Below are 142629 nucleotides of genomic sequence, written 5' to 3' on the forward strand. Positions count from 1 at the left end.
ACAGATTACGGGAATTATCTGTAGTTTGAAAAAGTTATAATTTGATGCAGCCTGTGTGTAAAAGGATTTGTTTGACTTTGTTTTTGTTCAATTTGTTACAATCCGCATGACGAACACTTTCTTTCACATAATATTGAAATCAAGATTTTGGATGAGTTCGTTTTTATTAAACGACAAAACAACACATTTTTTGAACACCTGTTATACGTTTATTTTATTTGTATCAATTTTTTTCTCCTCTGGACAACTTTCTTTCATGACGACTTCAGCAAATTAAGACTTTCTCTCCGAATTTTTCATTTGCTTGAATGAGTTTGGATTCTGTTTCGCATTTGCCTGTTGTTGTCTTCATGAATCGATCATAACTTTATCGTATGCTTTAACAATAAAAAATCTACAAGTATATTATAACGATTGTTTGCCAATCTATTTAAATTGTTTATTCGTTGGAATAGCTGCTGTTCATGGTTCCTTTTTCCGCTGTTCGTTCCATTATTATTTCTTTCAACATTGCCAACGACTCTTTCGAAAGAAAAATAAACAGCAACAAAAATTGTCTCACAGACATAAGATAGTTACATTCATAAAGTTGTAGTAAAAATATATGGCTATTGTATCAACGACCATTAGATAAAGGAGAAAGATGTGTATGCGGCATTCCCTACAGTGCGTGAACAAACTATTAAGCGCGAATTTTATAGAAATATACAGCAAAGGGGCTACTTCAATAATGGTTGAATTGATTCGATTTTTTTTGGAAGAAACACTCGTTATCATTCCAAAAAAATATATAGAGAAATAAAATAGGTCCGCAATGGTTTTAAGAAATCGTCAATATTGACTCTATCGAAGTATTTCGAAATATTTTATATGTATATATGTCGTTATGTGTATCCCCTAACACATACAACACTCGATGTACTCGCATATGCATAGAACGTGCAATATCAATTCAGCACATATTGCAGTTATTTGTCTTACATTTTCGTGAAATATTTAACTTGTGCTGGCTCAACTGCGCTCGGTTCGCGCCATTACACTAATAAATTTTTATTTACACATTTTTATCAAAATTTAATATTCACTTTTCGTTTTTGGCACTTGGATTTTCAACAATTTTTAATAGATTTGTTTATTGTTCATAGCGTGTAGTCTCTTATGGTGATGCCGCAACTTTATTCATTATAATGTGAATATGTGTGCAATAGCGTGGGTAAGATTTAGCCTAAACCCTAAATTGAGACACGACATCGAATATTACGACCATGTCTCAACATATTTTGTGTCATGAACACATAAGTGGCATGCAACATGAGCAATGTGAAACCAAACACCAAGTTTCGCTGGTCATAAAACACCAACATATAAAAACAGGGTATGAAAACTTCACTCACGAAAAGCGTTGCTAGACGTGCCGCTCCTAGTAATGTATGTTTTAGTGTGGTTCCTGTCATAGGTTCTGATGTCTTGGGTTTGAGGAGAAAGATCAAAATTTTCCCCAACAAAAAAGGTCTTGGATTCATGAGCCAGAACATATGACTGTTGTCGTTTGTATATCCAAAAATTTTCGAAATTTTTCACCCGTATAAAATCGCCTTCTGAGTACGAATACGAAATATTACATTACAGTTTGAATTTGAAATGTAAAAGTTGTTTAAAACTTAAAAGCATTTTAAGCAAGATATTGCTGAACCGATTTGGAGATAAAAACAGAAATGAGTGCTAGCTAAGTGACAAAAAAGTCGACTGGAACAAATGCATTTATCCTATACATATACGCTCGTACTCCCCGACAACAAAACAAGTCTGAACAACAACAACGGGGGACTGAAGCAAAAAATGGCAATAGCCACAGTACAAAGAGTTGACATGTTTGTTTGTCTCATAATACCTAGTTCATTGGTATTATCCAATATAATTTTCGTCATATTGATACTTTTTGGTTTGTCAGTGGGTTTCATGGTTCGGTTAACAAACCACTGTTGAATTGTGCATATAATTGTTATCAGATCCACAACGATGATGCCTTCAAATACACTGAATTTGAAAAACGACAAAATCGAGTGTCATAAAACGCGTATGCGGAAATGAATTTATGCATTATCAGTCGAAACATCTCGCATTTCACCATGCATGTAGAAAGTGAATGGTTTGATGTCTTTATGGTGAATAATATATATGAAACCAGAATTCAGATGCATATTTGATTTACGCGTTTGCATCAATTTCAATTGATTTCCATTTAATAAATTTGCATCGTTTCACGTGTATTTTGTTCGATTTTGAAAATATATCATTAAAATTTAAATGCATTCAACACTACTTTTCATTCGAATGAAATTATCTGGGCAAACACCTCCCACTCGTTCACGGTGTATTTTATTTTCCAGTATTTTATTTGATTGAAAACTATTTGAGGTGTTTTTTTTTTATATTTCAAATTCAATTGAACAAAATTATTGATTGTGCTGTCACTCCATTTGCCTGCTCATTGTCTTGTTTTGTGTCAAATAGACCAAGTTTATAAAAACATTATCACGTCATTTTCATGATAATAAGGTTTTTATAGATTTCAATGTTACTTACGCAGTAAGATAGTTCAAGTCTTTATTAATTTTATATCACCTCTTATGGAAAGCATTAATCTAATAATAAATAAGGCTGAACCTTATAAATTTCTTTATTTTTATCTATAGATGGAGTTACGGGTCATACGGCACCGTGATCAATACCTATTTCATTATTATGTATGCTTGCAAAAAAAAAAGAATGACAAAATAAATGCGTTTTGTATGGAGAACAGAGTTTGACAGAGGAAAATGGTCAACAAATGCAAAGAAATGGAAAAAAATGTTGAATAATGAACGATTTTTTTCTCATCAAAGACGGATTTGTTTCTCTTTCGTCCGATTTATTCGTTTTAATTTATCATTTATTCGATCAAACAAACAGTTTCCCTACTTTGCATTCGTTATTGTTTTATATACTATGTGCACTTTACGTCTACATGTTTCGTTTGTCGTCAATATTGTTACGGCCATTTGCTCTCTTTTGATCATCTTTACAGTTCACAATTAATGTATGGCTTCAGTGCACATTAGCCTTTGTAACGGAATCGTAACTGCAATTTACGTCGATGTGCAATGTGTATTGCTGTTGTCTACATAAAGCGGAAAGACCGCCACAAGTATCTCCTTATTTGCCACACCAAACACATCATAACCAACTACACATATACAAATATAAATTGCAACTAAAAATCAATTTAAAATTGAAAATACGCGACGGATTTTGAGCTAGGGGGAAATCATGTGGATTCAAAACAGAAGCTAACAACACATTCATCTCCCTTGTGAGCCATATTCGAGTGAATGTGATAGTAGAATTGGTTTTACGTAATTTGATGCTATGTATTCACTTATCGTATGGCATATTTTTAAGGAAATACAAAACTTATTACCCCCTAGTATTCGAGACTGAATCAATCAACAAACGAATTGTTCGGTATTTCTGTGTAGTAACAAAGTGCATTCTATTAGAAATTCAATTTTACGGAAACCACAAGAAAATTATTTACGATTTTCTTTTCAACAAACTGATTTTCAGTTCGCTTTACATTTTAAGCCGTTTTTAAATTGAATTATATGATTTAACGGCTGAGCCCGACAAATAGAAATATTTGCATTTGTATTGTACGCGCATTTCATGCATTACATGCAATTATTTGTGGAATTTCGTGCTCTTAATAAAACTTTCTCGTTTTTTCTTTCTTTCTTATTCGTACTTTCTTTGGAATATAACTTGGTTCCACTAACTTCTCGACATGATGTGGTCGGAACAAACGATGAAAACGCATGTTTCCAAATGAATGCGCTTGATTATTAGCATCGCTGTATTGAAAACGCATCGCAAATACACTTTTGCTTTTCTCTGATTGATGACCCGCATGAAAATAATGTGATTTACAAAATTGCACCAATGAAATCTTATCAATAGTTGTTGCATATATTTTGAAGGAAAATATAGATACAAGTCAATATAGACAAAATTCGGGTATTTCATATAAAGGCACCCAGTTTTTTTTATAAAACATTAATTTTAAACAATTTTAAATGTTTGCCATTGAGAATAAACCTGGAAATGAAGAAGCGCTTCAAAACCAAAATGAATGTAACCAAATTAACACGAAGATAATTAACTCACTTAAGTTGATTGAATTTTTTTTTCAGTCGTTTTTGTCCAAAACAGGGGGTCAACTCATCGATTAGTTAAACAAACCATTTTCAGACGGGTAACATTATATCAAGCCCCTTTCACTGTCGACAACAGGCTGTCGTTTATCGCTTAAAGGCGATGGCTTAAACGATGCATACGTGCGATACATACACCGAGCACTGCTCTCTGTTAAACCACCCTCATCAGTACATATACCGTTCAAAGGACGTAACTCAAAGCCACAGTTCAAAATAAACAATTAGTTTTTGTTGTCCGTTTCCTCCCATCCGATCCCGTTAAGTCAAATATCGAAAATAAATTAGTTTGTTTTGTGTGTTTGTGAGCATTTTTGACTGATGGATTTTTATTGCATTTTCGGTATATACCCAACATACGCACGCATGGACATACATAAATAAACTTTTTGTCCACTAAATTAGTAAACATATTCGACTACCGCTTCATTCTGACATCTATCATATAATTGACATGAAAACTTGATCAAAGTAATCCATTTTATCGACATGGACAGCTATGGATAAAATGATTTAAAAAAATACGCATTTGTCAAAGACTTACATTTATTTTGCATGCATTGCGTTGAATGAATATAGCAGGCGATTCGAGATCGGAGAGCGATTTTAATAATCAACAAAACAGTATTTGATTGGTTATGATTGGCTGTGGCGGTAAACGATTGCTTTAATAGGAAAGTTAAAAAAAGCAAGCACACAATCAATATGCATTGAATACACAATATTCTGTTTTATATTGGCGCTAAGTACTTTTGCACATAAATTCCATTCACATTACTTTGTTAAATTTCAATAAAAACATCAAGACAATTTTCTCAGCGAAAAAAAAAATTTCGAATAGAAAAGGAGATGACGATTTATAATGAAAAATCCCATCAATGTTTGCCCACCTTTATAGCATCTCCTTCTTAATCCAATTCACGAACACACCTCATTATGAAACCAAATGAAATGAAATGAAATAAAGAGCAAATTCAAAGGGATACCAACGAACAAATTCATCGCAAAAATATGCGCTTGCATAATTCAATGCTGGACGATAAGTCTTACAATGTTTCTATGTTTGTATGTCGGTTGTGAGTAGAACATGCCAATGCTGCAAAATTAACGAACACTTTTTAATAGAATCAAATTCAAACCCCGCTTCACATCGCTATATTACACCAATTCAAACATTCCTTCATTCGCAACCTTTCTCTATGTCACTTTTCACTCATTTTGCCCAGCAAAATGTTATGCAAGTAAGAGGTGTCATTTTTCCAATTTCGCGTACGAAGGCAAACTATGTGCAAAAAAAAAGAAACGAAAAAGGAAAAATCATTTCGATGAACATAGAAAAAGATGACTGATGGAAAAGTAGCAGACACTGTTTAATCTATTCCAGCACAGAGAGCAACTACTTGCGTTGAATTATTAAACGACCGCGTTGTGGTGAAAAACGACAACTTGTAAATGAAAATGAAGTTATCTTCGTCAAAACAATTTGCAAACTGACTTTCCATCATCATATTTGATTCGCCTACGTTAACCAATTTGATTTTGCATCATCTTTTTTCATTTCTATCCTCGATTTCTAAGGTGAATGATTTTGTTTGTTCACCTTAAATCAATATTATATTCAACCAAAAAAAAAATAAGAAATAGAAATTCTCGCCAAAAAAATCGTTTTCTTTCTCCTTGAGAATGTGCGAAAACAAAAAAAAAACACGAAGAATTTGTACAATGTTGAAAACGATACTCTGTGAGATGTAAAACCATAATAGCTATTTCAATTTTCATAGAAAACAATTTTCACTCTTTAATGATTGTCCGTGCTATTGTTCGTGTCCATATTTACACTATATGGTTTGCCAAAATATACCCAGAACAAGTCGAATGCTAACTTCAACGACGTGCTCGAGGTATATTTTAGCCAGTATAAGTGTTCTTGCATCTCACCAACGCTAACGGGTGAAGAACAAACATTAAAATTACTTGAAGCATCACATTCCAGGCCTCCAATTATTCAGCCCAATAACTTTAATTCGCCCGTAAATGCAGAACGGCGAAAATCATTCGACGCTTTATTTTTGTTATGCTTTTTCAGCGACCCTTTTTTCACACTTGACTGTTTGATTTTCGTACGTTTCTTTTTTCTTGCGTTTTTTTTTTCATTCCAAAACGATGGAGAATAATGTATTACACATTACTCATCTCATGCGCGATGATTATTATTTTTGTTTCATTCGCCATTTCGTTCATCTATAACTTTATCAAGAACGCATATTTTCACAGTTGTTAAAGCACAGAACATATGCTCCGATATGGATAAACAATTTTAGTTATGTGAACTTGTAAGTGACTGTGCGATAGACAATCAATGTAGATTTTAAGCTTGATGAACGTTCTATCATTGGATCAATTGATATTTTCATGCAACTATTACATCGTAAATGCCCATTGCATAAGAAAATGACTGTTATCAATGGTAAGTACCAATGAGTACCAATGTATCGAGCTTATGTATTGAACCCCTCAATAAAATTCTACCTACATTCATCAAGACCTACTTAATTCAATAATTGGGCTAAAAAACGCAATTTAACTCTGAGGTTTACAATTGTGGTTAACAATCACTCTTATGTACAAAAAAACTTGAGTTATATTGCTCACATCAAATACCGATGATCAAAAACTATTTTTAAATAAATTTGACAACACAAAGCATAAACTATGATCCTTTTTTAATGTTCACATTGGAACAAAGAAATTCGTTTGCTTCCATCTATTGAAAAAACCAAAGTGTGTCATGATTTCACATTGATGAATCACATCTTGTCATATTTTGTCGTTATGAGCGGCTATGAACTTTCGATTTTTTTTTTACTTTTGTCCTTGAAATTTGTTGCTTATTCGGCCAATGCAAACAGATTTTCTCAGCAAATATAAATAGAAAAATCGCAAAATGGAATTGACGGCAGATTGACGATAACATAATCTCACTTGTTTACAGCTAAATGAAAAAAAATGTTCCATATTTTATAACTAAAAACATGGCAACATCTAGGGGCTAGGCAAGCTTTTAAACATTTTGGCACAAATTGACACGTACATCACTCTTATTGGATGTATTTCACCGGATTGGGCTTGACAGTAGTCTCGACGTGGAATGGTTCATTTTTGTTTATGCGACAATAAACGCCTCAAAGTAATGGCAAAACATATGAATCAGATGTTAATAATAAAAAAATAAATTTTGTGACTAAAACAACTCGATAAGCTCCCAGCACAACATCCATATATATTATACATATTTAAAAATATAAAAATGTAAGCTGAATTTCATGTCGCGTTTAAAATGAAGTAGAAAATCAGACGCATTTTATATTTTATTGCAAATTAAAGTATTTTCATTCTATAATAATTTGAAGCAATTTCTGATTGAACTGAATTTTGACAACTGTATTCAGACATTTTTATAAAATAATTAGTATTATCGTGTTATATTTATTTGTTTTATTATTTGTGTGTTTTAGTAGAAGTACGTACAATTTCTAAATTAGATCAACAGCTGTTTGATGACGTTGCATTAAGTAATTTTAAACAATCTTATGAACACCGCTTCGATTTAGCATCTGGGCAGCAATGCTGTACAGACGCTGCGAATAGCTAGCGCTATTCAGATAGGAAAAAACCATCACTGGATAAACTGGAGGATTTTTTCCATGTATTTTGAGCGATTTTGTTTTTGTCATCAAAAGAAAGGGTTAGTTTTTATTCATTTAAATTTTCCAAAATGAGAGTATGCGATTTGGCTACAATGGTTAAATTCCTTTAACTTAAAATAAAGAAGAATGGTTTTTTTCAAAATCATCAAATTTGTATTAACCCTTTTATATTAACTCTTTATCATTATCTCTTTGTAACATAAACAACAATACGTTTCAAATACCAATGATCCTGAGGTGTATGCCTGATAAGTAACACAGAGACGGCATATGCTAATGGTCTTTCAAAATAGTTTGAATCGATCCTTTCGAAATGCCAACAATATCAACAAGTTCTCTAAATATTAATCGACGATTTTTGAGCACAAGATCTTTGATTTTCTTGACGTGTTTGGTCGTTCTGAACGGTCTTCGTCATCAATGCGTTCTCTGCCTTCTTTGAACATTTTGTACCACTTATACACTCTGTTTTGCGACATCAAATGATCACCGAAGGCCTTTTGTAACATTCTCAACGTTTCTGCAGCAGAAATCTGTTTGACGACAGATAGCTATGGTAAAACAGTTTCTGATGGAAAAGTGTCCACATTTTTTCTGTCTTATGAATGGAAGCATTATGAAACATTCTGTAAATTTGTTTCATTGAATTAAAAAAAAAATCTGCTTTTCTGATATTCATTCGGAATTGGGTTCGCTCCCTTTTCAACAAAATGAACTTAATTTTGTTGCGATGTAAAGTTTGAAAGAGAAGCATGCAAAACGCTAAATTCATTTCAATGAACCAGTGATATTAATCCTCGCGAAATGCATCTTGATTCTATTTTAAGACAACTTTCGTTTGACCCAATTGATAATGGATTGAATTTCAATTTTTTGGGTGTAGTCGCAATTAGTCACTGAATTATCGATATTTTTCTATATGAAAAATGATTGATTTTCTATGTAAAATGGCTCAAAAATGACGTTTGACTCTACAAATTTATTACGGAGTGTAATAATGAGCTGAAATAAATTAAAAACAGACAATTCATGGTCCAATTTCAACCCGTTTGCTTTTCTGTTTCACCTTTTTCGGTGGTTGTTTAAATTGAAAATGGAATATTTTTTGGTTACAAAATAACTTCCGAAAAGTTTCAAGGCTGTACACATTCACAAAATGATCTTTCACTTAATTTGGTTTTTTGGTACAGTTTTTTGTTTTGATATTTAATTCGTTTGAACATAAAAATAACTATTTATTCTTGTACAAAATGTATTCCTGATTTGTACAAAACCAGATTAAGAGATTTTCCCAGCCTTTATTTTTGTCAATTTAAAATTAACGAAATTTATTGTATTTATTGCGACTAATATGGGCATAATTTTTTAAAAGGAAAGTTCAAAGTTTAAATTTTCAACCATAAACAATAGACGAGTGTTGAAACATCTATAGATCCCAACTGTTTTAAACAAAAATATCGCAATTTCTTTATGATCCAAATTTTGGTATGCGTTTCAATACATGCGAATATATAGCGTACTGTATCAAATGTACGTATACAAAGTGTGCTATGGAGAATAATAGACGTCGGAGTTTGTGTACAATCATATAGCAAACCAGCTACCGCACGGTGAAGTGTTACGTGCTCTTAGAATGCGCTGTACTGAGTCTGCCGAACTGTGTGTGTGGTGGTACGGGCATGAGCCACGATGGATAGACTGTATACAAATGCTTCCCATTAGCAGTTGAATTCAGTTTATCGTGATTCTTTCAAGCGAAAACATCACTAACGATTTTGGTGTGCGCCAAAACAGCTTCCGAGAAGAAGAATATAAAAAAAACATTGTTCGTGTCGCCGTTGTTAGAGTGAAAGACTATCACAATTGGCAGCAGTGCGTTCCAAAACCGTTCGATTCATCGATGAATAGAATTGAATTGCAAATGGACATAGTGACATTTACTTTTCCTAACTCAAAAACGCATCACACGCACCACAGTTACAGATGTCAATTCAAATCGTAAAGTGTTGTGTGTATCATTGAGAATTTAAAGGCGATTTAACGGGTTTTTTTTTCAGTTGCGTATAAAAGTCGGTTACGTTTGCGAAATTTCTTACGATTTTGTGGCTTAATTTAAATTTTTTATTGGTTAGACATGATGCACGGACTAAAAAAGAGCATTACAAATTTTCACTCGTTAGAGGGTATGAGCACTTGAACCATAAAAAATAATGAGATAATTTTCTCGCTTCATATGATTTTGTTGTCGTTGGATACATTTACTCTTGATTGCATATCATGAAAGATATGGAGAAATAGTTTTTGCACATGTAGATGGTATCAGTTCTGCGGTATTCTCTTCATTCTGAATGAATTAATTTGAATATTTTCCATAATGTGCAATAAACAAAGGTCATACGTGGTAAATACCAAAATAAACACGGTCAAAAGTATCCGGATGAAAATGTGTATAAAACGGAAATTTTAAACACTGAACCAAGTGAATTTTCAGCAATTCGAAGAAGAAGCAAGCGCATAAAATTATGATAGGCACGAAACGACGATTGAAAATGGTTTCGATGAATATAAAGTGAAACAAAAAGATTGTTAACGGCGACCAATTTTTGTGAAAACGGTGTGTATATGTTAAAATATAAAGACTAAAAATAGAACAGATAGAGTAGAATAATAAAATAAAATGGAAAAGGAAACAATAAAGCGATACACAAAATGCATTTGGAGCAAATTATTTTAAGTGTACTCCGAAAAATGAAAAACGTTTTAAACTCAACTATTTTCGTGGTGTATCCGAACGTTTTACAAATTTGCAACGCATTTTTTTACTGACTTTTCTCACTTCTGTCTTTTCACCGTTCGTAAAAATAAAGAACGACTAAAATAACTGTCATAACATGGCATATTCACTAATAACAAACGTATTAACATAATTCCAAATATTATATGAAGAAAAAAAAAAGTTGTGGAAATTCGTTGAAATAATTCGATCATTGGAAGAACTTTGTTGAAGGCATTAATATTTGAATTGCTATTATTTATTACCAATTCTATCAAAACATTTAATATTTGTTGGTAAATGAATTTTGGTAACTTCACAAGCTTCATCGAAATGAGTTCGGAACATACAATAGAACTGAATACACAAATTTAGACGTCTAAAATACTAAAATAGAGGTCAAAATTCTTCGGTTCACACGAAGAATTTAAAAAAAAAATCGGAAAGTTAAAAATTTTTCTGTTAATCGAAAATTTTTCTGTTAATTAAAAAACAGTAAAAAAAAAATCGGAAAGTTCCAAATATTCGCTATTTATGAAATCAATCACCACATTCTTCTACCATGGCGTTCTTAAAAATCTTAATTATTTCAACAATTCTTTAAATTGAATAAAAAAGTGCATACAAAAACGTGTCAAAGCCAAACTTCAATTACACTCTCCAAAACATCTCTACATACATTTGCATTTAAATCAATAAAAAATGTCAAAGTATTACTCTTTTCAAACTACAGCAAAGCAGACAAAAAGTATTTTATCGAAGTTTCTATCCACGAGCAAACTTCATATATAGCCGGAATACACCAACTATCGAAAAACACACATACCCGAATTATGGCGCGACATAATAATCATACAAATACGTAAATGTACTTCCATGCATTTCACAGTCACAGTAGATGCTGATTCTCATCCATATATTTTTTGGAGAAAAATATCTGAATTCTTTTTCATTGAAAGAATAAAACCATCTCTGGCTCCCTACTGCAAAACCGTTGAATCAATTGACTGTCAAAAGTGTTTCAATTTCTGGTGGACGAACATAATTTGTGTGAATGCAAATTTCATTAGATTCTCCGAAATTGTTCATGTTTACATTTCAAATTTAGAAAATATGTGCGACGTGAATATGCGCAGTTTTATATCTAACACGTAGAAATCTCTGCACAAACTTCAGTTTGTGGAATTCTCTGGCGCTAAAAATCTGCCTTGATTATGGTTTATGGTTGCTTGTGTTTCACATTTTTTATTTCTGCAAATAAACTAAATTATCTAAGAGGCGACAGTACATCTTATATCAACTTTCTTCAGCTTAGCATACGAAATGAACACTTTCCACTCAGAGCTTGTCACCATTGTGTGGTCACAGTGAATCTTTATTTCTATCTTTGAGCTTGCGTTGAACAAATGAAAAATTGTTTACTCGTGCCCATTCGCTACAATTACTCAGGCCAAATTCTATTTCGGTTTATGTTGGATCACTTAAAATGTTAATTAAGTGGAAAAATTAAAACAAAAAAACAACAAATGTTTGACTCTGCTTTGATTTTGTGTGAAAGCTCTGAAATTGACCGTGATGAAAATATTAACAGAGTTAAATAGAATTTAATTTTTGCAAACTATTCAAAACAAAAACGTCGAAGAGACGCTCTAACAGAATTGAAGATTATCCCAATGCGATCGAAGGAAATTTTATGAAAACACTTAAAATGTTTTGCAGGTCATTTTCTAAACGAATTTTCTGTAGATTAGAATATTGGTCTTATATAGAAACTGAAAATATTTATAGAGACGAATTATTCAGTAATATTCAGCTTATTTTACTAATTATAACTTAATTTTTCTCTATTAATTTTCCCACATGCATACGAATACGTCAGTTCCAGGAATTATGACATTAAAGCTGACAACAACATAGCAACAAACGCATGAACAGTTTGAACACCGCACACGTACCAATTAGATCATATAAAAATGTGTTCGACTTGATATCGTTTAAGCAACAGCGTTGAAAAAGGAAAATTTGTGCGATTGCACGAGTCACGTGCTCAATCGATATCGACAGATGACAGTATCAATAATGTTTTATTGAAAACCAATGCAATAATTACGATGATTGAAAAAACAACAGACAAATTGCCGTATTTTACTCTTAAATATAAACATTCAAAATGTGTGTTATTTAAATTTCTTGGTGTTTAAATGTGTGAAAAATAATTGAAAAAAAAATCCGCGTAATTTTAAGTGAATTAAATTTTATTGAATTTTAATTTAAGAGTTATGTGTTCGATCACAGCCCAAATGAGAATGCATCGAATCGAATAAAAAAAACAGGAAATTTAAAGCATAAATGGTTTTCTATGTAGTGAGGTTTTTTTTAAAGAAATTTAACATCGAATGATAAAAATACGCCTTCAGCATAGATGTAAGCATGAATTTAAGTTTGTGCTCATCGAATATGAATATTTCTAATTAAAAGACAATGATTATGACGATGACGAAAACATCAAATCGAGGATATTTCTAATTGAATTTTCCACAATCAATGCGAGAATCAAAGGTGCGCGCATAAACGAAGAGAGTGAGAGTCAAGAAAAAGAATTCCCAAAAAGAAAACACACACACAACATTAAAATCAGACATCGTTATTGAAGCACAAACATGTTTTATCGATTGCAGAGCTATTACTTTGGATTAATTTTAATTATTTTGCACACAAAAATCAAAGGTAAGCTCACTTAAAACATTCCAACTATTTTAATTTATCGGCGAACAGTTTCGTTCATGCGAACGCTTACTTTTGTTTTATATTTATTAATTAGATCTGATTCAATATGATTTCAATCAAACTTTTGTTAATTTTGCATTTATTATTGATTTTGTGTCGATAGACTTGTGGTTGATGTGCGAATTCTACCATTGCATTTCAATCAATTTTTATATTTATATCTATCCAAAAACCAACTCAAATATATTATTAAATGAGATAAATCATCATTTGTTGATGGGTTTTTGGTGAAAGTTTTTTATCTGCCAAATATTTATCTTTATTGTACAGTTTAAATTCTTCTATTTTCGATGAAACAGTTTGTTAGAAATATTGATTATATAAATCGCGTTCGTTCTCTTCAGTGCGCCGATGAAAATCGAAAAATAAATCAAATGAAACGATACAAATAATTATTTTTATAAGAGTTAGCAATAAAATGTAAAAGTTTTCGTATTGAGTGTTTTTGACGCTTGTGTTGTGCTCCGTATTTATTAAATATTCAATTTTGTAAAAAAGAATCTGCACATCATATGTCAGAAGCACATCTTATAACTTCAAAATCATGCATTTATCAAACACAGACTGGAGGGAGAGAGAGGGACTGATATGTGAAACATTTTATGGATGCAGTTTTTTTTCACGTGCACGTGCTGGCACGCACGTTTATTTTTAAATATTTTCCGCATTTGATTTTGTATTTTTGCTACCAGAAATTGCAATAACAATAATAGTAATAAACGCGAAAACGACGATTACAGCTTGAATTCGATATATATATAGATGAATAAATCGAATTTCAATGATGCAAAGCATTGATTGAGAACGAAAAGATGAATGAACATATGTGTCCGATATCGTGGCAAAGTCGATGAGATTGCAATATTAGCGCCACGAATGAGCGTATAGCGTGGTACCTAGATGCTCTTAATGCAAAGCCTAAATGGAATTTCACGACTAGAATGGCGCAAATAGTGAAACAATTGGTTTGAGTTGTTTGCATGCAATGTGCACACGAGCACTGCATTCATCATTGGAAATTGAGAAATACGATAGAATATAAAGGATGTTAAAATGATTTAGAGAGCGAAATAGATCTAAAAAGAAGAGTTGATATATGAGAAGGGATGTGAACTAAGCTATATAAACACCAGAATCAATATTCAAAATGATGATGGTAACAATCAGACATTAGGTTTGAGCTATGGATATAGCGGCTGCTATTTCATAGCCGCTATTCATAGGCACTATTTATCTCGTTTTAATGCATTTATGCATATTGTGCGTTATTTTCTACATCTCTCTCCTACTCACATTCAAATGTACAAAAGAATAGTAGGCTATGACATTCCTACTCGGTGTTACACACAGCACAAGAATTAAATAGCGCCTATGAATAGCGGCTATGAAATAGCAGCCGCTATATCCATAGCGCAAACCTAATGTCTGGTAACAATAATGTCTATGTTACCATAGTCTCTTGGTATTTTCAAACAATACTATTTCACCATAAGAAATCACGAAATAATTTCAAAATGCATCAAAATGAAAGCAGTTGTAATTTATTCATGTATGAGCATTTGTGGAATTTGAAAAGGAATGCGATTATATTTGGCACATATTTTTGTGATGAATTTTAACCGACTTGAAAAAGTTATTACGAATTGAGAAAGGGAAAGTGGAAAAGAGATAGACTCCTGTTTGGAATTGATTTTTGAATTAAAAATATTTTTTAACGCAGTCCTAATTGAACATAAGAGACGATAATCTTGTATCCCGGATAAAAGAAAACCGTTGTGTGTACGCAATAAAAGCAATAAACAAGTTTTAGTGATGGCTCTCTTAAATGTATATTGATGAACAAGAAAAACTGATGGTGTATTTTATTTTCATAGGCGGAAATGGATACCGAAGCATCGACAAATATATATATATATATATAAAACTTTATTGCGTACGACCAAATTACTTTGATTATTTTCGTATTTTTGTTCTTCTGTTCTCAATGCATATTATGCATTGCATAAAATGGCCTTTTTTGCGTATAATGCAAAAATCACATACTTTGTAAAGAAAAATTGTGTAGAGGTGAAAAATTCAAAAGATTTCTTTCTTTTCTAGCATGTTTTTCTTCATTTTCTTTTTTTTTCGGGTAGCGTGAAAGCAATTCGCAGATATGATTCGTCTATGAGTTGTCTATTCCTTTGGTTTTGCTCATTTTTATTCAATATATTACCTTTTTTTACCGACACATTGTGTGTATTTCAACTATGGTTAGTTGCATATTGAGTGTAAAACTCCATGCAAAGGAAACAATTCAAATGAATTACACCGTGCAGAAATTCAGAAGAGAGAACGTGTTGCAAAACTTGATGATTTGATTTTGCCTTTTACGAACTTTTACGAAACGTTATACACATGCATATCATCTTTCACAACGAATTCACGTCGAACGGAAAAGAAAATATGCAAAATAAAGTATTATTAGATCTAAAAAGATGATAATAATTTCATTTTGAGCATGAATGAAATTAAATGGAAAGAAAAAATGAAGAAAAAATCTGAACGTTCGATGGAACACCCTTCGATTATTTTTTATTTTAGTGTGAAATGGGAACACAAGACAAATATTGCCGAATTTTTGTTTGTTCACAATAAATAGATTATTTCTTTTTTAAATTGAATTTTTTCTTTGTCATAACCTTTGAACACATATGCATATATTTGATTTTTTCCAATTTTTTCAAAGGACAGACACTTATAACACCATCTATGTAAAACGCGCTTACTACAATATAAATCAAACGTATATCTGTTTCTCCTTCTTCCCCTCTTTTATCCTTACTATACTTTTACATTGTAGTTAACCTGTTTTACAGAGATGGCGTTTTGGTGTAAGATATGTGACGTCACAATACATTCTTATTGACTGCGCGCATCTCCTGCATTTTTCACATAAATGTAGTGTCTATTTTGAGTTGAAAGATTCATTTTTGAGGCATCAAATATTCAAATAGATACTAGAAATCCAAAATTGGGAGTTTATTTCGAGGCCGGTAAAAACAGGCATTTTTCCCGGGAAAATAAAATGCTGCCCATCACTAGAACCACATCAAAATATTTTGACCTTTTCCCTCTTGCTTGAGAGCCCATTGGCCTTTTTTGAATGATATAAGTGGCTCATAGGCTATTGATTCTTATGGAAATATTTGAAATACTAAGAACAAATGAAATTGATCGGTCACATGGGATTGGACTTGCTTTTTGAAAAAATAAGAAATCCAACGTTTCCATGTTTTTTTTTTTTGTAAAAGTAAAAAATAATGGTGATATCAAAAAGCTTTAATTATATTTATTTTTGTTCAAATTTACTGGAGTTTGTTAATGGAACTTGAAATGTAGAATGTTATGCACAAAGACGTGGTCAATAAATCGCACATCGTATTGTAGTTCCCGCATTATTTTTTGTCATGAAACGGTTTATCTTTTAAAATTTATAACATGGTTTTGATAAATATTTCACACAGCTTAGCCGCCGTTGAATGTGGATACTTGTGTATAATCATGATGATATAGTTTATACATTTATACGTAGCCATGCGTATGTACATCAATTTGGGGAGCAAGAAAAAAAAAGAGAATGCATATAATGTAATGTTCAATCTCAGGAGCATCGAAAGGCCAAAACAGTAATATTTTTCATTTATTTTAGCTGAAAAAAAAATTGTTTCAATCTTGTATTTTGTTTTGCGCGCTCTTTGCACTTATATTCATTTCAACTGTGTCGGGCTTAATTTATTTTGTTGTTGGCAGCCACTTTTTGTTGTGCAGATGGCTTTGTTTTTGGGGGCTTTTTTCCCGACGACAACGACATCGGCCAACTGTTGGTGCTGCTCTGTCAACCAACCAGAGATAGAGAAATAAAATATATTCGCACAAGCATACTTTTCGGCTTTGGTGTTATGTGTGAGATGCCAAAATATATCGAAAACACTGATGACACATTTATAGAATGAAATACAATGACATTATTTTTTGTTGGTTGCGTTAGCTTTGGTGTTGGAGATATTCAACAAAAAAAATATATGTGCCAAAGTAAACGGGCGTTTGGGTTAAGTTAAATGTTCGTTATCAAGAGAACAGAGGCTTCACTCATACACACACACACATATATACACTCACAATCATGCAATATATAATATATGTATCTGTATTCACATGGCTTACAAGTTGCAAATGATAGAGAATGCAAGAAAAGTTTTTCGTAAGCAAAAAAAAATGTCCAGCAAACACCAACAAAGATGGTAAAAGGCAAAGACCAGAAACACTAGCAAACGAAAAACAAACTAAACACAATGAAAAACATTCAAGATAGATGCAGCAATCTATGCAAAACAAGAATGAAATCGTATGCGATATAACATTTTAGTGAATCGAGAAGAGAACTGAGAGAAAAAAAAATGTGCCCAAAATGTAAACGCACGTCGCACATACTTAATGAAAAATTGTTTTTCTTTGTTTGCACATTTATCTCGGTATCTATTGTGCTGTGGAGCTCTCATTTGCCCGTAATTTGTAGTTTTGTATCGAGTTTTCTTATTTAACCGAAAACTATTATTCAATTGATTGTTTCATTGGTGTTTTTGCGCTGCCTTATATTATACACAATTTTGAAAGTTCCAATTGTAAGAATTATGTGAATATTCGTTTTGTTTCCAGAGCTCATTGTTTTAAATTTTGAACGAACAACACACAAATGACGGTGCAAGCTACATACAACATTTACTGCACACGTCAATGGAAGTGTGATTACTGTTTTTTCATGCGTCCTTCTTTTCATGCATAATGTATCATCATCCGATTCGTATTGTCGGTGTAACTCAAAACTCTCGGGTTCGATACATAAAATCATCACCAACATCTATCATCGATCGAAGTAACTCAAAAATAGTATTGTAAGAAATAGACAGAAAAAATCTCATGCATCCGCTCACATGAGTTGCAAAAATTGACATTTTCTTCCTTGGTTGCATGAGATGTGATTATTTTACCAATGACTCCATGCCTTTGATTTGTTTGTGTATCATTTGCGCTGCTGCACGCCTGGTAAAAAGAAACTAGTTTAACCTATTGATTTTCCCTGTTGAGCGCAATACATGCATCCTAATACAAAAACAATGCCGTTATTTCTAATCAAATATTATTTTTATGATTGCTTCCATCCACCATTGAACGAATCCAATGCATTCCAACCGAAATGAAAGTATGCGTTCTATGGTGTTTTCGTTCAGATAGAACTTTGAGTCAAAATATTCAATTGCATTTCCGAATTCCAGCTACTCCTCTTGTTTTCAATTTGAGAATTTATTCGCCGTAACCGTATCCATATATTTTGATGGTCAAATTAAACATAGCGAAATACATGCCACTTTTTCTCTTTTCTCATTTCCCATTTGTATACACATAAACTATATATATATATTATTTTTTGCTACTCGTATCGTATTCGCCATTCTCACGTTTTCTACGAGATATATGCGGCATTGCGATGAATACTATATCTGGTGTATTTATGTTGGGAACGTGTGTGTACAACTCATTCTGAGATTCATAAGAGACGTATGCTTTCGCGTAAACCGTTGCATCTTTTTTTTTAGTTTTACCAAAACGGATGTCGAAATGGGGGAATCTTTGATGCAAAAGAGACCTTTTTTCTTATTCGCCGGTACCTTTATGTGTATGCTGAACGATCTTACTGATTGCGCTTATGCAAATATCCATTCAAACTCTGCGTGTCTGTACAAAAGCACTGACGACGACGATGCACGGATTTTTTTCTTTTACTTTTGCCAAAAGTTATATTCAGGTTAAATGTACACTGTACAAAGAAATCCCAGTGCAATCGTGCTTTTGAAATTTGCCCCGAAATTTTGTTTTCGGTTGCCCCAATGTCTTTATCACTTCAATCAATGATTGCTGATGATAATTTTTTGGTACACTGTTTTTTACTTGCACGCAACGTAAATACGACCACAAATAAACACTAGCATTCATTTGCTTTCAGTGAGAATGACAGAACGTTCAACAAACGCAGACAGTGGAAATGGAAAGCAATAAAACTGGCCATTGATGTTGGGCACCGAAATTATCTTAAATGATTTTCGAATACTGTGTTCCATTTAATTAAATTTTTCGATTTTTATCTATTCATTGATTTCTATCAAAATGGATTTCCTTTGGATACCATTTTAAATAGCTGCCTTTAATTTTTTACACTTTTGCATACACCGGCTACGTTTAACTAAATGAGAATATCAAACGGAATGATGTTCATTTCAATTGGCTTGATTGTGGTGATAATTGATGAAAGCAATAATTAAATAAAATGTCACAGTTCATTTGACAACAATTAAATGCACAAAAATAGAAAGGAAACATGCGAAGTGATATCATCAAGCTCAACGAGTGAAATTACAAATACATATGTATGTCGTGTGTAATCGAGCATCACTAAAGGCATTTAATTAACTGACTGAAATTCAATAATAGCCAAAAATTAACTCGAAACACACAATATAATACCGTTCATGCGAATATATTCATTGATACACAGATATTTGTTGGATTGAATATGAATTTGCGAGAAAATGGATTTGAAATTATGTTGTGGTGTTTGTAGCATTTGTTATATATCGCAGAATCATATAGAAACACACAAAAAAAATATCACAGCGGACGGCAGTACGCGCGAGTGACGAAACCACATTAGTGTGTTGAAAAGTCGAACTCGCTATATATACACGAAATATACGAAATACAGACCTAGAAGGCCATTGGCTCCGGTTGATGTATGGTTGGAAAGCTCTTGGGCCATAGATCAAGAAAAAATATAAAAGATTGAAAATTTCTGCAACGTTTTGAATATACAAATGTATATCAGAAATTTTGTGTTTCAAATTTTGGTTTCGTCACTCGTTGTTCACCTCGATAGAGGTTTTTTATTTGATTATTATATTACATTCAAATATCAAATTCTCTTATTTATGTTGTTTGGCAATTTAGCGATGGTGCACAGCGAGGCGGCATAGTGATTTTTGTGCTAATTTTAATTGCTCTCTTATCGCAATCATAGGTTTTAAGTTAGGTGGGATTGACCACTTTTGGAAGCCCTCTGTCGATTTTTGATCATATCCTTCTATGATTGCAATGCTGTGCAAAACTATCGCAAAATACCACAGCTTTGAAGAAAATAAAATTTGTCAACATGTATCGCAATCATCACCGTATATGATGAAGTTAATTCACCACTTGTGCATTGGATTGTTGCTACTTATTTATGTTTTGTGTGAATTGGCAATTTATTTTCGCTCAATTGTTGAATATTAATTACACTTAAACAGATAGGTAATTTGAATTATGATCGAACGATGAAATGACTATCTCTGAATTCCAGCTCATGAAAATACCTATTAAATATTTCTGGCCAAATTATTACATATTATTATTTTTTCGCAGTAAAAAAAATATAGAAATTATGATGCTATGTGATGTGAATAAGGATAAACATAAGCACATAAAAAATCGCCCTCTAAAAATGATATATGACGATAAAATCCACATTAAAAATAAATGTTTCTACCGAGACGCATACGATATGTACATAAAACCTGTTACAATTAAATTGTATATACTTTTTACATTATTAACTAGTAATTTTCATGTGATGAGCAATCAAGTCGCTGTTTATATTTGCCGTTCACGCATGCGTGCTGTAAATACATTGAATTGGTTTGATGCCAAAACCACATATGATGATAAATAATAACATAATTTAACGGAAAACATTCAAAAAACCATCTGGCTTATTCACTCATATAAATTTTCGCTGTTGTTGTTTATTAATCCAAATTAATTTCGAATTAAATTTTTTTTCGATTCCGCATTTTATTTTCATTTGTTTTTTTTTTACCGGGCAAGATAAAACACACGAAATAAATTATGTGATGATGAAAAAATGTTTAGAGAGATTATTATATTTGTTGAAAAAATAACACTTTTATAATGTAAGAGAATTTTATACATCAAATTATCAATGGAACGAGAAGATCGTATTCCGGAATTCATGGTGTTTTTCATTTGGATAATAGGCGTTGTAATAGTTTTCCTATTGCTTTAAATAGGTCAAATTTTGAAAAAACACAATCAAAGCACATTTCATTTTTCCTAATACTTCTAGAATTTTTTTTGGGTGTAAATTGTATAAACAAAATCTTTGAAGTGTGAGATTAAATTTCAACACTTTGTTTTATATAAAATGTATAAAGGATTGAGTAATTGAAAGAATGAAACTCACAATTGTAAAAATAATTATCTACATATAGTCTAAAGTTCAGACTCCAAACTTATGAATGTTGTAGACATTTGGAAGCTAAGGAAAAGGAGGTTTTATGAGGGGTTTCTTAAATTACCAATTATGATTGTTTAATTTTGAAAACATTAAATTTTGAATACCAAGTCATGCCAAGGCTTTGATATGAGTTTTTATTTTCAAGATAATGAATGAGAATAAAAATGTTCTACTTCAGTTTTTTTATATGAAAAAAATACAATATTTATCATGATGGTAAACATATTTTCGTTGTCAATGAAAAATGAACATTAAATTCACAGACTGTCGAGAAATAATGATAATGGCGAACGTGAATATTATAGTTGAGTACTTTAATATGTTCATTGATTAATTATTTTTAAAATTTATAATTATTTAATCAGTGGAATAAATGATATTTATCGACAAAAATGTGCCTGAGTCAAAATGAATTTGGCGAAATTGTGATGCATGACCAGAGCAAGAAATATGAAAATAGACTAAAAACAAACAATGAAAAGAGCCATAAAAAAAATTCGTGCATCGATTAAAATTTAAACAAGACAAACCAAAACTAGGCCAAAATCTACCGTCGCAAACATCCATGGGAAAATGTGATAATTGCTTTTGGTAGTTGCGTTCAACCCGACGCCTTAATTTGATACATGATTTAAATGGACGATTTTGATGTATCTAAAATTTAGCATGTAATCGTCGTCTTTGATGTAGCTATCACATGAACATCGTGTGTAAGTGTACAAGCAAGCGCTAAATTTCGTTAAAAAAGTATTGCATAAAGAGTCTGGTGCCAAGTAATAAACGTAAATCAATATGATGTACTTTCAAATAATTTGCAGTTGAATTTGCTTGTCTCGCTCATCGGTGCATATATTTTTTTTCTTCTCGGCGCATTCAGGACAGCACCAAAAATTGGTAACTCCATATAATTCGTCTAGTCTGTCTATTCCAAGTGGATGAAATTGTAAATTTGTCTAGTTTATTTTGCGCACACCATTTAACACTCAAATCTATTCGGATTTAAGTTCAGATGAAACAAAACTTTTTACTTCGAATGTAAAATATTTTATCGTCATGTTGCCAATTCAAAATGGCGTATTCGAATAATTCATTATATTCGGGATTTCTCTTTTATTCGTGTGTGTGTGCCGGTTTTTTTTATTGTACCGTATCGATCCCATAATTTTTATGAGCACAACTGAAAAATTATTGCATTGCAAATCGTTTAATGCGTCATGAAGTTCGTAACACATTTAATTTGCGATTTAATCATCCCAACTATGTTCATATCAATGCGCACAATTTACACAACGACCAACCAAAAGACATTAAATGATAGAAGAACGGAGTTTGACGCGAAATAAATTTATCGTCAATAACTGAATTTATCAGATAAAGATGGGCCAAAACGTTAAATGGACAAAGTACGACACCAACTGATTTAATAAATATATACTCAATTCTCGACGCTGGTAGTATTATTGTTGTTGTACGTGCCACTCTTTCTCCGATCGTTAATAATCGTTATTCCGCTACTGCGTGGATATTACAAGTCTAAATTAGAGTGTATATCGATCAAAGCACCACAAAGTCTCCGCTGTCCGTGTCCAAAAGTTTCACAAACGATTCAATTCATCGCGATTTATCCGAACCGGTTCACCGACGGAGTATACATCCTTTATGTATCTTGAATTTATTGTGATGAATCTTTTTCCCAGGAGGAGGGAATTTCACATTTTGCAAAGAATATTTCACTATCAGGGTATAGCTGGTCATCCAACTTCCATGTGTTCCGATTACTGCCTCAGAAAAAATTTGAAAGGTCTTTTAATTTGCTAGTCTTTTTTACCTAAATTCATCCGTCCGGTCATCAATTTTGATGCAAATGGAATTAAAAGCCCTTTAGAAAATGTTTTTAAATATAGATGTACACTAGATTCAATCGACTTTTGCGTAAATCCCCTGTTTAGTGTGGCCAGTGGGAGGGTTCACCAACCACCTATAATCAGGTGATGATTTGTACCCTGGTACCCGTGTTATAATAATGTTGTTATATGCGAATGCCATTTTATACGGAATATATGAACATTTTCCTGTTCATACATGAAATATACGAAGTAAAGTATATTCATCCGCATCAACATCAATGAAAATTCGTACATTTCATTCGCAACTATTCGCGAATGCCGCATACGTCTTGCTAGATGCGACAAACTGTCGTGTGACATTTGTACATACACATTGCTGTGTTCACAATGTCATTGTTCTTAACTAAATTTGAAAAACAGTCGAAGAAAAAAATACAAGAGCATTTGTTGAATATTATTTCAGAAACCGTATTCGATTCGAAAAGTGAGATTTTAGAAATAAATTCAGATAATATAAAAGAAATTGAGAGTTACGTCAATGAAAATAAAAACCTTTCAGAAGGCACCGTTTACAGTGATTATATTACGAGTTTCACTCAATATTACCAAAAAAATATCAATTCGGCTTGAATCTCTGTCACCTAATCTGTCACTTTGACTTTTTGAATGTAAAAATATGACTTTTCATATGCGCCATCCACAAAATGTGTATGAAACATTCGACACCGTCCGCAAATTTGTATGAAACATCCGCCACCATTTGCAAAATTTGTATGAAACATTCGCGACCATTCGTTTCCATTTGCAAAATATATATGAAAAATTCACTCGCATATGGAACATTCGTATAAGTCGGAACCCCCTAGGTTGTTGGTGATAAATTCAACGATAGAAAGAGTGTGATAGTATATCATAGTCTTCAAACGAAATTACTGAAGAGGAAAACAATGAATGAAAAGATATCGATAAATTCATTACTATTATTCACAAACCATTTCAAAGAATGTTGTTAATGTTTTTGGCGCTCAAACGACGGCAATACGGTTCATGATTACGGAACGCAACGCACAGATGAATAAGAGCTATAAAGTAAAATTTATGTGTTACCTTCTATAAGCAGCATCACCCTTAAAGCACACAGTCACGTTAAAATAGTCGGCGATCGTAACAATACGGTGAAAAATCTATTAATTTTATCCAACATTTTTGCGCATAGATTCTTTTCTATCTATTTAACCATTTTTTTTTCATTCTATTCTTCAACTCATTTCGTACGGAAAACGATGGGAGCCTACATAATTTCAACATTTAAAGTGTTCGACGAAGAAACCAAAGCAGTAGAAAATGTCTGCAGATTCTTGAATAAATAAAATTCACAATGGGAATCCATCACTTTTATTTGTTCGATTATTTTCAAAATAATGACTTTTAACCATATCTCATTATATCGCGTTTGTTTTATAAACTCAAATTCAGTGTCAGACACAAAATGCAATTCACAATGGTTAATCGCTTCATTTCGTAAATTATTGTAATTAAATGAAACTATTTATTTGACCCTAGTTAAATGATAACAATAAAAATTTACTAGTTTGACATAAAAGTCGTTTTATTGTTTTCGAAATTTTAAATTAAATCGTGATCTCGCGGCTTTATTTTAATGTTCCCATTGCTTGTGTTAAATACACCATCATATTGGAAATCATCAAAACACTGAATGAATTTCTCAAACCCGATTTTTCGATGTCAACTATATGCCGATGTACAGCTATATACGTTCATTTATGATGTGAAAATATGCTTGTGTATTTGGGAATTCGACGATTTTTTTTGTAAAACGGATACTTCAAATAGTTAAGTTGTGGTATTTTCATATTGCTCCGTTAACTTCACCGAAAATGAGAAACTTTGATAGTTAAGGACACCGTTTAATCCATATTGTGAAAATAGCGCATTGTGATGTAACTTTTTGAATTGGCAACTATATATATGTGTGTGTGTTTGTATACTTTAATCCAACATCTAATCACTTCAGACCAAAGTATGGAAAAGTGCTCTGTAAGTATTCGCTAACGATTTCCGATTTGCTTTCAACTTCTCTTGTTTTTATTTTATTTTTCTATTTGAGCTTCTTTTCTTATTGTGGGCTCATTTTTCAAACAATGGCACATATTAAATATACTTGGCCACCGATCCGCACATCGTATTCGAGCGATTAGCATCCCGTCTGAAAACATTGTACCAAAACTATTTATAGGAAAATTTAATGAATATTTCATACACTGAACGTCAAGCGTATTTATAGGTCCATTCTTTGACCACCGTCATCGGTTAAGTGATCCAATCATTTGATTTCTATTCACCCCATCACTACATTGATGTCTTTCAACTCATCTTGATCCTATCAAGTATAGGAATGAACAACACATTTGAGAAGCCATTTATCCAAGTTAAATGCCAATTGTCACAAAATGTTTTACTGAAAATGTTCGCACGCCTTTATTTATTCTATATGTAAATTTAAAAAAATAGCTTAGAGCCAAAAATTTCGGCTGACTGAGTGTGCGCTGTAAATGTGAAGCCATAAAAACGTCGAAGACATGTAAAATTCACATGCTGCATATATATGTTCAGTCATATATAAAAAACTGTTCAACTGCTGGCTCCAATATAATCTTTTAGGAATACTAGTCGAATAACGTCTACAATTAACCTTAATAGTTTTCAAAGTCGCAGTCATTTTCTCGTTCAGTTCTAGTTTTACATGCGGGAATGGCACAAGAAAAAAAATAGCACACAAACATGACGCTTGTTGAAAATGTTGTAAAAGTTTCTCTTCTAAAGAGCCGCTCTTTTCTTCCTTTTCTACCTCTTTCATTTTTCCAACGTTTTTTTTTCTGCCGATTCTTTAGCCTGCTTTGGCTGAGTTGCACTTGTAGAATTGAAAGAATTGTGCACTACATTGTCACAACAACTCCAATCCAGGAGCATGACGCTTAAACTCAGTTTTTTTTGTGTGTGTATGATGAACAATCAACCGAAAAGTGCCCTTTTGTTTTCAATGCATCGATTTGGTGTGAGCTAAATTTATAGTAAATAAAAAAATCGCCCCTTCTCTGAATTGAAACAAAATGCTTGACTTGGACGCACATTCAAACATCCAATAAAATATCAATTTAGTGCATTGAAACGTTACAAACCGTTCATTTGCCAACATAACTAAATCTCTTCTTCACATTTCGATAATTTTGCTTTTTCTTCATTGATTCTTTTTTTTTCACCAATTCGATAAATAGGTCCCTATTATATAATATTATTATTAAATGTTCGAGATACAATTGTGAACCAATAATAAATGTACATATACTAAATGTGAATTTTCGATTTGTCAAATCGATGAATTTTCAGATTTGTGGATCATTACATATGAACAAAGAAGTTCTATGTTACCTCGCCTTTGGTCATAAAAATTGTTCTCTATGTGTCCAACAGTTTTTCATTAATCGATTTCAGCGTATCGCAAATGAAAAAAAAAGACACACTGGAAAATTGTGTATTGTAGTGCTTAAGTCGAAACATGATTTTCACTCAAAAATAATCATCTCAATCGAATGCTCTAGAAGTGATCTACAATAATAATTGTTGAAATTCGTATACATCACCAATTCAATTGAGCGGCAAAATTAATTTTTCATCTCAAAAATATCTGCGTTATTGCTTTTCGTTTTATCAGTTTGTCTGCATCGGTGGATTTTGGCCAATGACTGCTTTATCAATCCAATTTTGACTGTCTTCCATTTCGTTTATGATATCATTAAGTAGAAAATTGAAATGGTAATATTTGGCTTTACTTTATGGTTGCTGGTTCAGCGATAGCAACACAGAGAAGCGATACTACAGCCAAAAGAGCAAATGTATGCACAGAGAAAGCGAGAAACAAGCAATTTACTAATTGAAAATGATATTTTGTTATTATTTAATTGAGGCATAGAATGATCCAGAATGTGTGTATGTGTGTGCATGTATAGGTATTGAGTTGTTCCAAATATGAAATACAAATAAGTGAACGGCTATTGCTTTCATTATGATTTAATCTTTAATGGCAATTGATTGCAAAGGCCAAACACACTTTCATCGTCAGGTTTACATTTATATTTCTTATGGTGCTGTTATTGCGTTTTTTTTTATGTTTTGTGGCCACAGTCGTTTCGTTTAGTAAAGATGAAAAGACAGACGCACACCGAAAATGCCATCCAATGGAATGGCCCATGAAAAAATAATTTGACCTTGTTACGGTCGTCATGAATATTAAACGACTATGGACTTGTGTTCACACACGTTAATCAACGACAGTGCCAAATACACACACACACATTTCCTCTATCCCTCTCTCTCTCCAATTCGAAACGAACGGATAGAATATGGTGTGTAGCATCTGTACCATCCGTATTACAATGCCATTGGAAAGCTTCTAAAATATCGTTCTGGGAGATGAATGTATGCTTTTGACATTCATTATTTCAATACATAGTGACATTTAAATGGAAATCTACTCAACATTAAAAACTGCATCCATAATAAATTTGTTCACTCTATCTGTGTTAGCAATGTTGTGGGTTTCAGAGCTCAGATTTTAGTTACTTCAAAATGCCGTTCAAATGCATAAAATTCCATCTATTGCATGAAATGAAACACGACGAAATACAGTTTCATTTCATTTTTACAGCAAAAGCACATGCATAAGCATTTTTCGTTCGAGTCCAAAAATGTTCGGTCTTTATTGCGAACCGGTTGGTGCTACGGAAGCATACATTCGAAATCACTTCAACAGCTAAAACTTGAACTAAACGAGAGTGGTCTGAGTGCAAATACGAAAATATTGCTACGGAATTAAATCATGATCATATGGGTCCATTTCCCTTGTTTATTACATATTGATATATTTTCTTGAATCATCCGGTCTTTTACATATTTGCTGTGTTATATTCACAGTGATGCCGTTAAAATCACATCAATTAACCGGAAAATAATCATATTTATTTAACTGTAAGTAAATACGCAATTATGGTGGTGATGGCACGATAAAATCCGGTGAGACAATGAATAAATCAGAAAACCATCTTCTTATTTTATATTCCAGAGATTCAAACCGCATCCTGTTTTCATGATTTTTTTTTGTTGTTGTTCGGATTTGAACCAATAGTTCAAACATAATATAGTATGCATTAGTATATAGCTAAATGAAATAGACGACCACAAACTCTTAAAAAGCATTTCATGTATAAATCGAGAGGTATACTCAATCAATCAATCAATCATTTGATCCGTGTTAAATATCACTGCATCTGGCAAATGCGTCAATTTCAAACATATCCATCACAATCAAGGCAAAATAGAAGAATGGAAACGTCGAATTGAAACAACTGCTTGGTGTTAAAATGTGTAATTTTTCATTTTCATGAAAACTGAACACCCGCGGTAGTTAATTTGTAATCTCACAAAAGGACCTCAAGAGCATCGAGAAAAAAAAGAGAGCAGCACATCCATTTTGTATAATTCACTAAATACAGTTGTTTTTCCTATGTTAAAACATGTTCAAAATACAAACAAACGAAAAGTATGTGTATCGTCAATCGGCTTATGATTATTACGTTCTTCTATTATTATTGTTGTTTGTCTCATCAATGTCATTTTCTTTTATTCTCTTTTACTTTCTCTCCGCGCTTTCCTTTCTCGCAACGCCATTTTTGGCGTCCCATATTCTGGGCGAAATGTATGTTTACGCGCGACATTCAACGTTGTGTGCATGTGTAAATTGCAAAACTAAAGCTCTTTTGCTGGTTAAGAGTAAAGCAATAAATATGGATGAAAATAGCATTGAACCACAAAACATCAACCAAATACGAACAAAACGTTCAAATCATCGTATGAATTGGCAATTTCATTTGAATGTGCGAGTGAAAGACTGAGCGCATACACTATGTCGCAAATTGTTCGCATCTGAGTGACCATGAAATATAACATGCTCTCTTCATTCAAACAAATGTATTCTTCATACGAGATTCAATCGAATTATTAGACAATTGTGTCTGCCAAAATAGCTACACCTATTATGTACATAGATCAACACAAATTTAATAACAACAAAATTTTTATTAACTAATTTGCACACTGAACACTAGAATTGAACACTCTTCATCATTTGTATTTTCTTTTTATGCGAAATTCAATAGAAAGAACAATAAATTCATTTGTTGGCGCCACCAATAACATTAATTTGGTTTGGAATAATGGAATTATGCAATCTTATCATTTTACGAATTGCGATTTTACAATGAAATGGGACGAAAAATTTCGAATGAAAAAAACGCAATTTTTGCATTACAATTTTTAGATCTTTTTTTGTGGAACCATTGGTTCTGACAAAGATTGTCAAAAACCCCTTATCAAATTGGTTCAAGCACTAGATGGAATCGATATTTGACCATACCTTCAGATTTGCCAATACATATTGCCTATGTATGCCGGTACTTTTATTGGAAAATTGGCCAATGACTAACCCATAACTTCACCTATGCTCCTGACATATTTGAAAATACAGCAATTATTGAGAACATCTTTTGTGATAAAAAAATAAAGCCATAAAAAGTGTAGTTAACATGCATTGATGTTGTGTTTGCATTATTTAATAAATGAATGAACTTTAAATTGATTTTACTTGAGTCGAAAAAACACAAAGTATTTGCGTTTCTCATTTGATGCTTACATAATACATATATATGGCTTACATATGAAACCATACCAAGAAGAAGCTGAGGTTGACATATTCACATAAACTTATTGCGTGTGGATACTGTGTCGCAAGTTTGCTTTGATTGGATGTAATTTTAGCAGGACGGTATCGATCAAAATCCAATTAGCTTTTTAACAAGATTTTCTCAAATATTTAATTAAATTTCAACTCAAATTCACATACAATAATTACAAGTACATGTACGCTATGCATCTAATTAGACGTTCAAGTAACGGTGAGATCTAAATGCGTGTGTTAAGTGTATGTAGAAGTATCGAAATAACTTTGTTATGTTTGAATTTCTAAATAAATTGACATTAAAGTATCCAATGACTTGAACAATAGTCAATTTAAAATTCAATAAGAATACCTACAGGAAATAGAAGTGGTTTAGTTATCAGGCAAACCCAGTAACCATTGAACAATTCTAAAGTATTCAAATCGGTTATTTATAGACGATCCACTGACTCAGCAAATATTTTTCCAATTTTAATTGATATAATTTCACTTGGAAATTGTGGTAACATCACAAGAGAGATAGAAATGAAAAAAAAATTAATTATCTACGAAGTAGTACTTAGATGGTAAGGCATTTTGGGTAAACTGTGGCCAACCATATTGGCAATAAAAGCGCGAATGGGACATTTGGTGTGCTTAATAGTCCGATAGATTGCAAGCATTGCATATGAATAGATTATGGTATTAACGAGACAAAAACCGAAAGATTCAGAGTTGAAAAATGTCCTAAAAACTGAATTATACCATATGTAAACTGCCATGGCGACTCTGTGATAGGAATTATGCTTGTGTAAAATTCAAATTCGGTTTGATCCATGAAGCAAAGGAGTTAAAGCACATCGTGTGGTAATGGAGATACACAGCTATATCGAATGAATGAGGCGTTCATCGTTTTATTCGACATTTCAATCCATAAATTGATGCATGTAGGTCGTTGTTCAAAAGTAAAAACGAATATGTAAAATATTCTCGAAGAATCATCGAATTTAAGCTGAATCTCATGACATAGCATAACATAAAATTGTTAAAACCAACGCAAATCTAGCTGCAAACAGCGAATAACACAAAGTATTGTAACGTAGCATTGAGAGAATAAAACGCATTTGTTTTTGAAAATATCTTTGAAGATACTACCTCGAACGTTACACCATTTTTATTTGGCCAAATACACAACTGAACGAATAGCACGAATAGCACTGTCTATCTATGTTTGTACAAATGTTCTGCTGAAGTTTCTGATGTTTTTATTTTATTTTTCCTCTTATTGATTTGATGCTGCTGTTGTTGTTGTTGTTGTTGTAATTGTTGTTGCCATAATCAATTTGGTTGTGTATCGCAAATTCGTGGAGTCTTCAATGATGACAATAGTACCATGTTTGCACATTGAATCGCACCACTGTCGAGTTCAATCTTATAGATTGAATTTTATTGCCACTTTAATATGAATGCATGCTTCAACATTAATATCACATATTTGTGGACTGTATAAAAAGCGATAACGTGCAAACGGCAATCAACAAACCAACACAATCAAATCCAAATTCATCACAATCTATTCTCTCGTATTGCATCATTGTCCCAACGATAAATCGCTTTTCACACATTAAACGATTTTTGACTCTCAGTAGTTCATTGATATTCTATTATTCAGATGTTTTCTTTTTGTATTCCGATTTCTATACAATTTTCTCGTACTTTTTTTTCATTTTCTATCAATATTGTCTTTGCTAAATGTTTTATTCGAAAATTAAGAATTTGTTTGCATTTCTCGATTTTTTTCACCTAAATACTATGCTGAGTCCTATTTATTTGTACGATTCTCTTATTCAATGGCCAGTCAAGTTGAAAATTGTCAGAACAATGTCGCAGTAATAGCCTGCTACTTGGTAGATTCCAAATTTTGTCACACCACTTAGGTGGATCAACAACGTTTTTTTTTTATATTTTGTATGTCCAAGTCCAGAGCTTCACGTTGTCGCTTCACATAATTAATGTCACAAAATTGAAATAACCGGCTCGTTCTGTGTCATTTGGACTAAATAGTTTGTTCATTGTATTGTCTGCTCTGACTACAATGAATTCGGCACCATATTTTCTTTGATATTAACGAATGTGAGACACATTTTTTTAAAACAATAATAAAAAAATTTACGATTTCTGGCGTATGCATTTTTAAAGAAGCTCCTCCTCAGTGGGGAGCATAAGATTAAAAGTTTAAAAAATATCCCAAATATTATTAAATTTTAATTATTATTCAGTGACTTTCCAGCTCTTCAGAGCGCACATTTGCTGCTCTAAAAAACAGTCTCTGAAAATAAGCATGCTGTATAGCAACAGGGGTATGCTTGAATAACTAGATATAGCTAGCACCCACAAGCAAATCCCCTGTCAGGGATTATAATTGCCAAGTAATTATTTCGTTCATAAATAAATATATTTAATGATGCGTATGACGTTTCGCCATAAATTAGTAAATTTATATTGTTGAAAATATATATATATATATATATATATATATATATATATATTAAATGTATTTTCTCGGTGTAGTTTTTTCTCTAATTTACATTGTTTGACAATTTCCGAGAATGTGGTCGGTGATTTTTGTTTCTATTGAAAAATAAATGACAAAAAAATGTGATTACAAACAGGAAAACAGTAGAAAATCGACATCGACCAATGAACGTATAGGCATTTTCGAACGTAAAATAACAGAATTAAATACGAAAGTACCAAAATTTTGTTTGCCGAAAACCATTATTATATCCATTTGGTACGTTGTTCACCAAACAATAGAATTTAAATTCAATTTTCATGAAAAAGATTTCAACTTCAACGACAAGTATTGAATTTTAATCCAAAACGACCAATTAGAGCAAATGCAGCAACAAAGTTTCAATTTACTTTCGCTGTTGCCTCCACAATTGAATATTATTCGTAGTCCATGGTTGACGATAATGAAGTCAGATATAAATTTACTTGTTAAATATATCGTAGGGTAAAATGTTGAACTGATGAATAAAAAGCATTTTGAGTTTGTTAGGGAATTGCTTGCCACAGATGAACTTTACCCAGGCGTCGAGAAGTACTTGGAAAAATGTTTCTGCTTTTCTGTTTTTACTTTTTAGTCCGTTCGTTTTTGCTTTTGTATTCACGCAAATACTATTTACTGATCATATTGTGAATTTTTGTCACGAGACGTGATAAAATCATGCACAGCAATGCAAAGATATATGTTTTGCTCGTACTACGTCTTTGTAGGATCACTTCTTTGGTTTCGACACGCTTTGCAAATCACTTTTTTCCCTTTTTCACATTCCCATTCCTTACTCCATTTACAACCGTACGCATATGTACGCCGGAGAAAGTTTGCCTTCCTCAAGTTTCAATTCATATCTCCATTTGGGCAAACAGATTACCACTTTGGATAATGTTTACTGACTATGAAAAGCAAATAATAAAAGTTTCTTTTTGCGTGGCTCACTTTTCAATTTGATCGCTCAGTATTTGATTGCATAAACCTTATTGTGATAAAAAAAAAACATATATATGCCAAGACATACATTTATATGCCGAAAAAATCTAATTGGTAACACCTCTAGCCCAAAATGTGGTTAATTATATTTTATTTTTGCGTGTTTTCTTGTACATGAAATCACGAGATTAACTGAACAGTGTATGCTAATTATTCAATGAAATTAAAATGACACCATTGGCTTTTGAGACTCTTTTTGTCCGAATTTTGTGCAAACTTAACTTTATAGCGTAAATGTCAATCAATCGATTTTCTTCGAATTTAAAAATGAAATTATGACAATTTTGGAAGATTTGGCATATGTTCACGTTATTTTTCATCTGTTTTGCGTATAGTAATAAAAAACTTTTTCAATTATGCCAGTTGTTCATAAGTCATGGTTGGATTGATTTGGAATTTTCTGTGGTGTTTTGTTCGTACTTTGACGATATGTGCATTTAGATTCACTTGCTGTATTACAAATTGTTCAAAGTTCAACATAAAGTAAATATAGACGTGTTGAAAATTGTGAAATAAAGCTCGCGTGCTTTTTTTGTTCGCCATGCTAAATGGATAAAACCGGCAAAAATAACGACACACACAAATTGTTTGAAACAAACAAATGGAAAATCAAATGGGATACTCGATAGAAGAAAAGAGTAGTATAAGTGAGTGAGAAAACTCTTCCCTCCCTCTTTCTCTCTTTCACACACACACACATACACACACACACACACCATATACAAACAGACAATAAATGGCAGCACATAGACTGTTGAGCTGAAGACTTATATTGGATTGCTTTCAAATTCAATTTCAACCATAATACATCAAACTGTGCTTCGCGCTTCAACGAATATTATTTTCAAGCACATAATAGATGTCATGAATTTGTACGCATCAACATCCTTTTTTATATATGTTTCAAAATACACTTTTATTTATTTATAATGGGCTGTCCGACCCACATAGAATAACAAAAATGTAATCTATAATAAACCTACGGCAATAAATCATGAGAGTCAACCAATTTTTCTGCTTTTTTTAAGTAAATATATGCACATCTTTATTATTCTTTGGTTCGGAAGTAATCGTAGGGAAGTTCACAATTCAAATCGAGCCAAGATTATACAATTGCTGACAATCCATATTCACTCCAAATCTATATATATCAAGAAACGAGCAATTTTTTGGTTTGATACGTGGTGCCGAAAAAAGAGCAAAAATAGTGTCTGAAGAAAACAATTCCTGAACAAATATAATTGACAAAAATGAGAATAATAAACAGACACGAATGAAAGGTAAAAAAAACGACAACATAAAGCAGCATTTAAAGAGCGCAACGAAGTGAAAGCACACAATGTCAAGTACTTCAGAATATCATCACATACGTCTGATATTTTGATATGGAATTGGGTAGATACATATAACAGTGTATAAACGTAAAAGTGCTACTTCAAAATATTCCACATATTTTGATCGTCTACGTAAGAAGGGGCCAAATGATACACATCGTCAAAGCATACATTGTGCAATTGTAGACACACACACACAATAGATATTGTCAACAGTGAACTGTTAAATTGAAAGTGGAAAATCAAAATACTCCGAAGAACTCCGAATGAAAAGAAACAAAATAAAAAGATGAAAATAATCTATGTTAGCTGCAAGGGAAATATTATTATAAAACGCGTTATTATGTTTATTATTCAGGAAACGATTTCAAAGTGGAAATAAATATTTTAAAATTGCAAAACATAAGTAATTTACAAAATCATTCGTAAATGTTGCCTCTATTCAAGTTACACACAAAATCATTTTGCACAGAATGAATTGTAAGAACAGCATAGAACAACAACAAACCATGTAACCACCAGAGAAATGTAGTATTAGAAAAACATACACGAAAATGTAAATGTTTCAACAAATTTACAGCGTGAGTACCAAAAACCTGGGCTTGGCATAGAATGCTGTTATCTCTTTTGCAATAATGATTACGAAAAGTAAAAAAAAAACACAGCAATGATTTTCTGTTTGATGCAGAATTTCCACAATTCAGGTTTTCGGGCAACATTTTTTGGCATACTTCGCTTTATCTTCATTAATGTAATAAAAATAAATCCCATTTTGGACTCAATCTACCCTAGGTGTCTTTTGTTGAATGATATTTTAAGACACATTTTCGTTGGACACTTACACCACGGGGGTTTGAAAAAAAATCCGTCCTGATATGGCATCATTGTAAAATATTGTGAATATTCAATCCTCACGTTGCGATTTTTCTTTATAAAAAAGAAAATTATTTATTGCAACTTGTGTCGTTCACAACTGAGCACAAATTGTTGTTCGATTGAATAAAGTAATATGCATTTTATGAATACGAATTCAGTAGAGTACTCATATACTTTATATATTGCATAAAAAGTGTGAAAAGAAAGCTTTAAGGGTTTTTATGATATATTTAGTTATACAGAATAAGAATAGAAAGCAAAAGAATAAAAGCTTTTCAAGTGTATATATCTAGGGGAATTTATCTGTTCGCGAATATATATTATTCGATGGTACATATACTATGCATATTTTACGAATAATCCATTGAATGTACGTATTTTGCGAATATTTTGCGAATATTCGCAGTGAATATATGCAAAATATACGCAATATTCACAGTGTTTTGATTGAGATAAAAACCCCTAGGTATATATGCTATGAAAAAACAACGCAAGATTAAATAAAAACTTGAACATAACTGGCTTAATATGTGCTTATTGAAAATTGCTTATCAAAAATCATGCACATATACATTTTGTGATGTATGCTGTTGCATCTTTTTAAGTTTTTCCACGCATTTCATTTTACTAGTAAAGCATGATTTATGACCATTTCCCTCGATATTTTAACTTTTTAGAGCTTTAATATGGTGAAAACTACCAAAGAGAAAAAAACTTAACAGTGCCTATCAATAGTTACTATTTGGATTAATTATGTTCATTTAGCCGTTGGTCCCAAATAACCAAAAAAGCACTTACACTTAGATAAAATAGTGTGCGATGAAAATTTTTCAGGGGCGGTGATTTTTCAAAAACTAAAAATTCTTTTTTTTTTTTGAAGTCTTTTTGACGCGAAAATTCCTAGCAAATCGAAAGAATTTCGTTCAAGTTCTTTTAGCACGAATTCCGTTTTATTCACCATCATTGTTGTCACCAAAAGGAAAATAAATCTTTCGGAAATAAAAGACAATAATTTTACAAAGAAGTCCAAATAATCGGAAATTTATACATCGACATCGTTTAAAAGGTCATGACTGAACGAAACAATGGAAAAATATTAAATATATTTTCAAACAATCGTATTGTTAACTTTTTTCCAAAGAAGATGAAAATGAAAAGCGTTTTTTCGGCAGTAACGATGAATATGATATTAAAAAGAGTAAACGATGTTAAGCAACATGCACTTCATTAAAATTCACATTGAAATTCAGGTGGTTCTGCATTTTATTAAAAAGCCTTTATTCCTGATTCCATTCGAGTGAACTTATTTTTAGTTCAAAACGAGATCATGAATTCAATCGAATTGAATTGCAGGTGAGAACAAGGAAAAAAAATGAGGCTGACATAATTGTGCGTGCATAATATAAGTCTAGTGTCTATGAATATTTCAAACTAAGGACTTAGGTCGTTTTATATCATTTTGAAACTCGAGTTTTGCAAATTCACAAAAATTTCGGTTGATTTGGCGTGTGAATCTCTACGCGAATGTATACAAAAAAATGCGAATTCATAAAAAATACTTTCTATAATTTTATGCTATTTTCAATTTTCAACTTCATTTCATTTTTCGTACTTAATACCAATATGGGAGAGACACGTATTGTCTGTGGTGCACATCCCTCAAATTTCTATTTACTACCACCAACTAATTACTCGTATTAACTCGTATCATTGAAAATATGGCGCACAATTGTCTTCAATTTACAAAACGATATACGTTTAAAAAGTTTTTACACATAATGGGATTGAAAGCGTGATTGGGAGAAAGTGTGTGCGCATTTAATCGAGTGGCGACAGCCAATAGGATGAGTAAAGACACACATTGTGTCAAGAGATCAACAAACGCATAAAACGTAATGTACTGGTGATACTTGAGTGAAGAGACAACTGAAGAAATGGAAACTGAAAACGGTGCCCATCAAGTTGAAATGTATTCTATCTGGCGTGTTCCACAAGATTCTGAACTTTTCAATTTAGTGTTATGGTGTGTCCAATAATGACTAATTATAACTAACACACCATATAAAAAAAAATCTATTAAAATCTACTCTCGACGTTTTCAACCGTATCATTTTTTTCACTGATATATGAGCATCTTCTCAACCGCCAACTGTGTATCCCGACATATTATGAGATTCCATCACAAGATAACCTCGTTGAAAAGTTGTTATTTGTGCATGCTGATGTCGTTACTGTTGAAAATGTTTCCGCCGCTTTTGAAGCTGTGACTGTCTACTGACTACATGTGAGCACATTGACAACGATGACGATGATGATGAAGACAACAACAATAATGTTAACAATGACGAATGAACAAAAAACATTGGGTTGGAATAAGATACCAAATACCTATATTGTATTGCAAGAGTTTTCCTGTATGAGTATGTAAACAATGGCACATTGCTGCAATTATTCAAAAAAAAAAAAAAACACACACACACACACCAACATTGATACAAAAGCCTGAAAGAGGCAACGAATAGAAAATACATATCACATAATATTATAGCAAGTGTAATAGGCTGTTGTCATGCAAAGTTTTCTCGGGGCGCCATAGATGAAAAGCTCATTGGGAGTTTTATGGAAAAAAAAAAGAAGCGAAAAAAATTCAAAGGAAATATAAAAACGCAGGTGACAACGTTGAACATCACTGCGTAAAAACAAGAGATATAGTTTTTTTTTTGTGAGAAATGGCGTGCATACAAAATATCATTAAATATGGAAAGTGACGATAGGCATTATATGTCTGTGATTCCATGATACAAAGAATAATAAACGAGTGATTCGGCTTATCAACCTAACATCAACACCATCAAGATAAAAAAAAATGAGAGAGAAAGAATTGTGCACGTCACCTGTCGAAAATGCACGTAATTAAAAAATCCTTTCGATTGGTCCGGTGCAAGGGTAAAGAGATGAGGATAATCGACAACACGCACAGACATCCATAAGAGCCACACACATATTATCTGCACCGTTGCAAATAATATGCACAACGTAATGGATTCGGTTGTTGACGCTATGCACTTAATGCCTTAATTAGCGATAAGAATGCGGTTTTCAGCAACAATCTCAGCAATTTCAAACAATGAAGTAAGTTATTCGTTTCAAAAGTTTCTGCGTGAAATACTTAAAATACACATCGCATTCAAATTCATTTTATTTATTATTTTGTTCGTTTCTCCATGATGTGCATAAATCATTAATGCCATTATTATACGATGCAAGCAATCTGCTTACATGTTATGCACGACGAATGTCGTTAGAAATAACCAAGCGCTTCCAAATAAATAGGAACAATACGATAGACCAATTATTTTCAGAAACTGTTTTCAACTCTCGCTTCCATCATTATCATCATCGTCATTATCATCATCGTCGTCGTCGTCATCGTCATTGAAATCACCCAGTTCCCATTTAAAAACGTAGACAAAACACAATTAAAAGTATAACGAACATATTTCGAATTAAAACCCACCATTTATATTCAAACCGAAATGAAATGCTACTTATATGTTACGATGTTGTTGCTTTGAAAGAAGACAAAACGTTGAATTTTGTTGTGATTGCCACGAGGTCAACCGAGACTAAAATAATTTAAGTGGATGCAAATAAACGACAATGTTTTTTATCTGTGACAATGCAAGAGCAAAAACAAAGATGTGAAACCTTAGACGAACAAGGTAATTTGGTGTGCGCTCAGTGGCGATCATTTTCCAGACATTATATAAACATGTAGCATAAACAAATATATATATATATATATATCAGAGAGGCCCCATTATAATACGAGCCCATAATCACAGCTCAGGTTTTACTTTGTGATAATGGGCACATCATACTCTCATTCTACGGTGTTCACACTCTATCTATTTTATGTCTTGTCGTATGCTGTTACCAAATCACTGCCGTTGCCAATGATGATTATATTGATGCCGATGATGATGATACCGTTGGCTTCTTTTTTGCGTTGTTTTTGCATTTCAAGACATCACAGATCCGAAGAGAACCACTTGCCTGGTTTGATGTCACTTGCCACTTGCCTGGTTTGATGTCACTGCCATTGTATATTGACCACACACAAAAAAAATCTTCATCGCCATCTATATTCGTTTTGGTGTCATTGATTCACATTTTCATACATCAACAATTGTTAGTTTATTGAACGTAGAATGAGATGGCGTAGGTGCATTTTTCTATATTATTGACAATGAATGGAAGTGGTACTTTGAACCCGTATGAGAATGTTTATCATGCCAATGTTGCACAATAGACATACAAACCTGAGTGGAGAAAAAGTGAAAAAAAAAAAGAATACGGCACTTGGTCCATGTCATTAATGTCTGGAAATTTATAGTTTCACATGGTATATTTCTCTTGTTCGTATTTTACCACATTTGTGACTATATAGCGAAGATTCAAAAGGTCTAATTGTGTTCGGTGAATGTGATACCCCTTTATAGTGAGCGAAAAAAACACGACAAAAACCACCTTTCCGATAACGTTTGAAATAGAGGTAGTACTCATGAGTGCACCGGCGATGCTTTAACTACTACCGTTGCCATTTTTTCGCATTTTTTATTTCTTTCTTCGACCGATGCATTTTTTTTGGGTATGCAAACGCAACCAACTGCTTAATGCGTCGCTGTATTAGTATAAAAAACATGAATTGGATCTCACTGATAGCCGCTGCCTCAAATTTTCTTTTGAAAATATGATTGTTTACACATTTTTAAAATTACAGCTATTTATTTAGTTTGGTAAGAGAGTGAGGCATCAATGAAAAGGAGATGTCGCTGCCGTAAGAAACAGACATCATAAATTTCAAGTGTTGTCACTCACATTCGAGCGCAAACGATATTGATTGCTATTTACCAGAAAACTTGATCTTTCATAACAATATTAACATATAAATTACAAAAATGCAATCAAAGAATGACAAACAAACCTATTTAAAAAGCATCTAATAATTTCCCTTTGATCTGGTTTCAAGAAGTTGGAAATGTAACATTACTTTTTACATGAATTTGAAGCTTCTATTTAAAGTGCAATTTTCGAATTTTAATATTTGTATTGTATACACGACTATTTAAACAACCTATAAAGAATTCGAAAACTAGAGAAACGACAGAAAAATGATTGCTTACAGTCTCTCATAAGATTTGTTCGTCTCATTTCGTGAATATTATTCGTTTACCAGTTTTTGGAATTAATTTGAGAGTGCAAACAGCCCACATCAAAAGGTATCATTAAAAAATAGTCTCTGTCAATTTTACTTTAAAAAAAAAATCAATTTCTTATGAAAGTCTGCACGTGTACATGGATTTCGGGATCTTCTTAAAAATCCAGATTGGTTAGTAAGATATTAAGGCAAACAAATTTGATATTTTTCAATAAAACAATTACATTTTAAAAATCAGCGACTCAAAACTAGTTTGAGAAGATAAGTACTAAAAACTATAAAATGAATGACATTGCCATGGCTGGAGGATAAAGTCTGCTCAAAAGGAGTATGTTTTTCCATTTTTTGTGGCACCTTAGTCAACTCATCTTTATAAAACCATTTGATATGGATAAATGAGTTGACTGTTGAGTATTGCCCCAATCTTTTGACCTCACAACTTTCAATTACACAAGTAAGTCTTTTGATTCTACTGTCACACAGTTACGAGTAAATAATAAAACAATTGTCCAATTACATCAAATCAGTTGTTTTATGTTATGTCAGTCACATACACATACAACTAAAATAGTACGATCGATTATACAGTGAGATAAGGCGGAAAATGTCAAATATAAATACATGATGGAATTATTAGGAAAGCTAAAACGGTGTAAAGAAATTGTGTCTACAATGTAAAAGATTTTATTATTCTTTCTGCCGCCATTCGTTCTATACCGTTTCTGTGCTCATTTGTTCATTCATCCGGTTGGTCGCAATTTGTGGATGACAAGCAGCTTACATAAATGCATACATACCATCACAACAACAAAACAAAAATAACTACAACTACTTTACAACAACAACAACAGCACATACACAATCATACATATATTCATCCACTCGCATTGTCCGACCCTAAAAATTTAAACGGATGTTAAATAAAGAGTCGTCATTTTCACATACTAGCAATGAGACATAAAATGACATTTCTATGGTGACACAAAGTCTGAATAAAATAAATAAAACGAGCGCATATATATATATATATAGCTAACCAAAAACCGAACTAAACATGTTCGCGAGAAAGCACACAAGAGTGTTAGACTTGCCTGTATATGTGTGTGTGTGTGTGTGTGTGTGTTTGAGCATGAGAAAGAGAAAGGGAGAGAAAAGAAAAGAGAGAAACAGGCAGACAGACATCGAAATAGAACGAAAAAAAATCTTTGAGAAAAGAAAATCACATCGTAAAATGAAAGATCAAAGCCCGACAATAATACAACCAAAAATATAGATAAAAACCGAAGAAGAAAAATGATAAAAAAAAATACAAAAACAAACAGGAAAAATAAAAACACGCTCACTCATTTGATCACATACGTATTTATGTAATAAAATAGACGAGAAATGTTATCAAAAATGCTAATAACACTAACAGCAAGTACGGAGAGAATGAAGCAGTCATATCACACAATTTGTTTCATCCAGCGACGAAAAAACACGCACATACTATTCAGAAACAATTAAAGGATACACCATATATACTGAGATTTACTCACTTTAGCGAATTCGAAAGCATAAAAATCTGTACCAGTATGATGCGGCTGCCTGCCATCATGAAACAAAAGAACATCACGTCGAAAGGGTGGAGAGAACGAATGTCAATGACAACAAAACTATGGCAATAATATATGGAAAACTATTGAATCATCAGATATTTATTTTTTTGACGCCAAACTTGGAAAGAAAGCTTGAACGCACGCAACAGTGGCTACACATTTGAAGAATTGTTGGCGCTACAAGCGGAAAACAAATGTAAGATTTTTGTAGTAAGACAAAGAAACCAAAACAATGCTTGCAGAAGATACACACTTTCGAATATGACATAAGACTTTTATACGTATATAATGGGAATAACTAGCGACTTCTGATAACCACCAGTTATATGTTATATGTTCAATGTATGCAGGAAAATAAAATCAAACCACATATACTTTGAAATATTTTTAATCAATTAGAAACCTTTTTAGATATATATTAGGAGTTCTACATACCCAGAGGAAACTTTCTGCATTCTTACTTTTTCTACAGGATCCTAAGTCAGTATAATACTCTTTTCGAAGAGTGTACACGCTCTTCTCACACTCTTCGTCTTGCTCTTCGTATAGTTTTATTCGACTCCCTTCTCACACTCTTCTCACACATTTGCATAAAACACGTATATTGTTTTTAACTGAGCTTCAATTTTTTTCTCTAAAAAATTTTCTTTTTTTTTCTTTATAATAAATTTTTCCACTGATGGATAATTTTTGATTTTGTTAATTTTTGACATTTTGAAAAAAATGAACGTATACAAAAAAAATGAATTAGCTGTTGCAACAGCAATTGTCGTTCTGTTGTATTTTGACACAGCTGACGAATGCTATAAACGTTCAAATATCAAAATACAAACATTACTTCCACTGGAATGCAGTGACAGCAGTGATAGCATTATACCATTACACACTCTCTTCTCACTCAATATACGTGTTTTATGCAAAAGTGTGAAAGAGTGTGAGAAGGGAGTCGAATAAAACTATACGGAGAGTGTGAGAAGAGCGTGTACACTCTTCGAAAAGAGTATTATACTGACTTGGGATGCCTCCATGTTCGGGGAGACAGATTTAAAAAAAAACTCCATTTTGGAAAAAATATGACATATTTTCTTGCGAAAAATTGTGAACATCGTTGAAGTATTCAAAAAATGACTTCTCTTTACTCAATTGCCATCACAGAATCAATTTTAAGCATCTATCGTATCGAATAAGGTCACAAAAATTGGAATTTCTTAGAAGAAAAAATGGACAAAAAGTGCATTTGAGTGGTTTTTTTTTTAATCGATCATATTTAAAGCTATATAGACTCAATTTTGTCCTTAGAATCGAAAAATTTCAGAATTCAAGCAGGTTTGGCGTCAAAAGAAGATTCATGAAGATTGGAATTAATTTACAAAGATGCGACAGATTGGAAGCTGTCGAAAATGGTGGAATCTGTTCAAAATTTAAGATTCGCATTGGTAAAGATTCGAATTTTAAATGATGTAAAATCAATAATAATTAAAATAGCCATAAAATTAATTTTATTTTCTTAAGTCGAATGGGATTTGAATTGTTTTGTAAAGAACAATGCGTAACATTTTTTTCAAAGAGGAGAAAGTATTGTATCCACACAAATGGAGAAAGTAATATGATGGTGATAGATAAATATACACGCCGCCTAAAACGCAGTTGTGTTTTGTGGTCGAGAACTTAAAATACACATTTATCGCTAACAATATTTGATGGAATATATGGATTGGCATAAAATTATTTGGTTTGTTGATGTTGTTGTCACATAAAATAATTTTAGAGATGCTTCGCCGTTACATTGACGTCATAAAACGAGCATTTGACATTCAACACTTCATACGTCAAGTGCAAATTTGGTGATGATTAAAATTTTCTGTGGTAAAATGTTGTTATTTGGATCACGATCTTGCTGGCTTAATCTATTAAGAATGCTTCACGGGGAACGTGCTTTAAGTAAATAAAAAAAGAAGATAATGCATTTAATGAATAAATACAAAATATAATGCAAAATTTTACCTTCAAGAGCTGATTCGCAATGCCCGAAAATTCAACCGATAATTTCTTCTGCAATTGCGGCTGCATAGCTTTGAGCACTTCAATACCATTTTCGCGTAAGAACAAATTTGTGGCTTCGGCTGCAATAAAAAATTATTTACAAATAAAATTGACTTCAATGCGAAAAAAAATAAAATTTCGATAATATTTAAAACCTACTTAAAATGCGACTGTTTTTGAACACCTTGGCAATATGCATGCGCACTTTTTTTACATTCAATTCAATGGCTAAGCTATCTACGTGTAAGTACGTTTTATCATTTTTATCTTCGGTTGAAACTTGTCCTTTTAAATCGGCAATAACACCATCGAGTACGGCATCAAAATCACCCGCACCACTGGCTGGAATGATCAGCAATACTCCTGAACTGGCGTATTTGGCACGGATTGACAAACGTGGAATTGCAATACGAGCTTCAAATGGCCGATTATTCTCACTCAATCTAACCAAATAGAAAACCACACACAAATCATTGTAGTTGATTTTATTTAAAGAAAATTTTAGTTTTGCATACGCACTTAATGCTTTTGACAGTGAAGTTGCTTGCTCCAAAAATTTCCATATTTTTCAAATTTATACGATAGCCGTCATGTCCACCCGTTAGTTGAAGCGAAAGTGAATCCATTATGAATGGCTCAACCGATGGCATCTATAAAAAAAACGATGAAACAAATACATCAAAACTCCGAAACTGAAATGAATTCGATTTAAAATTGAAACGATGAATTGCATATTTATTTGTCTCATCAATTCAATCCTTAATCGAATGTTCTGGCACAGGAACTTGAAAAAGACCCTTTTAAAATGGCAAAATCCAAATCTTTTTTTATCAGATCACTGTTTCAAATTTACTAAAAAATCGTGCTTTTAAATGATTGTAATTTTGTTAATAATGAAATGTTTCTCAAAGTTATTGTATTAATCCACAATTCAGAAAGATGTAACGAGTGTAGAAAGGAAAAAAAAAAACGATTGATCGACATACCTCAATTTCTGGAATTCCTTGTGCTAAATATGGTCTCAAGTGATGCAGACTGCCTTTTAGACAATCGAGCAGTTTTGAGTCCGATCGACGACATTGGATTATGTATTCAGCTAAAAGAAATATAAACAGAATATTGAACAAAAAATAAACATAAACATTCAGATCAGTGAGTGAATAAAGAAGAAAAAAAAACATGTGCATATAAATAAATTACGAATATGGCGATAAAAAAAACAACTTTTGACTTCATATGTGAAAATCTTTCAACATTTCTTTTAATATAAAAGCATAAAGACTTAGCGCTATAAACACTTAAATTAATAACTAAACATTTCTTCATATGATTCATAATTCACATCAGAGTTGCATTTGGATCAAAGTGCAGGCACATTTTACACATTGCAACAAAAGACGACGGACAACAGAAGACAAGTTAAAAGAAACACGTGAATGAAACTATTTACAAATTGCAATCACAAAATTTCGTTTGGCAATATTCAAACGGAAAAAAAAAAACATATCTCATAGAAAATACAATTTTTTTGTGCAATGCAAACAACTCTCCATAGCGTATTATTGATTTCGAGAAAAAATCGATTTAAAACATAAACGTCTCGAATTTAATGCAAAGACAATTTGCCAACTGCTAAAGAAATGCCGATCATGTGTATGTGATTAAATCTCTCACAACGATTCGTATCCAAATACAATAATTATCTAATCATATCGATTTCCCCACCAATTTTGATGAGTAGGGCACACTTTGTGATCACCGCACTAAGCTAAATAGAAAATCAACTGAGTTCTTTTGAGTCGAGTGCGCAATGCAATGCGAAAATTGTCACGCACATCTACCGAATTACATCAGTTTCATAGTCTCAAGCTGATGTGTACGGTGTTGCTCTCAATTCTCATACGATGTATGTACAAGCACGACGATGATGTGCTCATATATGCGATTGAAAATTTTTCCATCAATCTATTAATATGCATACGAGATAGCCGGTTGATACAATTTATGATATAATTCTCTTTATCGAATGCAAAAATTATTATCGAACAAAAAGTGTGTTCGAAATGAAAAACATCTGAAACTGGGACCTGTTGTACGTCTGAGTGCTACATGCACACTTTCTACATGAAAGTGAATCATTTGAAATGTCGAATCATGTTTTTAATTGACACATCAATGATTAACCGGCAATCGTGTTTTCCAAACGAGACAGCGCTCTTATCACATATTATCAATTAAATAAATAAATCAACACAAAATAATTCTAATGCTTCGCGGAAGACAGAATACTATAGAAAGATAAAATAAATGGTATTTATGGTTATTGACCCATTGAGTGCTTCTGTAAATGTGCATTCAAAACGGAAAATTGCGTAAATGTCATTCTATCGTAAAAAAAAACACCAGTCGAACAACCATGAAATCGAAATTGGATACGCTATAAGCTTGCCAAACCGGAACGATTGGTTGGAGTACTAAATGCATCATGTTTACCGGCGAGTACTAGTTTCGACTTTAATTAGCAAACATGTGAGAATTAATATTATTGACTGAAAAATTAAATGATGTGTGTATGCGCGAAATCAGAATGCATTCAGCGACTTCTTCCGAATGGAAGTACAAGTTTAAAATGGCAATTTTTAACGGTTTCACATACATATATAGTTGCGACAAAAAAATGGCAAAAATTCCATTCAATTTATATTTCTCAACAAATTTGGAATTTAATTCCAATTTTACTGAGTGTCTCCGTCTGCCGTATCATATGATAATCTCCGCGCTCAAAATACCGTTTCTTTTCATTCATCAATCCGTAGATTATTATATAAAAAAAATTCTTTTTTTTTCGTTATTGTGGTGAGGGTTTCTATGTAACAGGCTGCAAAGTGCACGTGCGTGTGCAACAGCATGAAAACGAAACACTGTTTGGCAACAAAAACACATTTATTGCGTTTTTTGATGTGCATAAACTTCGAAATTCGATTACATGTGAACGAGAGTGGTTATGGTAAAAATGAGTGTTGCGCGCATAATTTGTTTTATATCTGCCAATTTTCTGTCTAAAAATGTTCACACAAACTCACACACACAAATAGAGATTAACCAATTTCCTGCGACTGCAAAACAAATAGGTGTAAATCCGGTCAACAATGCTTTAAACTAAGTTCTTTGTCATTAAATTGCAGTGTCAAGTCATCATCAATTTATTAAGCAGAATGGTTATAAAATTAAATAATAAACATACAACAAAAAATTGTCAACCATTCTTTGAAGGCTTCCACATAATTTCTGGTTGAAAATTCGAATGGTTTGCATTTATGATAATGATCGTTTGAAATTGAACTTACATAACGTGCTTTTTAGAACCAGTTTCTGCGGATGATGCAATTTAACGGTGTTCTCTTCAAAAGTATTTTCATTCGATTTTTTTTTCATGTTTTACTTGAGCAGGTTTTTTCGATTGCAAAATTGTGTATCGTGTTTTTTTTTTAAATCCAACTTCCAATTTGTGAATTAAACTAATCAATTGCAACACATACAAAAAAGAATAAAAAAACGTGTGCGCTTGTCCTTGATTCCATTTTTTTCTAGACTTGTTGAATATAATTTTAGACTGAATACAGAGAATGAACTATAAAACGGGTATGTGCTCGAGTGCGACGGTCACTTACGTCAATTGAAAATCACAGATTTTCATAACAAGATTAATTCGAGTGGTTATTTCATACCAAGTTCTGATAACAATTTTATTGCTTTCTTGAACGGAAGTTTCCAAGGTTCTTTCCATGTTCTTTTACATTATTTGTTGTTTGCTCATTTTTCATTGACAATTCGGATTCTTTAACGACATACATGAAATGTTATGCATCAAAAATTTGTGTCATTGTTGTTTATTATGCCGGGTTCGATTTTTTTTATTTGTTTGTGAATTGAGTCTTCACTTAAAATCGATGGACAAACTTAAAATTGCATTGAACTCCTTAACAAAACAGCATACGATCAGCAGATTGTGCAAATTTTCAAAGTAAACAAACTGATGATTCGCCATGGATTTTTTTTTTACATTATTTTTTAGGCATTGACGCTAACGAACGTCGCACTCTTGTGATCATAATTATACTGGATGTTTTCCGCAGTTTATTTGTGCACTTTGCATACATTTATGAATTTATTTCAATGATGTAGCTTGCATTAGTTTATGTTTCAATGCGTCTATAAGTGAAAGAGAAAAGATACGCAATGCTTTCTTTACCAATAAATTGGTAGTAGTGATTATAATGAATATATCTTGCTTTTATCAGAGCAAAATATGACGCAAAAGAGACACGAGATATGTAATCGGTATTGGAAATGAAGAATCACGTCTAGCACTGAATATTTTTACTTTTATGCCGCTTTTTTTAATTTCAACGAAAAGAACAGTGAATTGATTTTCAGATTGCGTTATCAAAACAACCGAATGCCTATTAATTGCAAAAACCGCACAATTTACTTTGGAAAAATTCACGCACTGAATACAATTTTTAAGATTAACACTTTTTCTCGAAACACGCCTCTTGTGGTGGTTATGTGTTTATTTCTTTTTTTAAAATTAATTTAAAAATGAATTTTAATCTTTTGATAGACATTTGTTTTGTACTTACGAACATCAGATTCAGCTGTAGATACAGATATTGCCAAATTGGCTACGATGAATAAAAAACTCCACATTTTTATACCTTTTAAAAATTGTATGAAATAATAAGAATCTATATTTTTCGGGAATATATTTCAAAGAAAAAAAATTAATGAATATTTTTTAAAATGTAATACTTTAAAAATTCGATTGGTAGGTAGAAGAAAATTCTATTTAAAATGATCTATGATTTAGATTAAGATTGTTGAGAGTTGAAGATCTCGACTGCGACTGAGTAGCCGCGAGTGTTTATAATAATTTTTAAGAGCCAAAAAACTACCACATTCAATCAGTTTGCATTTTATGTTCAGACGCGGGTTTTTTCTGTGAGCAATTTTAAGCCATTTTATGTACAACAAGCGCATACATAAATTCGAAGAGTGAATTTCAACCGAATGAGATAAAAAATAAGTGTACCAATGAAATCGAACGTACTAAAAAGACATGCTTACTAGACGGTGTACATCATAGCGTACATAGCTGCCAATTCAACAGCTTCAGTAAATAGTATTATTACTAAACACACAGCGAATAAATAATAACAACAACCGAAACAACTATTCGTATATGGTTAGTTAGACAACGCTTGAACACTTCTCCGTCAAAAGATATGCCAATTTATTTGTAACTACTTCAAACAAAAAAATACCTCACAGAACTGAGGGGAATTTCTTTGGTTGATTGAAAGCAAGTAGAATCGAAAGTGATTTGTTATGTGAAAGACAGAAAGAGTGAGAAAAGAATTTTTATGACAGTATGTTTGCAGAGGCGAACGTAACATGTGATGTTATGATGAGCGGTATTTGATATTTACCGATTCATTTATACAACTAATGAAGAAAAACAAATACCAATAAATGAACTCACCATTAGTTTAAAACCTCGTGATTTTTAACGCATATATAAATGGAATTCATTGTAACTGTTCAGCTTGATGAGGTTTGAGTCATTTTAAGTCGGAAGAAGTTGTTTTATTAGTTTGTTAGTTTTACGATAAAATTATGTTTTTACAGATTTCTCATGTAATAATATACAAAATTGACCAAAAAAATTTAATTTTTTGTATGCTGGGATGCTTGACTGATATCGAAATGACTTGAAACTAGGATCACAAGTTTTGTAAGGTAAAGTACTGGAATCGATCAAAAAACTAAGACCCTTCAAAAACATGTTTTCGGGGCCAGAAAACACGAATCAGCCGTTCTTTTAGATATAGTAATGTATGGCGTGATACCATGTACCCAGTATGTTATACGAACAACTGTGTTAACAGAAACAGGTCGATAGGGTAAAGTTTCTCGCCTGAAGTTATGCCTATGAGATAAATGCCATTTTTGTTCCAAAAATGGTACTCAAAAATATGTATTGGGGGGTTTTTTGGCCAGAGAAAACCGAATCTCCATTAGTGTTGCAATACAAATAATTTTCGACACACTTTTCATACAAAAGTCATCAACGCGTCTGAGATATGCCTATATGATATCGAAATGACGTGAAACTTTGCACAGGCTATTTTTTCACAAAAAACAAACATTCTGAAAGTTTGATGAAATTTCAATCCAAATTAGGAATACTTCCCATACAAAATCGAGAATTTCGGTAAAAAATATATTCTTGCTATAATATTTGGCACATGATGTAGCGAACTCAACGTTATTTTCATTTAAACTGCTTTACTCATATCGATTCCTGATATATGTATCAAGCAACTTCTGTTAGTCTATAAATGTGAAAATAAAGCATTCAAAAGAACGGAATTTAATTCGAATACATTTACATTGTAGTTCAATTATCTATTCAAATTGTGAATAACTTCATCGTTACACAAGAGTGTGAGAATTAGAAAGAATTTCGTGATCTAAAGGATAAAGAAAGTTTCATCCGACACTACCTATTATACCAGTTTTGCTTTACAAGTTGTGAGCTAATTATCAAAAATGTCCAACGCAGAGGCAGAAATCAGTCATGTGAAAAGTATCAAAAGTAAATTTGAGAGTCGCACTCAAGATTTTTTTGGGAATAACTGAGATCGATTTTTTCTAAGTAATGTTTGAACAGCATGTAGAATTCTGTTGACTAATTGTATTTTTTTTTATTTATAGAATCAATTAAGAGTTTTTAAGAGGCTCCTAGCTTTGATTAATAAAAAAGAAAATACACACTCCGTTATTCCGTGTCTGGCGGTACCCTGTTCAATTTCGGTAGTCAGGTCACATCATTATTTTACGCTCTGCTACCAATATACCAATTGTAGATTTGTTAGGATTGTTTCACATCCAATAATAGATGTATTTATTTACCTTGACAGTGTTGACTGTCTGCAATAAAAGTTTCAAGCCACTCCAAATATATGCAGAATTCTAATATGCACTTAAATGTCAATAGGTGTTAATCATTGATACAAATGGATATGATTGTTGCCAATTAAGTGAATAAATCGCATAAACGTGCAACCTATACACAAGTACTGAACAACAGCAAGACCATTCCATACGAAATTAACCATTTTTCGGACTAAAAAAATGGTTGTTTTCGTATGGAATTGTCAATAATAAAATTGATCATTCACCATTTTTCTCGCGAAGCAATCGGAATCGAAAAAATAAGAGTGTTATTTCCTAGGGGCTTTTATGTATTCGTTCATAAAATTTTATACACAATATTCACCTCTTATTCATCATATATATCATATGTTAAATAGCTACACAGAATCGAAGAAAGTAAAAAAAAAACATAACATAGACGAAATATATACGAATTATTCACCGAATGTATGCCGTTATACAATAATAGTAATATACATTTGAACATAAAATCCTCTAGGTTATTTGATTGCCTTTCGTTCTGATGCGTAATTATATTATCTTCATTACTTTGTTTAGTTTTATCTAAGTCTGAGATGCATTGATCAGTAGCGAATCTTTACGCTTAAATATTTACTGTCAATGACTCTCATCCCAGCTCTCATCGATATGTATTATTTGTCGATGACTAATTTTATTTGCTGAATGAATAACGTGTATGTATCCAATGAAATAAAGAATATTTTGGATCTAGTCCAAATAAAAATCTGTTAGAATTCTCAGAACCAGGCGACCAAATACATTGTCAAGTATACATTTACTACATTCACGACTTTCCAAATAAAGTATTTAGAAGTGCACCGATCTTACCGATACCTTTCTTCAATCGATTATTGATCAGAAGCGTACTCTAAAGAAAGAATTTGAAACCAATTCAAGTACTTCCAAGCGATGGCGTAACGCTATTAAAATTAAAGGGCGATTTATGATCGGAACTTGAACAGAAAGCTCGTTATTGACATTTTAAATTATTTATTTTATTTAAAGTGTTAAAAATTTTCGAAAGAGGACATGATCCATTTCGATCTTCCATACTTCTTTCGAAATTGAACAAAAAATATTGTGAATTCAGAAATTAAAATGTAACAATTTACGTTTTTGATTAATACAGCTTTTTCATTAATCTCAGTTAAACATTGTGTTCTGAGAATGCTTTTTCGGTGGATGTGAGAGTTTTATTTGATTTTTTTCTCTGGACATTCACCATCTGATGATTTGACTAAACTGGAATCGCTTTGTTGTGCTTTTTTGAATTTGCAAATAGTGGCATACGTATTGCCATCTGAACCACAAAGCGGCTGATAATAAAAAGTGTTACAAAGAATACTTTCAGTGCATACGCCGTTCGATAGTTTCACCAATTCACCTCGTTGTTTCTGTTTAGCCTCATTGAACAAGCACCAATTATCATAGGTTACTCCGTCTCCACCGCAAATTGGCTCATAAGAATCACAATTTGGATTACAAACACCTTCTGATACGTTGTACAAACTTGTATCATTTTCTTTTGCCACATCCAGATAGCACGAGTTGTTATAGGTCACATTATTTGATCCGCACACCGGCCAGTATAAATATGGTGGTTGTGGCTTTTCTTCCGGGCATGCTCCATCCGTATAAGTTAAATTTGGAAGCTGCCATTGTGCTATTTCAAGCAAACAAGTATCGGTATATGTAAAGCCGTCTGAACCACACACCGTTAATTTAATTGTTTGACAATTTATTGTCAATATGACTGCTGCAAAAATAGCGAAACAAATAAAATACTTCATGATGAAAAAATGAATTCTCCAAGTCTGCGATTTGTGATTTGATTGTGTTTCAAACAAACTAAACGAAAATTGATATCGCAATGGATATTTAAAGCTAAATATTACTGACGCAATACGTCATCTTATCTGTTGTCGTACACAGAAAGTAATCACATTTTTATTGAATGAACGCAATATTTTTATAACTTGTTTATCTAAATTAGAAATATTTTATTGCTTCAAGTTAAAAATTCACAATTCAAATTTATGTCTTCACACAATCATTTCATAAGATTAGACATTGTCATAGCAAAAGCAGGTAGAAACATATGATTTATTGACTTATTTTAACACCCAAATCTATTTTCTTTTGAAGATAAAAATCATTTGAAGATAAAAATCGCGGGGGATCCCAGCAAATTTTAAAATGGCTGGATTGGAAAAAATGAACAGTAAAAAAGGTCCAATAGCTTCCGAGGATCCCAATTACCCTTACAAATTTTGCTTTGATATGGTTTCAAAATTCTCCCTCTAATCAACTAGCTGATACTAGTCGACCGATGATCATATGCTGTTAAGGGTTAAGTATATCTAAAACTTCTGCTGGATTTTAAATCAATTAAAAACCGACTGCGTCATATACGCATTGTTCTATTGTGTTTATATGACATTGTTTTCATTCTGTTTATATATTAACTGACAAAATATGCGAATACATGACATTCAGCAAGTATAATATGTATAAATTGGGGGATTTTTTTTAATTGAGCTGTTCACAGCATTTTGATGAATTAGAATCAGGCTAATTATCGGTTTGTCGAAGCATTTTAAAATATGAAAATCCAATATAGACAGTAAAAGTGAATTATCTCTGTAGCTAAATTGCAATCTTTATTACAAAAATGATTACCTACACAAATTGTGTCATTGAATGCATAAAATTGCCCACCAAATTCACAATAAACAGACAATTGTCAACGAAAAACTTCCTATTGTCAATGGATACTGAAATAACACTTGGCCTATATATAACCAAACAAATTCCATTTGAATGACTAATCCACAAAAAAAATTGTAAAACGGCTCCAAATAAAATCAGAGGGAATTATAAATTTGCACAAATCCGTAAGCATTTTATTAATTCTGAAAGGGGATTTTACTTTTTTCTCCATTTTCAAAGATTTTCAATTTGCATGTTTGATCAGGTTCTTTTAGACTCTTTTTGTTAACGCATTTGTCAATTGTCTCTCAAAAGCAAAAGTCTTGAAATAATAAATGAATTTTTCACAAAAGCATCAAATTCTCCTTTTTTGCATATGACAAGTCAATCCAGAACAAATGAAACAAACAACACAACTTCTATATTTGAATGAAGAAAGTTAGAAGCGGCACTCTATGTTTTTGTTTCGATTTGTTTTGTAAATTTTATATTTCAAAGTACTTTTGATTCGGAACACTTATTTTGTTATGATTGCTTGACTCCATTGCTTTTCTCTCTATTACAAATAGAAATATAAATGAGAGAAATGTTGACATTAGTGCGCAATCTATAAAACACGAACCGAAATATATCTGGTGTGAAAATGAAATGATTGTCTAACTAAAATCTATTAATCACATTAGAAGTGAGTGGAATTTTTGTATTAAATCACTATATACTACTGGTGCATATCAATATATTGATTTTTTTCCATTTTATTCATTGCACACATCTTATGCGCTTATACATTGGCATTGTGATGTCACAAATTTGGCATACTGTTGTCACTGACAGTTATCGGGTGAACTATGACAACATTGCCATGTATGAAGCTGAGGTTTGCTTCAAGGCAAGTGCACACGAAAGTTGTTTAGATGTAAAGCAATATTGTTTCACAAGACAATCGTCAGGCATTCAAAAGAACGCATCGAGAGTATGATTCACGGTATATTCTGGTATGAAATAAGATGCTTTACAGAATCATTATGCATGTTACCGTATATTCAATTTTACTAAGAAAACTGTTTGTTCAGGAGAATAACAAACACACTCACACTCACATACTAACCCAGTAAATGTGTAACGGACCATAATTTGTCACAATTGAATATAGAAAAGAATGCTAGAGAAAATTGAAAATATAAAGGCACAAAAAATTGCCAGCAGTCTGAACTCTGAAGTGTGACGATGATGAAGAAAAAACAGACATTGTTACAAAAGATCAAGGAAGCATGTGTACGATGCAATGCCATACCATACCGTGCCATGAGCTCGATAAAGCAGCACAAAGATGAAGATAATGTCAAGATACAATGGCAAATTGGAAAATGCTGTTTTTCATCAGATTTACTACGTATGTATATATACACATTTTGAAGCCAATATAAGTAGCTTTTGCTCTCAAATGGGCACAAGAGATTTTGAGACATTCCTTTTCTCTTTTCATCTCCTACTTTGTTTACTTTAACCGTCGTCACTGTTTTGCCTATTTTCGGTCAATTCCTGATGATATATATTTTTGTTTTGAATGTATGGCCACTCATTGTTCCATATTGAACCTCCATTATCGTGGTGGTGATCGCATTGATGACACATATCAACCTCAGCTCAAGGCAGCGTGAAATGCCATTATTCACAGCATAAAATTGATCTAAGCTTAATACATTGACGAATGTGTCTTCTCTACGATACACCACGAATTTCATAAGGAAAATCAATTTTCGGAATATTGATTTTTCTGTATTTTTAAATTCGATTTCTTTCATCCATCGATGAATGTTTGTGTTTCATCTAAAAAGTGACTAAGTGTTTCCAAGAGCTTTAGAGCGTAAACATGAAAAACAAGAAAAGCAAAATATGTGCAATTTCCCAACTAACCGTTAAGAAATAACACATCCACACACTCCACATTAATGATGGCCTCTTCGTTTTGTTTTGTTTCGTTAAGCTCCCATTTTTGCTCAAACTTAGTAAAATGCATTTAACAAAGTATATAATAAATATCCATATGGAATTTTCTTTATACGTTGTCGGGTCTTCGTTTCACAAACAGCAATAGGCACCAACAACCAATTTTATGTTGCTTGTACGGTCATTTTATGCAACGTTTGCCATACCGTACGTATTTCTTTTAACATAAAATAATATATACACTGCCAAAAGGTTTGGTAGAAGAGCTTGATGTATATTTTCAGTAGAAACACTCTTGATAATACTTGAAAGTTGAAATAAACTTATAAAAACCCACATTACATTCACACAACGTATAAAAAAAGTTGTGAATGTTAAGCCCAAGAGTTTAAAGTCAACATGAAAAGTTCGGCTTAAAGATAAAATCATAAAAATACATAGTCAATTATTTGCGAAAGCATTTAGTCAATTATTTGATGCATTTTTTTTTAAATGAGCTACAAAATTAACAATTTTTAACTTACAAACATGGTTTCATGCGAATTAACACTTCAACTTAAAAACATTTTTGAATCTGAAAAAAGGTAATTTTTCAAATGATAGTTATAATGTTTAACAAAACGATTCTAAAGCTTGATGATACATCAAGCATTCGATTAAACTATAGCACACACGATGAATTCACACAATTTCCAAACTGAAAAACCATATAATACCTACAGTCCTACATACATCTCGCGGTGTATGGCTAGAGTGGCCGATCAGTGGTGAAATCGTGCTTAAACTAAACTCATGATTGTACACTCGCTGTTTTGAAACTTTTTGTGAACTGTGCGGCGAATAAGCTTCAGTTAGTTCAATAATTTGCTACACATGAATAAAGAAAATTCCTTCGTATTTGAATAAACATGTGCGGTTTTCGTAAATGCAAAAAAAAAAAAATTAACGAAAAAGTAAACGAGAATATGGAACAAAATTCTCTCGACCAACACATACACGCACAAAAAACATCTGAATCAAACGAAGCATTAAAAATGGTGTGAGCGCGGTTAGGCGGAGATGAAAAAGTGGATTGAAACAATAACATCAATTTGATGTTGGGGCAAATAGAAAAATCACCGGATTTCATAACTCTCCACAAAAAAAAAACATGAAAGTTGGCAAAATGAAACTGACTCGTATAAATGGTAATATTTTATTTGTATTGCATTGAGGCTATAATTAGTTTTGCTTTTGGTACAACCTTTTTGAAGCGAACTCTTTTTTTCTAGCTTTCAAACTGATGTTTTTTTTTCTCTTATTATTTGAGTTAAAAGATGGCTTGGTGGTATTTATATTTCCCCAAATAGCATTTATATATTCACCATGCTCACATCGCCTCTTTTTTATTCAATTTAACAACTATACATTGTTTTATTTGGATGTTTTCTATTGTGTCAGTAAGTTATGATGTGCATGGTGGTCAATGAATTTGAAAGCGGCGGCATCATGCTTTTATCCATTAACGGTGATGATGTTGGAATTTTTCCATTTGAAATCAACAAAACAATAATCAAGAAAATGATATTGCATTAAAAAGTATCCATCTAAGGCTTCTGAGTAGGAGTTCAATAAGTCGGATCACCATAGTGATTTCGATACTGTAACATTTATGCAAAACTATACTTTGTGTGGTCATATGCAAAAACGAGTGTAACTATGAGTTTGTCATTGAGTTTGGTGGAACACCGTTAAAGCTCTGCCACCACACCTTTTTTGTGTTGACCAATTTGAGTAGTGTTAAGTTCGTCCTATCCGCACCTTTTCATCAAACATGTACAGATGAATTTAGGTAGATTTGCTACCGAACATTGTTTTGTAAAGGTCAAAAGAGATGTTTCTATCTTTATAAAGCGATCAGTTTTCTAGAGATTTTTCCAGAGCAGATACATTGAGTCATGAGTGTCATTTATCTAGATTGAACCGGATATCATCTCAGTTGAGCTGGTCACTATTTAACAGATTTTTTTTTTTTGTATGTCGAACATATCCTCAGTTTTATTTGTCTTTTTTTTGTAATGCAATTAAAGCGCATGCTGAAAAAAAAAACAATGGGAAAAAGAACGGAAGTGATTTTATGGTAATCCAATCAGTGATATTGTTATGCTTTTAGCATATTGCAATCGACAGTGCAAATGTTAAGGGTTTAATTTTAAAAGTATAACGATTGACATATTTCCGGTCCGAGTTCATTTATGTAAAAAAAATACACAGCGTAAACGGATAAAAAATGGAACGGAAAAATATTATGCTGATGATAGCAAAATGCAGTAATAATAATGTTGTTAATTGGTCTTTCAACCGAATCAAATTATAAAAGAGGTTTTAAGTACTAGAAAGTCAGAATTATGTTTTCCGTTATGTTAATAACTAGTTTTTATGCTGATGATGTTGATTTTTTTTTATCAGCCCATCATTTAATTATCATTTGAAACATTTTTCGACGTTAAGAAGACATATTTTTTTTTATTCAAAAATGAAGTCGACCCAAATATAATTTTCAATTGCACAATCCATTTAGAAATGGGATGTGAGTATTTTTGCATTTTCGATAATTAACTATGCAACATAATTTTTCTTCAATAAATGTGAAACCAATCAAATATAGTTAACAATCTAAAATAATAATTTTTATTTTTGATCCAATTTCAGGGGCACTCAGTTTTAATGAAACACAAGCAGCTTCATCGCACAACATAGTTAGTAGTATCACAGCAACAACGACAATGAGTAACAACATTATGACAACCACTGATAGTGAGCAACCATATTTTGATTTTGAATTACAGCGTATTGTTAACGTTAGCGTTGGCCAAACGGCTTTCTTGCATTGTAGAGTTGAACGACTTGGCGACAAAGATGTAAGTAAAGTATCTTCTATTTCAAATAAAATCATCAAAATATCATTATTATTAAACAGGAGATATCTACAATAGCAGACATTATATTGAGATATTATCAGTCAGATGAATCAGCTCAGCCAGATATCGTCAGGAGCTGAAATGGAGTGACAACAATAGAAGTGATTGTTATGGTCATAATTAAACTTACATTGCTTCACTCCATTTCAGCTCCTGACGATATCTGGCTGAGCTGATCCATCTGACTGAAAATTTGTCAATATGATGTCTGACAATTCAGAAAAAACCTCAATATTTATTTAAAAAATGTGTCTACAAAGAAAAATTCGTAAAATATTAAAGAATGAAATGAATTAGTTCAATTGATGGTGTTTTTGCTCAAATTAATAATTCAAATGTAAGGATAGATAAGTAGAAGACTAGCAATCATCCTTGGGTATATAATGGTTGACTTTTTTTTTATTAAATTGCATGCATATCTTCATCATCATTGTCATCATTACCATCATTACCGACACTGTGATGCATAAACTATCGCCTGCAATTTAAATTATTTGCTCATATACAAGAAATGGACTTCAATCCATAACATAATAAATTCGAAATGACTTGATATCTAGATGTGCATGGAAAATACCTACCAAATAAATAAAGATATCATTTGGTGTTTCACATGAAAATAAATGGATCGTTCAGACACCATAGTGACTATATCAGTTGCAATGGTTTTGCCCTGATTATGGTTTCGATTAAAATTTCATCTAAATCTTTTAAATGCTGAAATGAATATCTTCAGAATTCTGATTTCATCATTTCAGCAACGGTGAAAACATATAGTTGCACCTCATATAATTCCCATTATTATTTATGTGCCCACATATTCCGATTGCGACGATAAAACCAGACGTTATGTATATGATGAAACTACTTTATTCATGGAATTTGTTATGATAATGATTGAATCACAAATCATCCCACTTTTGGAAAATGTTCTCACTAGTTTCGGTTTTGGCAGCTGTTGCTACAATGCCTTATTATGAATGCAAAACAAAAAAAACATTGAAATAACAATATTCTACTTGAAATTGAATTTTATTGGTTTCTAAATCGTAGGTGTGCGCGATTTTAAAGGAGGGCAAAAATCCAGAGGAGGTCCCAGAAAAGTATATATCTAATGTAAAAAAAATGTGATGAAAGGTAGAACATGTGAATTTGAAATTTTCTTTCAAATCATACATTTGATCAAAATCGATTCGGAGATGAATTGTTCTTCTCCAGAACAATTTACATGCCGCTGTGTGCTTCAAATACAACGCAAAAGTACAAAAGTCATCAGCCAGCAGTATGAATATGTTTTTGTACGCTCTTTTCGGCAGCCTTTCTTTGATTCTCTGTCGCTGTGACATTGTATTGAACGCGCTAAGCTGCCAAGCACCAGCGGCTGAAAATATCTGTGGATCTGTGAAAAATAACAAAATGTTATGTAGTGATAATATAATAATTATTTCAATGATGAGCAAAAATTCCCAGAAAGATAATTTAAATGTTTGAATTATCATTTTGTCATTGAATCAAAACTATAATACCATTGGAACCACAATTTGTATATGCATTTCCAATTATTTTTAATTAGAACCAGGCAACGAATGTATATAATTTAACTATAATAAGCACTTATTAGGATGAGTGGAGGCTCTGGCTCTTTACCCATTTCGAAAAAAACGAGATTATATATGAATGTGGTATATATTACCATCGAGAGAAATGTTGGGTGATTCAATTGCCAAAAATATGGCAGCATATTATTAAATTTCTCATACTGTAAACATCATCATCTTTATCACAACGGCAACACAATTATATAAAATACACGGAGAGCATGGAAAAACTGCATCCAATCTGGCCGGAGGATGAAAATGAACATGAACCGCTTATATTTACAACATTGAAACGTTGAACACATATTGCCCAGCATGGTGAATATTGGTGAGAGAAAAAAAAGTGTGCTGGCAAGTACGAATACGTGAAAATATCTTCATCAGCGTTAATAATCTAGTAAACGTTTTATAAAGTGGCATATAATTTATTTAATTGCATTTTTCAATGTCATGAAGCAAACGACAAGGAACATTTTTGAATGCTACACCCGAGCCAGAGAGGCACACAGTCAACCAACGATGGAGAAAAACCAACAGTCATAGGGGAAGAAGAAAATGTCCGAACGAATAATAATAATAATAATATGAGCACTGCAGGGCAAGAATGGGATATGCGTATATTACGAAGTAGTAGAAATATTTGTCGCCTTTATCGTGATACACGGTCCATGGATTTCGCTACAGAATTCAATGTTCCATTAACAGCTTTACACGATTCTCCATGTTCTTTTTTCTCTCTCATTCACACCCGATCACTTGCTGTGTTACAATATATGTATGCGTAAGGCTGTGCAGCGTGCACCCGCTAAATAAATGTTCCGCAAAAATTACATAATGAAAATTTTTCTTCTGTTCAACAACATCTTCCGCATCTGTTTTTTTTTTCTTTTGACTATTATCTCCATTTTCAATGAATTTGTTTTTTTTTATCCTCAATATTAATTTGCCTGCATTCTAGGGGAATTCTTGTGAAACAAAATGCATACAACATATTCGCCAAATGGCGAATCTACAATATATGCGCACAAATTTTGTACATTGATGAATTTGGACAATCATTTCAGTTTTTTTTTCTTCATATTTCTTAGTTGCTTACAACAAAAATAACCCAAATTATTGGTGTGACGTTTAATGCAGTAGATGGGAGTGTAAAAAAGCATAAAATTGAAAAAGGAGAGCAAAATTCACGCACAAAACAGGGAATAAATTATCAATCTTCAATTTTCGTTACCTAATTTACATGTGTCTTTCGAATTTTCGTTTTGGCACTTCTCTTAACCACTGAAGTGATTTTTTTATTTCTCATCAAAGTTCATCATTTCACGTTCTGGTTCAGCTAATTGGAGAATATTCAGCAATATAGATATTTTCTTGGTTAATTTTCATGGCATTGGTTTTTCAGAATTTTCCAAGTTAAATTATGAGTCTATCCCCTGTTTGTTTTATGAATTGTTTTCACATTCCACAGGCTAGTGTTGTTATGTCGTTTATGCGTATCTTTATAAATGTCTTATGCAACGAAAAGCTGAATTAGCCGATATGCCGCGCTACACATAAATAAGGAATAAACGAGTTTGTATAATGTACGCATACATGGAAAAGCTTAAGATGCCTGAAAATGAAAATCACTGCCTTCAAATATGATGCATATTTTTGCTCTTCGTCTGTGAATTCCTTATTTTGTCTGTGCTGAACGTAGCAATGTCGATAATTAAATTATGTAATCGCTTTTTTTGTATGCATTTTTGCTATCGTTAATTGCTCTTTGCATGTAGTAGTAGTCGTGTTGTGTGTCATTCCATTGCTTTTAGACGGTAATGTGCCATATAATTGATAAAATATGCACACTACAACATTAACCCGCAGTTGACTCGGAAATATGGTATATTTTTTCTCTGTTTTTTTTATTTTTGAGGAAATAATTAGAATTGAAGAAAATTTATTTTAAACTTCATTAAAAGCAAAAACGATTACAAGATTTGTTTATTAACGATTATTATAAAAGACTAATGGTTTGTTTAATCTTCATTATTCTTGATGTGCTCTCATGAATAACGAGCGAAAAATATGTTTCGGCAAATTCAGCGAGAAAACTATTTCTCTTAAAAAAGTTTTTAGCCATGGCAAATATTTCAATCGACAACGATACACTTCGTGCAGACTGTATACAAAAACTTTCTGCATCCATTTTTTTCGCTTCGAATTACATATTTATTACATTACAGTCGGAATCAATATTTTTGTTTTCTTAAAAAAAATGTATAAACTATGGGCTGATGCAGATTGCAGACACATTGGGGATTTTTTTCAATTTTAATCAGTCCCTCCTATACTTTTTTTTATCTTATCATGTTTAGCTGCATTGAAGAAATTTTTTTGTTCTTTACGTTTAGCGGAGGTTGAGTTTGCTTAATTAATAATTGTTTTTTTTTTTCGAAAAACGACAGCCGAAACGATTTGACTCCGCAGAAATTTTGACCTGACACATGTCTGATGACAACGATAATGGCTGTTTCTTGAATTTCTTTCCTCACACTGTTTATTGCTTTCTATTATTTTCTCATTTCTTTTGGAAAATCTTTCGAATATATGTGGACTTGTGTGTTTAGTTTTAGAAAGAAACGCATGAAAAACACTTGCACGCATTTCTTTAATTATCAATTTTCCCGAATTTTTTACCAAAATGGTATGTTGTGAACATGGTACAATTATGAAACAAGAATTGTTTTATTATTTTGATTTTACGAGAATTACCATGGGCTGAATGCGGCCGAATAAGAATAATATATAAATGAAGGCGTAAAACACATGGCGGCATGTAAAATTTGAATATGAAAAATATAACGGTTACATATAGCATATGGAATGCTATGTTGAGCTGAAACCAAACACACCCGCTGCAGATCGTAACCATTGTCGGCTTCAAAATTAGATGGTGTTCAAGTTTTTTTTTCTTTCGTTACTTATTTTGCTAGATAGCCAATTTGAAAGGCAAACAAGAATTTGTTTTTAACTGGAAAAGTGGACCATTTAAAAGTTTCGATTTCATTACACGAAGAAAGGCCCTTTTTTGTGTGTACTTGCTTTCTCAACGGAATCTTAAATATTTTATATGCTTTGAATGGTGAACAGACTATGTTCGCCCGTGATAAATATGTTCGTTCCATTGGTACCCTTCTCTCTCGTCGCTCCGTTTCTCTCTGTTATTTTGGTTTGTGTCTTTAGCACATTTACGCTCAGCTGTTTTATGTCGCGCGCATAAAATCAAAATGTATTTTCCAACAAAATTATCCGTAATGAGCGTTCGTGCGTGCGTTCTTAAATGAAGCTTTCCAATGTAAATGCAAATTCTATAATTGGAGACAATCGCTTCATTATTTGACTTAACTCGATTTGATTTTGTTGATTGTATTAGCCATAGAGATCTAAATCGTCCAATTTTGACACTTTTAACTTTCGAAGATTGTAAATGGAAATCATTTGACGAAGAAGAAAAAAAACGGCAATTCTTTTACTCACAGTTCAATACTGCTATTCTTTTTTCTCACATTTAATGTTACCCGACTTTACGTGCGAACGCAACACATTGCATTTCGTTTTTTTTCTTTCACTCGCTCTTTTATATCATATAAATCCGTATTTGATGTAAGAAAAAGAAGTAAAATTTTTGATTTAATGACTGAACATTTTTCCCCTAACTTACTAGAGCATTGTTCTGAATATTTTCGCAACCGTATCGGATGCAATTTTTCAAAGTTCAATTACCAGCTTTAAATGATACCACTTTTATATTTTTGGCAGCACACATTTGCATAAATGCAAACTATAAAATTTAGAAAGTCACTGGAATGTATCACCGCCAAGCACAAATTTACCATCAAAACATTATGAATTTGTGCGTGTCCTATCCTCTTTTCAGTGTTTTTATTACGGAAAATAGGATAGAAAGAAATGCATTCTGCATTCATATGCTCTGTATTTCGTATTACATTTTCGTCCACACGTTGTGTGTATTGTGATGGGGCCATAATATTTTTCAAAAATCTTCAAAACAGTCAGAGATTACCATGACAGATGGGAGATGAAAAAATTAGGCGAGAGATTGGGCGAGAGATTTGGCTCAAAAATCATTAGCAAATCGACAGAAAACCCTAGAAAATTGAAAGAATTTCTCTCAACTTGAAAATTAATAAAATTGATGACCGAAAAAGGTAATTTTACCCAACAAATTCCGAGGAGTGGTACATACAAAATATTTTTTTTCATTCGCTTTTGGTTTTCCTCCGATTCTGTATAGCTCTGTAACAGAAAATGCATCGAAAATTAGTTATCCGTACAGAGTCGAAAAGAGGCCGCAACAAAAGAGTGTTCATGGGTTATTTTCGAACTATATTTTCGATAATATCTACTGACTTGTTAATACATTTTTTTTGTTTAGACTCTGCGTTCAGACAAAAAATTGAGTAAAAACTGTTCTATTTTCATCCAAATCGCTTTAAACTTCACTAGTAAAAATCATTTTTGGCCGCTCATTCAATTAATTTCCAACCAATTACATTATGGCCACCGTTAAATATGTATTTTGGCCGCGTGGCTAAAAATGAATCTCACTGAATTACATTTTTGGTCACCGTGAATTTTACTTTATAGCCGCTGAAAAAAGTTTAACATTTAGCCGTGTTGTGTTGAGAACACAGCGTCACCCATACACCGTATCACGATACTTCCAATGTATTCACTGCAAAAGTTTTTGCGACAACAATTAACCAAATATTGTTATTATTATGTTTTAATTACGTGTTTTGTAATTCAATTTTGTATTAATTACCAAAATTCAATATGTAAAGAAAACCTATGGGCCTGTTGATTGTATTTCTTCATTAAAAATTCCATTCTCAAAGAAAGTAAAATGAAAAATAAACTTTAAATAGAGAATAATAGTTTTGGCTACAATTTTTAGTTTTGCTACTGCTAGTGGTTTTTGTTTTGTTTGGTGATTGGTAGCATCGCATTATCTTTTATTCAACTTATTGAACAAAACATCTAATCTTGGAATAACAAACAAACAAATTTGAAATGTCAAAAGAGTGAAATAATCTATCAAAAAAGTCATATTTTTGTTTAGATATTTTGATGGTCCATTACTCAAAAGTGGAATGTTGAAAGTGATGCAAACCAATCGAATCAAATGCGAATGCTCGTGAGCTCATTTTCAGCATCTAACTATAGTCAAACTAATAAAATTACTAATGAAGACCGACGAAATTTTAATGCTTACCTATGTGTATGTGTGCAAAAGAGTGTCCAAAAAAGTTTGCAAATGTCCAAAAATTTAAATGAGAACGAATAAAATTTCAAGTGAGAGTAAGTTGGTGCATGCGGCAAATAGTATTTTAACACTACCACTATCACCGCAAGATAAACTATTTATGGCATGTATTTGCTGCCTATCTTAATGTACACTTAACTTACTGATGCTGTACCTATGTATATGAGCGAGTGACTGCGTGAGATTTGTCTCCTCTTTTTTATTCCTCGTTCAGGACATTAGTCGGTTATATAATGTGCGGTATGCGTATCTGAGTATATGAGCAATGCTGTTAATACACACTCTTAAACTCATTTGGTATCGTTATACCGTCGCTGAGTTTTAATATGCATAAGAATGAGCTTTTTTTCATATAAAAATGTACTAGACGTCGTTTTACATTCACATTCACCGTTGCAAAAGTTGCAGGAGTTTAGTTTTGGTTATAAAGTTATAATAATGATGAAGCGAGCGAAAATTTGTGGGAAACATTCTTCTCATTTCTCACTTCTCTCTCTCTCTCTCTTTCTCTTTCTCTCATTATCAGTCCCGGCATAAGAAAATGTATATGTGGTTGCTTTTGCTTGAAATTGCCAAAAGATTTTGTAGTGTCGTAGATTGTACAGTGTACACCGTTACTTGGATTTTCCTCCCTTCTATCGCTGAACTTCTTGCCGAAATAAATGCTGAATTGTTCCTAAATACCTCAATAGCACATTCTTAATGTTGTTCAAGACAAGAAATTATTGTCCACTGTTTCGATCTACAATCCGGTAAACTTTTTGCCATATATTTGGTCACACACAATGCATACTCTACACTTTCGCATCGTCTCAATTCGAATTTTTATTGTTTTAGTTGCTCAACTTATTTACCCATTCGCATATTTTCAACTCGGTATTTTCTGGTTGATTGGAGTATTGCCCGGTCTGCATGAATGTTTTTGAATCCACTGCTAGTGTTGCGTGTGAAAATTGTTTTCGCCCGTCAAAATTTCTCATATTTTTCCCCTTAAATTCTTCTTTTTTTTTTTCAAAAATGGACAATCTATACGGTTCTATGTTCAGTATCTTTGTAACAAGTGAAATTTTATTGTGCCATCGCAATAAAAATCGTTTTCACTTTTCACTGTTGCATGACAAAATTCTACCGAAGCCATTTAAATTTATGGATTTTATCCTTAGGGCTATGCATTAAATAAAAGTGAGGAAGCAAAGTGCTTGCAAAATGCTGCTCCCTCCATCTCACTTAAACTGTCTGAATTAATAAGAATATTATTTATTACACAAAAACTATGTATTCAGGCTATCTCCATTCTCTCCATATTATATTGCAATTTATAAAATAATTCTTCTTTTTTTGTTGGTTGATTATTACTTGCAAATCACTTCTGTATGCATTATATAACGATAAAGTGTCCTGGTAAATAGTCAAAGAAAATCGTACTATAAAATAACTGGGCCGCAAATTGAAAGTAGTATAAATGGCACGAAATTGCGGCAAAGCAGAAGAAAAAACGACAAAATAAACTCTGAGGTAAACTTTGTAATCAATGACAAAGATGTGTGTTTCTTCGTTTCCTTTTTTTATCAGCCTCGATACTTTTACTCTTGTTTGTCTTGCAGTTTTTATAGATTTGTAAAATACATTGTGTACGCACTTTTTCATACTTCCGTTTGTTCCATTTTGCAAATTGAAAAATCGTTTTTTTCTTCTTCTTCTTCTTCTTCTTCTTCTTTTCAACTCGCACCAATCTCACTCTTCTACAGTCTACACAAATCACATGTATTTCGATAAAAGCACACCAAACGAAGATATACGAAAATCTGCATAACAAAATTTTTCAAAATGTTACGCTTCACGTATATCTTTTGAAGATATTTATATATATAAAAGACTTTATTGTGCACAGTTGCCATTGGCATTATCTGCTTAGGCATAGCGCACACGAAGTTTTGAACGAAAATTTAGCGTAATTGCTATTTACATTCGCTTATTTAAGCCAAAACCGAAATTGAGTGCCATTGTGATATGATAACTGAAGTGAAAAAAGTGCGTGCATTTCTTCTAAATCGATTTACAAATATATTACAAAGATAGGTAAAAAAAATTTCTCTCGCTCTCAACAGAATTGAGGGCTTTTTTTGGTTTCCGTTCGTTCTAATTTTTAATGATATAGGCAAATTCGACGATTGAATTTTCCATTATAAATAACGTGTTGACAACATTGTCTACAGACTAACGATTGCATTGAGATTTTCTCAATTGGCCATTGTCAAAATGGATGTGGGCAAACATTTCATTTTATCCTCTTACTCAAACTTTTTGATGAATTTTTTTTTCTTATTTTTTTGTTACTCAATCTTGGTGTATATTTTCCGTACAAAATTCGATTAATGTGGTTAGCGTCATTGCAAATTCCAGTGTACATCAAATTTGCAAATTTGTAGCAAAAGCCATTTTAATATACGTAAGAAAATCTTCGAATCGAGCTCAAAAAGAAGCTTTAAAGATTTATGAGACCACCTCATTCGTTGGTTCCGGATCTAACACCTTCAATATACAAAAAGTAATTTTGTAACATTAAAAAAACCGCAAATTTGTTATGCCGCTTTCAAAATTAATGTAATCACACTTCTCACTTATTTTATCGCATTGACATGCACATTTTACACGAGAATAGATATTCAAATGAAGTTAAAACAAAATCATATCCACGGCACGTGCTCTTCCGAATTAAACAAGCACAACCGATTCTGCATTATAGAAATGTGCTTTGAAATATATACATAGAAAAATGTCAAAAATGGTACCTTTTTGGCGCTAACTATTTCTCGATTTCAATCCTTTCAAAGTTCTACATTCTTCGTTGAAAAGCATACAACGTTACACAATGTATTGGTATAATTATAGAGTGAAAAAAGGGGACAAAGAGGTTTTTCAAGGTTTTACATTTCCAATGAAATGTGATAAGTTGATCCTTTTCTGATTTCATACGAAAAATATTTTGACAAAAAACACTTTAACCTATAATTCACTTTCACCTGGAATAAAGAATCACATAAAATATGACACTTTTACCCGCCCACGTCTTCATCTTTTCATCCAAGTGATCAATTAAATGCTTGAAACAACATGTGATGAATCCCATTTCATAAAAAATGTATTTTCCACCGAAGAAAAATTATCGGCACTAAACTGTTGTTGATGATGATCATCATCATTTGCTATTTTAAATCATGCAGTTATTTCTCTTCGCTAGCATTCACAATTGGTAGCAATTTCGAAAACGTCCATTAGTATCCTTCAAATTTTATGCACAACGCACAAACGGCACGTAATGAAGATGATGTGGGTTGCCTGCCGTTCAAACTTTATGAGCTTGCGGATATTTAAGGAAGTATCTAATAAATAAAACCGTTTCGACTATCTTCTATGTGCTTTTGTTTTGCCATGGTATCCACTCACCGACAATGGGTCCTTCGAATGCGATGAGCCGATGTATCTTATTCTTTCTATTTTCGTAAACGTATTTTAACACGGTTCATTTATTCAAATGCTATTATTACCAGTGTACTCAAGTGAATAATACGATGAATGAAAATTATAACGACATTCGGGTCTTTCTAGGTTGAAACTAGGTGCAGTTGTTTTTTTCGAATGCTAAACTTTTGTATACATTCCAAACTATGTCAATTCTTTACACCAATTGTTGTATAGGTAAATTGCGTATACGCCCCAAGAATTGAGTTTTTTTTGCCAAATACGAAAAAAAAAAAATGATCGAGAAACAATACTCGAAGCAAAACACTTTGATTTCCTGATTTAATATGAAAATTGGATTTCATTCGGCAAAAATGGATTTTATTCTCTCAATCAAATAAAACATGTGTGTGTATGTGACATACATTGACCCTTTTGCCAAAACCATTTCATTTAGTCAATTCTCTATCTCTATATATTCATTCGCATACGGATGGCACATTTATTGCGAGCAATATTCTTCGGGCAATTGAATGTGAATGATTTTATGGAAATCAATTTAATTTTATTTGACATAACAGGAAACAGCAAAATGGATGCAGGCACACAAGTTAAAGAATTTTTGATTTGACATTTAATTGATTTCATTTTGATTTAATAGCAATTGTGCTCAAAGCTAACAAAAATGATACGATTGTGATATTTTTTTTAAAAGTGTAATCAAGTTAAAAAAAAAAGCAATTTTATTTTCATTTTAATGGCTAAATTCATTAAAATTTGGTGCACGATTGTTGTTCAATGTCAACAGAAAAACCTCCCGGTATTTTTGAGCACCGTACAAACAATGAACTTTGAATTGTTGAATAAAAGGAAAATAGCAAAAAAAAAAAATTGAATTATCTAACTGTGAGCAGTAAAAAAAGGTAGATGTTAAAATATGATAAAACCACAAACAATGCTCTCGTGATTGTGCAAAATTTACTTGATTAATCTATAGAATGAGCAAATATTGCATCTGAACGTTGCGTTCAATCACTATAAAGGAGAATATATTATCCATCGTTGGCAATATTCAATTGAAATTATCTGTGCATCATCAGCACCCTCCTCTCTCTTCTCTCTCTAAAATTTTTGATATATTGATTATAAAAGTTGATACATAAACAAAATTAACTCGTAAGAGCTATGCTTTTAAGCATAAATATATTGAACATAACGTACGTGAATTTTATGAAAACAAAACTAAACCTTATTAAATCGTCTAATCTTAAGCAATATTCTGACATACAATTTGCATAGGTCAATATAAATTCAAACAATGTGCCCATATCAAAAGCAACACATAAGCCTGTCGACTGCGAAAATTGCAGCGTTTTGTAATTTTCGGCAATGTCTATTTATCTATTTCATGAAACAAAATACCATGGTGTATCTGTTGTGGGTTTAATCTGTTTTTCATGTCGATAGATATAATTGAATAAACATTAGCACCAAAACAGTGATTGAGTCGCGGCCAGAGGTTTATGCATGAAATTCTTTTGGGAGCGATTATTTTCACCGTAAATAGACTAGGATTAAAAAGCGGATTTGATTCCATCAAGCAAATTGATACGTCATTAACATAACGAGTGATCGTGTGCATCGTAACACAAACCATCCATCTCTCATATATAACTAGAAAACGTTGTTTATGTTGTGCGTACGCGTATGTCCACCACATATTCCATCAAAACGATAAAACTGCACCATTTACTTTTCTACTGTATTAAATTGATTTATACTTTTGGCGTAGTCATCGTTTCCCGAAAATACCTTTTGACATTTGCTCTCTTTTTTTATCATCCCCATACATTGGACGAACACACAACATATTTTTGGTGTTGCATTAAGCTCGAGCTCAGACCGAATGCTTATAGCACGCACTTATACATAGCTCGGTCGTCTTTCAACCACACTGTTTGACAGTCATCACAATACCCATCACCATCATACAAAATTGGTTGAAAAGCCGAGAAAGGGAAAAAGTTCACAATACCGAATATTCCACGGCGTTGATGACGAAGTGAAGCATAAATTACTGTTTAATGGAGACTACTAATATGAATTAAATAAACAGCTTAAATAGCCAACATCTCTCTCTCTCTCTCTATCTCTCAAACACACTCCGCGCAATACGAATTAATTTGGTGAAATTGAATGCGTATCGAGTGGGATCCACACACAAACACATACTCATTATTCTCACTTTCTCTTATACGCTTGCCGAATGTTGTTTCCCATATTTACACCTTGGATCCGTTATCTCGAACTGTACGCCGTGTTTATTATGTAATTTAAGTCACATCAAAATTTCAATGTGTAAAACATCACAGAAACGAAACGGACGTTCGTGTGACATTCAACTCGAATGAAAGGGCGTTTACCAAATATAATTTTACGAAACGCCAAATCCAATTAAAACTTCGAAAATCTGATGGAGCACCCGAAACATACATATTGTATGACCGGATAGACCCCTTTAATTGTACACATAGATGTGCAGGGATCGGTTTTGATTTGACTTACATTAACTCGATAGTTCCACCATTTTGAATCTGGAACGAATCCCTCTAGCATATATGTGACCATGTTAAAACAATTTAATGAATAAACATTGTAATTGAAATGATGTAATAAAAAAATAATCAAACAATGAAGTTTACTAAAATGTGGCACACATCACATTCACTTTGTAGTATGCGATTAAAAGTTTTAATTTTAAACATATTCGCAAAAAGTCAAAAACTCTGTCGTCAACATGGTTGAACTCAGTCTAATAATTGCTTGCTAAATTAAAATCATTCACGTGGAATGAGATCAAAAGCGAACAATAAACACAACAAACAAATGCTATGCAATGTAACTATGGACCCAGATTAAATCGTGAAACTGATGCCAAATGACAAAAAAATACTAAAAATTAACCTGTCGTTTGATGTATGTGAATTTATTTTTGCACAGCCGGTGTATATTTGTATGAGATTGGAGACTTTTTTTTGCGAATCTCGCTAATGAGCGCCATCTGATTTTAGTGTGAATTAGATGCAAAAACTGAATTTAATTCTGTAGCATTGAAATGAAAAAGTGAAAAAACAACAACAATAGCACGGCCACACAGAGCTGTACATCTATGCGTGCTGATGCATACATACACATATACGCTTTCTTCATTCTTTCATTCCATTGCTATACGTATCTCACTGGTCAACAGATCTATGTAGCCATGTTACTGTTGTTGTTTTTTTTCTCTTTTTCGATTCAATTCATTGTAACTAAATTGAGTTCAACTATGGAATACAAGATGGCACAGATGAGGGGAATTCGCATTTTGTCTCTTCATAGGCTTAGCCGGTTGTTTTTGCATGAACTATGAATTTATTAAAACGTGCTGACAATGAAAGTAGATTACAAAATGTATTAGTTGTTGCTCACCAAAAAAATATCACCAACTTGTACATAACTCTTGTAAAATAAGCAGTTTTGAAGATGATACATATGCCGTAAACAAAAACACACTTAGATGTTCATAAATATTGCGTTGGCTTTTTAAATCAGAGACTATTTCTTGGAGCATCATATGTGAGGATGAGCACTCTGGAGAGCCGAAGGAGCAGTGAGCATTACGAGCTGTATTATTGAGACTTCGATGTACTCAGTATTTTTAATAGAATAAATGCGTCACTCAGTAAGAGCGCGTTTTCTAGGGGCCGCATCAACCTATGTATGTGTTATTGTGATTACTGTCATTTGCACAAGCTGTGTACTAATATGAACTCAGGAACGGCTCCTGAGTAAAACACTTCTGTAATTCGTTTGCGAGTTGTTTCAGAAGTGTAATTTTATGCTCTGATATTTTTGCGATCCAATTTCCCAAAAACAAAAATCTGAAATTTTTTATTATGAATCTGGAAAAAATGTGTTCACATATTATAGCTTGCAACTTGTTTGAATTTTGCATGGTGCAAACAAACAAACAACTTAAAAGCTTGATGATCAAGCATAATTATTCTGCAGTAGCAACAATTGTTAACGCATAATATGAAATCGCCTAACGTTCTCTCTCTCTCTCTCTCCCTCTCTCTTTATCACGTTTCCTCAACAATGATTGAATGGTGACAACGATAATAACGGTACACTGAATTTATCGCCTCGCTTTCAATGGCGTTGCAGCGTGGATATATGCGAGGCGCGATTGACATTAATTTTAAACAATGTCTGATCTAATTGAAAATCGATGACACATGATGATGATATGATGGTAAACAGCAATAAATGAACAACGGCTGCAAAACATGGAAACCGAACTTTTCATATTATATATCTTACGAAAAATACTCATTGACGCAGTTTATATGAAATCGATGATTTTGTACAGCATTTTACAGCAAATTACAAATCACAATATGAACGATATTTAAAATATATTGCGCAAAATACTTTATTGTACACATGATATATGCGCGTATACACAGTTTCATGTATATTTTGACTATCAAATTATTAAAATCATGTAAAATATCTCACTCAATGAGTATGTGATAAAATTTATAGAATACCTACTATCGTTATTCAACAAGCGTCGTTTGAGCCATGTACTTTTTATGCATTTCACCATCAATGAAATAAATCTGTTTCACTTTTCAAATTACCACAGAAAATAACTGCAAAATACGAGGTAAATGCGAATCAACTTGTACTCAATGATAATAATAAAAAAAATCGGATTTATGGTAAAAACGAACGCGTAATAAGAAACTTCGTTGCTCCTAACAAATTCCACTAACTTGGCAAATTAGATCTTAAATCGTTATGTTTGTTTGCAAGAAGCACAAAAAGAAGAAGAAGATATTTGTATTCCGAAAATAAAATGCCACCAGATGTTTCTTACTACTTCAAAACTCATCTTAAAACTCACAAGTGCGTTGTTTTCATGTGCATTTTTTTTCCCCAGACAACAGCAAACCAACGAAATCCAATCGATTTCTTGTTTTCTCATTGTTGGTATTGTTGTCATCACTGTCGAGCATTTTTCCGGTTTATTCAAAAATTTGACGAATAATTGCCAATTGTAGTACCCAGGCGAAAATCAGCAGTAAAATTCATTGCGAAATATGGTTCTGTTATTCATATTGAGTCTCGGTCAACTTGCTCTCGTTCTGCCTTATTTGTTCATTCTTGACCAATGCCACGAATTGAAAAACCGTACTAATTGCGGACTATTATATGAGCTTTTCTGATGTGTTTCGTTTATATTTTACAACTCACATGTTCATTGAAAGAGCATAATAGTGTGCACTTCACAGTGAATTTTACAGATGGTTTTCGCCTGAGTATCGTACGTGGTTTGGGTCAACAGTTCCAGGGGGTGTATTTTTCAAATCTCCTGAGGCATTTCATGAAAAATCCTATCAAGATCGAATGCAATTTTCTTCTAGGAAAACGCTATCAAATCAAAAGAATTTACCGAAAGTCCAGTCTATCTAGTGAATGAAAGAAATGGCCGAGAAGGAGTCCTTGATGAAGTTTTTTTGAAAACCTAGAAAACACATCTCCGCCCGAGTATCATTCAGTTTCACCCATTTGGATTGGATTTTCCATTTCTTTATGCACATCTGTAGCTGTTTTTTACCACGAATCAAATTGAAAGAGAGAAAACAAACCATATTATTCTTAAAGCAAAAGAATCACGAAGAAGGAAAAGATATTGTGCCATTGAGAAAGAGAAAAAATTCACAAGAAACGTTTAAGCATTCAAATTGAGTCATATCTTTAACATTCTGCTGAAATGATTAGAGGCAAACCACTGAAAAAATACCATCCAACAGATTCGAAAATTAGAAGTGAATGGCATCGAAAATGTGAAAATAGCCAAAAAGCATCACATTAAATGTGTCGCATCATCTGTCTAAAATATTAACATATATATAAAGAAATATACACTGCCAAGATACTTGGTAGTTGGCATTAGTGCTTGATGTATATAAACCACAATGAACGATCCCAATGATAGAACTTAAAACAATAAACAATGTACTAGACCATGTATTTCGATTCCCGTAAAATCAGCAGAAAAAAGCACATTTCACATAAAATAGAATGTTTGCCAATTAAATTTTCCGATGAAGAACAATGCGTAAATTGGTGTTTGGAATTTAAAAACAAAAGTTTACTATACATGATAAAAACAAAACGATTTAAAAGCTTGATGATACATCAAGCAAAATGTCATTTTCACTTTATCGCATTCATTCTATGACAATGTGCTTGAAAAGTTTCGTTCGGCTAACAGTAGAATTGAAAAAAAAAAAGTATGAAATATCTTATAGTCTTATTCGGAGTTTTTTTATACGTTTAAATCCAATGCTCATTGCTCACAATTTCAACCACTTTTACTTTGGACTTTTTTCCCTAATGCTTTGCACCACTCTGCCTGTCTGCCGCCCCATTCTGTTCGTATGAATCTCTTCGATGTGATGTTGTCTGAACTGTGTGTCATGTTGATATTTGGCAAATTATGCAGTTGGCGCTTGAAATCTTTGCCAGAAAATATTGCTAAAGCGAATTGAATTGTTGAAATGGAATGTTATGTGCACGAAAAAGCAACGAAAATTCAAACATTCATGCGAAACATTTCGTTTTGTATGCTTTACACTGGAAAAAAAGAACAAAGAAAAAAGATTTAAAGAAAAAGCATAAGGAAGGAAAAAAATTGCAAAAGAATATTCTTGGTTAAGCAAATGCTACTAACGTACCTTCAATCGTTCCATTGAAGAAGTGTGCACGAGTAGCGAGTACGCGCAATAAACAAGGCAGTTATAGAAACTGATTTTTTTTTATTATTTCACACTAGACGTGGATGCCGATGTTTTTTTTAGTTTTCGGCGATTCGGATTCACAGTGAACAAGCCGAAAGATCCGAAGCATCTAACGGAATACACATTAATAGCTTATGCATTTCATTTTTCTTCAAGGGGCTAACTTCAGAATTATTGGGAGAGACGCCAAAAGCACACTTTGAGCAAATTATTGGTTGAAGAATTATTATGTATTCAACACTGGAGTGAAAAAAAGGGCACTTCAATTTATATTTTGCTCACGAAATTGCCGGTTTTTTTGTAACCCCTTGTTTTTCTTCACAGCTTTTTCTTTCTATTTTCATCATTCTTCTCGTTGTGATTGACTTCTCTCAATCTCTGCTATTTTTCTTATATTGCAGCACAAAGGCTCTCTGTCCAACTCAGTTTTAGCTGTCACATCTTTTCACACAGTCGTCTATTTTTTTCTGTCGTCGTTGTCAACAGCTTGCCATTGACTTTACACATTCTTTTTTATCACCTCTGAAAATATATATTCTCCCTTTTTCCCTCCTCCATTTTGGCATCCATCAATAGTTTTTCGCGCAAGCAAACTTGTCCGATTTCTTTCTTGCTTTGACTTACAAATCCCTCCATCACCAACAACATTCTCTCGAATCTTTCGGTTTTTATGTTGTTTTTATCAACCGATGCTCACTTTTTCTCCGTTCCTGCTTTTGTGGGTTTTCAAACGTTGACAGAAAAAGAAAGCGGGTAATCTTTTGTTATTCCATATTTTGCATCAATTTTCAAACCAACACGATGTTGTGCATATTTATTTCAGGAAAAAAGACAAATCTAGCTCAATGCAAGTACTAAATGGTGCAATTGACAGTCGCGCATATAGATAAGACAAAATTCATTTTTCATAAAGATTTAAAAAGACATTTGGTACTTTCTCCAAATGATGCGCTAAATGGGATTTTGGTTATTTTTTTTTGTAGCCCAATAGACTGTTACGGTTTCTTTATTTATTCCGGGTGAAGATTTTAAAAATGTTTATAAAATCTCAAAAATAAACCAGGAAAAAAAATTGAAAATTATCATTTTTACAAGTGTATATTTATTTATATTTTATTTGTATATAAGTTTAATTTCTTTAGCTGTGGTAAGCAAACAGAAATTCAAATGCTAGGGGCTTAATTCAAAATTTTCAACAACTGAATTCTATAATAATATCCAAATTAACTGAATTTTTCAGCAAACGAATGAATTCCGGTGAATTCTACGGCGAGTTCATTTAAATATGTGAGATAGTGGTGAATAGTTTCTGTTGGCAATTACTGCCATATTTATATTTTGTGTAACAAAATTGCAAATGTTTTTTATATTTTTTTAATAAAAATTAATTTTATTTTCAATTTTGAGCGATTTTCTATCGAAAACAATCGGAAATATTGAAAAAATAATAAATTAAAAAATATTGCGGTTATCATAACCTCACTTTATTACTTTGACACATTTCATTCTATTCACACGAATTCACCGAACTCATCAATAACCACTCGATTCAAAAGTGTGAATTTACGTGAATTCCTGTGAATTTTTTTGCCGTATTAAGCCCCTAGTTCAAATGTTAGGAACGATTGGTTCGAAAAAAATGATTTTATGTTATATGCTCTTTAAAAGAACGCAAAATATTTCCGTGCGAATAAATGACAGTTTTTCTCATATTTAAATAATGTAAAAAAAGTCTTATAAGGAATGAGATGACGTAAGACCACAGGTGTTCATATGGGAAAAATGAATAGTCTGATGTACAGGTAGTCTGTTGAACAACATCCTTTTGATGGATTCGAAAATATATATATATACATATCGGAATGTTTGAATGGTTGAAATTACAGCATACGAGAAATATATTTATGAGAAAATTCATCGTCACTCGAGTAAATTGAAAACTGGCACGAAAGGCGATTGAAGGAAGCGAAAGAGAGAGCAGAGAAAGAGAATGAAAGTGAGCAGTAAATGAGCATCACTTACTCAAACATGCTCAGCTGATGTGAATGAGAAAAATGTGCATGGAGAGGGTGAGACTAACGGAAAACCAATATAAATATCAATTGTTATTATGATCCATCTAAATGAAATAAACTATGCAAAACGAAATACATAAAATCGCAAGCAATTTTAAATATATGCATTTTATAAAACCCTAAACCATTGTCTTTACAATTCACACATACACACACAGCAAGCACACTCTGCATATTCCATGACCAAAAATAGTGACGAATAAAATACGAAGTATTAAGAATGCGATATTCACATGTGAATTATAAACACATTTTTCCACATCACTTCAAACTAAACATTGTGATTACAGAAAAATGGCGACACAACGATGTTGTATTCAATTTATTACATTGTGAATTTATTGCCGTACAAATACAATAACATACATCGGTTAAAAAGTTCAGCAAAAAAAAACCATGAGAATGCAGTGTGTACATCGGTATTTTTGGACTGTCACCGCATGAAATTCTAGATATAATGATGTGGAAGTTAGAATCCATTATATTGAGCCGTTTTATCTCAATGAAATTTTGATAGGAGCACATTTTTATGAGTACTGATCATTTTATGTCACATTTGTATCCATAAAAATGTTGCAACGATTTCTGACGTATTTTAAACATTTCAATAAAAAAACGCATTTAAAATCAACATTTCAGCTGTGACCAAATAAAAATGAAAGAGATTATTTCATTATGAAATCTAATTTAAAGTAGATAGCTTAACAAACATATACACCATTACAAATATATACTACAGGTATAGATATTGCAGCTACGTTGAACAATGAGTCCGGTATATTCATAATTAATTCATCGCAGAGGAGAGAGCAAAACATCTCATTTCAACTATTATCTTCTGATGACGCATCAATTATACAGCACACGCAATTATTATTTTTTCCCTTGATGAACTATGCTAGATTATAATCATGTTCGGCTACAAATCTCCATCGTCTTAATTACTTGCACGTCTTGATAAGAACATTAAACATAATTAAATATCATTTTGCCGAGATTTATGTACATCAAAATGCATCATTTTCTTATGGAAAGTTTCCAATTACCATCAAAAGAGACCGAAAGAGATTTATAAATAAGAAATAACCACAAGCGAATGTATTTATCTTTGATAAAAATTTATGAATGATTTCGATGTTTTCATCATCGTTGCCAGAGTGAAGTACTCAAAATAATGCGATTTTTCCCCTTATTCTACCATACCATTTCAGGTGAGCTGGATAAGAGCGAGAGACCTTCATATCTTAACTGCAGGTACAGCCGTCTACACATCTGACCAACGATTTCAGGTACATAAAGCAAATGATTCACAAATCAGAAACGAATTTCGATTCGTTTTTATTACGAATCATCAAATTTCCATTAAGTAATATTTTGTGTATAAAAAATGTGGGGCTTTTGAAATGAATGCCAATTGATTATTGCTACAAACAATTCGATGACGTACACATGATTTTTTCCCGCAAATTTGTTGACGCAGAGAAAGCAGAAATTTTCTAAATTAAAAAAAAAATCTGAAATTGTTCGAACATGCAGTTGTTAATAACATAGTCAATTCAGACTTATAAAAAACATGTTGGAATTGATTTATTCTACGACTCTTAATGTTTAACAGTTATGTTTGTTGTTCATTTACAAGGGCTCGTGGCACAGTTTAATTGAATCTAAACATGAAATCGTTTGAATGAGAAATACCCAAGGGGGTGGACATGATTCAAATGATTCGTTGTAATTCATTTGTGATTTGAATGATTTGAATCTAATTGACAAGTGACTTTACAATACTAAAAAAAGCATAAAATTCTATATCAATATTTGTTTTTTTTTTTAAGCAAGCAAAAACCTTTTTTTAATTAAAAAAATCAAGTATATTTCGTTTATAGTTAAAACACATTTCGAAAATATTAAATCTCCTTGTATTTTTATTCTTTAACTTGATATTTTTTTTGATATAACATGCATGCAAACATCGATAGTCAACTTCACTGTAAAGCGTCACACGAACTGTCAAGCGTTGATTTGAAATGATTCGAAAAAATTCAAAATGATTTGAAATATTTATGATTTACTCGCAATAATTTAAAGAGATTTATTTTTTTCGTATAGATTTGTTCTTTTGGATTGCGTGTCTACCCCCTAGGAAATACCTAAATGGTTCCTCCAAACCATAATTCCATATATTCTTATTAATAAGTATAACAACCATTTCCATTCATCATTTTGTGGTCGATCTGTTTTCTTTTTTGTCATTGAGTGTGTCTATAGCAATAAATTGGCGACATAATTTGCTCGTTTTTATTTTGTCATCCATTTGATGTATTGTAATATCATTGTGTGATAAATAATGGAAAAAAGGGGATTGTTCTGAATTCTTTTTTTCAAATCCTTTTTTTTATGTTCTTTTTGTTCACACATTTTTCTTATTCTTTGCACATCGTGTCACACAGGTTCAACGACCACAAAACTCCACGTTATGGACGCTCCAAATAAAATATCCACAACTGCGAGACGCTGGTATCTACGAATGCCAAATTTCGGCCGAACCAAAAATGTCGTTACAATACACATTGAATGTTATAGGTAAGTGGTTTTTGGAATCTCCTTTTTATAAGCTATTGTACTGAACCAGCCATTGAATGTGATATCATATTCCCACGCACACATGGATTGTCTTTCGACCATTTAAGTGGATGTCTTTTATTTTATTAGGACGGACAGTTTGAGTGAATGATTTCACTGTAATGGAAGCGCAATATGTATATTTTGATCAGAGTTTCTCACCAGACAGTTTTATGTGAAAAAAATCGAAAAAAAAAAACATCTAAATACACTAATCTCGTATATTTACTGAAAATTTGTGAATTAGGGCAGATAGAAATTGCTTTAATAACTTACAAACGGTCATAGGACAAGTATAGTTGTCAGACATTGAATGGCGCTGTATCTATCCTATAAACATCGAACTAATGAAAATGTGTGGTAGTTCATGTCTTATTTAATATACAATAGTGGAAATTTATCCAATGCACAAACCATTTCTTCTAGTTCCTCACCATTTCTTCTAGTTCCTCTTACATTAGTGTAGGGGGATTCTTCTAAAGTTCAGAGAATGACGTTTGCATATAAATACATGTAAAAGACACTTTTAGGCTCGTGCTATGCAAACGGTGTTATGAAAATAAGAGAAAAAAAAAATAACTTTTTATGCATGATTTTACGCGCTACCATTTTATTTCGTCTTTTCGTCAAAAATAAAGTTTGAAGTAAGAAGCTGTCTTACAATAATGTTCTATGTGATATACGTGTCTTGTTTTTATTGTGATCACGTTAGAATCGACATAAATTTTAGGTAGATTGTGTATAAACCATCCGAAATGGGATGAAACAGTTTTTGAAAGGATTTATTCAGTTAAGTAGCTCCATATATTTCCACAAGGACGAGATTCACATAGATTCCTTAAAATAAAATAAAAATCGCAGTTCTTAACGAATCGAAAATCGATTCTGCGTAATAATTTCTTTTACCTTTGATGGATCCATATGAATAATTGATGAAATAAATCGAAACGTCCGAGGAACATGGAATTTGGTGTTGGTGACACACTCAAGAAGATCAAATATGCGATTTCACGTAATTTGATACTTTTTTTACATTTATTGAGTGTTGGAAAATTTATCTAGCGGTATTCCCTGCAATAAATCTTTAAAAAAAATATTGTTCAGGAATCACTGAAACACAAGTAAATATAAAAACGAAAAAACTGCCAGAACAAGAAAAAAGGTGTAGATTATAAAGTAAAAAAGCGACATATGGAATGGGATTTGTAAGTGCAAAATAACAATGTGATTCTGATTGACTTTTTTTTAATAAATTGGCCCAAAATCCCGAATACGCATTGAAAAAACGTACATGATAAATACTATCCTGAGCCTCACGTACAGTGCGTAAGATTTTGGCGTTTTTTTTTTCTGAATTCGAATGTTTTTGTTGGTATTGTGAAAAGTGTTGAATTGAAATCAGAATTAGCATTCACACCAAAAGCTTGAATAATATGACATTCTTGAGCAACCACCAACCTCCGGTTGTGTATACATATGAAAATGTAAAGAAAACATGTACGTGTGTAGACGAGAATAAAATTGGGAACAGCGCGGTTTGTAATGCGGTTTTGTCTATTCCCACTTCAATTCTCATCGACACGTATCATTTGAGCTTATTAGCAAGACGACATTTGAATGGCAAGGCTCTCAAATATTATCAATAAAATAACTATTACACAATAATGGTATCATATTGTTGTTTGATAAGAAAGAACATCAAATAAAAAAAATCATATCTGTGATTATCATATCATTTGGCGCCAATTCATTATCTGAAATCTATTGCTAATTCTGGAACACAATATCACGAATTAAACGAGAAACTAATTTGAAAATACTTTTATTTGAAATACGCTGTTTTATCACATACAATTTAAGTTGAAAAAAGTCATCATACACAACAAATATTTTTCAACACTGTCATTTTTCATATTTCACTTCATATCATTAATAAGTAATAAGAAAAGACAAGCGGTTGCGTGGGCCGGCCCTTTTTCGATCAAATTTATTAGATGAGATTATACATATTTCAGTTAGAATTGGTAGTTTATAACCTCTCGACGATGCTACATCAACTTATGTGATAAGTATAGTATGCAATGTACACCAACACGATTATCCATCTACAGTAAAACCTCAGCTAAAATTATCAATAGAATACACAAACTTTACCATATCTGTGAAATTGCATCACTATGAGTTAGTTAACTTTAATTTGAAGATGAACTGTCGCTCGAAACGATGGAGCTGCTTATAGAAGAGCGTTTTCTAAATGTATAGTTACAACCTGCACTTTGTAAAATTACCCTTCAATCCATTTATATTTATAAAAATGCATGAAACTTTTCATTTTTTGGTTAAAAAAAAAATGCATGAAAATGTATTTTCCACTGTCAACAAATCAGCATTTATTTCCTCAGTTCGAGAAAAATAGCCGTAATCTGGGTTTAGTGAAACTTTTTTTGGCTCAATTTAATTCCTCTATCAAATGGTTTTGCTGTACTTTGTATGTAAAATGTTTTCTTCACAAAATGCTGTCAACTTCATTAATGTAAATACGAATGATAGACAAGTATGCGTTTCTCATTCTCATACACAATGAGAATGTGGTTTTGAGCGAACGTGAGTTCAAGATTGTGCAATATGTACACTATGACACGAACGAATATCGAGAGAAAAAAAAATGCCATTTTTGAAAATTTGTTTAAACAAATAAACTACATGCAATACACCAAATAACTTGAATCGAATTCGTTCAAAATAACAAATTCGTGGATTATTCGGTTGTGAGTGTCGTGAAACATAATGCGAACCATGTATGTGACCATGTTTTTGATGGCATTCAATGTACGATGAACTATATTAAATTTTGGGAAGCATCGCATTCAAAACACATTCATCGGTTCAACATTAGGCCTATAACACGTATAAGTGTACCATCCACCCATATGTATCCACATTGAATTGGGTATCATTAGTTATTCTGACTATCACATTGCGAACACGTTCGGTGTTAGTTTTGGTTATTGATGCCATAATCCTGTTTTTCATCGTGAATATCATTGAAGTGATGCAATATCAAACATGTAATACGTATTCAAACAAGATACACAAAGAGAATAGAAACAAAAGAATGGCTACTAGTAATTTTGTGGCCACTTTAACATATACCAACTAATGCACAAGTGGTTACATGAGGCACGGTCATTAAACCGATAAAGAAAATCACAGGAGCTTTAGAAACTCAGTGAACGGACCCGACAGAAAGAGGAAGAGAGAGAAAATCCAATAAACTTTTAATGTCTTTACATATTGTCGAAAGTTTTGACCCATTTGAACCATCATTAAAATGGTTGATTGCAATGTAGACGATATTGGTTTTTCATTCAATATTATTACAGCACGAGCAAATCATCTTATGATTGGATTTTCATAATCACATATTGAGAAAGAATACGGGAACTGTGGGCTTATTTTGTTTGGTATTTTAAACAACGATGAAAGATTTGGAAAGAAAAAAAATCGCTGCCTAATAATACCTAATAACTACCTAATTTGTTGTTCAATTATATTGAATGATAATATTTTGTTTGTATCACACACAATTTTCGATGTTAACGATAAATGTTAATGTTTGTTGATTGGAGATGATATGGTAAAGGAGAGAGAGGGGGGGGAGGGGGTGGAGATAAGAAGTAGATGTGCGTTGTCGTATTTGAATTTATGATTTTGATACGATTGATAGCAGTAGCGTATGGTCAGAGTTGTTTTTGATTATAAATTGGTTATTATTATATAATCATAACGAATGTTACAATTAATACAAATTAGATTCGAAAACGGCAATTATAACCAATAAGTGGTAGCAAATCAATTATATATTCAAATTAGAGGTTTCAACGGAGTCTCGACCTGAATGCTTGATTGACAACCACTCGAGGCCGATGGTGAAGATCGGTGCTGATACTTCAGGTGTTCGGACTTTCTACCATTATCATTCGGTGTGTTACATCAAACCGTGTATTTTTATACAAATCACTTAGAAAATATTATGAAAAACAGAAAAAATAAAATAATTCTTTTTCTTATACTTCAAAATGTTCAATTTTTAGTGTTTTTGATTTGATAAAAGCTAGATTCATTTTTAATCCAAGTACAAAAAATCACGAAAATTAAACAAATCCTGAATTTCTCGATTTTTGTTTTTTCGGGTTTCAGGAAAATAGTTTTGGTTTCGGTCGGACTCGGATCGATTTTATTGTCCGCCTGAGACCCCTTGATTCAAACTCAACAACGAACTATTTAAATTACAATGTCATGCACCCTAATTTGGCGGAATAATTGTGGGTTTCATTACAAAATATGAAAATAAAATTACCATTTTCCTTGTATATAATAATTTTCAACCTATATAAATTGAAATGAAATTTGATAATCTGTTGTAAGTTCTAAGATAAGTCTACTTGAGTCAATATTATGTTTTATATGAAACAGATAAAACTACCCATATTAAATATGTTCGGCCCAAAAGTTCTAATTAAAGTTTCCATTTGAAGTGCGATACGTAACATTCGCATCGCGTGTCATATTCAAGGCGAAACAATTTTATTTGAATGTGATTTTGGTGACGGTCATTATGTGCAATTCAATCGCAGTAATGTTTGGAGAAATATCGTATTTATGGTAACCGATTGGCTCCATGGTATTCAAATATTCACATTGATTCAATTATAGCATCATGTGTTCCAGTTTTATTTTTGATTTCTTTTTTTTTCCATTCGAAAATTAGCCATAACGTTGATTTTGTCTATTTTCACAGAATTGGTTTAACTGCACTCGTGAAATGAGAAAAAAAGATATACGAAAATCCATCGCACAGTATATAGAAAAAAGAAAACATTCCAATTGCAAATTGTCTAATGTTTGTTTAATCCATATTCGACGTTGTACAGCGTTCAACAGTGCTTCAATATTCGATCATTGGTTGGAATTGAATACAGTCCAAATATCTGCATCCAACAAAAGGCTTATACTATACCTGATGTTGCTATTGTATTCCAATTAAAAGACGGATCGAAGGATTATTCACGGACGCGCAATGCTTCCCAAATTTGATTGCTCGATTTATACGTCGGATTCGTCTGGCTTTAGTATGTACACAATTGATTAAATTGATATCTAATTGAATGATTGAAAGAAATCAGAGGCAAAATCAAAACTAGGAAAATACATGGAAATTCCACCGTATACAGTCGACGTATATAATGGTACAATTCAATAATACATTGTTTCGCATATGTATGCATGGACTACACCGAAAAGAATCGGATATAGATTAAGTAAGGACTCCAACATGACCGAATAAAGAAATGTTATGCAAGAACAGCGAAAAAAACAACCGAATCAACGATAGACAATGACGTTGTGCGTACATTTTTTGTTCAACAAGATTTGTTTGGAGCATAGTACCGCGATTGTGCGTATGTGCTTTAGTTGACGTGTGTAGCATTAAATTAAAATTGATTAAGTTTTGGGTCGTATATTTGTTTCGTTTTTGCTTTAATTTTATTTAAGGCTCACCACTCTTCGCCAAAAAGGGTGCCTTTGTTTTTAAAATCATTGCTTTCGTTTCAAATAAAACTACCGGTGAGTTCACAGCATGAGTAAAAATAATAACAAATAAAATGGTTTCATTACATTGTTTTTGTAACATTCAATATAACACACACTACACACAAAATGTTTTTAAATAGCAACCAGGCATATGCAAACGATGAACATTCAGGTGAAGGAATCCAATCTCTTTTGATTTGGCAAAACGACAAATAAAAAATCTGGTGAAGTATGTATGCTGAATCACCAAAAAAATTCGAACGCGAAAAGTCTCTTTATAAATTCTTATAATTCTGTCTACGTACAAGCACTCTGATTTATTTGGTGCACGATCGAAATTTCCGTTTCTTTTCGAATCGTTTTGTATCTTTCACAGATTGGTTTATGGTTATCGTGAAAACCGATTTACAGGTCTTGTAATTACTTTTATCTGAATTGTTGAAAATTGACTTTGGTTTTTCGTTTTTTTTTTCTCTTGTTTTTATTCACATAAATCGTCATCATTCAATTGTGATAGTCATGTGTTTGCTTTACTAATGTAAACATTCACACAAAAAAGCCATGAATCAGAAATAGAAAAAGACGACGCGTACCAATGTTTCATAGTCGGAAGTTATGCAAATTCATTTGCTACCGACATCATCGATGCGATACGTTTATTTCTATAACGATAACAAGCGGACGTACGCCATATATTTCATTGAATTATTTTCATGTGATTCATCATTGTTTTTAATTTTTTTCTTCTCCAAAATGATATTCTCAATTGTGATTTATGCAACGAGGGGGCGATGTAACAGGTGAACGTAATAAAATAAAATTTATTGACACAGATTATTTATGAAGAAAAATTTACCTGAAAAAAAAAACAACAAATAAAGCGTTTTACCATTTACTTTCGTTTAGGCTTTACTATGTTTATAAGCTCGGCACTCTTTTTATCTGATTTATTAGGAAAATGCATGAGTTGTCACATTTTATCACGATATTCTAGTATATTAAGTATTTATTTTGATTGAATTTCTATTGAAAACAATTTTATTGGACGAATTATTTATCGATGTGTAAAAATAATAATATTACATTATTATCTTAACTTTTTCTTCAATGCAGCTTTTTCTTAGTAATAAAATGATTAAATGATTTTTTTTACAATGAAGTTTGCGAACCGACCAAAATTATTCAAAAGTCATTTTTGCAACAATTATTACTTAACCAAAATTTAACAATAAAGAAATTCAAGGAAAAAAACAAACAAATGTATTTCAGTAGACAGTGGCTAGATAGATATCTCAGATAAATTGGTATCCGCTATTTATTTGGTAAAGTTTAATTTTATAACATTTATCGATGAATAAAGAATGAATTTCGACCCAGAAATACCAAAAAAGGACTAAAACGATCATTGCGATTTGTACAGACAACTCTTTAGAGATTAAACACTTTGTTTCGCCCTCAATAAATATTTAAAAAATTAAATCTACCAAAGAGTCGCTATTTACAAATATTTCTATCTAGCCAGTTCCATTTTAGTGGCCCGACCAAAAATGTAGCAAAAGAGTCAATTGAATTTATTGTAGTATAGAGTGTACTTTTTTACTAATAAAACATCTATCATGGTCCAAAGTTAAGAACTTGAATATCCGATGAAGAAGACACAATACGAAAAGGTGAAAAACACCGAAAAAAGTGTTGATTTTTTTTCACCCCCTCATCCAGTTCACAGGTAATTGTACATATTGTGTGTGTTTATGGTACAATGTACATAACAGGTTCGGCAAACGAATGATTCGGGTGTGTTTTTTTTTGTGGAAATGTTTTTGAGTCATATAGAGAAAATAGACAAATACGTGGTAGAATGAAAATTGAATTGTGTGAAAATTTATAGGTAATGCTCTCACATACAGTGGTAAGAAAGATGCAACTCATCAGGTAGACGAAAAAACCCGTGTTCTCCTCGTTGTGCCTTTCAAATGGCACCATCACAATAGTCTGCACCTTTGCGTATTCAATGATGATACTGTTCACTTGTATTCAGACGTACAACTAATTTCGCACACATACACATATATAGCTACACTTTCATTCTTTATACATATACGCAAAGGTGCAGACTTCTGCGTCCGTGCCATTTCAAAGGCACATAGAGAAAACACGGGAGGTGGAGCATTTCATCTAATGAGTTTTCCAACTACATTTGTTGCTTACATACATTCAGCCGTTTGAGAACGATTTTCAATGTAATAATGAAAATCAAAGCCCTTCGGATCTTTTCGAATTTAGAAAATAGTTGTCACGCAAGAACTTGACGATGCCAAATGTGTGTGCTTTAAAAGTTCTGTCATGGTTCCGACTTTTGAGCTTTGTCGAAAATATTTCACTTTGAACAAGATTTTATGCAATAATATACCATTTTATTGAAAGTAACGAAATTGTTTTCATTTAAAAATTGTCATTTGTTTATATGTCTTTTTAATTATAGAATTCTGACCGAATTATAAAGTCGTACAAAACTGTACAAAAACCCTAGCAAAAAGGCGGTTTCATTGTTCACTCATGCAAATCATCGCTATTCACAAACCATTTTCGGAACGTTTCGTTTGCTCCTTTTCGTCCAACACACAAGTGGAACCAATTCGAGTTACCGCATGAGAAATGCTAAACCGGTTCACGTCACTGGTATAAAGTTAAAAATGTCATCCTTTAAGCAATATTTGAAAGCACAAATATTATTGATTTTTTACAAAGTTAGAACATAATTGAAAACTAAAGATTCTATCAACTAAATAGGAATCATGGAAAATTGATAAAGTTTTCACTTTTTGGTGAAATGTTTTCAAGTAACAAAAAGTACTTACGATTTGTCAAAAGCGTCCAATTGTGTATAAATACAAATGAATGACGACATTACATAGTTTCTAATTTTGGATCATCTCATATATTATAATTTAAAAAAAGTTATTTTATCAGATTAAGATTTCAATATCGTCTAATTGGTACGGAAATTAAAAAATACACGTAACATACACAATAAAAAAGAGAATCTAAAATGAAAAAATGAAAAAAAAAAAAAAATAATTGATTTTTCTTAAATGGGCAAAACCATAAAATGTTGAGTCTATTTTGATAGAATACTGTATTTCAATTTAAGTAATATGTTGCGTTCGACCGTCGGTCTTTTTTCTCTTGTCTGATCTCAAGAAACAACAAATTTAATGAGCACCTCAGAGCTACATAATACTTATACACAAACAAAAATAAATTATTATACAACTAAATTCACTAAACTAATTCGCAATGAAAGAATCGAGTTGTTGAATGCAATCGAATTGACAAACAGAGTGGAAATCTGGTGTTCCATTGCAATGAAATGGAAGATTAAAAAAATTAACGTCAAAAAGATTCGTTTTTCTTCTTTTTTTTTGAACAATCGACCGTAATGACTACATGCAACCGCATGCCTCAACTACCATGTTTGGCAGCATCTTTCGTGTGGCTGTTGAATTATTTTCCATATAAAGTAGTTCAAGTGATGAAAATTGTGTTGCCGTACAACATGGAACCAATTCAAAGCTATTTTCTTTATTGTGCGTTGACTGACTTCCCAACATTTGCTATATGGTGAAAAAATTGAAGGATATCCCAGATTCAAAGAGTGGTCGCCAGTTAAAAAAAAAACCGTAGCAGCAACAAAGATTGGAGAAAGGGAGAAAAAAAACAGAAAAACAAATAAATATAAGTCAATCAAAGAACAAAAAACCATTGTGGTTCGGTATATCTTAGTTCTGGCTTATCGATTTGTGAATGAATGTGCAAATGCGTATGCATGTGGTGAATTTATAACAAAGCTTATCTACAATGTTCATTAACAAAATACAAAATGAATTCTAAAACTAAAGAAAATAGCAAGAAATCACGAAAAATTGTGCGGAAGAAAGAGTGCATGAAGTGAGTGAGTGAAGTAATTAGAAAGTAGCGAAAGAAACTTACCCGAACAACTGTGTGGTAGATGCTTGTAGGGGATGAGATTGTGGCGCTTGTTGAGCATGAACCGCGGCAAAAGTACGCATCATAGCCGAGAGGATGAAGAATCCAGTCGTTCCAACCAATTTCGGCGAATGATATGTACAATTTATCACGGCAACATTGTGATACGCCGGGTGAACAATCAATGCTGCGTCGTTTTCGTTTTATTGTTTGGCTCGATGTTGTGTTTACAACGATAAATGGCCGGTAACCATAGTCGAGCGAAAATAGATCAACTGTTGGATGTTTTTCGCACGTATTACATGAAATGTCGATGACGTGAAAGAGATTCTTATATTTTATCCAATTACGTATGGACCATGTAAAATCAATTTTACCCCATCCTTCTATTGAATCAAACGACGACACCAACAATTGAATTGAAGCAACAACAACAGTGTTGATTGTCGAGGTAAACAGTGAAAGAGAAAATGAAAAAAAAGAAGCAAATTTCAAATTTATATGAATGATTGTAATTCAACAAAATAAACAAAAATATGAATATTGTGAGTTAAAATAGCAATCGACATTGTTACAACCGAATCGAATATGACATTTTCAATACACACAATGTATAGAAATCGGTGTATCTCGGTCTGATCCAATGTCATTGCCTTTTGGATATTGTATTCATTTAAAATGCATCACACGCATTCAACATAAATTCGATGAAAACATGAATAAAAAATTCGCACACATTCGCCAAACCATTCCGCCGTCCGCCGTTTATTTTCATAAACAAATTCTATAGAAAATTAAATTGGCCGATTGGCGATCTTACATCCATACGACTAACTTTTTCGATATTCTTTCGATAAATTTTCATTTGAAATTATGTTTTTTTCGCGATCGAACGTTCGTTTCCATCGAAAATTAAAGTTTTTCAAGAAGATGATTTTAAATGAACAAAACAATCAAAATTACTTTTGGGTTAAAAAAATATAAGGATCGAAATACCTTTAAAAACTAATTTAAGGTTTCCAAATTAAGAAATATAAGAAAAACGAAAAAGATCTCAATTTTGCTCAAGTTCAAAACAGAAAATGCATGCATGTGGTCTAATTTAATATAGAACTTTCTGTGACACTCACTATCCTCACAATAAAGCTATATCTTGCTGTGAACTACGTGAAATACTTATTTTGGGTGTCGTTCCGATGAAAGTGACACATTTTTCACAGAAGCATTAATTGAGGAGGTGGACCCTCTTCAGTGTTCTTCCCCTCCTCATTTCGCTCCTCAGGGAAACATTTGTCCCCAAATTGTGTTCAAACTAGGATACAATCGTTGTTTTTGTGTTGATTAGAATACTTTTACGCATCCCATGGTGTATAAGTAAAGTATTATTGAACTCACAAACAAATGAGAAAAAGCATAACGAGCACAACGATTTTGTGTGCACAAACAATTCATTTCGGCTGTTAATTTCACAGCAAATGCGTTGTCATTTATGTGCAGTTTTTCTGGCAGCCTCTTGGTAATTGTAATCACCAAAAATAAATACAAAATAATAATATATGTGTTGTTTGTGAGTGTTGTTTTCTGAATTCGTTGATTGTTATGCTTAGCAATGTGGTTTATTTGTCTCGCTTGTTTAAATGGTGCGACCTTTGCTGCAAGAGTATAAATTTAATGTAACTCTCGATGACACAATTTATCACTTTATGTCATTTATAGTGATATGAAATTAATGTTAAAATCCGTCAAGAACAATTTCAATATTTTATGCGATCGATTATTTATTTCGGACATTATTTGGTTGGTTAGTCAATTAAATCTCTCAATAAAATAACACACACACACACACACACACATAGATATATATAACGAATACATATATAATTAAACATACCTGAACTGTTTGCATAGTGAATGGCGAATGGTTTGTTGATTTTTTTAGAATCCCAACTTTCAATTTCGCTGACCAAAAATGATTGCGCTTCATTAGCAGCGTTTGGATCTGGTTGACGATAAACCCATAGTTCGGCTGCATCAACATCATTATAATCAATATCGGCTGGTATCTCAAATGTAAAGCACATGTATGAACCGAAATTTTCCACTTCTTTACATTTTTCATTATCTGCATGCATGCGAATCCATCGAATAGCGAACATGAACGGACAAAAAAGAATATATTTATTATTATTTTTTTAATCGGTATAATTTTTAAAATGACGTTGATAATAAATTGTATATCGAATACAATCGCCGGAAATGTTGTGATATGATGAATATACATTGATTTTGGTCGTCATTTATAATTGATAACAATTCATTGAATTTAAACATTTTCGAGGGTAATCAAACGAATTCATACAGAATTTGCACATTGTACACGCGTACCACACAACCACTTCAATCAGTGATTAATTAATCTATTATTATTATGGTTCGGTAGCAATAAACTACATCTTCAACAAGAAAAGATTATTATAATCAACTCAAATTTCCGTTAACTGTTTAAAATGTTGAACCTTCATCGATCATGTCATGCCAGTCGAGAACTATCATACGATTTAATGAATTTTTGCTGCCTCTGATAACAACACACCAATTGAAGAGCGCACAAATTGCACAACCGTATTTCCGTATATTTTTGTGTCTATATATTTTTTTAAAAACCCATACGACAAACACAAATCAATATCATTGTCGATCCCTCTGAGATGGAGCGTAAGAAAGAGACAAATGCAAAAAAATGAGTACGTGCCAATGATAATAAAACCACATTTAATTGTAGCTCCAATTGTGAGTAATTTTTGATGCGATTGAAGAAAGATGTAAAAAAGGCATGAATAAATAACATAAATGGAGATAGAACATGTATGAAGGAAAAATACAAACAGCAGATTCAACGTCCGATTTTTATATTGAGAAAGGTAAGGGTTTTTTTTTCTATATTTTTCTCGGACGTTCTTCTTTTCAAGATGTGTGCTCACTGCTGTTTTGTTGGGTTCAAAGTCTATGACAACAATGTCACTACATTTAGTCAGAGCCTTCGAATGTTTACGCTTCAAAAAAGCCGTTTTATTATTTGTTTACAGTGAAGTGGTTATTCATGCTCATTTTAATTCTTTCTTCTTTTAATGCAATCTTTTCATAAAATGAACTATATATATTATATATATATAGTTTTTATTGATTGAAAAAGTGCCTTAAATTCATGGCGAAAAAAATGAACAACTATTATTTTCTACGAACTGAATAAAGCATAGAAAATTAATATTTGTTATGCTCAATGCCCATTTCAGCTGATATCAGTGACCTAGTCTCCCGTCTATAATCAATACTTCAATAAATATTGATAAACGAAATCTATATGCTCAATACATTTACAACGTTTTCTGTCTTTTAATTTCAGCTCAAAGAGCATTCGAATTTGAATCAAATTATTGGATTTATTCAAGTAAAAAATATGTTTCGTTATCAGTTCAAGGTTTGCACATTTATTGTTCGTTGTCTACTAAACTATAACAATACTCTACTGTCTATACTGCGCTTCCAATGTGCACTGGTGTGGTTGGACTGCAGATTCTAAAAATATAACAATCAAATGATGAACGATAAGAGGCATGAGATTTTTATTTGGCTTTTGAATCAAATATTTTGGTGGACACAACAAAAAAAACTTGTGATTTGCACATCGTTTTGAGTGAGCGTGTGCATAATAGCACGCACGTACTCGCCCGTTTTACTGATATTGAACAACATGATTTTCTTGATAAAAATACGGCTTTCGAGTTTGTTTGTAAACAACTTCCTCAAACATTCATATTATTTTTACTGCATGAAAGATCATTCCACTGTGTTCTTTTTTTGTCACATTCAAAATAAAATGCTGAAATTATAGCAATTCATGAATATTCATATCGACCCAATAAAAAAATTACATATTAGCGATTGAGTTCTTTTCTTTCTCCATCTCTATCTCTGTCCCTTTCAGTGTAATTTTTTTTATAGTTCTTACGTCTTCATTGCATTTGTCCGTATGGCAATATATTCAAAATACTATACAAATGTCGCTCTTGGCATTTCTAAGTACATAAAATAATATCAATTTGATTGTTTCACGTCGCACAAGCATGATTCCCATCAACAATGTGTAAGCGTTATATGTTGGACTTTGTACTCAGGCAATCGACGGCAAAAAAAAATGTTAAAAATCCATATATTACAGATCGAAAACGAAGAATGAAAGAGACAACAGCTAAAACAAAAACAAATCACGACATACACAAAAACGACGTCTTATGAAATACGAAACGAGGCGCGCGCATACACATATACATAAAAAAAATATATAAAGATAGTGAGCTTCAATAAACGAGCATTTCAGAGACTCAGAGAGTCAGAACAAGAAAAAAAAAGAGTATTCCATATCGAGTAATTAGAGAGTAATTCCATATCGAGCCAAATTCAAGTTAGAAACTTCACTTCAATGTGCTGCTGCAATCATGAAACGCTATTTGCATTCAATGAAGATTTTGTCAATTGCATCGGTACCAATCGGCAAGAAGATACAAATTCTATATGAGAAATGCGTTTGACTCACTTTTGATATTACGTTACGATTTGATTGAAGAAGTAGCACATTTTTTTTTTGTTCCTTTATATTCTCTCCTTTTGGTCAATATTTCGAATTGAATTCAATCAACACATTGACAACTCATTAATTTAACATTACAATAAGTAATGAGATTGTTTATGCACAAAACCCGTACATTTCACGATCATGATGCGGTCACAGTTCGTACATCATTTTAGTTATAAGTGCAGCAGCCCCACAGATCTCTCTCTCTGTACGTATATATATAATGGTGTATATGTATTGTATACTATACACCAGTGTGGCGCACATTTGGAATTGCTTCACACTCTCATTAATAAATAGGATAAATTTATCGACATGCGTCTTTTTTTTCGTTTCGAGCACTCGGTCATAGCGTGATTGCATTCGTATTCGAATGACGTTCACTCTCTCAGGCGCCGATTAGTGTTTTTTTTTATATATGCCGGTTTATGACAGTGTGTTGGTGACGTTCAGAATGTCATTATTGGAAAAAGCCGCAGCTGTAGCCACACACTTGCTTGCTGCAATCACTCGAATCGCATTGCAATATTCTTTCTCTAACAATATAATCTACATTTGATATGACAATTTTTTCTTTTCTTTTTTTTTTGAACAAACAAATGTGCTCAGATTTTTCTTAAAACTTTTACTTCTTTCACTCTTCGCTATGCTATGCCAACATAAACATAATAAATTTGTTGTGATGATAAGAAATGTTGAGCAAACACAAAAATGTTATTGTAAAAATCAAATACTTTTACTTCATTTAATGTTGAATGTTAAATTATTCAACAAATTATAATTAATTATCCAGGACGAATGCAAATATTAAAAGCGAGATGATTTGAATACACCAATCAATCAATTTTCAATTCAAGTTATCCGCATTGTAATCATAGGCAATTGGTTTTATATCTATTGACCGTAAACATATTGATGCAGAAAGAAAAAAATATGTTGCACAAATATTGTAGTGTATTTTCCCATTTCACTCAGGTACTGCAATTAATTAATATTGCGTACACTCGCATATTATCCATAAATTGCTTTTATTGTTGCATTGTTGAGCTATTGCAACGACAACAGATTCAAACACCAACCAAACACTATTCAAAAGTGTATTAATGAAATGGTAAAAAAAACGTTATAAAACATAACAAGTCAACGAATATATCGCAAAACTCCCTAATGACCGCAATTTTCAAACTTTTTTCTTAAAAAAAAAAAATACTAATACCACATAAAAATATTTATGTAATTGCTGGAAATTGTTTTTGTTAGTTTTTTTGGCATTTCGGAATACATGAAATGTATTTCACATCATAGGAATTATATGCAATATGTTTAATATTTCAAAAAAAAAACTTACCCAACTCTAGGAAAATAATCTTTTGCGTTGTTTTTCCATAAAATTGTTCGAATGCATGATTCTGTTGTTCTTCTTCATCTTCTGGAAAAATCATCGAACCTTCGGCGATGGGTCGCGGTAAATTTGCAGCTGAAACATTTGGTCGTTCGGTCATTTGCAATTTTTTCAATATTTGATTTTTCACATATTCAATTCGCAGTTTGGTTAATTCTTCTTCAGTCATACGCAATTCGGGGCGATTTCGACACTTTGGACAATTCACTTTTTGATGATGCATTTTATCGAAAATTTGCTGCTCATCGAAATGCTTATCCGATTTTTCATCGATACTTTTAACGGTTTGGCCTAAAATATGCCACTAAAAAAGCAAAAACGAAAAAAACACATGCATTTTTAACGTCATTTTAATAACGGATCTAGGGGAAACATAATTTTCGTCTTTTTGCAAATATAGAGACAAAAAATATAGAGACAAAATTCGAACATAAACCATACGTTCTGGAAGGATGTTGGCTTGATGAGAATTCAACAATAAAAGTCTGAACAGTTAATGATGATGGTGTTGCAATGGAAATGATTAGATGTTTTTGACAAAATTTACCATATTTGGTTGCGTATGGCCGATTTCGACATCGTTGTGGTTGCCAGCATCCACATGATGATTCACATCGGCCTGATGATGATGTACGGTGTGGTGACGATGATAATTTTGTTGGTTGTGGCTATGTCTTAAATGATGATGATGCTGTTGTTGTTGAAGCAATTCTTGCTGCTGCTGCTGCTGATGGTTTGGATGATTTTCATTGTGATCAAACACTTTGGCCAAATAACTGCCACCACTTTCAATATCATTTACAACCATTGAATATACACAATTCTTAGGAACTTGGTAATGCACCAGGCATATTATATATAATGAAAATAGGAATCGATTCATATTTACTGTCGTTTGAATTAATGCTTAATGTCCAATTGAATTTGATGTATTTCTGTTAAATATTTGCTATTTTATTGTTAATGTCCTTATTGTCTATTCAAGACAATTCACTTTTGATCCTTTTTGGGTATGGTGACGCCTTTTTATTGTGTGAAATCATAAATTTTGTAAATCGCTTTTTAAAGTGTTTATGTTAAGTTTGCCCAAATTCAGATCGCAACTAATCGATTTTGTCGGAACCAAACGTTCACTTTTGTTCTTAAATACGATAACATTTTTTCATAGCAACAATATTTTTATTTTTTATTTTTAAATTTATAAATTCACCGAATTGTTATTCTATTCGCAGATATTCACCTGACCGAATAGTAAAATATCCATTGATCAAACACTCGACATAAATTCCATTCGAAAACGAATAGACAAATGTGCGCCACTTGTTTCATTCGAAAAATGTTGTACAATTTTTTAAATAGACCTTGCTTGATTACAAATCATTTGCACCATCTAACTCCAAAAAAATCAATGTTCCGTTTCTTTTTTAATATAAAAAATATCGAATTTTTTGTTTTTGTTCAATTCGCCGCATTTTTTTCTTCTCTGCTACAAATCTCAACTCTTTCAAAAGTGAAAATTTTTATTTATAGAAAATAACTGTTAGTTTTAAGCGTGATATGGTTTGAATGAGCGCATATTTTATTGATTATAACAAAAAATTTGTTCTGGACAGACAATTTTCAACACCAATGGAAAATGTGTTAGCTTTGAGTGATGAGAGCGCTTAAATTCGACAAACTGCACCAGACGACTTTAATAGATGACTAACTGATCGTTAGTTAATGAACTGCTTTAAATATTACATCGGAGCCGAACGAAAATATCGTAGAAAGGATGAGAGTTGAAAATGATCGACAGCGCGGAAAGTAAAGTATAAAAGAAGAAAAAAAAAGAACACAACAAAAGTAAAAACATACACACTGTATTTACACATTAAGAAAGAGATAGAGAACGACAATGAGTGAAAAGAGCTAAGCAAAAAAGAAAGAGAAAGAAAGAATTAAAAAAAAAATGTTGTTGCTGCCAACAAAATACATACAGTGTGTTTACACTCTAAGCATTGTGTCTCTGTGGTTGCCCATTCATACAACTGTGACCGTTGTGTGTAGACAAGAGCGCGCGCATATATTCTACGGTCCTCTATGCAAGGCAAATATATGTGCTCGCAATGTAGCCCAATGTTATTTTACGATTGTTTTGTTGTAATTGTGATCGCGTGCGCATATTGCCACTTTTTTTTGGTTCTCTTCGGTTTTTTTATTCTTCTTTTGATTGCATTTTCTTCCTCTGTGGTTGCGTCTCATAAATAAGCCGTTTATATCAGGGCACGCAGACATGGCAAACTTTGACACATCTTTACAAATTGGTAAATTTTAAGCGCAATCATGAACATGTGTGCACGTGTGTGTGTGTCGTATATGTGTGTGTATACATAAAAAAAAATTGTAAACATTGTGCGTTTGCACAAAAAATAGGTGAAAATACAAATGTTGATGACTTTTTTTTTTCAAATTCTCATTCAGGAGACAACCAATTCAAATGATATCAGGATCAAAATTGTTGATAAACAGTGAAATGACGGAAAACTAAGAAAAAACGTCGCATCTCATTTTTTTCCACTGTTTAACGGACCAATTCCGGTCCATAGTTTTCCGTTAAACACATTATCAGTGCATGCATTTTTAATTGCTCAATGGAATCCATTGCATGTTTGCTACTGTTGATACACACTTCCTCTTTCGAAAAAAAAAAAAAAATATGCCGTGTATGTGATTTTCTTGGGTGTATTTGTCTTTTTTTGGATACATTTCTTCTGTACAATTAACAGATTTCGTCTACATTCGTTTGTTGACCATTCACAACAATATGGTCAATGCATGTGACCGTCTTTGCCCATTGCAGTATATGTGTCGGTGTCTGTACTCATTCGCCACTTGTTAGACATACCAATAACAAAGTTAATACATATTTGCTGACGCAATATCTATCCAATGACTTATCATTCGTATTCATTGTGGTTCGCTTACTCTGGTTTGCTGTTGTTGTCACTGTTGTAGTGACCATTTGTCATTTGTTTTTGTAGTTTTACTATCGCTTGTATGTAATCTATATTTCTTGTGTGTTGAACTGGTTATTCGACTGTGTTGGAATGTATCGTTTAGCTGCTAACGCATTTTTCGAATACATTGGACTTTGAACGTTGTCGTTGACTGTGGGAATTTTTAGAGGGCGATTGTTAAATTTAGTTTAAACAGTGGCTCACTTGATATGATCATATATATGCTTTGGTACAAGAGCATATGCAAAACTATGGCATTGCATTCGTATTACATCGCATGAATTTCCGAGCGAATGTTTCGCTCAATTGGGCGTCATCTTCTCAATTATTTTTTTTTTTTCGTTTTTCATGAATATATTATTTTATTATAATAAATGTTGTATAAGGTAAATTTTCACTTTCATTTTCTGAAGACAAAATATTGCCTATGAAAGCATTTCAAAGTGCCAAAAAGAACGAGTTATTCTCTTCAATTTGTTTGTAATGATAGGTGATAAGAGCCTTGCCAAATGATTTTTGATTAGGTATCATTGGTTGAAAGCCAAAATTAGGGAAAAACACACACACATACAAAATTTATAGGAAAAATCGGAGTTCCGAAAATGATTCAATCTTGGTGTGCTTTTAAAAGGAAAAAAAATGTTTGATTTTATTATTTGTAATGTCATTCATTGATCACTTTCCGATCACACAACTGATCACGCTGTCCGATTGAAAACTATTAAAAAGGTCGTCAAAAACCGAATCAGCAACAACAATTCAACCGCATAAATATCAATGATCTCCGTCAATTGTATTACAATTCGGTTGAAGTTCTGATAGTAAGTAGCATGAATGAGTGCGTTTGACGCAAAACAATATGATGAAAATCCAATGTGAAACTTCTTATGAATGAACACATGGCACATATAATGGCAAACATGAACAAAAAAAAAGATATGTATGTAAGTCGTGCACGCTCGTTGCCGTTGGCGTTATCGACGTCTATTCTGCAACAATTAAAATAAGATATGTAAAACATTTTGTAAATAATGCGGCAATTTGCTTGACCGTTGCTTTGCTTTACATTATTGTCACCGTCATCCGTTGAGTGTGAAGAAATAATGTCCGACAACGTTTCTTATTTGAATAATTGGTTTCATTGAGTGTGTTTAGCGTGTGCGATGAAAATCCAATAATCTTCTGAATAAATTTTAATAGATATCGATACAAGTATCGACATTATCTATGTTGCAAAATCAATTAAATACACGAGCTCATCCCGAGCGTTAGTCAATGAATATCAAAAAATTGTAATTTACTCTAAATGCGTCAATGTATCAAAATCACATTCAATGCATAATAATTCGGCGAAACGATTGGATAAATCGATTTTCATGATGAATAAAAGAACATCCGTTCGTGTGGCAAATTTGTTCGAAACTCTCTCAATGAATGAACGCGAGCGCGTTTACGTTTTCAATTAAACATGAGCAAAGGTACGAAAAAAAGTGGCTGAGCTAATCTTTTATTAGCCATTCGTCATTTTGTATGAAGTAGCAAAATTTCACTGTTGCATATACATATTCGTTCGCCATATAACTCTCTCACATAACAAATTAGGTGAGCGCCTGCATGATTCGTCATACATGCATGCACATTGCACATACATGGTCGTCACGTCAGCGAAAACACCTAAGAATTTTTCGCATCGCATTTTTGTAGCTCGTTTGTCATGCGAATGGCTAAAAGAATTGAATGATGCAATATTATGATGAATTTTCATCGTGAACCGTCTTTGTTCGTTGTGCATTTGCAATTTCTCAATTTTTGGTACATTTATTTATGTACATTCGCGCATCAATTCTCTCTTCCAGACGATTTTTACATATGTCATCACATGATGTGTGCCAATTTCGATCGAACAGCGAGCTCAAAGTGCATATTGACGCTTGTAATCAGTTGAGAAAAAAAAAACCATTCAGAAGTCACTCAGAATTACTGAATCAAAAACAAGTGGAACCAGGTAAAATAGAACATTCAATCTAAACATAAAAGTAAATATAAAAAAAACGACCCATGACCGCTGACCGATAAATCAGGCACGTTTTACTTCAAGAAACACACTTGATCCACACACGAGATGTGTGACGAAAATGCTACATTTTATTGATTGGCACGTGACTTTCATGTGGCTAACAAGACGTCATTGTGTTCTCTCCCTTTTTGTCAAATAATGATTTTTTTCTGGAAACTGACCATTACTTTCTCTAGTTTCAACAACATGATAGATGATAATATTATATCATTTGACTAGTTGTTCATTGATAACATTGATAAACATAGATATACTTGAAAGTTTTTATGTCGATTGTATTTTTTTTCTTTGTTGTTTGCGTTGTTTTTTCTTAAGTGCTTGAGTACTTATCGTTCATTGAATGAACTGATCTCTTTGTTCATATCCGGATGTTTGTTGAGGTCAGAATTTTGGCAAAAATATAAACATGGCACATCACTTCATTTTACAGTTTTATAACGAATGAAAGGATAAATTTGCCGAATAACTCGATTATCGATTTCGTGCCATCGCGCATTCTCAATATTATCTTTTCATATTTGATCTACTAAAATTCGTCACAATATTAAAATAAAAAAAAACTCTCAATATTTATAAACCGATCAAAAAATAAACAATCGAAAAATAAAGATTAAAGGAGCGATTAGGAGAACAAACAAATAATCGTTAGTAAACACTTAAAAAAATACGCGAATTTTTTTTTTCAAACACTCTTTTTAGTGAATTTACTAGTTGAATTGTCGCTGAGTTGCAGAAGAAAAAATGTATTTTAATGAAAATGCTATTTTTTAGTAAATTTTTTTTCAATAATAATTAATATATAAAATAATTGTTACTTGTTTGTTTTTTTCAGTCAAATTAAAATATAAATAAAACATAATCAGTCGCAAAAATTTAAATAAATTACTTCTTTTGATCAGTAAACGGACATTCCGCTTGATTATGAATTAAACCTGCAAATAAAAAAATGAATTCAAACCTCAAAATTATAACATTCATTCTTTTTTATGTATCAAACGCGTGTGTCGGTTATCAACCATACAAAGTTATTTTGAGATTTCAAAATCTTTAAAAAATTGAAATGTTTGTTGATATTTTTTTTGCTCGCAAAAATATGTCACTTATAAACAGAGTGAGGCAACGCGTGCATCCTCGATGTTGATTTTATTTTTGCTCTCTCTCGATTAATTCAAATTATATTATTTCCAATTAAAATAAGCATGCTGGCTATTTTGGTTCACACTTTGGACTTTATACTCATAACATTGAATCATTCAATTCGAATTTGAATGAAACGAGAGAGAGAGAGAGAGAGAGAGAAAAACGATATATTACTTACACAGATCTAATTCATTGAGTTTACATTTAGTTAATATTTATAAAACAGACATCAAGACATTTGTCTTTCAATTATGCGACTAGATCAATAGCCTGGAGTACATTGTAACATTGGTCTGTACCAATTTATCTATGCATTTTTGGGTATCCTATGGAAGCTGACCGAAAATGTGAGATTAGCTGCAATCATCTGTCCTCATCAACTTGTCAAGAACAATTTTTATAATATTCGGAAAATTGTTGGCAATGAACGAAACGTAAAATTAGAGAGTAATCATATTTAGTATGTTTGACTATCTTTCACAAACTAATTATGAATTGAGAATAAATCCATTCACACTTGCTGAATTGTTGACGAGAAAATAATTCAATAGAGTTTCTGATCGTTTCTCAATGAATAAAAATGACTCTAAATAGTTCTTCTCGTTTCGGTTATAGTTGCACCATTCGTGACAGCCTCTTAGTATACGCTTCAATATTCATTCTACGTAGCAATTTGATACAACAACAAAAAAACGACTGCAAATCAATTGAATTATGAGCTGAATTAAAATACACTCAACAGCCGAATAGACTACAGTGTAATCAAAATATAAGCACACATATCGTACACATATTGCAATAAGTTCAAACTATGGATGCAACTGTGCAATATTAAAGATTATTGAATATTCACAACGGCCTATAGAATAAAGATTGAATAAGCTTCTTTACTTATTATTTATTACAAGTGTGCTATCACTTCTATTCTCACACATTCTTCTCTGTGTTATATTAAAAGGCTCTAGTCGCTATCACATACTATCCAAACGTTCATTGCACATTTTAGTGGAATCGCAAAAGTTTTGGTTTGCTGGGTGTCTCAGAGCATTTGCCTCAAAAAACCCTAGCAAATTGAAAGATTTTTCTCTTCGCCCAAAAACACGAGAAAAATTGAATATTTTCTCCCGTTTTACAGTGAGTGAAGAGCTAAAAAAAAAGGTCTTCACTTTTTTCGCCAAAATCCATAGCAAATCGAAAGAATACTTTTTCTCGATTTGTAAAGGGGTAGTTCTCAAATCTCTTCCCAGGGGGGGGGGGGGTAATCCAACCCCTCGGACCCCTGCTCAGAAGCTATGTATATTGGTTGGCTTAATTGTTTTTGTAGAAAGTTTCATTTTGAATTTTTATTTCAAGCCTCGTGTTTTTAAACAACAAATATCAGTAATCAATGGTAATCAATTTTCCCATTGTTAAATGTATAATAAGACGTTACCACAAAATTTTAGTATACAAATCAGTTTTACTAAGAGTATCTTAGGAGCACCTATTTCCTGTGCTTTAAACAAAACTGATTAAGTGTATATTGAGAACTCCTTCGAATACCTTATGAGGATTTTAAAATTTTCGCACATTTTGTATTTAAGTCAATTGATTATTAACACTTACACTGTGCACCTGCTTGACAAATGGACTCTCTCCTCAAAATTTTGCCAAATTTCTTCGTGCAGTAGCGGCACAAACGATAATAGACGGTGACGTTTTAAACCAGCGTTTTATGTAACTTTCGTTTCTATGCAGTTTGCTGCGATTCAATGTTGTGTGCAGCTAACTACTTAGTTATATTTGTCGAAACGATTGTGGCGCTAGTGTATGTAAATTATCGTGTTGTTCTATACAATGCGTTCACTGTATGACTTATAGCATCAGTGTAAGCGTCTAACTAAGTGTAAGCGGCTAATTGATACCTTCTACAATTTTAGATATGACCAAATTGAAGTACATAGCTATATTAATATGATTTCGATGAAAAATAGATGATGATGTTATTGATTCAATAACACAAGCATCTCAAATAGTTTTTCTATCAAATGGCTCCAAGCAATATATAACGCCTGACATGTTTGTTTTTGAATTTTCACCATTTATCATAACTTATAAAGTAATTTTTTGTCTTCGTTTATCCACCTCATTCTTATGTCTCAGGTTCCATTACACGCATAAAGTGTTGTGTAAATTCAGGTTGATTTGGCTTAAAATTAAATGTTTACCACAACGTGTCCAATTTTTTATATCCCTAATTTTGTCAATTTCAAACACTTTAGAATTCTTTTTCATGAATAATATATCTCTGATACTTATTTAAGTCCTATTTCTGTACAGAGAAATAGAGAGAGGAAGCCAATAGCATAAAATTTGACTTGTACATTATTTAAAATATAACCCATCTCTCAACATATGGCCCCAATGAGAGAAGAGGATTTAAACTAAAGCAAATTTTATTCTATTCATTACATTTATCAAGTTTCATCACAATCTTTTTATATTTAAATAATATCAGGTTGACCCAATACACTTTTGATCATTTTGTTGCAATTGCATGGGCTTAATGCCAGATAGCAACATGTACATTTACTTATGTGAGACGATATGAGTGCACATATTTCAAGTGTGTCCAATCATTTTGTCCAGTTACATTTTCCATCGTTGAAATGTAGCCTGGTTTTTTTTAAACCAGAAACTATAGGATGTACACAAACCTTTTTGTTATGCCTTATCGATGATGTTTTTACACTCGAGTCCGTTGAAGCTCATGCTGTGGTGTGCAGAAAAGCCAATATTTATGTTTCTAACTCATGCCACATTGCATTTGATGGTCAACCAGCAGCAGAGCTACACATACGCGCATAGAGTTCATGATGGGATGCATGTCGAACATTGGAGGCTGTATTTTAAAAATTTCATCGTGTCATTTTCATTAAGCTAAATAATTAATCTAACAAGCAGCTAAGGTTATTTAATAAATATTGATAGAATATTAAATTATTTCCAGAGGCGTTTGGTGTTAGATATATGTGATGTCAGTTTGGATCATCGAGCAAAATGCATATATGGAAAATGTAAAAAAAACTACACCGCCTACTGTTTATTGTTGTTTTTCTTTGCTATTTCTCTCTACCTTGAGTTCAGCTGAATAAAATAAAATGTTTTATTTGGTCACCAACAGGGTCTCACATATTAAACAGTTTCGATTAAATTGAAGATGAAAATTGTCCCGAACCATGATGTATGTGTTTCGTAAAATAGTAAATCAAAATTTTCTCGCGTCCGGTGTCCAATTGTCAAACGAATTGCTCGATTATTTAAAATGCTCGAAAACAAACTGCAATACGGACATATGTGCTTGTTGTACTAATGTTTCAGACGAATTTTTCCCTTTTTAGGTCAGTAGCATACGTTGTAAACATATCATTTTTATAAACAATAATAAAAAAAAAATTATATATTTTCAATCGTAGAGAAGAAACAAGAAATGAAAACAAAAGATGAGCAAGGCATTGTTGTGTGTGTCTGTGTGTGTGTGTGGCCAAAGCAACAGTGGTTGGTAATCGCATTTATATTTGTAAAATGTATAAAGAAAATGAAAGCACACACAGAAAGACCAGCATCATCACACGTAGTGAAGCAATTTTGAAATCTTAACTTGGCTTTCCCTACTCTCCAACACTAATCCTTCGTTCATCCGGGCCACAAAAAACTATAAAGAGATATCCGGTAATATAATCCGGTAAAGAACAAACATAAAAACACAATCACGAAAAACGGCAATAAGTTAAAAATCGAAATGCAACAAAAGCATGTACACTACGATCATCATCATCATCAACAACAACCAAACAAGAAGCCAGGCGGTGCACAGTTACAAAAAGTGTCCAGACCAACCAAAGAGGAGATGGCGACATATAATGTGAGAGAAAAGAATAGGTCGAGACACAGAAAATTGTTGAACTGTTTCTGAGTAGCTAGATACGAAGTCACGATGCATTGGAACAACAATAACCATTCCTCTCGGCTGAGGCACCAGGAACAACGAACAGACTGCAAGTGATAAAAAAAATATCGAATGTTAAAAAAAACACATACACAAAAATAACTCTCTTTTTTTCGTTTCTGGATGACAATAAGTAATAAATTTTTATTTATTACGATTGCGTTGGCTCGAATTTTAAGCGGAGTCAAGCGAATGCTATATAAAAGAATAAAATATAGCATTGGCAACTGTGCCGAAAAATGACGAAAGGAAGAAAATAACCATGGCCATGCACTGTTCAGCGACACACAGAGGACATCCCATGGAAATAGAGACAATCTGTGAAAGCGAACGCAATCACAAATCCAAACATGAAAAAAAAAACAAAAGCCACAGAAACACATGCACAATGCATATGTACAAAAAAAAAACGCACTCAAAGTGCAACAGAAAAAAAATCCTGTATAAATGTATGTATGTGTAACAAACCAAAAAAAGACAAACACAAAATTCGAAGTATTGCAATGAATTTCAGTTTTGTTCAGATTCGAACACAAAATCGAACAATAATTCAGGTGCTGGTTGTTCATAAAACAAAGTCGACTGCGAATTTTTCACTTCGTGAATAATTTATGGCTTCGATGATGTCGTATTGTTTGCTCATAATTCAACGATCAAAGCTGATCGGCAATCGTTTGATTTTTCGTGAGGCAAATCATTCACTGTGAAATTCAGCGTATGAATTTACGATACAACCGAAATAACCACAATTCGCTGCATAAATGATGCTTTTGCAATATTGATGCAGACATTGTGCATTACTATGGACCGAATTCAACTAGGCGTTGACAGCAACGGTATCTGGATAAAGACGATCAAATTATACAATTTTACCATATAAATATTCCACATATTGTTACACAACTTTATTCCTTATTATAGTTTTCGATCAGTTGAACTTGTTGGCTTTCGCTGAGTCAACAAAAAAGGATCGATTTTTTTTGTATGGGAACTATCCAACTAGTAAAAAAATACCTCATCCGATATTGCAATGTGATTAGATGAGTAATGTCGCTCATAAGTCTCTTACATTACTATTTTTATCTTTTCTCATTTAATTTATCCGTATTTTACACTTTTATTATTTATTTTTTTATTTGAAATTAAATATGGAATTAAAAATTTTGAAAAAAAAATCCATCAACACGGTATTCCAATGAATTACAATACGTTAATTCATATGTGAAATTGAAAAGAGCTCAAAAACCATTCGAGACGTAAATGTTCGTTCTTTTTGCGTTGAAGTGAATTTTATCATTTTATGCAAAATAAAAGCTTTAAACGGTTCTATCAATTTTTAAACCAAAAGCTTGCATAAGTCTCATTCTAAAAAAAAACAACTGTTATTTATCCCGTTGAAGCCAAATGTGCCGTCTTCGTATTAATGCACGACAAAACCCAATGCTAACGACAACTTTCTTAAAGTTGTAATAATAAAAGTAAGATTTTTAATCAGGATTATTTTTCCCATTAATATATTGACGGTGATGTTAGCAACAGTAAACTACGCACGTCTCTTACGGCACCTCTTGCATTCATGATGAATGGCATCACAACACCACATTGGATTCGTACACCATAACGGTGACATATTTGAGCTACAAATGCCATGCGAAAATTCAGGCATATGCAAATGAAGGAAGTGAGAAAAAAACTTTAAAGGGAAAATGAATGAAATTACATGTATTTATTTTTCGGAAAGAAATAAGAAAAATGTCTAGGAACAAATGATGCGATATTACGTCTATGACTATAGTCTTATGTATGTTTTGAAAAGACAATCATACTTTATAATATTATTTATAAGTTATTTTTGAACGAAATATGGTTCTTCCTCTTTGAACGTCATTTCGAAATTTTTTTGCGTAGCATAACAGTTGAGTGAGTTGTAGCCTTATTGCGTATTCATAGAAATGAAAAAGCAACACAGTTCAGTTGTTTATTATATGTATATAAATAACAATTATTATGATCAAATAAAATTAATACACCCTATTGGTATGGCATTCTCTGTCTTCACTGCTGTCTTTTCTTCTCGTTCCAAGAGCTTTATGATTTTGTGTTTGTTCACGATCTCATACTCTCTTCGTCCACTTGGTTGCAATGGTAAATCTATCTTCATCCATTTGAAAGCCGTTACCAAGGCAAACCAACAATGGCTTCATTTTTTTTTTTGAAAATATTAAGTAATGTGTACAATTTAAATAAAACACTCTGCACCATTACTGCAAAAAAAATGTGTTTCCGCTGATTACACATGTATAACACCACATATATACACATGTATTTTGGAGTGTAGTTTCGTTAAATGCCATCGATTTGATGTTAATGGCTTCCCTATTGAGCGTGTTAACGATAATGATGTTGACGACATGAATGATAATTATGCTGTTGAAAATATTGCTTAAAAGTAGCAAACACTTAATTTGTACAAAAATAAAAATGATTTATAATTTTCCTACAGCGATTTCAATTTCACTCACATTAATATTTGTGGGAATGACTGATACATCTTCATTGTTTTCAAATTGATTTTTTTCTCTGCACAAAAATTAATTTATACATTCGTGCAAACAATTTTTCAATTTGGACTCTTTTGTTCACGTTACAAATTTCAATAAGTCAAAATACGTACATGTGATTATTATAATCGCTGGGGGAAACACTCCAAACGGATGTACAATAAACACAAAACTTTATTCTCGTTCATTTTTTCTTTTTTCTTCAGCCCTTTCCGTGCTTTGCCATTTAAAAAATACCAAACATATTATTTTTTTGTGAAATGTGTGCTATTATTCCCACCTCGAGCGTAATTTTTCATCGTTTTTTTTTTCATTAATTTTAACTTTTCCCATTTGATGCGTTTTGATTTTATTCGTGCATGGTGTAAAAATTTTAATTTGAAATATTTAATAGAATAATGGAAAAAGTTCACCATTCATCCACTTCATATAGTTCTTTTTCGTGGAAAAGCAATAATTAAAATGGATATTAGATTATTCTCGAGAGCATTGTAGTTGATTGAACTCCATTGTCGACGCAAATCAATATACTAGAAGCAAAGCGATTATAAAGGTCTATTTTTCACTTTTTTTTCCTGTTGCTAAAACATTTCACATTTTGACATTTGAGTTTATTGTTCTGCGGTTAATCAAGCGATGGAAATTTTGAAAATGGAAATTTATTGCAATATCATGTGTATATGTGATTGATTTGCAAGTACAATAAATATTTCATTGTTTAGAATGTTAACAATACACGTAAATGGAAATGGAAATGGAATTGAATGAATTAATACTTTAATAGAAATTAATTGAAATGTTGAGTTTACCAAATTATCGTCTAATAACGATGAGATTCATTTAGATCCAAAATATATTCAAGATGTGAAATTTCTTCTATTTTTTCGTCAAGCCAAATATTCTATTTAACATATTGTTATTATTTGTAACGAATATATTTGACAAGTATTTTTCAACCTTTATACCATCATCATCGTTGTTATGCTTGATATCAATTTGAACCCGTCAAATCCATACCTGCCTTTTCTGTCTGGTTTAACCATCAACAGAAACTTTCCGTGAAAAGTCAAACAAAACTCTCAATGTTCATTAGTTTGATTGAAATGTACACATATATACTCTGCTGAATAAATGTGCTCTATTTACTTATACAAAGAGAAACATGCCTTGTTGCCACCAATTGACTTTAAAACAATTTCAATTCCAGCTCGTCGAACATTTTCACATACTTCTGGATAAGAGTGACACAAAAATAAAATACATTTTTACTTTTTCTTTTTATGTATGCTCTTCGTTAGGATTTTTTTTTTAACAAGATAAAATCGAAACTAAGATCCACGTTTCTTTGTATATTTGCAGAATTAAAAGCAGTTATTTTCGGAACGGCTGATTTGTATGTGAAAACTGGCAGTGATATTAATTTAACGTGCAAAATATCAAAAGGTCCACACGAACTGGGAACCATATTTTGGTACAAAGGCAAGTTAAAATAAATTTCCGGCTAATATAATAATAGGCTTGCTGGATTTTGTTTCTCTCCGGGATTTTTTGTTTTGTACAATGCCATAATTTGTATTTTCATTGCCATAATTTGAAATCTTTGTGGATTTTTACTTCAAATGCGACATGTTATTTTCAAATTATAGTTACAGTGTCAGTGGCTGAAGTGAATTATAGTACTGAACCAAAAAGGGCCAGAGAGAAAATCCGACAAGCCTAAGATAAAATCGATAAAATGAACAATTCCTTAGCATAGTAAACTAAACAATTTTATGATATTTGATTCTTTTTCATTGTTCATTTGTAGGCAATGAAATCATTGATTTAATCACACAAGAGAATGACATTTATTCAGAGAATGTGCAACGAATAACTGTGGATACAGACTGGGCCGATGGTTTAATATCAAGGTATGTGAAATCGAACCATTGTTCATCTTTTGCATTTTATTGTTTGAAGTGGCCCATTCGCTGTATTTGTGCGGAACACTAATGTTTGTTTTCATTTCATCTATAATGCGTTCAATCAATGGCAAAATTCCTCGTAAACAGGCTGAAAATTCGTCAAGCCGTACAAAGCGATAGTGGTAACTACACATCGATTTTTTTTTTCATCAATTTTTTCATTAAGATATTCAATATTCTAGGTAACTACACGTGTGCACACGTAATTGCACAAGCAGCGAGTGTTTATGCACACATTATCAGTGGTATGTATTCGAAATTATTTTCATTGGCGTAGTAATTCGTGTCTCAATAGTGTTGGGTGGCAAACATTTCAGTTCCTCTATTTCACTCTCCTGAACAAACAGGAAATACAAACAAATCTGTGGAAATGTGAACATGATTATGCTTTAAGATTTGTTCGTATTGCATTTTTGTCACGATTTTAGTTCGTATGATGGGTAAGAAAAAAAATGACGAAAATGCTTGAAATTGAATGAAGTCTAAGCAATCGAGTGCATTTCCACTTCAATTGTATTCAGGATGCTCTTGAATACGCACATACATGTTGTTCGTTCGTGTTTGCAATACGCTCGATTGCATATTTTTATTGGGTTAATGAGATTTGGAAAAAAAAAATGAATTAAAAGTCAACATTAGAAATCAATGACAGCAAATCTTATACATATTATACGCTGCCACTTATTATTTTTCCGACCAAATTGAATATTATAACGAAAATAAATATTTTTATTGAATTTCAATTCACGTTTGTTCTTTCTTATATTTCTCGTTCTTTCTCTCTCTCTCCCTCACTCTCTTGTTATTGGAATTTTTAAATTCGAAAAGGCGAACATCCAGCCGCAATGCAACACAATTCAGCAAAAATGCACATCATTGAACAGGCGATGTTAGTTTTTCCACTAGTGACGATTGCAACGGGGCTAGTGGAAATTACAATAAAACTTATGGCACAGACAGTGACCGTCATCACGACCGCAATAAGCACCATTTTATTTGAAATTTGGATAGTTTTAGCACGATTTCGTAAAAAATTATTCAATTTGATGGTTGAACCATGGGCATCATTTTTGATTGTAAGATGAAACTATTTTATAAGATGAAAAATGTAAAATGAGTATAATCAAGAGCGGACGAGAAACTGGATAGATATTATATAGCCTCTGTTTCTCGCTTTCTTTATAAATAATTTAAATTAACGTTCAGTACATATATGCACTGTTTTCAAGAGCTACACGAACATTTTGCGAGATAATTGTGTTTGAATCCACGAATTCATATATGTACACATCGACTTTACTTTTAACGCAGAAAACGGAAGCCAGACAGATTGCAACACATACTCAAATACTCTTATATGCCATACACAAAACCGCACAAAAATTGCATTTTACTTATTTTGTTACGTTTTTCTTTTACGTTTTCTTGCTCGTAAACGAGCACCACTCACAAACAGGTTTTTTTCGCCCACTTTTGTTGTTGTTATTTTTTTCATCGAGGGAAATTCTCATCAGATAACAAAAGCTACTTACATACATTAAGAATGGAATGTATTGTGTATGACTTGTTGCGCTCAAGAGTACAGCCAGATCAAATAATTATACACGTACTAGATATAGTATATAATGTATACGGTACGCTTTTATATGTATGTGTGGAAAGGACCTCTGTTGTTGTTTGTTGTTTTGTTTTGTGTTGGGCAAAATAGATTGAATGTATGCAGCATAGACGAAAAACACGAAGAAATCATACGATGAAATTCAGTTTATTGTTGTCAAAATGCAATGGAATATAATTGGTGGAAAATAGTATAAGTAAAAGAGTTTTTGTATGCTAACTTTAGTCATCCAAACCATAGATGAACCCAGTGAAGTGTGTCTCACTTACTTTTACCGTGTTAAATTGCATACAGTGTTGACTTTCCTTTTATTTTTCAATGCAAACTCAAGTAAAATGCTCTCATTGTGTCGGAAGTGTATGGCAGCTGTTAAAGTTTGAGCCATGAACATATGTCTACAAATCTTGAATGACAGGGTTAATCTCAAGCTTTCTTTGACGAGGAAAAAAAAAACAAACAAATTAATCTTGTAATTGTTAGAAATTACTTCGTGATCAAATGTGTTTATATTATTGCTCGCAATTATATCGGGAAAAATACCCAATATCCTAATAACCAGTAATGTATTGTGGCTACTCCTATATAGGACTGCTATTTTCGCATCATTTGGTCTATATTCTGCTGTCCGTATGCGTTGCACACAAATAGCGTCTATGAATAGGAGCTGCGAAAATAGCACTCCTATAGCTGTAGCCACAATACATTCACTGCTAATAACATCATTAGGGGTTAACCAACTATTTTTTTATATGTTTTGGAAAAACCTTTTCATTAAAATAAAGTTTTCAAAGAACTTTGCAATTCAAGCTAACACACAAATAATAAACAAAACAAAAATCGGTTGACATTTTGAAAATAGTTTTTTTGACCTACAATTATATTGAAAACCGTTAAGATAATTTAGAACGTACAGTTGTGGATAGAAAATGAACTGATCTAAAACCAAAATAAAATGATATTTGAAATCCTATTTGCTGAACAATTTAATCTGCGTTAGTGGTATCGAAATGGCATGGATATTAAATTAGCGCGCAGCTTATATTAGATAGGAAATACATAAAACAAGTTACTAAGGGTAATCGGCTATACATTTTAAAAGACAATACATGGCGTTATAGTTGAGATGTATGTGTGAAATTTATTAGTAGATTCCACATTATAACAGGGCCAAAAGAAAAAATGTTAATGACCAGGGCCAAAAGAAAATTGTAAATTGAAAATAAAAACAGCAAAAAATATGAAACTGAATGAAAACATTCAACATAACATAATATAACATATGCACTCACAAATAAAATTGAATAAAAATTTTAATTAAAAATAATGATTTTATGCGTGTAACAGTAGATTAAACTTAAAACAAGAGACATACAAACCTTTTTTAAAAACATTATTCAAATTACTTCTAAAAAATATTCGTTAGATAGGAGGTAAGTAGTGATGCAGCGAATTCAGAATAGAAAAAAAAATCAAAATAATTTGAATGTGAAATGAAAAATCCACAAAGAAATTGATAAGAAATGTAGTTGTTTATCTTTCATCGTTGTTTATCAAGATTGAATAGCATTTTGAATTCATAGCTAAACACAATAAAATATAAAAACAAAGATTTCATAAACTTGAAATAACAATAATAATCCAATTTATTGACTGTTAATATAATAAATAGTAAATAATATCCATCGAATGATGAAATCATTATTTACTTTTTATTGTAGTAATCAATTTTAGCTGAAAATATCAATGTATCCATTCATCTCATATTTCTTCGAAGAACATATTCCTCCACTTTTCTTTTTTTTTTTGAAACAGAAGACCATAACGGCTTTTTGAAGAACAATTCCATCAGAGAAAATACAAATCAACTTTTTCAGTCAACTTGAATGACAAAGTTTAAATATACATAATAATAATGTAACTTTTTTATGAAGTATTATGCATTAAAAACAATTGATAAGAGATAGTATCTTTTGGAAAACAAATTTCACCTGAACATCTCTCCACATAACACAGCTCAAATACAGCATTATAAAAACCGAATTGAAAAAAAAGTGAAAACGGAGATATCATAGAAAAATATACGCTTCCTTTTCGCGTTTAATGTGCGTTATAGTGTTTGAATGTGAGATACATTTTGAAATCACACTCTGGAAACACTTTTAAAATAAAATGGCACATACCAGCCAGTCACGTTGTGTGACATCAACACTTATCTCATGCGTCGTATAGTAGCTACATAGTCTCGGTAATTTTCAACGTCATTTTAAAACACCATAACGAACGTTTAACACGGAAAACCGTATATTTTATATGAGGTGAAAATTGAATTGTGCAACAACCAACCAAAACGAAATAAAATTTGTGAAAATTTCATACTCAGTTTAGACATAAACATTATACTTTTTTCTGTGCACAAATTTTTTATGTATTTTCAGTTTTACCAATAAAAGTAAATCATCATTCAACAAATTTTACTCGTTTCAATTTCTGAACAGTTTGAAACAATACATTCCAACTGTTTAATAATTCATTTCATCAAGCATAAATGAAAACCTGCTCGCGTTGTATTTACTCTCTATATTTCTCAATGGACTAAATTTCTCTGTGCAGCGCTTAAGTTTCACCTAATTTTTCATCTTCAAACTGTACACCGCCAGTCATTTTTCGACCAAAGTTTTCTCCGGACGTTAATGAGTTAACAATAAAACGAAAAAAAAGGGTTTCTTTGATAGGTATACGTTTAAAACAACATGCCAGGTGGGTACACATTTTTATACTATGAGTTTCTTCAATGCTATTTATGTATCGCTAAGAATGAAAATGACTCAAGAGATATCATCTTCCGCTCTTTCCACAAGCGGAAGCAAGAGATAGGACTCTTCAATTCATTTTCATTCTCGGCTACTCATATAATCGTTCACAATATAAATACAAGAATTTTATTAAAACTTGAGCTTTTAAATTTTATTTCAAATTTTCCAATTCTTTTCGACCATTTGGCAGAGTTTTATTTGAACAAATTGAAAACAAAATCGATTGATTTTTTAAAAAATGTATTCCCAGTAGAATTTAATAAAATTGCAATCGACCTACAATGAGATTCATCGATTAAGACTACAAAAAATATGGGTACATCAAATAAGACATGAAATGAAGGATTATTCATTTGTACAGCCGCTTTCAAAAACTGGTGGGTGGCGACTTTACCCCGCTTCGGAAAACAATTTTCGGTATTGTTGTATATCAAAATGGAGTTTTTAAAATCACCCCATCATCACACTACTGATGTTAAAAGAAATATTGACATGTATATGCAATGCATAGGTCTTGTCGTCACAAATAATCCAAAAAGCCCTTCCCATTTTTTTTACACTAGACTTTTTTTAATCGAATTTTGGTCACTTTTTGGAGTTTTGCCAAAATCTTTGGCGTTAACTCCAATACTTCTATGTATAAGAAAAATTGTTTTCCTGGACATTAAGTTGAATATGACAGAAACCACGTTCAACTAGTACTCGTGTTTACACTTCATAAAACACGTTAAAGAAATGAAAGAGAAAGTTGTTGTCATTTTTGTGCATATTTGACTGTTTGCTATCTTTTTACCGCAATTGTTAAGTATATATTCATTGCCTTAGCAACTTCAAGTAATAACTTAAATTACTAAGTTTTTCCGTAATTCAAAAACTTTTCAGCCAATAAACTTACTTCACTTTATTAAAATTAGTTGAACATTCATATTTTCTCCCTCTCTCAACATTCGGAAAAACAACAAATCTGCTTTTATTGGTTAAAAACCACTCTTTTCATTTTACCTTTTCAGAGAACGGTCTCTTTCGGTGATCATAATCAAATTTTTAAATTTGATAATAACAAAAACCATGATGTATATGAAATATCAAAAGATTACGCTTAATTCTTCATCTTTTGAATATATACAATGTTTATTTCTCAAAAAATAAAAATCATATAATACAAATTAGCTTTTCAAATATTTCGGGTATGCCAATTTCGTCAACTGTTTTTTTTTTGTTTTTTATTTTAAATGGCCAGTCGAATAATTATATTGTATTTAGTTATCTCTGCTTAGTAATATAGAAAATAATGTTATATTTCAAACAAATTTCATAAAAAAATTGACTTCTTATAATTAGAGTTATATGCTAACTAGTAAAGGTATCCAAGTATAATTGCCGTTTGTATATGTTGACCATTTCCCTCGATAGTTTACGTCAAAAAAATATCAATGGCAAAGTTTCAGCTGCTGAGCGCAACTTTACAAAGTTTTAGTTTGGTGGAAATTTCCCAAAGTATCAAATGTGTGTCTACTTAAACACAGTGTTTTTTTTAGATACTATACGGCTTTTGTAACTAGAGAGATATAGATTATTTTTGTTTTTTTTTAGAAAAAATATAGCTCAACGCAATTGGGACTTTATTGGGTCTTAAAAACCCAATGAAAAACCAATTGGGACTTAAGTGGGACTTTATTGGGACCAGAACCGATCTTGCCAGTGAAGAAGCAGTTTAGCTTCCTGGCTTAAAACTCGTTAAAAACAAACTAAAAAATAAAAGAAAAACACAAATAATCAATATTAAAATGAGCGAAGGGAGCTTCAACTTGTTTTTATTTGTATTGGAAGGTTTTATCCTTATAAGGTTATTAGACCAAAATATTATAATTTGGATTGCCATCACGGACAGTAAGTGTGTATTTTGTATGAATGTCTGTTGATACAAAGTGCTTTTTAACAGCCGAATCTTCTTTGGTCAACTGAACCCATTGACTCTGTTAGGGAAAAAAATATTCTGTTTGTAAAATACATTTATGTAGCGATTTTAGTTCTATTTATTTTCTGAAATTCTTTGTTGGTAATATTTCTTACCAATTTCGAGAATCTATCGTCAAAATTGTATTTATCTCCAACGATAGCTTCTAAAATGCCCAATCGTTCAAACCACGGCCAAATTGCGTAATCAAGTATCCCCGGTGTGGCACCGCCAAAATAGTTTGTTCCACGTTTTTTCAATTCCGTTTCGTAGGTTTCAAGTTCAACGTAGATTGTGTTCAACAATTGTTCATTAACATCGTCTTCGTTTTTCTTATAAGCCAATTTATGGTAAGCGACATCAAGCGTGTTGAAACGTTTAATCCACAATTTGGTTTGTGCTTTTTCCAATGGATCAGACGGATATAGTTTCAATTCAGGAAATTTTTCATCCAAATATTCAACAATTATCATGGAATCAATTAAAAATGGTTGATTTGGTTCGTTGATTAAATTTAAAGTCGGTGTTTGACCCCGTGGATTCACTTGATAAAACCATTCTGGTTTATTGACCAAATTGATGTAGGCAATATTATATGAAATATTTTTGGCATTCAACACGAGATGTGCACGATGAGAATATGGACAAAAACGCATCGAATACAAACGTAATTTACCATCATTTGGAAAGGACGGCTTGGGTGATCCTGTTTGGTTTAGAGAAGAAGAAAGAAAACAATACGGATTTAAAACACAAAAAACTCCGACAAATAATAAATTTAAATGAAATATTCCATTTTACCTTTTTTGAAATGACAATTTGTATTTACTTCCGTATTGTTTGCGCATTTCTAAAAAATATTGTTATAGATAAAACTTATATAATGGAGATATGATTACATTTTATTCATGGAGAAATTCAAGTATTCGTGGCATTATTTGGTCTTGTTCATTCGGTATGATCACGCTAGAATCATATACATTTATGTGTTTTTTAATGTCAAACAATGGATTAGTAGTACGCAATAATCAAGGGGGTAGACATGATTCAAATGATTCGTTATAGTTCATTTGTGATTTGAATAATTTGAATCTATTTGACAAGTGACTTTACAATACTAAAACAAAGCATAGAATTCTATATCAATATTTGTTTTTTTTAAGCAGGCAAAAACCTTTTTTCAATTAAAAAAATCAAGTATATTTCGTTTATAAAACACATTTCGAAAATATTAAATCTCTTTGTATTTTTATTCTTTAACTTGATTTTTTTTTTGATATAACATGAATGCAAAGTGTCACACGAACTGTCAAGCGGTGATTTGAAATGATTCGAAAAAATTCAAAATGATTTGAAATATTTATAATTTACTCGCAATAATTTAAAGAGATTTATTTTTTTCGTATAGATTTGTTCTTTTGGATTGCGTGTCTACCCCCTAGGCAATAATAATTCAAATTTTGATTATATTTGATCTTTACGGATCTTTATGAGATTTTATTCAATGAAAAATTCGACAAGTTTCATTTATCTTTTCGTTGCTATTTTTCTGTGTTATCTTATCTACAATATTAGTACGTGTTTTTTTCTAAAGAAAAACATTGCTTTTAGGAACAATGCTTGAATATTGTACTAAAATTTTAGTTTTTCTATTCAAGAGCTTCTTATTTATTCAATCGGTCACTGGCTAAATTCAGATATTCTTATTAATAGCGAAATCACGTAAATAAAATGTGATACAATTTTATTCGGTTGTTTATTATCACATATACTCATGATTGCGTGTCCAACAACTGTCGTGACTCATAAATTTCTATACCTTAGAGTCGTTCATAAAATCTCACTGTTTCTTACAAAACTATTGTATAAATTGAATATTGTATATGGGGTTTAATTTTACTTTTATTTTGGTTCACGATAAAAATATACGTGAAATTATGGCATAAAATCAACCGGCCAAAATAGAAAACTCACCAATATTCATTCAATTTTAAGGAAAAAATGAATCAAGGAAAAAAAGCATAAAATGTTTGCGTTTGAGACAAAAAGTGAAAATGTTGTATGTGGGATACCCCTATTTTTGATTTCAATTGTAAGAAAATATGATTCATAATTAAAAGACAAACTAGACCATAGTTTCCATTTATTCCCTAAATTTCAGTTTCCATTCGGAAAAGTTAGCTTTAAATGAGCCTTTTTCTTTCCCATCGTTCGCACAACAAAAAATGAAGACATTGCTTAACTTTACTTTATATATCATTGAAATCGCTTATGTGACATTTTGTTTGATTGAGCTTGAATACAATATAAAAATAAAAATAAAACCTTACACTTTCGCTATTGTTTTCGGATCCACCTTGTGCCATTGAATAGCTGCACAGTATTGAAATCACTAAGGATAAGAAAACGACTGAGGTTAGGATGCGACACATTGTACTCTTCAACAAGCTCATCGTCTGAATTTTCGAAGTAAACTGGCGAACAATACTTTGAAGACAATTTACTTTAAATCCTATAAGACTTGAAATCGACGCCCTGATAATAATTACTGGTAATAATGATTATATCGTGTAAACATATCAACGCTTTATGGTGTTTAAAATTGAACAATCATCTGTTTAAATACTTCCACAAAAATGTATAACAAAAATTGTTACTAACCAACCTAAAATTTTTTGTTCATAATCCAGCTTTTAAAACGAATGGCATTTCAGAAAACAATCAAAACAATTCGACATAGGAAACACAATAAAAATTCTCAAAAGTGAACAAAATTGGACAGGCCCAATCACCGAGATGAGACGATTCCATCTAGATGATCAATTTATTCATTTGTGATTCTACAAGAAATGTGTACATTATGGTCCGATTTACCATGGCCATTATGGTTGGAGATGATTGTATTTAATGGCGAGTCTTAAAAATTCTGTATATTTTTGGATTTCTGATATTCTCAGCTGTGATTACTGCGCATCAAGAAGGCTGACCTGCATCAGTTGTTGTTGTTGAATTGACCTATATTGAAAGAATATAAGCAAGTACTGGCACAATTGATAGTTGAAAATATTCTGTCTCTCTTCAGAAGAACAACAAATCCCAAAGCATGGCAGTAGTGACAGTTGGGCAACGCATCATTGAATAATGGCACAAATTTGTGCTCAATAATGACACAACTTTGTACCAGCAACCAATAGGGTTGCTATAGTTCATCTGGCAACCATGCGAGCGCTTCGGTCGTTTTTTTTGTCACTGCCGTGCTTTGACAAATCCCCAAATGGTTAAATATAAAAAAAAATCACTTACCTTTCCAACGAACAGGGTGCTCTGAATCAAATTTTTGTTAACGACAAAAACCATGGTTTCTATGTTATAATAAAAATGCACTTAATTCTTGATCTTTTGGATATAAAATGTTTATTTCTCAAAAAATAAATATCATATAATACAAATTTGCTTTTCACATATTTCGGGTATGCCAATTACTACGAGTAAATAGATAATTTCGTCAACTGTTGTTTTTTTGCTTTCGATATGGCCCGCCGAATAGTTTAGTTATCTTTGAATAGATGAATTGTTTATATACATATTTAATGTGTTTTCTTTATCACAATTGAAGAAATTAATAAATAAATTACACTAAATGACCGAATTGTTGTTTTTTAAAACTTTTATTGGCATTGCTCATTGTTGTCGATTCGGTCTTCAATTGTTTGGAAAAACTTATTTTATTTTACACGTCAATTACGACGTTGATAGAAAATAATTGATTTTCGACTTACATTTGTGCCACTGACGCAGTCTATTTAATACCATATATAAATAAATGAATGGATGTGACTTGTCACCCAAAAAAAAACATTTTATACGCAAAATTAATCAAGTTGATGTTCGATTTTTAAAAAATCTTGCGAAAACGAAAATTAAAATATTGCATATCGAAAGATAGATAACACCTTAAATTTGATCAATGTTATTGTTAAAGCTAAAAGTTTAAAAAATATAAATCACCTTCTTAAAAAAATCATCTTAAAATGTCCACTAACGGTACAGATGAAGCAGCAAATGAATGCCTGATTGGATGTTTACATATGCATTGCAATCGCTACATTGAACTCAATAAAGTAAAATGTTGATTATAAGTTGGCCGCTGCCTAGCATAATCTACACGCCATAGCATTTTCTAACAATTTATTTTTCTCCTTCGCTAACCTTTGATCAAACACATTTTTCGTGATATTTTCATAAAGTGGGTGGTTAATTTTTTAAAAAATTAATTCAAACGAAGACTTGAACGCATATTCATCGTTAAATTAGACAAAATATAATTGGTAATTTAATAAATATAGGTACGATTTTATTATTTACATAATATTATTTCATTGATATCACTTCTCCTTTCCATGACTTGAGTATGTTTGCGTGTGAATGTATGATCACGATGCGACATATGTGTCATGATGATAATGTAGAGATGTAGAGAGAACGTTTGGTGACGTGCACATTAGGTGTGTAGTTTTTCGGAGCTATGCATTTCAATATACATTTCAAGCTGCTTGGGTACAATGCCTCTATATGGTATTTTGTGTTGTGCAATGCATCTTGAAGCAATACATCGTAAACTAACTTCGTTAAATTCGTATCGTCGTAACAGCACTTGGATGAATGCTGAAAATTAATTAAAAAAAAAAGATCGATAAATTGAATGTATCATAAAAGATAGATGCAAAATGATTGATAAATAAGGGGCCGCCAAATAATGCGAAATATTTTGCAAATTCAGAGGCTTACGTGAAGTACAAATTTGGGCAGCAGTTAGTCCTTCAACATTAACCGCATCCATATGGATACCAGCTTCAATGAACATATCTGTAATTTCTTTGATGGTATCGATGTCGACTTGCGGGTCAGGCATACGAAAGCTTAACTGTAAACACACAAAAAAAGAGAAAAAAACATCATCACATATAGCGGCCATAAAAAAAATATCATCATTGAATAAGAAAACTAATTTTCAATAATGTTTAACTTACGGTTGCCGTTAGCGTATGTAATGGTGAATTACGGCCACAATCTAATACGGTCGTTGATGCACCACAATCCAACAACAATCGAACGGTGTCGACACACGGAAAACGGCACACATCACTCGTGTGAAAATCATCAACAGACATTACACCATTCACAGCCAAGTGAAGGAGCGTTTGACCATCGCGTAATTTCAAATTCATTTTGTTCAGCATATAAACTAAATGGCCAGACTTTTTACGATCATCTACAGTTATTTTTGCATCCATTTTCAATAGTTTTGTGAGTATGGTACATAGATACAATGCGGTGATGATGTTCATTTCGAATTCTTCCATAACAATTTCGAGATCATCTTTTGGACCGGGATTCGTAAATTTTTCTTTATTTACTTTTAGTTCGCGTATGCATGCAGCTAATACAGCCAAAATCTATAGAAAAATATACACAAAAAACCCCAAAGAAATCATGTCACAAGAAATTTAAATAAGATATTTTCACGTATTTAAATGTACTTACATTTTGGATACGCAGAGGAACCGAAACATGTATCATCTGAGAAAACACTTGCGCAAACCGTAAGAGGTCTCGTTGTACAGATAACTAAAGTTATTGAAAAAAATTAAAGTCATTATGCCCATCTATTTCATTATGTTGTTTTGCTAATTTTCCGTTGAATTACGTCGTTCAATAAAGATAATTCATACTCTAGTTTGAGTGACATACTTTCTGACTGAAGAGGGTCCGAGGATTCTGATTACTCCTTCTGGCGATGTGTTACCCTTCTTTTTCCACAAAAATTCAATTCGCGCCCATGAACGATTTTGATTCTAGTGAATTCAGAAACCTCTCTTCAATTATTTGGGATTTGCAGTTGATACTAAGCTTATTCTGCTTTTTTACAATTACCCCCTTAATTCTTAATTCTTAAATATCTTCAAATTCAGAAAGTATGTTGGGTGTGTCACAATTTATCGGCGATTTTCTGTGCAACTCTGAATCTTAAGTAAAAGAGAACTCTTAATTTGGCCATAAAATTGTTGACCATTTTCCTCAAATTAAAAGTGTCATTTTTTATCGTTGCATTCATGTGGCCACATTTTGAACATTATCTTCAGAGAACGACGTCCATTTGACTATTAATTACGACCGTTATACTTACGTTGTTGTTTTGCCGAAGTCCAAGCGCATGTAACCATAAACTTTCGCACCTATCAAATCTGCCATTATCGGCGCAAACTGCACCACGAAATACAATTGGATGAGCCACATCGGGACATTTGGTTGTTAGAATACGTTCACGTATTGTTAATGATTCCATATGAATTGAATTGTGATTATATCGGATAGCTTGTAAATCCTGTACGGTTTGGCTTTCAATCCAATTCTCATATGCCGGTATTGGTGCAATATTTTTTTTCCGAATCACATTCTTTGGATCTTCATATCTAAAACATTTGCGATTGTATAACAAAGCGCCGAAGAAAGAGCGATGATGTCATGACGAGAAGAATAGAAAAAGTACAATAAATGAAATTGACATGTCATTGGTGTCAGTGTTGGCAAAAAAAGGTGATCAATATACAATACCTTGACTCCATGGCTAATAGCAAATAATGGTAAGCTTTGTTAAGACTATAATTATCTTTGTCGTTAGCAAATGATGCACCCATTAACTCTAATGCGTCTATTTTCTGGAAAATAGACCAAAAAAACGAGCAAAATTGAAATCATAACGCATTCATAAAAGCTTATGTGTACTTGAATCATCCATTCTATCATGCTCCGACAAATATGGCATACGATTGAATTTGCATTCTATATTGATTCGGAATTGCTTGTGCATATAAATGTTTTTCGCTCTTCGACATACAAATGAATATGTTTTTGAGAGATCCTTGATAGAAATTGGAGAGAAAAGCTTCTTCCCGCACATATGCATGTATATGAAATCGTTTAATACTTTAAGCAGATTACAAACTGTTTTTACCTCTTCCTTTGTCAATAAACCGGGTCGATCATAAAACATTTCTACAACTAATTCTCTGGTTCGTTCGGCAGCCGTTGTCACAGCTGTCATATCGAATTCATTACGTTTGAGCGTTGCACCATAGTCAAGTAGTGACGCACAGATATCCACATGACCACATTCAGCTGCATAATGCAAAGCGGTCGCACCACAAAGAGCTTGTTGATCAGGATCAGCACCATTGCTCAATAGAAATTCAACAACATCCGTATGACCTTTGTACGCTGATATCATCAGACATGTGTTATTATACACATTTGCTAGATTTATTTCAGCGTTATGAGCCACCAAATATTTTACTATATCTAAATGTCCTGTGGAATATAAAGTGAAAAAAGAAATAAAGTGAGCAACAACAATAAGAAATGTGTGTAAGAATTTCGGTTATGTATTAGCATATGACTAGATCATTCAAATGTTTAAGTGAATTCGAGTGAAACGAAAAAAAGAAGAAACCAGACAGTCACACATACAAAAAAAAAAAATGCTAAATAACATTCCTCTCTTAATCGTCAATGTGAAAAGTTAGTTATTCTGCTTTATCGTATTATCAAAATAGAATATCCCAAAAGTAAAATGGAAGAATGTCATTTCTTGGTAATTTACGTGTGTCATTTGCTTTTGTTCGATGCCAAACGACAATAATACCGCGTATACGTATCAAAAAGTTTACATATACAATGTAAATTAACCGAAAATAGCATGCGTGCTATTTAATGTTATGAGAATAATTTCTTGTTTTTCTCTTTATCACTCGCTCTCATGCATAATTTCTTGTCACAAAGATAAATTCACTTTTTTTTCTTCTTCGATTGTTTTTCCTTTGTTTAAACGAATTTAAATGAAAACAAAAAAAAAAAAAAAAACAAATCGTGTGAAATTTTGCGCATCGCTGAATTTTAATTGTGTGTTTTTTTCCTGTTTCCTTGAAATTAATTTTCTATTTCGTATTAATGCGCCTTTATTTAAAATTGCACACGCTAAAATTCATACGACTCAGGAGAGTGTGCTTTTCATGTGACATATTTGTTTTTGTTGGCTTCTTAGCCTTTTTTGCTCGTTCGGAACAAAACGTATTCGCCTTGAAATAAAACGAAATATGCAACGCCATCAAATTGATTAATTGTGTAAGGGTTACAAGGATAACATAAAATAAACTTACCATCGAAACAGGCAGCCCGCAATGGAGTTGAGTGTGTTTTGGTTTTGTGATTTACATTAGCACCATATTGAATAAGCAATTTGATTACGTTAAGATGTCCAGAACCAGCTGCACACCAAAGAGCCGTTGCTCCATGCACAATGTGACCGTCAAACTTGACCACACATTCTTGTTCAATTTTTGGCTTGAAATTATTTAAAATCGTTTTAACTACTTTGTAACGACCGTTTCGTGCTGCTATCACTAATGGTGTAAACGATTGGCCATCTTCTTCGACTATCTGCTTCGATGAGTGAATAGAAAGGAGGAATCGAAAACAAAAGAAGATTAAAATAAAAGTTTTCCATCGCCGATCAAATTGAATTTGATCATATGATAAATTTCATTTTCTTAGTAATTAAATTAAATGAAAGAAAAAGAGAAATAAACATTCGATGACAGATTACAGTTAAAGTTTAACGATTTACTAATCAACTGGATATGTTAACATGGTCATCGTCACTCATACAAATGCTTTGCTCATAATTTAAAACGCTATTTGAATAGAGCAATTTGGCGATAGTAAAAAAATCGAGTAAACGACGACGACAAAAACAACAACAGCATGAAATAAATGAAAATAAATAAATGATGATCTTCGAAACGGTAAAAGTCGGTCCATTCTATTTTTAAAATCTTTAAATACAGTGAGCATGAATTGAGTTTTCAGCTGATTGTGTTGTACCGTAAGGCATTCCATTCGACACATTCAATGCCACAAATACACATAAATAAAGATTTTTCATTCTTGTTGCTTTATTGACATTTTACGATCTTAACGAAAAAACGTGCTTAGACGCGCATTCGCGCACGCACTTTTTGCTGACGCGTAAATAATTTTTACATCGAATATCGGCGATTTTCACATCGAGATTTAGTCGTCATTTCTATGGATGGACGACGCGCCATATGAGTATTGCGCACTAAATAAACGGAACTCATGATTTTGTGAAAAATTCCGCATTATAAGACTTTCTTTTATTTATCTCTGGCACATTTCGATTAAGTTTTATTACTTTCTTTATACAAAAATGGCGTCTTACATTTTGCTTGACTGGTTTTCCCCCAACAAAAATTACTTGCACTTTTTTTTAACTTTAAAAAAATCCAAAGAAATTCGATTTTTTTTTCGAACGTTGCTCAAACGAACATTTTCTTGAAAATTCGAGGAATTCTTCTGGAAAATCAGGAATTTTTGCAAGAAGAATTTCCAAATTTTCAGGAAAACGTTCGTTTGGGAGAAAGTACTTTACGAAAAATGTTCCGGCATTCATTTTTCGAATTTATGTATATCGATCAAAATCAAAAAAAAAATTCAAAAAATGTTTCATCTTTTACGAATCTTTTATTAAAAATGGTTTTGAATGTAAAATAAATGTTGAATGTTGTGACCACCCCCTAGTTGTTCTCATGTGCAGAATTTGAGTTTGGCTAAATATAGCCCATGGTAATTTTCGTGAAAGTAGTAACAAAAAGTTTTGCGTTTCAATTTACATATATTCGAGATAGATGAAATTTTAAACAGTGAGCGGGTGTGCGGTGAGTTATTCGGGATGATGCGATACCAATGCTGTACTACACATCGCATACATATGAGTAATGGCCGTTTTGTTGCACTGAATAACGAACCGAATTCTATATTACTGTGTGTTGTTATATGTTGATTTGTGCACAAATAACGTTCGTTGAGACCCATCGTAAAATAAATCACGGTTATTTCTCTTTCATTTCGATCTATAGCGCGCGACGCAAACAATCTTGTTGTGTTTGTTTGCGACGCCAAAAATTGTCTCATGCATTGAAATCATTTCCCTACCACGCGCTTCTATAATCACACAAATGCACAAATACAAATGGACAAAGAAATGGCTTTAAATCGTTTTCAAACATTTTTCGAATTGAAGTACATGCACTTTGGAACACATAAAATGGCATTTCCATTTTCATGACGTGCATACAAATGCATATCGCTTCCTATCTCTTTCTTCCCTCTCTCCGTCTCTCAACGAGAATTCCTTTCTCATTCTTTCTCTGTGCCTGATATGATCGAAACTGACGGCGAAACAATAACAAATACCCGCTGTGCGCTGCACATATCGGCGATACGAAATGAATCGAGCGTGAGAGGAAAAAAATATAGTAGGGATATAACGAAAAACAAATGAAATACATCGAAGAAATGCGAATTTGGCTATTTTTAATTTGATTCAGTTCAAGCAATAATTCAATTTGTTTGTGCTTTGAGGCTAACGCTGCCTGCATTGTCGCATTCATTAAAACATATACGCGTACATTATATTCATTTACAGTGAGAGAAAAAAAAATGATGAAGTAAATGCATTGCACACTACTAAAATTTATTGCATTTATATGATGTTTTGATAAAGAGTTCGATCGTGGCGGGGAAATAGACCTTTGTTCATGCAGTCCAAAATTGTTCGTTTTGTTTGGAGAATGAACGTACGTATTTCATATTCTTATTCTACTGTAAATTGTAATAACCTACAAATAGGTTAATGTGTGGAATATGTGTTTCTTGCAATAAATTACAAATTTTTGTTGTCATTACAAATGGTTTTACTTATTTCACCGAATATGCATTTGATTTGTTTACTTTTGTATTTGACGATATGGTCCCGTTTGGGATAATATGGTTGTACATCGATCAGAGCAAACGTGACTACAAATGCTGCTACAGATTCGATTGTCCGATTTTTTTTTAAACCAATTTAATCATCAATCAAACGGTGCAAAGCCATCAATTTGATTTTATCGGTCAATTGACAACTTAATGAAAACACAACATTGACATTTTGTATATATTCTAAAATAAAATTCACTTGGATATCGAATCAAAGGATATCGAATGAAGATGGACGAAGGGACGTGCATGTATGCGGCATTATATGCACAATGTATCAAATGTGTAGTTGTGACACATTGCTTTCGTTACTATTGTGTTTTTTTGGCGACAATAAGCGTACAAGCTCATTTTGAATCACACACACACATCAATATGCCCATGTCATTACCCTGGCCAATGTCGCATTATACAAGAAACCGATTATACTGCCGCTGAGTTTTCTTTGTTCAAACATTTTTTTTCTGATATTATTTTATCACATAGATTTTTTATGCGAATTACGCACAAATAAACTCTACCGGTGTAACGTAAAATCATGAATAAAAATCACGACAAATCGAGTACAAAGGTACCCAATGCACTGGATCTCCATTGTGATTACCTGAAATTAGTTTACTCTATCACATTTGCTCTACTCAATCAATCTTCCCATTTTGCAAAAAAATGCACAACATTTTTCGATTGAACGAAAATTCAATTTATATCCGACATCATTCGTCTTCTATTATTTCCAAAGCATTCACAGAAAAACACACTCACACACACATGTACAATGGAATGATTCGTTGCAGTTCACAAAAGCTCCGCCGCTTATCATCCAAATATTTTAGATTTTGATATTTTTGGTGTTTGAAATAGATAATTGATTGACAGAGAGCAAATGAGTTCAAAGTGCCAGTGTGTTATAAAGACGTTTGGATGACAAGAGTTTCTGTGTGACAAACAGCACTGTACTATTTGAACTCGGCTCTTGTTTATTACTGTTTGAACATACTTTACAACAAAATCTGTATGATGTGTGCACATTGCAGATAAGATTTATGAACAATTGATAAATTATTTATGGCTGGAATGTTGTTTTATTTATCACTATCATTTTGTCGGTAGCCAAATGATTAATTTTAGAACGATGAATCATAATTCTATTAATGGAAAAAATAATTTTTTATTCTTATTACATTACAAGCATTCCTTCCAACACATTGGAAAATTGTTACTGTCATTATATATGTATGTGTAATCAAATTTTAAAAAATTCACACATAAAAAAAATCCTGACTTTCGGCACCAAAAAATTGCATCATTACTTGAAATTCGATTGAATGAGTATAGAAATGAAATCTTAACTTTTCCCATTTTCCTCATGCATGCCGCTTTTTTATGCCTCGCATGATAATATCGTCTCTTTTTGCACTTCTGAGCACTTCTTCATGATTTTAGTTATGACTTTGATATAAAAATTAATATATATATTGGTGATTCAACGCTTGAAATGCTATTAAAATATGGCGAACGCATATGACAATTGTGACAACAACGATGCGTTCGTTGTGTGAAAACGATTATATCAACAACAAAGACTTAGCAATGTTGTAAAATGCCACTTGAACGTTCATTACATTGTGCAATTGTCATACCGTTCTCTGGCTCATATGTCTAGTACTTTTGAAATGCATACACCAACTGCAGTACACTCCCCACCCAAATTACACAGCATTTGTTTTTTCGCTCTGCCAATAGAATGAATCACATGAGTAACCAGCATGGCACTCATTTCCCCCCCGCCCTGTGCCTCTTCTTTGCGGCGATGATCCAAAATTAAGACGCCACTCTAGTTTGAACCTCATAATAAGTCTTGACACTTAAAGCTTTGTAGACGCCATATTCAAGGTTGACAATGTTGAACTTGGAAATTTTGCGATCATGATCAATTCCGTTTCATTTTATGTGGTTTGCATTTGGACCGTTTATTAAAATATTTATTCGGCTATCATAATGATTACTTTGACGATTTAATTCAGTCGGAATTTGGAAATATAAGCGATCCGGACACCGTTGAAGGTCAACACACAAAAAATATATGTGTCCGAACATATTTGGAACATTTTTCATCGTGACTTTTAATAAATTCATGTGATCTGTGTTTTATATATTGCTTTGAGTCTCACACTCTGTATCGATTCCGACTAAGCGTTTTGTAAATAAAAATAAATAGACGAAAACTCATCTAAAATTAACTATTTCACGTCTATTTCTTTCTTCGAACAATGTTTTTTTTCGTCTTTCTCTCTACGTCTTTTCGTTTTTTGCGTTTAATACTAATGAATCAAATCGCTTTTGCTGCCTGAGCATTTGCATCAATTTATAATTGATTTTCAGAAGGCTCATATACGGGCTCGAGTGTGCGTGAATGAACGTGTTTGCATATACACAACTGTTACTTTGTAACTAAATCAAGAAATCGCGCGTCAGCAAAAAAGGATTTGGATGAGTAGAGAAAAGCGATTTATTGTTGTTGTTGCTGTGTTTTTCCTCTCATAAGATGTGTCATGAAACAAATATATGAAATATTCACAGAGATGAGGAAAAAATATATATGAAAGAGCGTGGCTCGTGGAAAGAGCGTGGCATAAATTACAAAAAGTTAAAAAAAAAATCCAAATCTTCGAATTTAATTTACTATTTCGCTATCTTATTTGTTGACGATAGTATTTGTTTTTTTTTTGTCTGTGATCATCGAGTTGAATGTCTCAATGATGGTGACGCAAAAATATTTTGCAACCCATTAAAATCCAACAAAATGCCATGCAATCATGCCATGGTCAATGAGAGTGTACCAATGATTCCATATATAGTAAGAGAGTTGAATTTCGTTTATTTAAGAAGCATTTTAAATAACTGTTATTAGACTCACCTGATTGATATAGGCATTTTTTGTCGATTCATTTTCAACGCTCGATAACAATGAGGTGAGTGCAATTGGTAGACCATCTTTGGCGGCATAGTATACTCGTTCTTTGATAAAAGGACGAACGTGTTCTTCGGTGCTTGGTTCAATGTGTTGGTTTTGATCGTTGGCGGTGTCTGTAGTCGATTCATCACGCTGTCGATTACTGATTCGCTCACTGGTCGCAGCGGCCGCTTGCTGATCATTTCTTCCGTCACTCTCTGACGATACCATAGAAAATATATCACGTGACATTTTCTTCTTATATTTGTTTGTTATTTGTGTTATATCAAATACGAAGAGAGTTTTATTTTGTCTATCGAAAAGTAACCGAATTCAATTTTGTTTCACAATGGATTCAAAACAATGTTAACATCAAAGCAAATGATTATTATTATCGTTCACGTTTTGTTTTTGTCTTAATAATGCACTATTGATTTGAATGCCAATTTCAAATAATTGGTGTACATATTCTTTCTGAATCACACGATTCGGTTTTATTTTGTATATTATTACTTCGTGTGCTTTCCTTTTTTCGTAATTTATTATAATATTTACTGTACTGTATAATATTATGTTGTCATCGACTGTTCATTCGCGTAATTTGGTTTGGCCGTAAGAAAAACACGCCACAATCGCATAGTTACTTCGAGATATTGTATTATATTGTTTATGAATATTTCTTAGTTTATGTCTTTGCTTTTCGTTACGCACCAATCTTGATCGTCGCTATAAAAATAACAAAATAAATGAACTTTTCATTCTATTTATATTGTTGTTGTCTTCGGTATTCGTTTGATCAAAGTTCGACAGTATGCTCTCTCTCTCTCTCTCTGTGAACAAATTTATCTTTTTTATGCGTTCGTTTCGATTTCGTAGCGATCGCACGATTGAATGGCGTAGTCGACTAGTGGACGAAATGAAAAAAAAAAATCGGCCAAATTAAAAAAACGTTAAAAAGAGAATTTTCATCGATAGGAGAAAATCAGAGAGATAGTGAAAGACAAACTGAGATTACGATCAATTTATCTCATCTACATGAAATGATGAGCATCAAATAATGATAGAATGTCTTTGGTTATGGATGCATATGAAAATATTTACATGATTTAACAAAAAACAAATATTGTTTTCACATTTATTCTCTGAATATAAGCTTTGCCTTTGTCGTCGCATTCACCAAGAAAAAATGTGTGGTGAACGAACGACCGAAGAAAAATAAGCCACTTCGTTGTGAATACCGAGTTTCGACAGTTTTTCACTTCTTTTTTTTACACACTCTTAGTCTGTGTTTTTGTTTTAAACAACAATTTTTTTTGTTCGCGCTGCAATTGAATCCTTTTTTAAAACAATTAGTTCACTACTCACAATGAAAGTTTATCTTGAACTGTGTGATGATTTGATATTGTCAACATTCATATTCGTGTGCACTGAAACTTACGAAAATAATATTCGAGATGTCATATGTTCGCTGTCCCCCTCTCGGATTCTTGTCCATATTACATTGATGTTTTGTGTAATTATTTTACCACTGCATCAAATATTATGGGCGCCATCTCTTCGAAATCTTTCAAAGCTATTTCTTATTTGAACATTTCATTCCGTTGGGTTTGCTTGTACAAACGTATTTTAATCGAATTTTAGTGATAAGCATTTTATTTTTTTTCTGCTTTTAAACGATTACAAAAACGTTCTTACTTTCTTTCAACGGATACGTTTACATTTTTCGAGAAAAGATCTTCTAATTGATATAGCGATTCAATTTCTTGAACAGCAATAAAATGGACAAAAAATGAAAATAAAATCATACAAACATTTTAATTACTCATATGTATCTTTACGAAAGTGTTAAAGGTGTGCAGATACAATTTCAGTCACCAAATCAAAATAGCAAAAAAATATACAACTGAGACTTCGTTGAATTAATAATTGAATTGTGAATATTTGCATTCGTTTTCTATGTGTTATCAAGGAATCATTTTCAAGCAATTTTTTTCATTAATTTCATTGTATCAAAAGATTTAATTCATTTACTACTTGATGAGCTACCAAATATCAAGTGGATTTAGTTCAAGTTAGACGTAAAGATTCACATTGATAGAAAATTTTTGATGCGAATCAACCATCACACTAATAAATATTAAAAGTAAATGTTTTTCCCGACTTTTTTCCAAAAATTTCAAAACATTTTCCAATAAAATTCCTCGAATTCTTTGAAAATGTTTCGTTCGAGAAAAAATTCGTTCGGAAAATGTTCTGGCATTCCTCTTTTTTCATCGAAAGATGAAAAATTCATATCATTGATACTGGAGTCAACACAAAACTGTTCAAAAGCCAAATAAGAATATACTAGCAATATCAAATGTTTTAAATGAGACGAGAAAAAAATGTGTCAATAATCGATGAAATAAACGGCGTTTGTGCGAATTTCAATGCCTGTGAAGTAGCAATGTTTTTTTTTTGCTTTTTTTTTTTGTTTCATTCGTTCATCTCTTCTCATTCACATCGAACATATACATTTCGCCCCAATCGCAGCATGAAAGCATCGCATTAGTCAAACTTTATGTTTGTGTTTGTGCATTCGCCCAGTGCATGATGATAAATTTGAATTTGTCGCCTTCTTATAAACTTCAATCAACTGCATGTGCTCTGCCATTTGTATTAAATATGCCGATGTATTGAATAAGATTTCATTATTTCGGCTGTGATTCTTTTCATTTACACTTTGCTAACTCACTCATGAGAGGTTAGTGGTTGCATTCGAACGGACTAAATTCCGCATTGTTTTAAATTGAGTAAAATTGCGTCGAACGCACATTTTAAATTAATTATCAAATCGTAACGAAAATCGATTTCCTTGGCAAAAGGTAAGAATTTTATTTGCAGGCATTTATATCGATTGATCAGTATTTTTTTTAAAATCATATTTGAAGAAATTTAAGGAAAAAAAACATGTATAATTTTAACTCTGTCAGTTTTACCGTTTCACCACTTTCGGCATAACCTTTTAATTTAATTCTTAACAATTAACTCTCTTTTTGAAAAAATCGGTTGGAATATCTAGTACAAACGATTGATCAAATCAATTTTTTTTCAATTTTCTGCGTTAAATTTTGTCGATCAAGTCCAACAAATGCAGTTTTTTCTATCCAAGCACGTGTTACGATAGTGCACATTGTGTTGTTGATAGTTTTCAGTCTTTGGAACAATTCGTTTTCGACTTTAGTGCACAATAAAGTGTTTTTTTTTGCGTTAAATCAATAATTCTATTTAAGTAGACATAGTTTATTTTGTCTTGTCACAAATCTTATGATTTTCATTGGAATAAGCAACTACATCGGAATTTTCAATACTTTTAACGTTTATTTAAGTTAAAAATGACTGTTACCGAAGTACCAGCTGAAAATACCATCCCAAAGGGTAAATACACATTCATCGGCATTGATATTGATACAACTGGTCGGCGTATTTTGGACGAGGTAAGTCTATTTAACGCAATCTCTTTAAATTTATGTTGTTGTTGGGTTTTTTTTTTGGTTGTCATTTTGGTATTGAAATGTACTTTACATTCGCACCACGTGCTGCTAAATCGAAGAAAGATAACGGAAGGGTACAGTATTGATAATTACTTTTTTTAATCAAAAGATCGTTCATTTGGCCGCTTATAGCCCCGAAGAAGAATTCGATCAATATGTAATTCCGGTGATGAATTTAAATCCAGCTGCGCGACAACGACATCAATTGCGCATAATTACGGTTGGTTTTTTCCGTATGCTCAAATGCACATTGACAAATAAAGTAGTCAAGTGTAAAACCGAGGTCGTTGCATTGAAAACCTTTTTGGAATGGTTGGAACAACGTAAGGCGGCCGATGTTGGTTCCGAAGGTGTGGTTTTGGTTTATTATGAAAACATCAAGTTTATTCCGTACATGCTGTTGGAAGCATTGAAAAAATACGATTTGGTTGAACGTTTTTCACAAATTGTCGTTGGATTCGTCGATGGTCATTCGATGGCTGAAGTGAAAAGCGATGCCACAAAAATCGAAGCAATTCGCGAACAAACCAAATTACAATTGAAACAAGAAGAATTGGAAAAGTATTTCGAAGGAAATGCCATGGTACGTGCTCGTTTTGCTTACAAATTGCTTGAGCAAATGGGCAAAGGTAAGTCACATTGAGGTTATGTTGAATCACATCACCAATGCACAGTTATTATCATATACATACTATACATGTCTGTACAATTTCTAGATGCAGGCACAAACGAAACGGATAACATTAATGGTCAAATCGTTGATTTGATTCAAGGATTTGTTCATTCGGTTAATGTTGATATCAACGAGTTGACAAATCAGAATAAATGCATCGATTTACAATCATCATTTCGTCCAATCTTCGTTAATTTTTTCAAAACCAATCTTTACCACCGTTACAAAGCAGTCACATTTCGTCGTGTCTTGGCTGAAAAAGGTTTCGACCTAAAAAGCTTAGAAGACATTTGGAAGGAAAAGAAAAAGGTGAGCCGTTTTAAATAAGTTCAATAATTTTTATGATTTTTTTTTTCCACAATTTTTCTCCCAAATATTTTGTAAATTGACGATAGAAATTCGACAGTAATTATCAATAATTGAATCATTTAACAAATATTTTTGTCATTTCTTTAGGACGGTTTGACTGAGATCATTGAAAAATTGGATGATATTAAGGAAGAAAATCGCGGTGAATTGGTCGATATTTTGGATAGCTACTTTGATCCAGATAAAGAAGCAATTGTTCCACCACCGAAATCGAATGGAGGCCGTCGTCGATCGTTTAGAAAGGGATCGTCGCCACGTGAAAATCGTCGATCTCGTAAAGGTGAAAATTCGGACAAAAAGCATGCCATTGAAAATAACAATAATAACGATGTTCAAAGTACACCTGAATCGGCTACACGTTCGCCACGCCGTAACCGTCGTTCACGAAGACGCTTCAGTACAAAACAACTTAACCGAAGCCTAAACGAGGCAACAACAGAAACTGATGCCACCACAAATTCACCTGTGATTAAGACAACCGCCTCGGAAATTACCGTTGCATAAATTTTGTTTTTTTCTCTGAATTCACAAGGTCACGCTATCGGTTGAGTAAATAATTGAACATTTGCTTTTCCGTCATTTTTAAATTAAATTGAGACATTATAATGAATGCACAAAATCAAAATGTAGTCAAATTTAAGCTGAACAACGATCTAATCGTTCTCGGAAGCTTAGTTTTTTTTTAACTGATTTTCAATGAACTACAGTTCAAACATAAATTTACACAACAAAATTGAAATGAAAAATGAAACATTTTTCTTAAAACATACACAACATCTTAACATATATAAATTCTTTTAAAAAAAAAGAACAAGAAAATTATTTACAATCGATTTACATTTGTTTTACACACAAACATTTTTTGTTGGATATTCAACCTTGTAAATTCCATTCAAATTTATTAAATAAAGACAGCTCAATGGAATGAAAGAGTCGATGGTTTTTTTTTTGGTAAAGAAGAAATTCAAAATAATTTATAAATAACAGGACGTTGATCATATTTATAAGAAAATAAGGTTTTCAATGAAAACACATATATTTTTTATTTTTTGAATAATAACTTTTACATTTCAACGAGATTACTTCAATGGTATATGTACAATTAAACAGAATTGATAGAATTTTCACAAAAAAATTGGCACACCGAAATTGATTTGTACGAATAATTTCATTTGTGTTTATGCTATCGCAAAAAATAATTGCCAATTCAAATCGAAACATTCAGCAGATGTTTGTATGTGTTTTCAATCTTTTTTACGGTTGTGTAACATTCAGGTGTGAATGAATAGAAACGACTATGATTCGTACCAATTGAATATATGAAATATCATATGAATTCAAAAATCTGCTCAACTACAGGGGCCAAGTCTTAAAGGCCACACATTATGGACCAGCACGTTTTTTTTAATTCGAATTTTGGGCTGTTAACTGCAAGTCTGTGGATTTTCTGAATACGATAATTGGATCTAATATTAGATTGACAAACTCATTTTTATTGGAATGAGTTTGATTGTTGAATTGAGGCAATTCAATATAACTGTTTATGCACGATAAAGGAAATTATGATTTCTCTACAATGCTCCAACAATCATATCCGCATTATATTTCAAATAAATTTTGAAAATGTTATACAATTCATAAAGTAAAAACGAATGTTTTATTTTTTTTTATTTATGCGGCAAATATTTAGTTTCACATTATATTGTCAAAAGAAAGTAAATCAAACAAGTGGATAGAATTCGATTAGAATTTTGAATTTTTATTGGAAACTATACATATAATTTAAATAATAAATGGACTCACAGCTTAGAATCAAACGCCACGACTGTTCTTTTGACACAACATTTTGAATAATTCGCCAAAAAAAAATGTGTCATTTTATATTTGTTTATAAGAATTTTCAGTGGTTTGAATCCGAACTACTTTCTGCATTGCCCTTTCTTGAAATTTCTAACAAAAACCATAAAAATAAAAATTATGAAATGTTGTGAATTAATGAATTCGATAATTATTAATTATGATGCACATGTTTTTGTTATTTCATTTATGAATAAAAAAGGTGCCCAATATTATTAGATTGATTTTCATTTTGAGTAGATGTCGCTGGTTGTATTAATCAAATAACTTTTATTAATTGAAAAATTAAATATAAAACTTAAAACATACATATTTAGATTTTGACAAAAACAACCTAAAAAATGCAAAAGATAATGTTTCTAAAAAAATGTATATTTATGCAAGCATATAAATGCGTTGTGTGCTCTCTTCTTATTTCTTTAAAATAAACCTTGACATTGCATTGCCATTGACTAAATCAAATGCGAAAAGAAGACAAAAAGATATCCTATATCAAGCTACACTTGATGTCTCTGTCTTTCTTTTTTTTCCCTGTTGTCTCATTGAGCCATGTCGTAATACTCGAAGATCCGAATGTTCGAGCAATGGCGTAGTGTCCATGTATTTGTGTATTTGTATATGCTGTACTCTTTCGCGTTTCGATGGTAGTCCATGTGAGTTAGAGTGGCGACGAATTTAATGCGTGAATTGTAAAAGAACCGAACCTATATTCGTCTCGTTCGTGCAACTTTGTTTCACTTACGTTTTATTATTATTCGATGACAGAATAAACAGAATTTTTGTTATTGGCTATATGAATACACTCGACTTACACATTGTACAATGATGTGAGCGTAAACATTACATCGTATTACTTAACAAAAGACAAAATCAAAAGACACACAGGAATTTGGGAAAAAATTTGGTCCTAAACATTAAAAACAACTAGAGTGGCATTATTTTTTATTAAAGAAGTTGTAAAAAAAGATCAATATAAGGTTTATTTTGATCAGTGTGAGTCGAAAAAAAAAATGTTGACAGAATGAAAGATAGTGAATTCTATGTGTATTCATTCAATGGGTGTTCAAAAATATATAGCTGAACTGAAAGAAGAAAAAAAGCCACTACAAGACAAGAAAATGAGCTGAGTGTTGTCGGCGAAATACAAATTGCGCTACAAAGACAAATGCTACGGTTTGAACAGTGACCAAGTAAAACAATTAGAAGAACATTGCTATATTGAAAAAAATCAGTGATTTTATTTTGAGTTTAAACTGAATTTTGATTCTAATAAAATATTGAAATAAAATCGTGACCAAAAAAAAAAATCAAATTAGAATCAGGGAGAAGGAAAAGGAAAAAAAGTTGAGTTCCGAAAATCAAATTGATGTAGTGGTGTGCATGCATTATAGTGATATCATCGTCGTGAATTCAGTGTTTATTTTATATTATTATTTTTATATATATACGTATATAATTTGATCATCTAATTTTTTGATAAATCATGTCTCGTTCATTTTGGAAGTGGTTTTAAATCGTCTCTGCACGAGATAATAAAGTGTAAGTAATATTGTATTGCCGCAAATTATAGCAAATAGTACCTAGGAAACGGTATAAATGTTGTTATCTGTGCATCACCGTGTGTGTTGGTTGGGTGTTGTTTTGGACGAAGAAAAAAAAAACAACACACCGCTGTCGATAATAGCAACAACTCGATGTCATTGATAGAAACACGATGAAATCAATAGGATTCCGTTTACATGTGTATGTGAAGACTATTCAAAACCCAAAACTTTGCATTTGTATGATTAAGCCGAAAATAAATAAATATTGTTTGTGTATATGCACGACTGGTTATCATTATGGGCAGCTTTTTTTTTTGCTATATACAGTTTTGGTTCCTGTTTGCATTTATATATAACTTCTGGCCAACAGTCTGGATTGTGAATATTTTGATTCTGTTGTTGTACAAATCGAGCACTGTATTATGAATATAGTCGATAGAAAAACAATCCAATTCGGTCGAAACGACCAAAACGAACGTTTTTCTTCTTCTGTTTTATGGAAACATGTTAATTCAAATCAAACAAAAATGTTGCTCGAAAAATTAGAAAAATTATTCGAAAGCTTGACGTTTCAATTTTACTAAATATTACTTTCAATAACAACAAAAATCCAATAATGGATTGAAGAATGGCCATATTTTTGCATTGACATTGATCAATTGTAAGGTTCACGGTCTTTTATAGTAATCACGGTCAACATTTAAATTAAAGAACGGATGTTTGAAAAAGGCATAAGGGCTAAGAATAATAGTAAACTAAAGACCAAAAACCAATCTAAACGACAAACATAACGCAACGTTCTTTGATTGATTCTCTGAGTATTATTCTATTGGAGCATATTTTAATGCGCGTTTGTATGTTTACTTGCCGAATAAATGTCTTGTATGTCGCGCCCTGTTCAGAGCACGCTACGAAGCGGTTCTTCTTCTATCTAAAAAAAAAACTGGCTTGAGAAGTAAAAACAACGAAAAACAAAAAAAATATAATAATCTGAATAGCAGCAGCAGCAGCAGCAACAACAATAATATTTAAAATTGATTCACCCGCTCCGTTCGTTCTATGTCTCGTCTCTAGTATCGGTCGGTCATTTTCCTTGTGTATGCGTGTATGTGTTTGTATGTTGCTCTGCTTATTTCGGACTCGTAACACATATGTTTTACATTGTTTAGATTTTTTCAACTATTATTATTGTTATTATCATCATTTTTCTGTGGTTTTTGTTGTTGTTGTTGTTGCTTTCTAGCAATCGGGAGTATGTGCTTATGATAGTGTGTCTGTGTCTGCGCCCGGCATATTGTAGTATGTGTGCTCCACGTGCATATGTATTTGTATCTTATTTTGACAATTCATATGTATGGTTTATGTGTGAAACTCTCTAAACTTTATTCAGCGCTTAATTGAAATAAACTTTTTTTTTGTATATATAAATTGAATATGGCGCGGCCGTATCGTGTGCTCTCTTCTCATTTTTTGAACAGTTGTTGCACCTCCGTGCTGCTATGTAAATGTGTAAACACATCTTCTCGCTTTTTGTATCAGTTATAATAGCCAAACGAAGTGAATAAGTGAATACATGATAAAAACAAATCGCACACTTCGACTTTCACACTTGAACACTTGAACAATGTAAAATCAAAATCATTAAATTGCTTCTTTTTGTTTTAAATTATATTATCAGTTTCGCTTTATTGTTAAATTTATTTGGAATTATTTTTGAAATGGAATGCTCGAGAATACGAAATGCATAAAGAAGTCATAATGAGACGTCTTTAATACAAAATAAGAGTGAAAATAATAAGGATCATATTGATGGTGTATCCGATGAAACTAATGATATACAAACAAAAGATAACCGAAACGACGGTGGTAGTAATGATAGTGATACATGGCAAATAGTGATATGTGCATTTAAGTGCAAAATGAACAGTGATATTATTAAGTCAAAACATTCACCACGATTATGAATAATATAAACACTCCATAGCCAAGAGTGATCAAATACTATTGAACTCATCGTATTGATATATTTGAAATTGTTCGATGTTTTGATTAAACCAGCGATCAATTGTTGGTATTGTTGTTGTTTATATGAGTGTCAATGCGTGCTTTTGTTTTATGAGTTTCAAGTTTGTGTTATTCACTCCGTTGTTGTTGTTATTTTTTTAAAGAATATTTTTGATAGACAGAATTGAAGAAAACAATCGAATTTGGTTTCGGTAAGTTACCGTTGTACATTCTCTCTCACTTTCTCTTTATCTATTCGATTCGATTGTATTGGTCTCATAGACTAATTTCACAAGGTCAACCATATAAACTGGGAAAAAAA

The 142629-nt window shown here is 32.2% G+C and overlaps 7 protein-coding genes and 1 long non-coding RNA gene across 16 annotated transcripts in view; 3 read left to right on the forward strand and 5 right to left on the reverse strand.

Moving 5' to 3' along the window:
- The first annotated feature begins 7596 nt into the window (after positions 1–7596).
- Positions 7597–115284, forward strand: LOC116345054 (zwei Ig domain protein zig-8). Of its 3 annotated transcripts, XM_031774099.1 has the most exons (11): positions 7597–7633; positions 7793–7995; positions 12610–13457; positions 59539–59747; positions 80337–80414; positions 81573–81705; positions 111486–111605; positions 111934–112036; positions 112178–112212; positions 112273–112335; positions 112919–115284. In XM_031774099.1, the coding sequence occupies exons 3-11, from the start codon at positions 13391–13393 to the stop codon at positions 113173–113175; spliced, it is 1065 nt and encodes a 354-aa protein (XP_031629959.1). In that variant the 5' UTR covers positions 7597–7633; positions 7793–7995; positions 12610–13390; the 3' UTR covers positions 113176–115284. The 3 variants fall into 3 exon arrangements, with proteins under 3 accessions (XP_031629959.1, XP_031629957.1, XP_031629958.1); XM_031774097.1 differs by lacking the exons at positions 7597–7633; positions 7793–7995 and adding an exon at positions 9729–10571; XM_031774098.1 differs by lacking the exons at positions 7597–7633; positions 7793–7995 and adding an exon at positions 12298–12449.
- Positions 44602–50085, reverse strand: LOC116345055. The gene is made up of 7 exons (XM_031774100.1): positions 49981–50085; positions 49812–49886; positions 46155–46264; positions 45688–45818; positions 45328–45611; positions 45130–45248; positions 44602–45060 (listed from the first exon to the last, which is right to left on the reverse strand). The coding sequence occupies exons 2-7, from the start codon at positions 49876–49878 to the stop codon at positions 45028–45030; spliced, it is 744 nt and encodes a 247-aa protein (XP_031629960.1). The 5' UTR covers positions 49879–49886; positions 49981–50085; the 3' UTR covers positions 44602–45027.
- On the reverse strand, positions 53162–54027 carry LOC116345056 (serine protease inhibitor dipetalogastin-like). Its single transcript, XM_031774101.1, has one exon. The coding sequence runs from the start codon at positions 53976–53978 to the stop codon at positions 53382–53384; it is 597 nt and encodes a 198-aa protein (XP_031629961.1). The 5' UTR covers positions 53979–54027; the 3' UTR covers positions 53162–53381.
- LOC116345053 (growth/differentiation factor 8) lies at positions 90414–99044 on the reverse strand. The gene is made up of 5 exons (XM_031774094.1): positions 97909–99044; positions 97308–97665; positions 93218–93448; positions 91330–91712; positions 90414–90953 (listed from the first exon to the last, which is right to left on the reverse strand). Exons 1-5 carry the CDS (start codon positions 98242–98244, stop codon positions 90783–90785), a joined length of 1479 nt encoding a protein of 492 aa, XP_031629954.1. The 5' UTR covers positions 98245–99044; the 3' UTR covers positions 90414–90782.
- A 3013-nt stretch (positions 115285–118297) lies between the features above and the next one.
- Positions 118298–120971, reverse strand: LOC116345203 (pyrimidodiazepine synthase-like). Its single transcript, XM_031774389.1, has 4 exons — positions 120809–120971; positions 119280–119328; positions 118595–119184; positions 118298–118497 (listed from the first exon to the last, which is right to left on the reverse strand). Exons 1-4 carry the CDS (start codon positions 120929–120931, stop codon positions 118372–118374), a joined length of 888 nt encoding a protein of 295 aa, XP_031630249.1. The 5' UTR covers positions 120932–120971; the 3' UTR covers positions 118298–118371.
- Positions 120972–122788: 1817 nt separating this feature from the next.
- LOC116345207 (protein fem-1 homolog B) lies at positions 122789–133711 on the reverse strand. Of its 7 annotated transcripts, none has more exons than XM_031774399.1 (10): positions 133693–133711; positions 132292–133053; positions 126695–126977; positions 125494–125846; positions 125094–125197; positions 124666–124951; positions 124023–124106; positions 123509–123934; positions 123267–123402; positions 122789–123143 (listed from the first exon to the last, which is right to left on the reverse strand). In XM_031774399.1, exons 2-10 carry the CDS (start codon positions 132577–132579, stop codon positions 122980–122982), a joined length of 2124 nt encoding a protein of 707 aa, XP_031630259.1. In that variant the 5' UTR covers positions 132580–133053; positions 133693–133711; the 3' UTR covers positions 122789–122979. The 7 variants fall into 7 exon arrangements, with proteins under 7 accessions (XP_031630259.1, XP_031630256.1, XP_031630258.1 ...); XM_031774396.1 differs by having other exon boundaries at positions 132292–133231; XM_031774398.1 differs by lacking the exon at positions 133693–133711 and adding an exon at positions 133461–133680.
- Positions 133712–134995: 1284 nt separating this feature from the next.
- LOC116345348 (maternal protein exuperantia) lies at positions 134996–137763 on the forward strand. The gene is made up of 5 exons (XM_031774623.1): positions 134996–135191; positions 135696–135803; positions 135970–136489; positions 136577–136842; positions 136990–137763. Exons 2-5 carry the CDS (start codon positions 135702–135704, stop codon positions 137404–137406), a joined length of 1305 nt encoding a protein of 434 aa, XP_031630483.1. The 5' UTR covers positions 134996–135191; positions 135696–135701; the 3' UTR covers positions 137407–137763.
- A 1525-nt stretch (positions 137764–139288) lies between these two features.
- Positions 139289–142629, forward strand: part of LOC116345166 — an 11579-nt gene continuing 8238 nt past the window's right edge. Inside the window, exon 1 of the long non-coding RNA XR_004201480.1 lies at positions 139289–140298. This is a non-coding gene — a long non-coding RNA (uncharacterized LOC116345166). The remainder of the gene's footprint in view (positions 140299–142629) is intronic.

The sequence above is a fragment of the Contarinia nasturtii genome, unplaced genomic scaffold (assembly GCF_009176525.2).
Source record: "Contarinia nasturtii isolate CC-2019 unplaced genomic scaffold, AAFC_CNas_1.1 Cnas_scaffold_1240, whole genome shotgun sequence".
NCBI lineage: Eukaryota > Metazoa > Arthropoda > Insecta > Diptera > Cecidomyiidae > Contarinia > Contarinia nasturtii.

Bases quoted from the DNA above. Each gene is read 5' to 3' on its own strand.
- LOC116345053 (XM_031774094.1), bottom strand. From the start codon at position 98,244: ATGAATCGATTCCTATTTTCATTATATATAATATGCCTGGTGCATTAC. The intron at 93,449-97,307 runs GTAAGTTTTTTT...GCATGCATGCAG, and splicing joins GATTATTTTCCTAGAGTTGG to ATAATGAAAAATGTAAAGAA. The intron at 91,713-93,217 runs GTATGTTTAATT...TTGATTCAATAG, and splicing joins TCACTATGCAAACAGTTCAG to AAGGATGGGGTAAAATTGAT.
- LOC116345055 (XM_031774100.1), bottom strand. From the start codon at position 49,878: ATGTGGAGTTTTTTATTCATCGTAGCCAATTTGGCAATATCTGTATCT. The intron at 46,265-49,811 runs GTAAGTACAAAA...TATTTCTTTTAG, and splicing joins TACAGCTGAATCTGATGTTC to CTGAATACATAATCCAATGT. The intron at 45,061-45,129 runs GTAAAATTTTGC...ATTTACTTAAAG, and splicing joins TTGCGAATCAGCTCTTGAAG to CACGTTCCCCGTGAAGCATT.
- LOC116345054 (XM_031774099.1), top strand. From the start codon at position 13,391: ATGTTTTATCGATTGCAGAGCTATTACTTTGGATTAATTTTAATTATT. The intron at 81,706-111,485 runs GTAAGTGGTTTT...GTATATTTGCAG, and splicing joins ATACACATTGAATGTTATAG to AATTAAAAGCAGTTATTTTC. The intron at 112,213-112,272 runs GTAACTACACAT...TCAATATTCTAG, and splicing joins AGCCGTACAAAGCGATAGTG to GTAACTACACGTGTGCACAC.
- LOC116345203 (XM_031774389.1), bottom strand. From the start codon at position 120,931: ATGAGCTTGTTGAAGAGTACAATGTGTCGCATCCTAACCTCAGTCGTT. The intron at 119,329-120,808 runs GTAAGGTTTTAT...AATATTTTTTAG, and splicing joins CCGAAAACAATAGCGAAAGT to AAATGCGCAAACAATACGGA. The intron at 119,185-119,279 runs GTAAAATGGAAT...TAAACCAAACAG, and splicing joins AAATTGTCATTTCAAAAAAG to GATCACCCAAGCCGTCCTTT.
- LOC116345207 (XM_031774399.1), bottom strand. From the start codon at position 132,579: ATGTCACGTGATATATTTTCTATGGTATCGTCAGAGAGTGACGGAAGA. The intron at 124,952-125,093 runs GTATTGTATATT...CAAATGTTTTAG, and splicing joins CTATTAGCCATGGAGTCAAG to ATATGAAGATCCAAAGAATG. The intron at 123,935-124,022 runs GTAAGTACATTT...ATTTTTCTATAG, and splicing joins TTCCTCTGCGTATCCAAAAT to ATTTTGGCTGTATTAGCTGC.
- LOC116345056 (XM_031774101.1), bottom strand. From the start codon at position 53,978: ATGAAGTATTTTATTTGTTTCGCTATTTTTGCAGCAGTCATATTGACA.
- LOC116345348 (XM_031774623.1), top strand. From the start codon at position 135,702: ATGACTGTTACCGAAGTACCAGCTGAAAATACCATCCCAAAGGGTAAA. The intron at 136,490-136,576 runs GTAAGTCACATT...TACAATTTCTAG, and splicing joins GCTTGAGCAAATGGGCAAAG to ATGCAGGCACAAACGAAACG. The intron at 136,843-136,989 runs GTGAGCCGTTTT...TCATTTCTTTAG, and splicing joins TTTGGAAGGAAAAGAAAAAG to GACGGTTTGACTGAGATCAT.